General features: G+C 32.7%; 21 protein-coding genes and 1 non-coding gene across 44 annotated transcripts; 11 read left to right on the top strand and 11 right to left on the bottom strand.

Annotated features, from left to right (window-relative positions):
- Window positions 1–10015: 10015 nt before the first annotated feature.
- On the top strand, window positions 10016–10670 carry LOC127246720 (sigma factor binding protein 1, chloroplastic-like). The gene has a single exon (XM_051268246.1). The coding sequence runs from the start codon at window positions 10125–10127 to the stop codon at window positions 10578–10580; it is 456 nt and encodes a 151-aa protein (XP_051124203.1). The 5' UTR covers window positions 10016–10124; the 3' UTR covers window positions 10581–10670.
- Window positions 10671–12575: 1905 nt separating this feature from the next.
- Window positions 12576–16037, top strand: LOC127246286 (nudix hydrolase 16, mitochondrial-like). 2 transcript variants are annotated; one of them, XM_051267552.1, is made up of 4 exons: window positions 12576–12912; window positions 14872–14986; window positions 15543–15626; window positions 15715–16037. In XM_051267552.1, exons 1-4 carry the CDS (start codon window positions 12839–12841, stop codon window positions 16003–16005), a joined length of 564 nt encoding a protein of 187 aa, XP_051123509.1. In that variant the 5' UTR covers window positions 12576–12838; the 3' UTR covers window positions 16006–16037. The 2 variants fall into 2 exon arrangements, with proteins under 2 accessions (XP_051123509.1, XP_051123510.1); XM_051267553.1 differs by lacking the exon at window positions 12576–12912 and adding an exon at window positions 12929–14285.
- Window positions 16038–16577: 540 nt separating this feature from the next.
- On the bottom strand, window positions 16578–26308 carry LOC127246374 (E3 ubiquitin-protein ligase KEG). The gene is made up of 16 exons (XM_051267698.1): window positions 25167–26308; window positions 23593–23955; window positions 23252–23482; window positions 22935–23063; window positions 22507–22843; window positions 22132–22289; window positions 21334–21491; window positions 21110–21231; window positions 20839–20973; window positions 20607–20731; window positions 20365–20469; window positions 20013–20252; window positions 18970–19303; window positions 18690–18878; window positions 18304–18609; window positions 16578–18176 (listed from the first exon to the last, which is right to left on the bottom strand). Exons 1-16 carry the CDS (start codon window positions 26291–26293, stop codon window positions 16965–16967), a joined length of 5271 nt encoding a protein of 1756 aa, XP_051123655.1. The 5' UTR covers window positions 26294–26308; the 3' UTR covers window positions 16578–16964.
- Window positions 26309–27817: 1509 nt separating this feature from the next.
- On the bottom strand, window positions 27818–36727 carry LOC127246610 (sphingoid long-chain bases kinase 1-like). 2 transcript variants are annotated; one of them, XM_051268074.1, is made up of 9 exons: window positions 36561–36727; window positions 34410–34958; window positions 33968–34327; window positions 32396–32489; window positions 32267–32304; window positions 31249–31395; window positions 29869–29968; window positions 28324–29258; window positions 27818–28231 (listed from the first exon to the last, which is right to left on the bottom strand). In XM_051268074.1, exons 2-9 carry the CDS (start codon window positions 34938–34940, stop codon window positions 28082–28084), a joined length of 2355 nt encoding a protein of 784 aa, XP_051124031.1. In that variant the 5' UTR covers window positions 34941–34958; window positions 36561–36727; the 3' UTR covers window positions 27818–28081. The 2 variants fall into 2 exon arrangements, with proteins under 2 accessions (XP_051124031.1, XP_051124032.1); XM_051268075.1 differs by having other exon boundaries at window positions 34410–34865; window positions 36561–36722.
- Window positions 36728–37709: 982 nt separating this feature from the next.
- On the bottom strand, window positions 37710–39754 carry LOC127246255 (trihelix transcription factor ASIL2). Its single transcript, XM_051267512.1, has 2 exons — window positions 39030–39754; window positions 37710–38238 (listed from the first exon to the last, which is right to left on the bottom strand). Exons 1-2 carry the CDS (start codon window positions 39594–39596, stop codon window positions 37810–37812), a joined length of 996 nt encoding a protein of 331 aa, XP_051123469.1. The 5' UTR covers window positions 39597–39754; the 3' UTR covers window positions 37710–37809.
- Window positions 39755–41568: 1814 nt separating this feature from the next.
- LOC127246257 (hydroxyproline O-arabinosyltransferase RDN2-like) lies at window positions 41569–44569 on the bottom strand. Of its 4 annotated transcripts, none has more exons than XM_051267514.1 (9): window positions 44312–44569; window positions 43143–43661; window positions 42906–42973; window positions 42625–42826; window positions 42457–42554; window positions 42296–42365; window positions 42142–42213; window positions 41944–42057; window positions 41569–41867 (listed from the first exon to the last, which is right to left on the bottom strand). In XM_051267514.1, exons 2-9 carry the CDS (start codon window positions 43617–43619, stop codon window positions 41754–41756), a joined length of 1215 nt encoding a protein of 404 aa, XP_051123471.1. In that variant the 5' UTR covers window positions 43620–43661; window positions 44312–44569; the 3' UTR covers window positions 41569–41753. The 4 variants fall into 4 exon arrangements, with proteins under 4 accessions (XP_051123471.1, XP_051123472.1, XP_051123473.1 ...); XM_051267515.1 differs by having other exon boundaries at window positions 43143–43612; XM_051267516.1 differs by having other exon boundaries at window positions 43143–43602.
- A 1613-nt stretch (window positions 44570–46182) lies between these two features.
- Window positions 46183–47979, top strand: LOC127246256 (NADPH:quinone oxidoreductase-like). Its single transcript, XM_051267513.1, has 3 exons — window positions 46183–46374; window positions 47088–47276; window positions 47547–47979. The coding sequence occupies exons 1-3, from the start codon at window positions 46278–46280 to the stop codon at window positions 47852–47854; spliced, it is 594 nt and encodes a 197-aa protein (XP_051123470.1). The 5' UTR covers window positions 46183–46277; the 3' UTR covers window positions 47855–47979.
- Window positions 47980–57500: 9521 nt separating this feature from the next.
- On the top strand, window positions 57501–61365 carry LOC127247002 (phosphatidylinositol 4-phosphate 5-kinase 6-like). Of its 2 annotated transcripts, none has more exons than XM_051268696.1 (8): window positions 57501–58582; window positions 58659–59276; window positions 59352–59519; window positions 59600–59765; window positions 59852–59968; window positions 60082–60403; window positions 60487–60538; window positions 60629–61365. In XM_051268696.1, the coding sequence occupies exons 1-8, from the start codon at window positions 58068–58070 to the stop codon at window positions 60915–60917; spliced, it is 2247 nt and encodes a 748-aa protein (XP_051124653.1). In that variant the 5' UTR covers window positions 57501–58067; the 3' UTR covers window positions 60918–61365. The 2 variants fall into 2 exon arrangements, with proteins under 2 accessions (XP_051124653.1, XP_051124651.1); XM_051268694.1 differs by having other exon boundaries at window positions 57502–58582; window positions 60082–60406.
- Window positions 61366–62912: 1547 nt separating this feature from the next.
- On the bottom strand, window positions 62913–68447 carry LOC127246984 (protein LONG AFTER FAR-RED 3). Its single transcript, XM_051268675.1, has 15 exons — window positions 68093–68447; window positions 67799–67926; window positions 67113–67214; window positions 66330–66402; window positions 65799–65905; window positions 65598–65721; window positions 65189–65383; window positions 64664–64749; window positions 64414–64521; window positions 64187–64282; window positions 63997–64095; window positions 63817–63891; window positions 63543–63674; window positions 63353–63468; window positions 62913–63227 (listed from the first exon to the last, which is right to left on the bottom strand). Exons 1-15 carry the CDS (start codon window positions 68205–68207, stop codon window positions 63038–63040), a joined length of 1746 nt encoding a protein of 581 aa, XP_051124632.1. The 5' UTR covers window positions 68208–68447; the 3' UTR covers window positions 62913–63037.
- A 3425-nt stretch (window positions 68448–71872) lies between these two features.
- LOC127246665 (two-component response regulator ARR8-like) lies at window positions 71873–73200 on the top strand. The gene is made up of 4 exons (XM_051268167.1): window positions 71873–72226; window positions 72384–72469; window positions 72573–72650; window positions 72753–73200. Exons 1-4 carry the CDS (start codon window positions 72133–72135, stop codon window positions 73041–73043), a joined length of 549 nt encoding a protein of 182 aa, XP_051124124.1. The 5' UTR covers window positions 71873–72132; the 3' UTR covers window positions 73044–73200.
- A 4500-nt stretch (window positions 73201–77700) lies between these two features.
- Window positions 77701–78501, top strand: LOC127246663 (uncharacterized protein At5g39865-like). Its single transcript, XM_051268163.1, has one exon. It carries the CDS (start codon window positions 77701–77703, stop codon window positions 78499–78501), a length of 801 nt encoding a protein of 266 aa, XP_051124120.1.
- A 118-nt stretch (window positions 78502–78619) lies between these two features.
- On the bottom strand, window positions 78620–80426 carry LOC127246666 (uncharacterized). Of its 2 annotated transcripts, none has more exons than XM_051268168.1 (4): window positions 80280–80426; window positions 79428–79898; window positions 79125–79339; window positions 78620–79005 (listed from the first exon to the last, which is right to left on the bottom strand). In XM_051268168.1, exons 2-3 carry the CDS (start codon window positions 79674–79676, stop codon window positions 79157–79159), a joined length of 432 nt encoding a protein of 143 aa, XP_051124125.1. In that variant the 5' UTR covers window positions 79677–79898; window positions 80280–80426; the 3' UTR covers window positions 78620–79005; window positions 79125–79156. The 2 variants fall into 2 exon arrangements, with proteins under 2 accessions (XP_051124125.1, XP_051124126.1); XM_051268169.1 differs by having other exon boundaries at window positions 78620–78977.
- Window positions 80427–80498: 72 nt separating this feature from the next.
- LOC127246660 (probable ADP-ribosylation factor GTPase-activating protein AGD11) lies at window positions 80499–84432 on the top strand. Its single transcript, XM_051268158.1, has 11 exons — window positions 80499–80572; window positions 80760–80876; window positions 81048–81150; window positions 81520–81603; window positions 81916–82006; window positions 82190–82265; window positions 82384–82547; window positions 82633–82882; window positions 83165–83281; window positions 83370–83465; window positions 83864–84432. The coding sequence occupies exons 3-11, from the start codon at window positions 81108–81110 to the stop codon at window positions 84149–84151; spliced, it is 1209 nt and encodes a 402-aa protein (XP_051124115.1). The 5' UTR covers window positions 80499–80572; window positions 80760–80876; window positions 81048–81107; the 3' UTR covers window positions 84152–84432.
- A 425-nt stretch (window positions 84433–84857) lies between these two features.
- On the bottom strand, window positions 84858–84929 carry TRNAD-GUC (transfer RNA aspartic acid (anticodon GUC)). Its single transcript has one exon. It is a non-coding gene; the product is annotated as a tRNA-Asp (tRNA).
- Window positions 84930–85307: 378 nt separating this feature from the next.
- LOC127246661 (E3 ubiquitin-protein ligase DIS1-like) lies at window positions 85308–89055 on the bottom strand. Of its 4 annotated transcripts, none has more exons than XM_051268161.1 (4): window positions 88709–89055; window positions 87272–87503; window positions 85940–86326; window positions 85308–85855 (listed from the first exon to the last, which is right to left on the bottom strand). In XM_051268161.1, exons 2-4 carry the CDS (start codon window positions 87476–87478, stop codon window positions 85535–85537), a joined length of 915 nt encoding a protein of 304 aa, XP_051124118.1. In that variant the 5' UTR covers window positions 87479–87503; window positions 88709–89055; the 3' UTR covers window positions 85308–85534. The 4 variants fall into 4 exon arrangements, with proteins under 4 accessions (XP_051124118.1, XP_051124117.1, XP_051124119.1 ...); XM_051268160.1 differs by having other exon boundaries at window positions 88726–89055; XM_051268162.1 differs by having other exon boundaries at window positions 88903–89055.
- A 1755-nt stretch (window positions 89056–90810) lies between these two features.
- On the top strand, window positions 90811–92127 carry LOC127246659 (aspartyl protease AED3). The gene has a single exon (XM_051268157.1). It carries the CDS (start codon window positions 90811–90813, stop codon window positions 92125–92127), a length of 1317 nt encoding a protein of 438 aa, XP_051124114.1.
- On the bottom strand, window positions 91365–95783 carry LOC127246664 (F-box protein SKIP5). Of its 6 annotated transcripts, none has more exons than XR_007837752.1 (8): window positions 95552–95783; window positions 94902–95046; window positions 94749–94827; window positions 93407–93465; window positions 92774–93135; window positions 92371–92470; window positions 92168–92235; window positions 91365–92049 (listed from the first exon to the last, which is right to left on the bottom strand). XR_007837752.1 is itself a non-coding variant. In XM_051268166.1 (5 exons), exons 1-5 carry the CDS (start codon window positions 95594–95596, stop codon window positions 92796–92798), a joined length of 687 nt encoding a protein of 228 aa, XP_051124123.1. In that variant the 5' UTR covers window positions 95597–95744; the 3' UTR covers window positions 92489–92795. The 6 variants fall into 6 exon arrangements, 2 of the variants coding, with proteins under 2 accessions (XP_051124123.1, XP_051124121.1); XR_007837754.1 differs by having other exon boundaries at window positions 92374–92470; XR_007837751.1 differs by having other exon boundaries at window positions 91365–92235.
- A 94-nt stretch (window positions 95784–95877) lies between these two features.
- On the top strand, window positions 95878–101274 carry LOC127246658 (uncharacterized). Of its 3 annotated transcripts, none has more exons than XM_051268155.1 (13): window positions 95878–95949; window positions 96041–96370; window positions 96464–96678; window positions 97439–97605; window positions 97684–97753; window positions 97924–98131; window positions 98738–98830; window positions 98929–99020; window positions 99439–99556; window positions 99683–99768; window positions 100241–100292; window positions 100431–100657; window positions 100801–101274. In XM_051268155.1, the coding sequence occupies exons 1-13, from the start codon at window positions 95941–95943 to the stop codon at window positions 101090–101092; spliced, it is 1959 nt and encodes a 652-aa protein (XP_051124112.1). In that variant the 5' UTR covers window positions 95878–95940; the 3' UTR covers window positions 101093–101274. The 3 variants fall into 3 exon arrangements, with proteins under 3 accessions (XP_051124112.1, XP_051124111.1, XP_051124113.1); XM_051268156.1 differs by having other exon boundaries at window positions 95894–95949; window positions 96041–96056; window positions 96150–96370; window positions 97439–97753; XM_051268154.1 differs by having other exon boundaries at window positions 97439–97753.
- A 9264-nt stretch (window positions 101275–110538) lies between these two features.
- Window positions 110539–113890, top strand: LOC127246435 (U-box domain-containing protein 44-like). 3 transcript variants are annotated; one of them, XM_051267827.1, is made up of 4 exons: window positions 110543–110708; window positions 110824–111699; window positions 111794–112094; window positions 112178–113885. In XM_051267827.1, exons 2-4 carry the CDS (start codon window positions 110893–110895, stop codon window positions 113662–113664), a joined length of 2595 nt encoding a protein of 864 aa, XP_051123784.1. In that variant the 5' UTR covers window positions 110543–110708; window positions 110824–110892; the 3' UTR covers window positions 113665–113885. The 3 variants fall into 3 exon arrangements, with proteins under 3 accessions (XP_051123785.1, XP_051123784.1, XP_051123783.1); XM_051267826.1 differs by having other exon boundaries at window positions 110543–110749; XM_051267828.1 differs by having other exon boundaries at window positions 110539–111699; window positions 112184–113890.
- A 710-nt stretch (window positions 113891–114600) lies between these two features.
- On the bottom strand, window positions 114601–118247 carry LOC127246436 (protein kinase STUNTED-like). 3 transcript variants are annotated; one of them, XM_051267830.1, is made up of 10 exons: window positions 117957–118247; window positions 117591–117670; window positions 116995–117100; window positions 116341–116883; window positions 116010–116258; window positions 115782–115933; window positions 115633–115712; window positions 115410–115557; window positions 115126–115278; window positions 114601–115026 (listed from the first exon to the last, which is right to left on the bottom strand). In XM_051267830.1, the coding sequence occupies exons 1-10, from the start codon at window positions 118210–118212 to the stop codon at window positions 114808–114810; spliced, it is 1986 nt and encodes a 661-aa protein (XP_051123787.1). In that variant the 5' UTR covers window positions 118213–118247; the 3' UTR covers window positions 114601–114807. The 3 variants fall into 3 exon arrangements, with proteins under 3 accessions (XP_051123787.1, XP_051123786.1, XP_051123788.1); XM_051267829.1 differs by having other exon boundaries at window positions 116341–117100; XM_051267831.1 differs by lacking the exon at window positions 117957–118247 and adding an exon at window positions 117819–117933 and having other exon boundaries at window positions 116341–117100.
- A 4891-nt stretch (window positions 118248–123138) lies between these two features.
- LOC127246914 (uncharacterized) lies at window positions 123139–132824 on the top strand. 2 transcript variants are annotated; one of them, XM_051268565.1, is made up of 18 exons: window positions 123139–123446; window positions 123565–123607; window positions 124458–124579; window positions 125420–125527; window positions 125716–125860; window positions 125943–126034; window positions 126615–126708; window positions 126862–127342; window positions 128319–128461; window positions 128596–128718; window positions 128798–128922; window positions 129629–129793; window positions 130450–130743; window positions 130821–131228; window positions 131304–131348; window positions 131433–131521; window positions 132115–132202; window positions 132398–132824. In XM_051268565.1, the coding sequence occupies exons 1-18, from the start codon at window positions 123270–123272 to the stop codon at window positions 132473–132475; spliced, it is 2820 nt and encodes a 939-aa protein (XP_051124522.1). In that variant the 5' UTR covers window positions 123139–123269; the 3' UTR covers window positions 132476–132824. The 2 variants fall into 2 exon arrangements, with proteins under 2 accessions (XP_051124522.1, XP_051124524.1); XM_051268567.1 differs by having other exon boundaries at window positions 123372–123446; window positions 124454–124579; window positions 132398–132822.
- Window positions 132825–133085: 261 nt separating this feature from the next.
- Window positions 133086–138029, bottom strand: LOC127246783 (ubiquitin carboxyl-terminal hydrolase 24). The gene is made up of 7 exons (XM_051268336.1): window positions 137587–138029; window positions 136326–136946; window positions 136012–136199; window positions 135471–135718; window positions 134886–135031; window positions 134093–134269; window positions 133086–133735 (listed from the first exon to the last, which is right to left on the bottom strand). Exons 1-7 carry the CDS (start codon window positions 137602–137604, stop codon window positions 133547–133549), a joined length of 1587 nt encoding a protein of 528 aa, XP_051124293.1. The 5' UTR covers window positions 137605–138029; the 3' UTR covers window positions 133086–133546.
- Between the last annotated feature and the right edge of the window lie 1219 nt (window positions 138030–139248).

Below are 139248 nucleotides of genomic sequence, written 5' to 3'. Positions count from 1 at the left end.
TAATATAAAGTAAAAAAAACAAATAATAATAATAATACTCCCTCCGTCCCATGTAATATGGGTGTATTACTGTAGACACGGAAATTTAGGTAAAGTATAATTAGTAAGTAATTAAAAAATGTATTAATAAAAATAATTATTATTTAGTAAAAATAATTATAGATTAAGATTAAGATAACTAAATAGTTTAATTAAGATTAAAAAAAATTTAAATTTTAAATTTTAAAATATGATTAAAGTGTATAATTAGTTTTTCAAAAAAAAAAGACAAATTATGTGGGACGGATAAAAATAAAAAATAGGAACAAATTATGTGGGACGGAGAGAGTAATAATTAGTAGAGTCGTTTCATTTTCAAATTTCTAACAGTATGGTGAAATAAAGTGAATGATCATCCAAAATTCAATCCTTAAACACAATAATGGTTTGGGGTCGACTTCATACGGAAAAGTGTGCCATTTAATAATCTATATCATTTTCCGACGTGTTTGTTCGAGGAATTTTGCAAAAAATTTATTTTTTATTTAGTATTTTTTTAAAAAAATATCAAATAAAATATTAATTTTTTATTTTTTATATTATTCTAAATATTAATTTTATATTCAAAAAATATCACCTTAATATTTATTTATATTACATCATATAGTTATTTTAATTTAAAATATTTACTATTTAAATCCCAATTCAAAATTCAAACCTCCAAACAAACACACCCCAACAAGTGTTTCGGAATGAAGTTGGAATAATACTCCATCCGTCGTTGAAGCCTAATTCAAAATATCTTTTTATAATAGTATTTTTTTTTATGTCACTTAAAAGTATTTATTTTTTATTAAACAAAATAATTCGTACATCAATACCAACATACTTTTTAATTTTACTTAAATTATAAATATATTATTGTATATATAATTATTTTATATATAAATTAAACGAAATTAAATATCAAAATTTCTTGCGCATTTTTATTAAATAATAAAATATTATTATTTTTTATTTGCTAAAAAAACTATAATACTTTTCGATTGATTGAAATGGAGAAAGTATAATAAAGTATAGGGTCTATATACATAATAAAAAATACAAACCAAACCAACCAAAATAAAATTATGATTACGATTACTTTTTAATACCATATTTAATGGAGTAATTATTTATATAAAGTGTTACAATTAAAATATATTTTTTTAAAAAAAATGATTAAAATTTAAAGGATAAAATATATATAAAAAAAATACTCCACGTTTAATTTTATGTTTTGTAAAATTTATTTAAAAAATATATAAAATTTTTTATTTAACTATTTGAAAATATATATATATATAAAGTCAAACAGTAAAAGAGCACATATAAATCATAAATAAAATCACCAGTACATACAAAAAAAAAAAAAAAGAAAAAAGAGGACATATATATATTCGTCCTGAAAAAAAAAAAAAAGAAAAAAGAGGACCTATATTTGTCCCAGTCGGGTCTGGTTGGCAGGGCATTAAGTTTCACCGAAAATTTATCCAGTGTGCACTTTCGGGTAATGTACAAATATTTTTTATAATGTCCGTCCAAATAAAGATGACATATTTTTATTTTTTTAAAAAATTATTTATTTTAAATATATTTAATAAATATAAATTAATTCAATTAAATTTCTAACGATTTACAAATAGTACTCATTCAAAACCCATTAATTTGTATCTCTCATCAATAAATAATTATTTTTATCTATATTTAAAATTTTTCTTATTTTTTTTATAAAATTAGTTTTAAATTAATTATAAATAAATAAGTAGATATTTTTATTTATTTTTATTATATACAAAATGAGATCCATTTGTATATATACTTACACAAAACACCCTATGTGAATACATACTAAATATATTCATTGCTTTATATTTGAATTATAAAAATATATGTTTATAGATTATTAACATGAATCAACTTTATAAAAAATTCAAATTTAAATATACATATAATTATAAATAAATTACTTGTATATTTAAATATACTAAAGATTACAAATTTTGAAAATACAATACAAATTCATAAATAATTTAGGTTTTTTTTAAATTTTTCATTTTTTTTATATTAGATATGAAGAATTGTGTGTTTGTAATATAAAACATAATATTTTATATTAAATATATATATGTTTTTTTATGAGTACATAAAGTATATAAATCATGTTAATATATTTGTTTATAATAAAATTTATGGCACAGAATATTAAGTGAATAAACCTTTTATTGTAACAATAATCAAGCAATGGTTTTGGTATGTTTTGGAATTTCAAAAAATTATGCATTATGTTAGTGTTTTCAAAATAGTAGAGTTTTTTATTTTAGTTATTGAAAATGATACAATTATTTTGAATAAATTAATTTTTATTATTTTAAAAATATTTTATAAAAAAAAATAATTTAGTTTTATTAAGAAATAGTATTATAAGTAAATGCGTTCCTTTTTTTAAAAAAATTGAGAATTATTGTTTTTGAAAGAACAAATCCGGGAATATTTTTAAAATACACTATAATTTTACAAAGTATCATATTATTATATTCTCTCAATCCGTCTCGGGTTTCATTTACTTTTTGTATTATTGTACTTAATATTAAAATATCATTATATTTGTATAATTTGTTTCTATTAGTATTATAAGACACTAATGAAAGTACTTTTGTAATTTTTTCATAATTTGTACTACATTTGGATATAATAATTAATATTCAAATATTAACACGTAAGAAGGTCGCATTCAATTCTATGTAAAATTAAAATACTCCCTCTGTCCTATTAGAAGGATGACATTTGTTTTTTGCATGTAAATTTTTTAATATTAGTATTATATTAGATTGCAGTAAAAAAGACAAAAATATTATGATGTAATATAAAAGTAATAATATTTGTGTAATATATTGTAAGTTGAAAGAGTATTTATTATGTTAGGTAGGTAGTACAATTACTAAATTAGGAAATGATAACCTTGTTTGAGAACGGACGAAAATAGAAAATGATAACTTTTCAATATGACGAAGAGAAGAGAGTATAAAATATATATACACACTCGTAATAAATGATCAAGTACATAATGGTTAATTACTGTATGATAGGAGTATATACGGGAATACATGTTATTTGTTCGTTTTCTGTTTTAGATGAATTTATTATTTTATATTAGACATAGGAATTAGTGTATTTAATATAAAAATAATATTTTTTGTTAAATTACTAAATTTTTGTGAATAAATTAGATTTAAATATTATTTACAGTGTTAAGATATTTACTTATTTATATTTTTTAAATAATATTTATGAAGTATTATATTATTGAAAAATATATCGTGAACAAACCCTATCTAAAACTATACATACAGAGAATGTCTTGGTTTAAGAAAGAAGAAAATACAGCCTGTCCAAACAATATTGAAGCTGGATGGAAAAAATGACAGTGTGTTTGTTTTGTGAAATAATTATGAATTACAATTAATTATATAAATAATATAAAAATAATGAATATATATAATTTATTAATTAAAAAAAATAAATGTATTAGTCTTTTACAAAAAGAACTATTTTTTAAATCAGAAGGTGTAAGATGACACTGAAAAGCCATTTAAGCATTTAAAAGTTTTTTTTTTTTTTTACTTAATCCTTGTATATACTCAAAGAACAAAATTTTGTAACTATTTTGGAAATTCTGAATTTAAATAATTATTTGAAAAATAAATATAAATAAATACTCTCCTTCGCATGTATCCATTTTTTATTTTATGTTTTTGTTATTTTCTCATATTCTATTCAAATGTAGTACCACTCAATCCAAACAATAAGTATATATTTACTTTTGATGCGAAGTTTAAGAAATAATGGTATTTTAATTAAAGTTGGTAGGTAAAAGTAGTATAATGATATTTTTGCCTTTACTCTTTGGTATAAAAGTATGATGTGATGTAAAGTAAAGATATTTGTGGAAAAAAGTGGAGTATTTAATAAAATGATTACTTTGTAATTGGACTTTATAAAATAGAAATATATATACTTCGTAGTAGAACGAAATTGAATATTATATTAAAAAACAAATACATACATTGGCCCAAAATTTTTAATCGAGTAGATTTAGGATCTATATGGGCCGGCCCATCAAGAATCAGGTCCATTTTAATGGGGAGGAGTTTTGATTTAGAGAGAAATAGACACAATAATGGGTCACTGAAAGTTTGTTTGGGTAAGGCGAATAAAAAATAATATTGTTAAAGTAAGATAAATAGAAAGTAAAGTATATATAATTATAAAAAGTAGAAAATTAGTTAATATATCATTTTTATTAAAATTAGTAAGATAAATAGAAAGTAAAGTATAAATAATTATAAAAAGTACAAAAATTTTTGTAAAGTATCAATGAACATTAAAATTTGATAATTTTTATTTGTTAATATATAATTTCAAAAATTATACTTTCTCCATTTATTAATAAGTAGTAGACACATGTAATTTAGAACATTCATAAAAAAATATATATTATTTTTATTTAGTAAATACTATTGACTATTAATAAATTATCTTATTTTTTTAATATAAAAATATTCATTTTTTTTGTTTATAGTATTTAAATAAGAAGTTATCACAAAGATATTTTAATTTTTACATATTTATGTATTTTTGTTAAATATAAAATAATATCTTTTCGTTTCATATAAAATATAGTTTTTTTTTATTCATTTCATATAATTTGTACTTTTTTTAAAATATAATTATATTTTAAATTTTATAATTTATTATCTTAATTAATTATAATTTTAATATATAATTATTTTAATAATACACTTTTTAATTAATTGTAATTATATCCGTATCTACACCAACATAGAAAAAAAAAAAGAAAAGAAAAAGAGAGTTGGGATAGAGGAGTATTTTACTAATCATTGTAACGATCCCTATTGTTAGTGAATTTATCAATTTTATTACTACTTATGTTATTTTTATTTTTTTTTTATTTTTTTATTTATTGTCCAATTGCAAATATTTTATTTTTTTTACAAATACTTCTATTTATGATCAAATCGTTATATTTATGCAAAAATATTTTTACATTATTTTCTATTATCTACTATAATTAAAATACAATTGTTTTTTAAATTTCGTATAAAAAATAAATATATGTTTTTTAGCCTAACGAAAAGACTATTTTTTTGTTTTTTGTTTTGTAATATAATTTAAATAAGTAATTTTTTTTATATGAAATATAAAAAATTGTGTAGAAAATACAATAGTAAAAAAAAAATTATAAGAATACACCATTAATAATATTAAAAAAAAAACTAACAAAACGAATAACCATAGTCCATTCAAAACCCCTCATAATGTACAGTGGGCTGGGCCCAATCTATGCTAAACTGAGACCAAACAAAGTATTTCTATTACATAATTCAACGTATTGATAAAAAAGATCAATTTTTTTTTTTTTTTAAAAAAAATGCTTTTTATACCTCAAAAAAAAATTATTTAAAAGTACAGTAATTTTTTTCTAAAAAATTTATAACACATATAAAAAAAAATATGTATTACATACTTTCGTTATTTTTATATTACCTATGCAATTTCCCTATATCTTATATCAATAATATATATATATATATATATATTTTCAATCCAAATTACAAAACAAACAGACATGCTTAATTCAAATAGATTTCTACCATTGCTTGATAATTCATTAGATAGGTATGACATTTCTATAAGTGTAATAGTGAAGGGTGCCAATCAAGGGGATATAAAAATTATTTGCTATAAATAAAAATATATATTTTTGTAGATAAATAAAAAAAATAGATATAAATTTGGTGGACGACAACAGTACTCCCTTCATTGCTCACTTTTTTTTTGGGTTGTCATTTAAAAATATTCTCGTTTTCTTTTTAAGTAAAAAATTATTACATTTTTTATACTTTTTTTACTATAAAAAGAAAAAAGTAATCATTATTACTCATTTTTATTAAAATCCGTGCCCGGTCAAATGAGCACATATTTGCATGACGGAAGGAGTACTATTTATTAAACTATAAACTACTCCATTCGTTCCAATATAATAGTCTTGTTTACCACTTTTGTCCGTCCTAAAATAATAGTTTCATTTTCATAAATAATCGTATCGAACTATTCATATTTTTTCATTATTATTACACAATTGCCACTACTTTTTACACTAATATAATAGTCATTTATCCTTACTTTTTACTTACTAATATAATATCAATATTTTTTAAATCTCGTGCTCAACGCAATAAAATTATACTTTTGAGACGGAGAGAGCATAAAATTATGAGTACATAAAACTATTTATTATAAATGAATAGGGGACAAAAAAAACTGATATAATTATATTCAACAAAGTGAACACCATATAATTATAATTTATATTTAATTAAATTATAATATTTACTCCCTTAGTTCACAATGTCCTACTTTTGGGACGTTCAATAACTATTAACTTTTTTTTAAACACAAATTTTATATTTTTATCCTTTATTTATTTTTATTTTTAATCTCTATCACATAATTAAGGGCAAATTTGTTAATTTATAACAAAAAGACAATCGTTCAAATATATTTTAGGACAATACAAATTCGACGAAGGGAGTATTATTTTTGAACATTTTTAAACTCCTCTCGAAGCATAACCTAAACAACGGCAGGTTTTCATTAGAATTAAATTGATAAATTATTTTTTTAAAAAAAATGTAAACGTGGTGCATGACGTATGTAAGACGGTGACGTCATGCATGACGATAGCAGCAGGCACGTTCTTTCAACTAACGGATTCTCCCGCTTCTTACTTTAATAAATTTCTTTGTATAATAGTCTCCTATATCAAGATTTGTATTACTCATTTCATATATCAATGTATCCATTTATTTTTAATACTCTCTGCGTATCATTTTTCATTTTCGTCCGTCCAAAAATAAAGTTATCATTTTTTAATTTAGTAATTGTACTACTTACTTCACATAATAAATACTTTTTTCAACTTACAATATATTACACAAATATCATTACTTTTATATTACACCATACTAATAGGGATATTTTTGTTTTTTTTTACTATAATCCAATATAATACTGATATTAAAAAATCTACGTGTAAAAAGCAAACGCCACTTTTGTTGCGGGACGGAGGGAGTACATTTATTTTAAAATATTACTAATATCTTAAATATATGCAGTATAATATATAATTTAATATATAATTAAATGTATTATTGATTAACTTGAATCTGTATAAAAATAAATAAATAAATAATTAATATTTTAATAATTTATTATTATTTTTTTAGATAAAACGGTCATTTAAATCGTCAAACATATAAAATTTAAAATATTTTTGGGACCATAATAAGTTAAAAAGAAATTAATGGATTGATTTTAAATGAATCAAAATAATAAAATGAATAGATTGGCTGCGACAAATGAAATATTAATTCTTAAAACATCCATTGCAATTCTTTTATCACTTTAATTGTTATCTTCTCAATTTCTATTACAATGAAACTTATTCTTTTTATATTAAATATAACATTTTTATATGGTTTGGACTTAAATAGAAATTAATAATATTGTAGTTTAAGATTGATTAGAAATACCGTGTTGATTTGAATTTTTATTTAAATACTAGTATTTTTAAATGCGAGAGAAAATAATATATTTTTATTGAAATCGTGCTGAATGAATATTATTGATTTTAGTTCAAAATTATAACTACTACAATTTTGAATTTTTCAATTCGGTTTAGAGTTGAAAAAATTCGAATCGAAAATCCAAATGTTCACTACATAATTGTTTATCATACCAATCACTGTGAAGTTTACCTGTGAGATTGTAATGTTGGTTTTACTGTTAAAAAAGAAAAAGTTTATCTATCAAAAGATCAAATGAAACATATTTATTTATTTATTATATTATACTAAAATTTTAATATAATATCAATATATATTTATATCACATTACATTATTATTTTTATTAAAGAAAATTACTATTTAAAACTAAAACCTCACAACTAAACAGATCTCATATTAAATACTACTCTTATTTGTTTTTTTTTAGTATTTTCAAAATTCCAATACTTCAAAAAACATTTTGTATAAACGGCCAAAAAATTATGTAATTTTTTAACAATAGATGTTTTATTTTGGAATGTTGTAAAATATCATCATTAATTCTTTTTATATTTTATCTTTTTAAATGTAGTATAAATGATAAAATTATTCAAAATAATAAATAAAAGATAAAACAGTTATTTTTTTCTTATTATTATTATTATTATTATTTTTTTAATCGAAACTGGGATTATTTAAATTATTGTATAAAAAGTAAAATTGACAAGCAAATTTTTTTTAAATATGCAATATATATATATATTTGTATTTAATTATGAATAATGCAGACCATTGACTCGTTGGTTCATACGAATATATATTAATTATATATGAACCAAAAAAAAAAAAAATTGTAGACAAGTTTTGAATTCAAGTCAAGCTCATTCAAACATGGCGAAAATTTTGTACAACCTTTGACATTAATTGTCCGTACATGTCCAATTATTACCTGCAGTGTAAGAATGAACTAATTTAACAATCAAAATAACAATAAGTTGAGATATGTGACTTTATTTACTTACTTTTAAATATTGTGGTATTATTTCTCGAATTTTTCTTTTTATTTATAAAAAAGTTAAAATATTAAATGTATGCCTTTAAAAAACATTAACATATTATAATAATAATAAATAAATATTTTTGAATAAGATAAAAAAAAATAATAATAATAATAATAAACCAGCGCCATAGCCCATAGGATAGGGTATCTAACAAGCTGGGCTCGGGCTTGGGCCTCATTTAAACCAACTTGTTAATCGAGCCCGAGATAGCCCGGCCCGAGTAGTAATAATGTTTTTATTTTAAAAAAGAAGAAAGGTAAATGTAAATTTTCCCGTCGCTTATGGCTGCGCACGTGGGTATTTTAATTACCTACAATTTTATTTTTTTTTTTTTTTTATAAAATCACTTCTTCATCGCATACACATTCTAGACAATACATATATATACACAGGTTGTGGCTCCAGTGCTAAATTTAAAATTCAGCACTGCATCGAATAGCAAACTGTGTGCTACGAGGTAATACACAGTATAATTTAATATAATACAAATATAATATATGATATAGTTTAACATAATACATACAATACTTGATTTGAGCACATGATATACTCTCATACATCACATGTTGTAATTATGAACTAACAATACATGTTTTTATTACAAATAACACACACTCCCTCCATCCAATAACAAAATATCTATTTTTTTATTTTAGTTCGTCTCATAACAAAGTATCCATTTCTTTTTTTTAATAAATGTAGTATCTACCTAACATTACAAATACCCTTACAACTTACAATATATTACACAAATGTCATTGCCTTTATATCACACATACTAATAAGGTTATTTTAGTCATTTCTACTTCATTTTTACTATATCCCAATATAATACTAATATTTCTAAAACTACATGCAAAAAACAAATAAATATTTAACTTCGAAACTAATGGAATATTATATATAATAAATATGTATGCTATTTTGTATATTTTACATATTTGAAAAATCAGTACTAATTTTACAAATTCGGCACCCTAGCCTTCTGGACATATACATATATTATATATATATATATATATGATGCTTCGTCAGTTAAGTTTATCCAAAACACTGACAAAATAAATATCAAAATAAATAAGTTTAGCTCTCAAGCAAAGGCTACCCTACCTATATAATATATTTATATATAGTACTACTCTATATATAAAATAATTTAAAAAAAAAAAGAAGCTTCGATTGATCCATTTTAGATATCCCATTTTCCTCCAACCTTCATTTGTCTTCCTCACGTCACTGTCTGGATTTTCCAACTTTCGTCCTCCTTCCCAGAAACATCATATATATGTGTGTATATATATATATATAGAGCCAATTACCCAAACCCACTTGAAATCATCAATTAATTTCATCTCTCTCTACCATCTCTCTGTCCCTCTCTATATATTATCTCAAAATTAATAAATATTGTTGTGAATGGACGAAAGAGAGGCTCCGAACAAGAAAGGTGTGCAAAGGCAAAGGCAAAGGCAAAGGAAGACAGGCAGCAGTAGCAGGGGCAAAAGTGTAAATTCATCTCTGAAGGTGGTGTACATCTCAACCCCAATGAAAGTGGAGACAAGTGCCTCCAGATTTAGGTCATTAGTGCAGCAGCTCACCGGTAAGGATTCCGACATCTCTCCTCATTATTACATGGACGACCACCGGGACGCCGCCGTCAATTTTAATCTCGTCCAACACTCGCCGCCGCCGCCGGCAAAATCCTCCGACGACTCTTCCGAGAATTCCGCCGCCGCCGGCCGGGACTCGTTGGCGGCCGACGACAGCCCAATTATGGACGACGATGAATTTCTAGGGTTTCTATCCAACGAGTATTTTTCGTCGTCCCTTGATACTAGTACCGCGTTTGGAAGCTACCATCAGTTACTATGAGTTGAATTCCCATTTTTGTTGTAATTAATTAACACAAACAAACGCGCCTACATTACATATGATCATATATAAGTATATTTTTAGGATTAATTTGACGGTGCAATTTATGTGTATGTATATTTATTTAATTAGGTTTCTAGGATTGACCTAAGTGATGAATTGTGGTCTTCAATATTAATTAGGTGTAGTTGTCACCTTCTATTGGACTTTTGACTCAATTTAATTTATTTGTTTGCTGAGTTATTTTGGATTATTGCAATTTTGGTATAGTTTTTGTCTTGTCTCATCAAAATAATATCACAAGTGAGCCGGGGTTTCTTGTTGGACCCGCCGTTTGTAGTGGTCCTAATCCACACATATAATAATAATAATAATAACAATAATAATCTTGCAATGAATGATCTAGTTGTATAGAAGTGAACTGAGGTAATGAGTTCAAACTTCTAATGCTCATTTCATTTTTCTTTTGTTTTGATTTAAGTATTTAAATTTAATATTTGGTGAGATTTGTTTTTCCGTTTTATTATTTTAATTTTTTTTTAAAAAATATTAAATTAAATACTTATTTTTATTTATTATATTGCACTAAAATTAAATTTATATTCAAAATATCACATCACTACGCTATTTATATCACAGGTAAACATATCTACTAGTTTCGTTTGAATGAACTTTAAAATTTTTTTTTTCTTCTACTTCTAAAAGAAATATTTATCACTGTTTGTATTGATTTTTATTATAATTTTTGAGCTCTGAATATATATATATATATATATTTTAAAGTACCTTAGAAGTGTTTCTTAAAAAACAAAAAGAACTTTAAAATTTAAATTATTATGTTATCTCTAATAATAATAATAGTAATAGTAATAATTAAATAACTTTAAAAAATAACTAATTTATATATTATATTTATATTAAATTAAAAAACAATTGTATTTTAATTATTAAATAATATATTATATTTAAATTAAAATTAAAAAGATATAATTGAAATATCAAAATTTTAAAATATATATTTTAATTATATAAATAATAATATTTTTAAATATAACTGATAAAGTTTTAAATAATATAGTAAAATTATTTAAAATTAATGATATTTTTTATTTTATTAATGTATTAAAATTAAAAGTATAATTTATATAGAATTTAATAAATATATTCTTAATTAGATTAATTTAAAATTTAAAATATAATTTATAATATTTTAATATAAAATTAAAAAGTTTAATAAAAAATATTCATATTAGTACGTTTTATTTGATTATTTTAATAATTTAAAAATATTTTTAATGTTATTATATTTAAATGTTTTTTATTTATAAAAATTTACAAATTCATCCAAACAAAAAAACTAGAATTTTTTTTTTCTTTTAATTAATCCAACTATCACATAATTCTGCAACTTCAATGACTTTTAGGTGTATTTTTTTGTCGAGATAATTTGAAAGGGAATTGTTTTATGTAACATATAAAGTGAACAGAGAATATAAAAATAATAAAAATATGTGATATATTAATATAAAATTATGTCAAAAATATAATATATATATTTTAAATTAAATATTTTAAATTTTTTTAACATTTTTTTTATAATGAGTATTTGAATTTATATATACATTTTTTATTTTTTGATTTTTATAAAATATATTTTGTATTGTTTATTATTATTTTTGGACAATTGCAATTAAAAAGTAAGATTGGGAACAAAACAAAGCAAATATATATAGTTCAGTATATCGTAGGATTTTATTTATATAATTATTATAACAAATTCTAAAATTGCACGTTTTATTTTATTTTATTTTTTTATTTTACCATTAACATTATAAGTAATAATAATAATAATTATTAAAAATATGAGGAAAGTTGGGACCCACTTGATTGATGGGACCCACCGAGTCTCGGCTCGGCTCGACTCGCCACCTTTGTTCGATCCGTTTCTGACGCTTTTGTTCTCCTCTCTCTTTCTCTCTCTCTCTCTCTCCCCTCAAAAACTCTCTCATTCGGAACAGGACACCAAAATCTCAACAACAATCCCCATTTCGCACTTCCAATCTCTATCCATCGCTGCTTTCGGATTCCGTTTATTTCCGGAGATTCTTTACCCTTTCCGCTCTTTCAATTTTGTTATCCAATGGCCAATCGATGCCCGATCTCGAGAGATTGTCGCTTTCCGGTTGCCTCCCCCGTAAATGTATGAATGAAATAGGAGGAGGACTTTGTTTGTGCTTTCTTCGATCAAATTATACATAATGTCTGAGAATTTGGTCGCGAGGACGGGGAGGCATCTGCAGCGCTATGATTCCGGTTATCGCCTCGTCGCTGGGTAATTTCTTCGGCTGTTTCCTGCTCCTTGGGAGTTTTGCGGTAGTCTGATGATTGACAATATATTTACATATTTAAATGTAAATATTAATGTGCTATGTTTAGTGACGCTGTTGTGTATTGTTGGTTTCGTCGCTCGCCAATTTTATGTTAGTCATGCCATGCCTATTGCTAATTTGCTATTCTTACGAAGGAGTTTCGACAAAGTTGTGTATCTTTGTCATTACGATGATGATGTGATGTTAGGCTTTTTCTCTAAGCTCTCTGTTTGTCTCTGTGGTTCACAACCAAACAAAAGAAGAGAAAAGGACACATGCTTTGGTTGGCGGTGTGATTGTGTAGAATGAATCGATTAAGTTTTTATTTGGTGTAGGTTTCATTTGTTATGCATAAAATAGTAAGAGATGATTTCTGTATAGGAACAATGATTGGATTTTAGGTAGTATGTTTATTTGATCGTTAGTGTCTGTGTATTTCAGTAAGTTTCAATTCAAATTCAAATAGGAGTAAAATCAAGCAATGATTGAGTTTGAATGACTTTTGTGGTACATGTAAAGTAGGGACAAGCTATTTTTGAATGATTGCTTATTGAGTGTGAAAGGTCAAAGGCGAGTGTGGAGGCTTTGTTACGCTGCTTTTTCTTGTTTGGTGCTTGTATGCATAATGGTTGTTTATTTATTTATATAATTTGAGTTTTAAATCTTAATGCTAATGGACTTATTTCCTTGATGGTGTCATTTCGAATCCAGTTCACCGTTTACATTTGACAGAAGATGTAGATAGATTTACATGTAAAAATTTGCAATTTCTAATCTATTTTGCAAGATCACTGTTCCTTGATAGTGCTATTTCGAATCAGTATTGTGGTTTCAGGTTTCCCCATAAAATTTCAGCCATAATTTAATCTATTTGGCAGAGTTATAGCCTAGCAACTTTTATCAGTAAAGCCACGATTGAAACCTCCTATAGGAAATTTATCTGTTATGATTGAGTGCCACAAGGTTTGTTCCATATGCATTTTTGAAAAGAAAATCCTTGTAACCTAGTACTTGTTCTTGAAATTTTTGTGACTACTCTTGAGGCTGTATTGTTTTCCGATCAGTCATATTTAAGGGACTGAAACTGGATTGGAATTATGCCTATGTTTATTGTCAAGACTGTGGGCACTGAAAGAGATATAACTCAGCAGTATAGTACCACCTTATGTGGTCAAAGCCATTATTTCGAGCCTAATAATCCCAAAGTCCAATATGAATCTTTCTATTGAGTCTGGTCCTTTATCATGATTCTAAGGGAATGGATAAGAGACTCACAGGAATGGCATGGTGGGCAGAGATGACAATATTTTGTCTACCCCCAAATTTGAGCAAAAATGTAAGAACCCCAGATTTTATGGTTTCAAAAGGTTCATTTCTGTACATTTTGTCCAACCCCAGAGTTTACTGTTTATTCCATTTCATACTTTCCAAATCCTCTAATCAAGCAGCCATAAATTGTTCAAATAGAAGCAGGCCATTACATTTTTGAGGAATTTTATATCTTAATGTTATTATGTAGGACCCCTGGCCCCGAAATTGCATTTCATGATTTGTTATGTATTAGTATTTAATTGCAAACTGTGGGTCCAATGAACCTTTGGTGATGTTACTTCTTTACAGAGTAATTTCTAATTTGGCTCTTGTCAGTGTCTTCTTTAGTTTCTTTCTGTTTGTTTTTTCTACCGATTGTGACAGCATTTTGATAGATTTCCGGTATGCATTTCATGTTAAGTCTGTAGCACACTGACCTCAAGTTCTAATCATCCAAATTTTTTATGTTTGATAACCTACCAAATATTCACATATTTTCCCATAATTGTAAAAGTTCTTTATTGTAACATTTCGCGTCTATGCATTCCATCACAGTGTTATTTCACTAACATTTCATCCTCCGTTGTCGAATGTTGGATGTTGCGTGCCAGGTGCATACCGTATAGGTACAGAGATTCTGATGAATGCGGCGGTAAGAATTCAAAGAAGGTTGTTGAGGTGCTAATGATTAATTCACCTAGCGGCCCGGGACTTCTGTTTCCTAAGGTACTTATGCTTCATTGACATTCTCAGCCATGCTGTTCCTTATAGTAAGCATTTGTCCCTTACCTTCTGCCATTCTGCATTTGTGGCATAAATGATTTTATTTCACCATGCATTTTATATAAACCTTTTTTTTAATTTGTCTTTTACTTGTTTGAATATGCATATGTGTGAGGATATGGAAGTGAATTTTTCTCTCAACTAATGTGTTGTTTTCTAGTTGTATTTTGAAAGTATTTTGGTGTTTTGGATATAAAAAAAAAAAAATTGAATGGGGAATAGGCGTTCCATGTGAACAAAAAAAAGAAATAGGCCGTAATGTTTTGAATAGAAAATAAGTATTTTTATATGAAAAAATAGATAGTTAAAATATTGTTTTTAAGAATAGAAAAGAATAATACATTTTTTTTGATCATTGATTCTAGCTATTTGTTATTATCTACAAGGACAAGGGTTTGTTTAAGAATTGATGAATAAAATGCAATCATTGGTTTGTTTATATATTTATCCATAAGGGACTCATGGAATTTATAGTTTGTCTTTACCCCTCATTCACCAGGGTGGGTGGGAAAGTGATGAAACAGTTCAAGAGGCTGCACGCAGAGAAGCTATTGAAGAAGCCGGCGTACGAGGGAAAATAGTGGTGAGGAAAATCGACAACAAAACATGGGAAGGCTATTTGATATTATTATTATTATGTATTTGATTGTGTTGTGTTGGTTTGGGTTCAGAAATTCTTGGGATACTATGAATTCAAGAGCAAAACGCACCAGGGGAAACACAGCCCCGAAGGCTTGTGTAGAGCCGCAATGTTTGCGATGCTGGTGGAGGAGCAGCTGACGAGGTGGCCGGAACAGGACACCCGCAGCAGAAAATGGGTGAGCATGGGTGAGGCAGCCAACTGTTGTCGACACCCGTGGATGAGGGATGCTCTTGTCGGGGGGTTCGCCAAGTGGTGCGATGAAACTAATGGTGGGGGAGTAGAGTTAGAAGATGATCATGGTGACGAGAATATGAGATGATCTTGCTGCTGCTGCTGCTGCTGCCTTGCCTTTTCTGGGGTGGGGGGGAGGGGAGGGGAAAAAATAATTCAATGGGTGGGTGGGTAGGGTAGGGTAGGATTAGAGGCATTTTGATTGATCTACTGGAATGAACCAATTAATAAACAACTACCTAGTTTTCTTCTTCTGTGACTTGCCATCTTGATTGATCTTTGTCTTTTTGAAGTTTTTGTTTGATTTGCAGAGGCAGACACTAGCCCTACTTCTGTTTGGTTGACAAACAGTAAGTAGTAAACTAACTAACTAACTAACTAACAAAAATGACAAATGTGAAATTCTTTGTATCTTCCTAAACAGCTTTGAATCTCTATATATATGTGTTTGTTTCATTAGCACTCCTAATTTTGCATCATTTCTGATATAGAGGATGTGTGGAGTGTAGAAAGTCACCGAATTAAATACAAAACTGCAAACCATAAAAGCTCACAAACAAAACAAACTGCAGTCAGTATAAATAAAAATAACAAATCATCTCTCTTGCTCCCTCCCTCCCTCTGTACAAATCAAACCAAAAAGATACAACACCACACAAATAAACAAAACATCACCATCATCATCATCATCATCATCTACAATAAACCTACCAATTAATAGTAAATAATAATATTTATTATTATACTGCATATATATATATATATTTATTTATTTCCATATCATACATATATACTCTACAAGATAATAAATAGATCCCCCCCAGTCTTCCTTCCCCCTCATCACATGGCGGTAGATTATACTAAGAAATCAATCAATGAATCAATCACCACCACCACCAACCTCATCTCTCTCTCTCTCTCTCTCTCTCTCTCTCTCTCTCTCTCTCTCTCTCTCTCTCTCTCTCTCTCTCTCTATATATATATATATATATATCCTCCATCGATTCAGGGCAGTACGGCAGGCAGGCATATACATACAGATACCTGTTACCCGTCTAGCTCGATATCCGCCGGGTCTCCAATCCATGTCCTCTCCTCGCGCCACTTGAACTTGATCCGCAACTTCCCATTCGCATCGACCCCAACCACCTCCCCCCTACTGGCATGCGTCTCCATACCCCACCCCCACCGCGGGCTCACCAGCCCCCCCTTGATCTTCACCCTGTCCCCGACCCTAAACGCGCGCACCCTCTCCATCTCCCACACTTTGCACAGCCACAGCCGGTCCGTGAAGCAGAACGCCACCCACAGATCCTCGTCCTCCATCCGGTGCACGACTCCGACGCTCGCATGAGACGCGTCCCCCCAGTGGTGCGTCGGGTTCGACACGCTCCCCTTCACTCTGACCCAATCATTTATGCGGACCTCCCTCTCGGCAACGACGACCACTTCCGTCGGGTCCAGCAGCCACACTTTCGACCCGGCCGGCGTGTATATTCTCAGCTTCCCGTCCGCATCGATCGCTGATACGATCCCCACGCTCGCATGGCTGTGCCCCGACCACCCGAACCTCGGCTGCTTGATCGTCGTTCGAACTTTAACTCGCTGCCCGACCACAAGGCGCTCGACTTTCTCGAGATCAGCTGCGCTCCCAACCCACAGTTCTTGCTCGCCGCAAAATCCGACAGAAATGTTCCCGTTCCACTCGTTCTCTTCGTAGACGAGACCTTGTACGACGCCGACGCTGCCGGGCAAAACCGACTTCCAAGTACTCGCGCCGTCTCTCAATTTCACCCATTCTCCGACGTCATACGTCTGCTCGATTTCTAGGTCAGCAGGATCGCCTCGCCATAGCCCTTGGAGACCGCTAAATGCGACCCGTACCTCACCCGTAGCGCTGACGCTAATAATAACGCCTCGGGAGATTGGTTGTGCGCCTCGCCAGCCCCATCTCGGCTCGACAAGTCCTGCTCTAAATTTTACATGCTGCCCGACTTTAAATCCGGGCACTTTTTCAACTTCGGTGTAGTGAGTGCTCGATTTTCCCCTCCAGAAGCAGCAAGCAAGTTCTAGATAACCGGTTTCCTGTACGCTATGTACGATGGCTAGACCTTCCTTTCCGATGCTGCCCCAATCGTAACTCGGTCGAGCGCCGAGGCTCGGTTTTGAACGGACCCAATCGCCTACTTTGAAACCGGGAAGTTTTTCTGCGTCACCCGGAGATACCTTCCATAGACTATGCCTTCCGGAAACTTTGACCTAAGAATGGATCATTCCAAAGCCAACTATATTAGAACAAAGAAATCATTGAAAGAAAAACTATGAAAGATCATTTTCCAAACGGCAATGGAAGATACTATAAACAAAAGAGTGAAGGAAAACTTACGTTTAAAGCACCATCCATGTCAACCCTCACAATCTTTCCAATAGATGCTGGCGTCTCATTAGACCACCCGAGACGAGGCTGAGTGACACTCGGCATCATCCGAATCTCTTGTCCTAATTCGAATGCAGGGGCCTTCTCAACATCTGTTACGGAACAGGAAAATAGTTTGCTCCGGAAGCAAAATGCGATTCCCACGTCCCCATCCTCCTCCAAACTGTGGATTATGCCTATGCTGTTTCTTGTGACGTCCTCCCACCCGTATTTCGGTGATGGAACAGAAGATTTTACTCTAACCCAATCACCTACCTGGTTAAGAGGTGGTACAGTTGGTCAGGGCGGACTGCATTCAAATAATAACATTTTTACCTACAAGCTATTATTAGTACCTTGAAATTGTCGAGCTTTTCCATGTCAGATGGATCTGCCTGCCATGGGATAGGCCGATTGGGAATTTGAATTACCAAAAGACCGTCGTTTTCTATCTCACTAATTTTTCCAACACTATGATGTGTTTCGCCACCCCATGCATATCTGGGCTCCGCAACAGAACGTTTTACGCAGACCCGGTCACCAATCTAGAGAATTACAAACAAAAATATATGCTTAGGAAAACTAAAGAAAGATCAATAATCTGTCATGCAATACTTCCAATAAATATTCCTTCACCTTGAAAGGTTCCACAAGTTCTGCCTCTTCGGGTTCACAAAGCCATGGAGCAGGTAGGTAGCATAACTCCAATAGTAGACTTTTATCAGGTCTGATACTCCATACTACACCGACGCTCCCTGGAGTCACAGATCCAAGTCCATGTTTAGCTGTAGTCAGTGTGGGGCGTACACGGACCCAGTCTCCAACCTTGAATTCCTCAACTCTTTCCATTTCTGCAGGATCTGCTTTCCATCCTCTAGATGCTCCAGGGAAACCAACCCGCAAGATTCCGTCATCATCAACACACAAAACTGTTCCAATGCTGTCGCGCAGATGATCACGCCACCCAAATCTGCAATTGGCAGACAGAGAAGAAGAAAATACACTTCATACTATCCTGGCATCCTTTCCCAATGAATATTAACCACAAATTGTTTAACAAAACCAACATGCAATCCTAATTGACCTACATATACAATTACAGCGTTGAATGGAAATTTAATCAAGAAGGAAAACATAGTGAGACATAAAAGATGCATACGCCATGCTTGATCAAGGACTATACTAAAAGTGTACTTACTACTAATGATGGGATTACCATTGTTAATTTACATTTTAATGATTATTTTATACTGTCAATTTGATAGGACATAATCACATAATGATCATATAATTTAGGTATTTGCCCGGGTGGTTTGAGGATAATTGCAACCTTAATAGAGTAAATCAACAAGAGATTGGAATGGATAAAATAACCCTATCCACCCTAATTGCCCATAATAAACACCCCCTAATAGCAAATCAAGTGGGTAGATTAGTCTCATGGGCTTACAATCATATCAAAGAACTATACCTATCCTAAGAGAGCATTACCATATGAAACAAGACAAAAGTATTTGAATGCCACAACAGCCAAATTAAATTTGACTTACGGTTAAACTTAATAAGAAAAGCACAAGAACACATTATAATGAGAACCCAGGAGGCCCGAAAATTCAATCAATTTGACAAATAAAATTGAACTCAATAGTCAAGAATGCCCATGTTGGATGAGCTCATACCTTGGCTCTGTGACGTCAGACTTAAGTTGAACATGTTGCCCTCGGTCAAGTGGTATCACTTTCACAACTTCATTCATGCGTACTTGAGATTGAGATTCTCCAGAACAAAATGATACAATGAGATTGTCGTCTTCCAGGACCTTTTGCACAAAACCAACACTCTTATGTGATGCACCTTGCCACCCATAGGTTGGTTCTGTAACACATTTTCTATATTTCACCCAGTCGCCAACTTGATATCTGCACAATGGTTCAACCAAATGAATATATGCACAATTAGCCACAACCACCACCTTGGGCAAAGGTAATAGGAGAAAGCACGGAAAACACTAAGCGGTGATCTGATACACACACTGTAGGAGACAAATGGACTCCCTTCTGCACCAGGGCTTCCATTAAATCTTCAGAAATCCATTCCCGTGGAAGAGCTTCCAACGAATCAAGGAATGTCTTGCCACTGTAAAGCATTCATAATATCTGTTTATTGTGCTTGGCAACAGATTATACAACAGTGTGTATAAAAGCCCTGGTAACTGAATAATTTAATATGGTTTATATTATAATAGAAGAAAGATTCAGTCATATGAAACTAGCCTGTGATTCCTAACATTAACTGCAGCATTGGGATATCTGAGCATAACAAGAATCCAATCCAAATTTTCACGGATCATCTTTGCCCCATCAGCTGCTATATGAAAAGCATTGTCCCCATCACTATCCTGAAAATATATGAAAGCATGAGTAATAGCAAGCATAATAATTAGACCACAATGTATCAAAAAAAAATAGCAAACATTTCAGACAAAAGATCCAACGGTGGACAGACCTGCATGTTGCAATTTGCCCCAGCTGATAAAAGCAATCCAACACAAGATTTCGCACCTCTAGCCAATGCCATATGGAGAGGTATAGTATTCTGACAATTTGTGATGTTTACATCAACACCAGCTTCGAGTATAACCTACAGAAGAGTTTTCAACAAAATCAATTTTGGGGAAAAGCAGAATAAATCCACTGGCACTAAAGTTGAATGATCTGAAATCTAGCATGGGTAAAGAGTGATAATGAGGCCGACGTTGAAGATAGATTCACCCTACCCTCACTAATTCAACATCATTAGCCATAGCAGCAATGTGCAAAGCAGTATGGGAACGACAGGGGTCTTGAGCCATTGGATCTGCTCCAGCAGCTAGCAATATCTTTACCAATTCTCTACCCTCTAGACGATTACATAAATTTGAAAGACAAAATAAGGATATATTTAATAAAACTATTATAACCAACAAATAAACAACTTGGAAAAGTAAGATCTAACTTCTACCAGATTCATGATCTTTTGTCAAAGAAGCTGCCATGCACAATGCTGTTCCTTGAGGGCTCTGGATATCAATAGCTTCATCAATAACTTCTTCTGTTGCAAGCTCTAGCCATCTTTTGACAACAGCTACATTACATGTCATCACACATAAGTGCAGTGGTCTGCAAAGAAAAAAAAATTACTTACAGCTGCCCATATATGGAACAAATAGCATAAGCAAGAAAGTGAAAAGATGTTCTGTATTTGACAATTCCAGAATAATATCCATTTGTTGCATAGAGTGGATAAAATAATTGATGTCTTAGAAAGTATTGTTGACCATACAACAAGAATAGTAGATACATTAGTTTCACCACTCAGTCTGGATTATCTTTCAAAGACAATCCACAATGACCACCAGTTCAATAAATTGGCTGCCAGTGGAATGGATGTTACCTTTTGATCCTTTAACAAATCTGTGATATATAGGCCACATCTCTTCTGGGCTTCCTTGTAATGACACAAGCGTGATTAAATTGTACTTCGACTCATTTACTCAAAATTGTGACCTGACTTATGTTTAGCAGGACTTGAATATAATTCTTAGACTGTAGAAGTTACTTGTATTTTGTATAAACTATTGTATCAACCAAACTCCCAGATGATATGATATGTAGTTACAGAGGTAGATTCATGAAGGATGCAATATCTCCCATGGAAAAGTAACCTATTGCTAAAATTTACTTTTTGGTATTATCATAGGACATATTCATGTACTTAAGAAGATCCATTCGAATCGTAGCAGGATGCACTTATACTTACGTCAGGTCTTTTGAGTTCAGGATACTCATAGATACACAGCCACCATTTTCCAATATGACAATAGCACAATCAGTGTATTTCTTTGTAACAGCTCTGTGAAGCACAGATTCTCCTTCATCATCAACAACATTTGGATCAGCGCCCGCCAACAACAACTCCTATCCACATCAAAGATAAAACAAACAGATCACAATATTATGCAACATTATCTGAGAATAAATCTTGAACAAATATAGATATATATACACCAAGTTGGATCCTGCAGTATTGATGGACATGAAGTTGAGTAAGACAATCAGGCATTATTTTTTACAGGTCCCATTCATTTTTGAAGCATTTGGTCCATGGATTCTTACGTAAAGCCCATTCACATACCCTCATGCAATCAGGTTGGCCATGGTAAGCACAGACATGAGCAACTGACGGACCAAGGCCTTCCCTTAACCTTGACCTGACATTAGCATTGCATTTTATGAGTGCCCGGACACATTCAGGTGACCCAGCTGCCAAAGCAAATACCAGAGGGGGATCACCATCTTTGTCAAGGACATCAACATTCGCCTCTTTGCACTGCAAAATAGCTTCAACAAGTTCAACACTTCCACGCCTACAGGCGAGGTGGAGAGCAGTTTGCCCATCAGCATTCTGTGCTTCTAACAGAGAGCGCAATAAACTGTGACCGTGTATTGAAGCGGTCTTTGAAAGTAATTCTCTGCATTAACAAGACAGCTGAACATGAATCTGCAAGAGATGAATTTATATCTAGCAGCAAAGATAAAGTTATAAAGTAAAAGTAAACCCACCTAACTCCATCTAAATTGCCTTCAGATACAAGTCGGTGTAGAAGGTGGGGATTTGTCACTGGGACTTCCAGATCAGTAGATGGGATTGATGACATCCCATTCATTACAGGGCTGGCAGGCACATCACCCCTTGAAAAAGAGCAAATAAACATGAAATCATTAACAGGCCAAAATGACAAGTAATAAAGGGAACACATCTAGATTTTATAGGGCTGAAAATAAATTGGCGTCAACTTTTCTAATGCTTAAATTAGAAAATACACATAATACGATTCCACTTTGCAAAAAATAATAATATAATACTCTTAACTCCATACTTGTCTGGGCTTGTAGGTGGGCTTCGAGGAATCTCTTGCAAGTGTCTAAGAAATATTGCTAACATTGATTGGAAAGTTGGTCTTTTGGATGCCTTGAACTGCAGGCAATTGCCGATCATCTTCCACAATTCCATAGGTATTCCAACACCAACAACACTTGCATATTGAGAAGGCTGCCGTTTTGATTTGACAACAGACTGATAGATTTCTTCAGCACTTAAGCCAGCCCACCTGCAAAAAAGAAATAGGTCTCCTAAGTTTCCCCATTTATTCGGTTTCAAGAAAACAAATCATGAGTAATAAAGTAAATTAGTTTAAATAGTAATAATGTTTTTACATACGGGATAGATCCTGTGCACATTTCTACCAAGGTACAACCAAAGCTCCATGCATCAGACTCTGGAGAAATACCAATAGCATCATCCCAGAAAAGATGTATTGATTTTTTAACTGGTTCCCAAGCTTCTGGAGCAGTATAGTTTGGGCTCAGCATTGTGCAATCCATACATGAATGAATCTTTGGGGATTCGCACTCTTTTCCAGCTTTCCTGCAATCAGGCTTCTTCAAAATTGCTGGAAGGCCATAATCCGAAACCAGGGCATGACCATTTTCATCCAAGAGAAGATTGGAAGGCTTAATATTCATACACACAACACCAGCTGCATGAAGTTCAGCAACTCCACGGGCTATATCTGCTCCATATCTGTGCTCAATTTTAGAAGATACAACATGACAAGTCAGTTCAAGCTTCTGTACTTCGGAAAAAAAAAAAAGGGGGACTAACAATCAAAATGGACAGCTGATAAAAAGCTAAAAATCTAGAAATCAATGTACAGTGCAGCATAATAACAGTGGAAAGCATCCATTAAGCATTCAGCAAACAATCCACACAAACAAAAATATAGAAAAGTGCCTTGGTTTGTGATTGACATAGTGCATCCAAATAAAACAAGTCCGAAAAACTCACCATGTTAAACATACAAGGAGTGTTGAATATCTAATCAAATAGGTCTGTAATACGATTTTGATGTATTTCCTAATGCAGTATTGGTCTATTGGATTTAATAAATGTATACAAGTTTAGGATTATACAGTATTCAAATTTAAATGTTAGGTTTTCTATACTGATCCTATATCCATTATAGCCATTTTCTTCCCCAATCCTTTAAAGGGATAAAACAAATAACAATGCCCAACGAATCGAAGAGGCGGTATATTAGGTTTGAGATAAGTAAAGTAATACGGATTTCATGGTTTTCCGAGGAAGATGAACATTAAATTAGCAAATTAATGTTATGAAAACCTATATAGAAAAAGAAACCAAGTCTAGAGAATCATTTTTTTCTTTAACCGCTAAATATTTTTCGCAAGCAAATCCCGCAGAAAGTTAAGCTATGCGATACATGATTACGTCAAACTATACCATCAAAGACAATCAGATATCCCCCAGACGCCTTTTAATCTCCATACATTTTGTCGTCTACTGAAAAGATAACGCCCATATTTCTTAGGAGGACAAATACACCTCACATAACACACGAAAATCGTCATAAAACTAGCAAAGACAAAATTCCTACACACGACCTAACAGAGCATTTTTTTCTTCCTCTCAAATTCCATTAAAAGAAATACTTTTTACCAATCAACATCCACCCTTTATTCCTCCAAGCAGGTCGAACATTGAGACCTGTTGACGAATCCATTCATTCAACTTCCGACAAAAGCAGAAAATTTCTTAACTTCTGATGCAATTAAAATCAACAAAAGATTTGTATTGTATATCTCTCATTGCAGCAACTCGATAAAGTGACAGCTCGAAAATAAACACACAAACACAATTGGGTAAGAAAATCAACAGCAGAGCACATAGGTAAACATGAAATCAAAATAACACAAACAGACAAAGAAATAGACCTGAGGATCTGCTCGAGAGTGAGGCGCCCCTCGTTCCGCTGCATCGCAGTCTGCACCGAACCGTGGCACCTATCCATCACTAAATACAGGCTATTATCCATCTTCCTCGCCCCATGGAAAGTACACACATTTCGACACCACATAGATTTCCTCCTCAACTCTTCCAGCTGCCCCTGCATCCACACCACATCTGTCCCGTCTCCGATCACCACTTTCTTCACCGCCATCTTATGTTTACACCCTTTTCCCGACAGCACCGCCGCCCACATCTCCACACCGGCGCGGCGGCTACTCCCTTCCCCGATCCTCCTCACCAGCTTCACCTCCTTGTGCGCCACCAAATCAATCCTCCGCCCTCTAAAAGCCTCGTCCACTCTCCGACTCCCATTGCTGTAAACACAACTACCGCCGCCGCCGCCGCCGCCGCTACTGCTACCGCTATTGTGATTACTATTATGATTACTATGATTGGTGTTATTATTCCCACAACAAATTCCATCGATACCTGCAAAGCCTCCATCCTCCATCCCTGGTTCATTCCCCTCATCCTCGTCGTCCTCCTCGTCGTCGTCCTCCTCGTCCCCCTGAATCAAAGACAGCACCGAATAATTCTTCTTCAGGGCGGAAACGGAATTACCGACGGTGGAGACATGGCGGCAGCGAGGGCAAGAGAGGGAGGAGCCCTGGGAGGCCAGGAACATACGGGACAAGCACTCGCGGCAGAAGCAGTGGCCGCATTGGAGGAGCAGCGGGCACCGCTCATCCTCGTTGAACTTGTTCTGGCACACCGAACAGCACGGCACCTTCATCTTCCTCACCGGAAAAAGTAAAGCAAGCAAAACCCTCCCACCGCTCAACCAACTCACAAGGAAATAAGAATCGATGCGATCAAGGGCAAAAAGAAGGCGGAATTGGAAAATGGAGGACTGGAAATCGCAGATCCATGGAGAGAGAATTAAAAAGGTTTGGCGGTGGTATGGGATGGGATGGGAAGATGAGCTGCTACTGCTACTGCTCCTGCTCCTGAGAGAGAAGAGAGACAAGAAGAAATACGACGAAAAAACAAGCTTGAGCTTGACAATGGGGTTTTGTTCTCTCTCTCTCTCTTGTTTTTGTTTGTTTTTCATTTTTGAGCGACCTTCGTAATTTACCTAAAATACGTGGGCTTCCCTGAAATATAAAAGAATTGTCCCTTCTTTTTTAATACTATATACTCATCTATTTTTATTTCACTCCATCTATTTTTCTCCCTACATATTTTTAGGTTTATTATCAATAATATTTATTTAGTATCATTTTTATAATACTTATAATACTCTTGCCATTTACAATTATTAGTATTTTACAATAGAAATACTTAGAAATGTAAATACTAAAAAGCACACTCCTTTGACCTATAATTTTTGTATATTTGATGTTATGCATTTTTTAGAATAATTTATCTTTTTTTTTTCAAATTAATTTTTGTAAATTATTTACAAATCATCTAATTTTAAAATCTTGTTTTAGATAAATCAATAAATGAAATTCCATGGATTTATGTCTATTTTTCTTAGATTTTTTATTATATTATTTTAAAAATAAATATATGTAAATAGGACATTAATAAATTTATAGTTTTAATGACAAAAGATTGTGGCAAGTGACTCAAACGTTCGGATTTGAACCCATGACTTCATGATCACACGTGCAAATGTTGTATTTATACTAGATTAAGATAAATGTTGCATTAAATTAGAATTTCATCCTTAGGAGGATTGAAATCATTCTTGAATTATATTATATAAAAATAATATATGCATTTTTATAAGAATCAAAATGATTAAATGATAAAAACTCTAAATTAAATGCAACTATGATATTTTTCGTATATATTCGATATTTTTTTAAAAAAAATAATAAATTAAATATGATGGTATTTTATATAAACAAATAAATATTAAATTGTAGTATTATTTTAAAAAATAATAATAAATCGGATAAGACAAAAGAAATAGAGAAAATAGTCAAAATCAAGAACCACGCTTGTTGACTAGTTTTATAACTTTGAACAGTAATTTTGAAGAAATCTTGTTGTGTTCTCACCAACAATTGACCCTCAAATGTTTCTTGGTAAAATTTTGAATGGAGATTGATATTAAAATAATATTTGATGGGATATTATTATAAAAATAAAAATATATATTTTTTTTTTCGAAAAACGCAGTCCAAATAATAAAATTTGAGGTAAAAAAACCCTTTTCCCCTCAATTTTCAATTTAAGGGTCAGATCAGATCACAAAAGTACAAAATTCAAGCCGGAGAATAAACTAAGAAATATCACATTCTATCAATAATAATAATATCATAATATGAAGCATCCTAAACTTTTCAGTTAATTCAGTGGAAAATTGGAACAGGAAAAAAATTTCTATCAAGAACAATGATATTACTGACGAAACACAAAAAAAAACTTGAATCAATACAACAAAAAACAGTTTAGTTATCAAACTCAGACCGGTTTTGGCGTAAGCGTAAAAGAATCGCATACCCGAATCAAGCTCAAACAAGACTCAAGACCTGAACTTAGCTCGATACAATCCGTCCAAACCACATTGTCATGTAAACATAGATATCCGAAATAGCGCAACAGAAAAATGATAAGCAATACATGACATAAAAGTATCCTCGAGAGGGCTTTCGATACCGAACCAGTTTGGAGAGACACAAAACATAAGTGGCAATTGAGTCCAGAGAGTTAATTTAGAAAAAAACAAAAAAGAATGAAGAAAAATAAAATTTACACCAACCTCATACCCCGTCAGGGAAAAACATAAGGAGATCTTGCAGAAGTACCGTAAACTCTTTCAGTTTCAAACCACCAGTTTGAGTGTAACATTCATATGATGCATATACAATGACAATGCTGACAGCAATCAGTTTCTGGAAGATGGAGGACGGCCGATAAGTCTGCATTGTTCCGGGAGCAATGAGCAGATCACTTGACCACTCACAGGAAATAGCTCGCCATCGATGCCACATCCATTGGTCATTTGCTTTCCAGGTTTAACTTTAACGGACTTCACCTGTACACAGTGCATTCCCAAGTCAAATGAATCATCTTATACATCAAAATTAATTTATATATTAAATTTCTAATCACATTGGAAAAGGTTACCTTAATATATTCGACATACGGCAAGGAGAGGTGTTTGCCCATCTGTAGACGCAGGAAGAATCTCAGCAGTTTGAAACGTCCAATCCCTCGAACGAGCAACAGATCCAAGGTGTTGTCATCGTGTTCGGCTTTAGGAGCCACCACTTGCGAGCTCAAACTCTGGACGGTTTTACATGAATGGTTGCACACCAGGACACCAAGGAATGGCCCCTTAGTGGACACCCAAGATTCTTCAGATGTTGGGTTAATTTCCTTATTATCGCCCGTTTCTGAGCTATCCACTGGACCTGGCAGTTCAACGGGATTTTCTAGGTTCCAGTTCGGCTCAGAGTCCCATCTAGGCTCGGATTCCCAAATTGGACCAGGGTCAGACATTGTCGATGAAATGTCCTCTTTATCATATGTATTTGTATTCGCCCAGGAAGCCCGGGTGGGATCATTCTTTGCAGTCAATCCACCCCGACCTTTCTCCCTTCTCGACTTGGATCTCGTCCTGGGCCAGCTAGGTGTGACGGAATGCGGCATTTGAGGATGGACAACTTCTGGTTCAGATGTTACATTACTTCTTCCGGCTGATAGTCTTTTGGATTGTGGATCAATAGCACGTACATATTCTGATGGTTCATTGCTGCCATTGTTGTTATCAAAATCAGCACCCGACATCCGGCTTGGGGTCATTATTGAATCAATACTCGACAGGCTGGAGGCCCTAGGAAGCCCTTCCTTGCTAGATCTCCGCATGATGTCTGTGTAGAGCTCTGACATGTCTATAACTTCTCGATCGGATGGATCCTGTCCCTCACCTGCTTCTCTCCTTGCAGGAAGATATTCTACTTCATAGCTGTACTTTGGAAGGCACAAAAATTTCAGAACACCGGCAACAAAGTATCGTAGAGGGCCAAATCGTTTCTGATACTTCTCGGAAAGCTCCAATACTGTAGCAAGTGGAGAAAGATAAAATTCAGGAAAAATAAATATACATAACAGTAACAGTAAAACAGCATTTCCAACAGTCAGCAACCCTAATGTACACACGCATACCACAAAAATATATATTAATATAATAAACATGGCATAAGAAATAAATCATTATGGTTTTACTAAGCAGGCAATGAAAGAGGTAGATATATCTAGTCAAAAGGTCGAAGAGGAAGATGCTTTCAGTATAACATGAGATGGCATAGTCCAAGAAGAGGCTGTCAATTTTTTGTCATTAAGTAATTGTAATATGCGGAAAGAAGCAATGAGGATAGAACCTTTATGTGAAGCGTACAGGATTAAAACCGAGTAGAAAGGAACAGAACTGAGGCCTCTAGCATGCAAGGTCAAGAATTTGTTAACAAAGAAGATCACAAGAAGTCAACAGAATAAGTTCTAGAATTACGACTATATCTTCAGATCAAACAACTATTCCAATCCAAACGTCTAAACAAACACACCAACAATCAGAACAGCAACTTCGAACATAGGCTTTAGTATATGAGATTAAATTTGCAACTTCCCAAGACAAATATTTGTTTAGAAACCAAAGTGCAAATATATTACCATCACTAATAAAACCGAAGTATGTGACGGTCATCCCAAAATGAATAGCTCCAGTATGGATCCATTCAACAGCAAAAACATCAGTGGCAGTAAGACCTCCCTTAAAACAACGAGAAAATGTGTCAGATATCAGATATGTCATGTGCAATAAGTAAAATTACTCAAAAATACACAGTAAAACATAAGTTAAAAGAGCCACGTAGATTGTTGCAGAAAGAAACATACGACTTTCAACCTTGTCCAAAGCAGTTTGTGTGGGGGCCAAAAGTTCAATATAAAATAAAAATACAACTATACAGACCAAGATACCAATGGAAATATGCTGTCCATCATATCATGTACTCGTTTGAAAAACTTGAGCAGAATAAGGGATGAATACACAAGCAATGGGAAACTTAGCAACTGAAGCACATTTTTATGGGTGTGGATATGGTAAAATTTACGACTTCATAGCAATAATGATATCCTAGTAAATAATTAAAATATAGGCATAAAACTACTTGCACAATCACAACAATAACCTACTTCTTAAGATTATAATATATCATCATCAGTTTAAAAAATAAAAATAAAAATTGTCAGACCTTTAAATTAAAAACACAAAAACAGTCGAACTGAATCAGCAGAAACAAAATCATGTTGTGAAAGAAGAATAATATACCAGTCGAAGATAGCCATTTCATGAGGGAACAGTAAAAGGTTGTTATAGTGATTATGCAAATAACCTGGCAAAGCAATTACTATGACCGGTGTAATAACAACTGAGTAGTATAAATTTGAGAGGTGCAGATAAATGAACTAGTTTTTTCAAGAGAAACAATGCTTCTGAAGGAAAATCATGCTAAAGCTATGGGAAGAAATGCTCATTGAATTAGAGGGTGTGGTAAACCACATATTCATTACATATTATAAAATATTTAAAAGTGTTTATAAGTAATCCCAAAACAATTGTAGGAACTTACAGGCTCCTCAAGGAAACAGTAAAATCAAGGGAATAACTTGGAAAATAATCAGCCTAGAGGAAGAGGTGCAACAACTTTGTGAATGTTTATCTAGGTGTAGCAGCACTTGTAAGACTGCATAAACACTCTTGGTGGCAAAGACAGACACAAAATAATCTCATCATTTAATGTAATAAAGGCATAAAACTCGAATCCTGAGTAACTAGAACATAGCCTGCACACAATTAATCTCCAACACCAGACACATGTGGAAGTACAACTGCCACTTCTTAATAGGATGACTACATCCAGACATCACATTCTACATGCGTAATCTCCAATACAATATATATATATGTACAGTTAAAATTGCTCTGGTGAGTAATTCAATAATATTGAAATAAGGCAAAACAAAGTAAGCTAAAACAAATAAAACTACCTTAACTATTGCTATTGCCGCAGATACCGGATCTCTGACCCCAAGAACAGTCCAGACTAAAGAATTATCAGAACCAGCAGGTATGACTCCAATTGGGATTGAAATAGCTTCTTTCTGGTTGTCTCTACTAAGTAAACCATTCAGAACCTACATTGTGGAGGTAATAAAACGAAATAATGAAATTCACAAGCTTCCTCCTAAGGTGCAGCATGAACCATAATCAGAGCCAGAAGTAATTTCATTCTTACATGCAATTAAAGAAACATTTAAGATATATTATATCTATACAGCCTGACCATTAAAAACATATTCAAATACCCCAACAAATGAGATATTTCAAAATGTAATAAAAAGAAAGCATCACATCCAATCATGCTGAAAAAACAAGAATTTTAGGTACAAACAACATTTAAGATATATTATATCTATACAGCCTGACCATTGAAAACACATTATTCAAATACCCCAACAAATGAGATATTTCAAAATGTAATAAAAAGAAAGAATCACATCCAATCATGCTGAAAAAACAAGAATTTTAGGTACAAACAACATTTAATAGGCAAAAAATTATTTCCAAAAAATCAATAATAATAATAATAATAAAACAATAATGATAAATAGGAAAAGATTTTTTGGCAGGTTAGATGGAAATCATATATCCTGTCTCAAGAGGTCCAAAAGACTTGAAGCTCCTACCAAAACATTTTAAAACAAAATAGACAACAACAGAAACGTCAAATTAATGATTTAGATTAGCAATTATAGTATATAAATCTCGTGTGTAATACCCATCCATTACCAACTTAATTAAAATGGAATGACTTAAATTTCAGAAGATAATAATGTTTATATTGCAATTTGGATATTCAATACTGTTCACCAACTCTTGTTGTGAAATTCCACTGGGTTGACAAAAAACCGTTTATAAATATAACATTAAATCCCTTAGATAAGAGTTCCTTACAACAACCAGAATAAAGATGCACATGGAAGAAAAACAGTGACATATACAGACCTCATTTACAATACCATCACCTCCTACACATATAATACCTGCAAGGATAGCAAATCACAGAGGCAATGGTTTAATGGATTAAGAAAACGGTATGAAATAGTTTTCAGAAAGCACAAAAGAAATATGTACCATCAGGACAAGTACTGAAATCAACACTGGCTGCAAGTTTCCTAGCATGACCAGCAGATGTTGTTTTGACAACCTCTAACTCAAATCCTGCAAGCTGCTCACCATATCACAAGAACAGTACTATCAGATCCTATCACAGATGAAGATACTGAAGCCAGAATGCTAGATGTATAGCTATGACATCCAACCACAGTAGTTAAAATGACTTTGAATCGCATCCATGATAAGGTCCTAAGAACAGTACTATCAGATCCTATCACAGATGAAGATACTGAAGCCAGAATGCCAGATGTATAGCTATGACATCCAACCACAGTAGTTAAAATGACTTTGAATCGCATCCATGATAAGGTCCTAAGAAACCACCAAAAAACTTCAAATATAATTGAGTCATACCTATGATCAGGCAACATACTCATCTATAAAACTTAATTTGATTTTAAGATTTTGTCATTACCATAAGAGGTTTACAAGTATTATCGATGCCACGCGGAGCATATTTTATAACATACTCGATTACATAGATTATGCAAAATTGGCAAAACACCAGAACCCATTCAAGACATAGAAAAGAATCTGTGTGTGGCTACTTTATTAACGGCTGCAGTATGATTGCATAATAAAATATCTATACATAATGAAAACAATCAAACATATATAACACTAATTGCAATTCAAATTATACATTTAAGCTTGAATTTGTACTAATCCTTCAAGGAGACGTTTACTGTTTACTATGGAGGATTTTTTATACACAAATATTAATAATCCTTCATAGTAAATGCACCCTAAGTCTATTGCTACGTTTAATTTTTAGCAATTATATTTATAATCCAAACGGCTATTTAACAATCGAATAAATTTGAAACTGAGTCATTCAAACAGATGAATGAAAAAGGAAGGAACAAGTAACAAAACAGAGAAGTAGTGAAGCCAAAAGAAAGATGACAAATACGTGAGAATGGAAACTAAAATATAAAAATGAAAAATAGAAGAAGAAAAGAAGGAAAACAAGAAAAAGAACAAAAGCAAGGAGGAAAAATAAAAACTATGTGCGGAGTCACATTCACATAGGAAACTAGAACCTTTATCACTCCATCATTGTCTAATAAGAATATAATAAGTAAAGGGTTCATTTCATAAAGCAGTCACATATGGTGCAATGGCATTAAGCAGAAAGTCTGAAGGCTGTAGCTAAGGTACGCACCGTGATGAACACAATAGAAACAACAAAACCGTATTGCCTGTTTTCTACATATTATTCTTCATCAACAATTATTCAGGTGAAAGATCTCACAGATGTAATATATTTTTCCTATACTTCTGAGAACAGATAATAGCTACCGGTTCCCTATTAATTTCAGGATCTCTACAGGAATTTTCACATAGAATATTATCCACTAGACTAAAATATAAAATATGAAAAGTGATGAAAGGTCAATGTGACATTGAAGGGTGGGGTGCCCAAATTTATTGCTCCTGCAATACAGGCATAGTCATGCCTTGTTTATCAATTTAAGAAACAAAATAAAATTTCAAGTTGCAATTGACAGAGCACTGGAAAGTACTTACTTTAAATATAGGTTCAACCAATCCTTGAAAAACTTTGCTTGAACGACCATGCCCTGACCGTGGATTTAAAATGACGAGCATTTTAGATGGAATTTTACATCTTACATATGCCTCAGGGGGGAATTCGTTGAAACTTAATTCTGAACTCTGCTTCTTAGAAGCCATGGGGTGAGGCAAGATATTTACATAGCATTGTTGATCTGCAAATGCATTGACCCATTGGATTGCATCTTCCGAGGTAGGGGCAAAAAATCGAAAGTCTTTCCGAGTTCTCCCACTTTTCATAAAAAGACCACAAGATCTTTTTTGTACGGGATATGCATGGACGGTAAAATGTCTAAGGCCAACACAGCAGGATAACTGCCATAAGAAAGATAAGTTATCACCGATAGCAAAGAATATCATTATTTTAAAGACTATCCATATATTTGAAGGACTTTACCGAGACCACATCCTCTAGATGCAGCACCTTAGAACCCCAAATCAAAGCCTTGCTGGTCAATCTAGCATCAATGGCATCTAAGTTTGTGTTATCAGCAGTTTGTACAACAGAAGTCTGATTAGTTTTTCTCTTGTCCAGTGAAAGTTTCCCAGAGAACAATTCATATCCAAGTAAGTTAGATTTCTCATCTCCAACATCAATTCGGTGTTCCTCCCTCTTAGCTCTATTGGAATCATCATTTTTGACACTGTTTTCATGATTTTTGGTGGCTTTCCCTCTACTGCGTTTCTCAGGAAAGACGACTGGAGAAGTTTGTTGTCCAGTTTGTGATGGGGAGCACAGACCCAACCGACGAAGAGACTGCTGAGTTGCAATTCTCAGTGATCCATTCTTGGATAAACTTCCAGTCTTCTGCATGCTGGCTTTTAAGCACAAACTAGGAGGTAGTGAAGAAACCTGTAGTGGAAGACTAGAATGGTTCAAAAATCCAAGCAGAAGATGATCCAGGGTCTGTGTGAGAATATTCACCATTCACCATAATAACTATGCCTGCATTACATGTCAAAATTTTCAACATCATCCACACTTGGGAGGAAATAAAGCTTCATTCTTAAACAAGAACAAATTTAAATATGCAAGTTGCAGCAGCATTGCAACAATAAGTACGACCTTTGCAACGAGCATGCAGCCATTAATGTGCCATATTTTCTACAGGAAATCATGTTGCATACACAATTTCACCTTAACCAAAATAAACAAATATTTTTTGAGGTTATCAAGTGACAACTTTACTGGATAAAAACAACCTATTTCATCATTTCCCTCATGATAACAATCACGAATTGCAAGAACTAAATATGGTCAGGTTCTATATTAGTTCAAATAATGCATGCATGAGTGGCCTCTTGAAAAGGTAAAAGCTTGGTATGCATTTGAAGGTATAAGAAAATTCTTAAGATGTTAAATGTGTTCTTCAGTAAGTTAACAATCTTTTATATTTAAGACAAATTGAAGTGCACCACAAGGCAAAAGAGAATGTCAAATCATTCAGATAGTTCCAACAAATTCTTCCTCCTAGATTTGAAGCCAAAAGACCAAGTCCTTACTCATCGTAGATGTGCATACCAAAATATAAACATCAAATTTTATTCAACTATAAAAATCTCAGAAAACAAATGAAAACTTTATTCGAACTCAGTTGACACCCATGGGATTGTTAAACCACAGGACTATGAAAGGTAAAAGTTCCAAAAGAATCTAAAAGGCATCCAAATTGTAAATCCAACCCTTTTCGTGTTCAATACATTGTATCGGATCAACACTACTAACTCAATGTATTGTAAAACTTCACCAAATGCAAATTGATAATTAACATGACTGCAATGATGTTCATCAAGAATGCTCTATGTTGGAAGCAACTTCGACGAAATTTTTTTAATAAAATTCTTACAATAGGAATCTGCAAGAAACAACAAACTCCACACAACATATCAGCTGTAGTTCTTCCTCTACTCTTACAGAAAGTACATTATTGACTTTCGACCTATAAGAGGTACACGCATGTTTTTTGCATACGAGATCATAATCAATTTCCCTAATCATCATCCTATCCTACTAAATTAATGTGGTTAGAACTTAAAAGTATACCCCATCGAAATTTTGAACTAAGCAGGTTAAACCCATTACAGTCGGAGAATTAACTGAAGAAATATAGCAAAAGAGAATAAGTTTTTTAAGAAAAGAAACTGTCCATCATCTTGATACTAGGGGGTCGGATCACTTCCAAACAGTAAATTGAACTCTACTCGAATTGAGTGGCACAAGATTGATCACACAAATGGATCAGATTCCGGGAGCCGAACGGATAAACTCTCAATTGGATCGCCCTAATATACGAAACTATTAAAGCATTCAAAACAGGCGCAATTTCGCATATAACTCTAAAGATTCTCTCGATACGAGAAAGAAAGAATTCAAAACCCTCAACTAGACATCCTGGCCGAATCTAACACATCAACAGTGAGAATTACCTGATCAGCATCAATAACCAAGCGGAAAAGACAGAATGATTCCAGAATCGAAGAAAGGACTCACTAGCCGAGAATAAGCGCAAAATGTATATGAACATCTAAGTCAAAGAAAGGGACACACCTTATGTTCTTCCTTGTGGAAAATTGATTAGTCGTATGGTGGTGGTGGTGGCGGTGGCGGTGGCGGCGGCGGCAGGTGGCGGGCGGTGGAGATCGGTGGTGGGTGGGGTTGGTTTGGAACAGCACAACAAGACGGCGGATGAAAGAGAGGATTTCCGATACTATTATTTTTGTATTTTTAACGAATTAAAGTAATTGCCACTTTTTGAAAAAAAAAAAAAAAATTAAATAATTAACGTATCGTATACGTGGGTATTTGTCCTTAATAAAATTAAAATAATAAATATTTTATTAAAATTAATAAAAATGAAAAGATAATTGAAGATATATTTAAAAGTTTAGTTAGAATTTAAAAAAATTGAGGAGAAAGAGCTTAATAAATATTGTTATATTTATATTTGTTATAAATAAACGTTAAATAAAAAATAACAGTTAAATGTTGAAAGTACATGTTTATTTAAATTTTAAGGTGATTTGAAATGAGTTATATATTTTTAAATAGTATTTTAATGTAATATTTTATAAAAATAAAATAATATATTTTTATTAAAAAATGAATAAAATAAATACTATTAATTTTATTTTTTTAAAATGATAAAAAAATAAATTGAGTATTCGGTTTCATTTAAACACATATGCACGCTATGGTTATACATTACTATCCGATCTTATCACTATAATACCTTATGGTTATGATAGTATAATTATTTTGTTTTTAAGGTGAAAGCACATAATACTAAAAAAAAATTCATACAAAAACTTAAAAATAAAAATAAAATAAACTATTAAAAACAATAAAATTTAAGAAAAGGAGAGAAAATAGTAAGAGTTACAAAATTTTAATTCATTTTACAATTTTAAAATTTATATTCATAACAACTTTAACCCTAAATATTCATACCAATAACCTAAGTTTAAATTTATATTAAAATAATATATAATGAAATGTTTTATAAAAATATATATATATTTTTCGATAAACGTAAAATTTAAATAATAAAAATTTAAAATTTGAAGTTAAAAGAAACAAACAATTCGAAAAATCGCTCTCAATTTTAAAACCGTTCCAAATGATAATTTTGGAAGAAAAGAGGGGTGTGTTCTAAAGAATCAAATATTTATGATGCAATGCTGATGTAATATATATATATATAATACGTAACCAATTTTTGGTAATTTCTACCAAGACTATATAACATACATATACATAATAAGATAGAGTCGGTTGCAATTCTAGCTTCTTCCAAGCCCTAACGAAGAATCGGCGGAGGACCGCCGGCGGCGGCGGCGAACAGTCTGGCGATCTCGAGCTGAGTGTTGGCGATGATCTCCGTCCGTCGGAGGTCCATTTCCCCTCTCTTCTCCTCCGCTTCCGCCCTCATTCTCTCGATTTCCCTCATCGTCTCCAGCCGCGCTTCCTCCGACCTCACCATCGCCTCTGCGATCCACCGGATGCTCTCCCCGATCGCCCAGCACTCATCCTCTCTTCGCCGCTTCGTCGTCGCCGCTGCCATGCCGCCGCTCTTCTTCCTCCTTTCTTCCTTACCTGTATTTTGTCCGGCTTTCAGATTCGGGTTCGGGTTCGGATTCTGTTGAGGAGTGCTGCTCCCCGTGTCGTCCGTTGGATTCTTCTCGGATACTTGATCCAACGGCTGCCCACCGCCGTTGTTCTCCGCTCCCTTAAAGTGTCACTTTCATAATTTATTTAATTTTTACAATAAAGTTATGTAAGTTCTAAATTTGTTTTTACAAAAGTTTATTCAATTCCAATTTTTTTTTTTTTCATTTCTAAAAATTTAATTCAACTGGGTATAAAATAATACTCCAAAATTTGCTATGTTAATTTTTGTTATACATTTAAACAAATTCTAAGAGTTTTGAAAAATTAAAAGACCAAAATTACTTAACAATCTATTGGTTATTTAAAAAGTTTGTACCTTTTTTTTTATATATAATTTTAAATTTACATTTTGTTTTTTTTTTTTACCAAAATTTTTTTTAACACATTTTCCAAAAAAATACTATACTTATTCATAAATTTTTTAAAAATTCATAAAATAAAATAGTCTTATAATTTTTTGATTATATACAATATTTTTAAAAAATAACAATTAATTCATCACTAATTTTTAACTTATCTTATTGTTTTTTATTACTTTTTTATTATATTATATTTTACTTTTTACTTATTTAATTTTTATATCAAATACTATTTCTTAGATTTTATATCCAATCAAATAAACAATATATAAGTAAGAAATAAATAATACTTTGTATTAAATTATCAATTAATTGAAAAAATATGTATATATTTTTAACAATATTCATCTAAGGAGTTTTATAATTTTGAAAAAAAAAATTAAACTTTTATTATTTGATAGAAGAATATTTTTTTTAAAAAAAATTACTTTGTTTAGACAGATCCTTAAGATGGAGCCATAAAAAATTATAATCACGAAATTGAAGATACCTTGGCATTCGACCCCTGGGAATTCTGCGGCGGCTCACTGGTGGCCGGAACCGCCGCCGTCTGGACAACAAACTCCGGCGGCGGCGGCGGCACGAAGCTATCGATGGGCGGCGTAGCGTTAGCTACGCCGGGGTGCGGCGGGACTCCGGCGACGGCGGCATTTCCCCGCAGGAGGAGGTGGAGGCGGGAGTAAAGCGGCCAGGACGGCGCGTCGAGGGCGGAGGCGGCGGCGGACTCAGAGCGGTACCTCTTCTTCATGGACTCGATCTTGTTCTTGCATTGGGTCTGCGTCTTGACCGACTTGGACCGGTCGGACCGGGCCGAGACGTGCCGGGCGACGTCCTCCCAGTCGTGGCCCTTGAGCTTGGCCCGGTTCCGGAGCGTCCACTTGGCCTCGTAAGCTTCTAGAAGGCTCGAGATGGCTCCTTCGCTCCATTCGTCTCTCTTCACTCTCTCTGTATTATTATTATTATTATTTGAAGATATTAATATTGGAGTTTGAGGGCTGATTTTTCTTGGGGATTGTTTGGGACGATGATGATGGTGATGATCTGATGATCTTTCCATGGATCATATTCTGGAGTTGAGTTGAATTGAGGATAATGATAATGGGGTTTTGGGTGGTTAGAGTGAGATTTTAATGGCGGTAGTGATGGGTTTTTAGAGGGAGAAAGAAAAAGGTTGAAAGATGGTTAGTGGGATAGCACTGTTGGTATTATTATGATTAGGGGAATGTCTTTTATATATGTGCAATCAAGAAAAAGCTTGTTTTGGGACTCCCCTTTTTGTAAAAATTAAAAGAATAATAATTTTGAAAAATAAATTGTAATAACAAGACAAGGACCATCACTGATTACAAATTAATTAAAGAAATTAAATGCATGTATATACTAATCAATTAAATAATTAAAGCGTATGTGTATGTATATGTATATGTATATGGTGATGATAAGGCACTACTAGCTAGCGAGGAGAAAATGGTTCAAGACTCGTTATCTTCTTGTCATATTTTTGACAAGCAATAAAGTCATTTGATTCTCTTTCATCATCATTCTAAAAAGGAATTCCATTGACCAATATGTCTCTTTCTATGCATATATCTTTTACCACTTATTTTTAAATACTTTTTCCCTTCTCCTGTTACAAGAGTCACATTTGTATAATATATTATAAGTTGAAAAAGTATTTATTATGACAATCTTGTTTTGAAACGAATGAAAATAGAAAACGATAATCTTTCATTCAATGAGACAGAGAAAACATTTATTTTAATCTTGAAATTTGTGTGATATATTATTTGAAATAAAATATTAATTTTAATTTTTTATAAATAATATTTTATATAAAAAAATAATATATTAGTATATTTATATTTAAAACTATACAAGATAAAATGTTAGTATCATAAAAGAATAAACCATTTGGTTAAGGGCGGGTGCTTAATTCCAAGTTGATGGAGAGCTTTATTCTATTTGACACGTACGGGTGTGTTAATTTGTGATAGATATAGATAATATACATATATGGAATAATTAATAAATTCCAAAATTAAAGAAAAATATTCCGAGGAAAGTCAATTGATTCTAATTCCACTTATTCTCAAAAAATAAATAATAAATTGATAATGTGTGATAGGTGGACGACGGACGTCCACCGTCAGTGGTGGCGCTGCCGTCGTGGCGGCGGCGGTGGTGGTGGTGGCCATTATTACTCACGAGATATTGTCACCCACTAAATATTTCTCTCCTTAATTATCCTTCAATCCTTTTTCCTTTTTACTCACAATCCATTAACAAAACAAAACCCTAACTATATATACATATGTGTATATATTAATTTCTACTACTTGTTAATGGCCTCAAATTTCCACTACCTACTACAATAATACTATTAATCTCAATGGTAGTAAGAAAATATATTATTTATTTATTTATTCATTTGAAAATAAATACAATTCAGTGTTATTTACTTACTTTTTATTATATAAATCTCAATTTGTTTCTAAACCAATCAATAATTTTATTTTGAAAACAATAAGATATAAAATACAAATAGTAAAGTAAACCAGTTTATGGTTTTATAAAGAATATATATATATATTTTTTTTCATAAAATATTTAAAAATACACATTTCTACAACTATCCACTATACTTTCACAATGTTCTATAGCTAATAACAAAATCTTCAAAAAATTTAAAAAAAAATAATTAAAAAAAAAAAACTCTAAAAAGAACACTATTGCTCAATATGGGCCTCCATTGGGTCATAGGCCCAAAAAACTTAACAACCAACCATACAGAATAATACTTCATATAGACAACAATGAAACTAAACTATACAACAAATACAGCCGTGCTCATTTTGGAGTTTGGAAAAAAATTGAGAATAATAATAAAAAGATAGTATTTAATGTAATATTTTGTAAATATATATATATTTGATGTGATGTATTTAAAAATAATAAATAATGTTAAAAAATTATAAAATATAATACTATTGTGTAAACAAAACCATAATATTTGAGTAGTAAATATGTAAAATATAAAACAAACACAACCATAATATTGAGTAGCAAACATTATAACTATTCAATTCAATAATATAACTTCCTCATGTAGCAAACTACATCAACATATATATATATATATATTTAACCTATGTGGCTCTGTGCTATAAGTCAAATTTTCCATATAGTTGAAGACTACCAAACAATGTGTGTTCTTTTATGAGTTGGTGGTGGCGCCGCCACCGCTGCCGCCGCCGACTTCAACTTCTCCGATCGTATCCCAGTTCGGAAGGTTCGACGACGCCTCGTTTATAAGCTTTATCAACGACGCCTGCATTTCACAACAACAAAATGAACGAACCCCAGCGATGAACAAGCGTTCGAAACTCATGAGAGTGCGCACATACCACACTTTGAGGAACTTCCGGAGGCGGCAAAGACAGATTCCGGGGAGGAGGGAAATCAAGAAAATCCCTCTTATCAAACCGCCATTCGCCTCTTTGTCCGTAAATAAGTTTTCCCTAATGATTCACCATCATGGACAACATAAACATCATCGTATTTTTTTAACATAGCCTGAGTGTAAATAAAGTTGAATGCTTTACCTTCATTGTATAGTCGCAGCCGTACGTAAAGTGAAGAATATATGCATTCGTCGTTCTAATGTCCCACGGAGGCTTGAAGATTACTCGCTCGAGTTAGAACATTTAAAATAAAATCAATCAAAAAAAACATTAGCATATTGCCGGGAAGCTAAACCTGCAACATAAAGTCCTTTCGAAGGATATGGCGCACGTTGTGTAGAGCCGAGGCCACAGCATAAGCATACCTCGACAGATAGAAACATGAAGGTTAGATAAAATCAAAACCAAAATACAAGGATGTTTCTATCGTTGCATTCTTGTAAGAACAATACTTACATTTCTTGCACCCATCCAAGCGCCTTATCAGTTTCCGGGTCATGTTTGATTTTCAAAGAGATATTCATCCAAGTAGGCGCAATTTCCGCGAGTAGTTCCTAAGCATCAACTCAACAATTGCTAGAGTCAAATATTTTTCGCTATGCGCAGAATAATAAGTTCACTAACCTTCTTGATGATGACAGGGGAGTTACCAATCGGATCAATGTTTGTAATCGGGCCCATCTCCTCAGGATAATACTTTCTCAAGAGTCTCTCATGTTTCTTCGGTTTGATGTAGAAAAAGGGGAAGGCGACAGGATAATCTTTGTAGGACAAGTTTGGCAACGGCTTTAGAAAAATGTGATCCGGTTCCGCCATCAAGATGTATCTGCGAAAAGAAATAACGGGATTCATGTTCTTATTCAAACATTTAAATGCCAAAACGCTGTCTCAATCAAAGAACCCACTCTTCTTCAATTTTTGCCTTTTCTAACCACTGCACAAACGCCCATGGTCGATGCAAGACGACGTAGCCCTACACAGAACAACTCTGAATCAAACTTTATTGCAAACATAAACTAAAGAAAAATGTAGGTCGACGAAAACTCTACAACAACAATCATTGTTTTGTTAATTCACAAAGCAACCATTTGATCAATAAATAGAGAATTAAAATAAAATGTAAGCTAATTTAATTTCCCCACCTTATCAACACCATCGGGTAGAGGATCAACCACAAAGGTTGGAATCTCGTCCATGAGGTTGTCGGGCAATCCAGTGTGGAGAATTCGGGTGAACTTCCCCATCTCCGAACCAGGCAAGTCCATCTTCTTCTTATACCAGTAGTACATAATCCGGCACTGCCATCTGCTGTACGGGGAATCTGTAGCCGTCACAGCAACGTGAAAAGGCGACCTCTCCTGCCCCAACTTCTTGGTCCTCTCCGGCATCTTTGTCACCGGATCAACAAGCAAACGGCCCTCCCATTCCTCGGAAGCTAATTTTCGCGGAGGAGAAACTGTTTGGTGATTAATGAAAGCTGTAGTGAAGCTATACGTAATGAACAACGCCCCGATCGACAGGAATGCCAAGAAACAAAGCTCTTGCCTCCCTAATTTTGCTCGAACTGACATTTTCCGAAAACTATGATTCTCCCTCGCCGAACTAATGCGTTCTAACATGTTAGATCGAGCCCCATTAATCAAACCGAGTTCAAACTCTACCTATATATATAGATATATATATATCTTTAGAGATTAACATAATTCCTTCTTCATGTTAATACAAAATCTGATTATATATATAACGCATATCCAATTCACCAAATACGATTATCTGAATAAGTTGACATAAAAAATTCATGAATTCAAAAGATGATACAAATCATGCATGAATTCGGCGGAAAGAAAAGGAGAAGAAGACTGCAACGAATTCATTACATGAAAACCAATAAAATCGACATAATCCGTGTAATTAATTATATTCAATCAATTCAACAACGAAGATAAACCAAATTCCACCATCACCAAACCAATCGAACCATTTGAAAAACAAAAAAATGCTCATCCACCATACTGCACAAAATATTTCATATAAATCTTAAAATCAACCAACTTCACTCGACTCCACAATAATCAAAACATAATCACTTTCTGAAAAAATAAAAACACAAGTAAACAAAGCGCCCTTACGAGGAATCAATCCTCAGAACACCAGAAATTTAAAAAAATAAAAAATCAGTTATTACGAGAAGGTGCAAAGAAACTAACAAATAGATGGATAGATAGGTACAAAAATCAGTGAATCGCGACACAGTGCAAGAGGGGGCCACAGCCGCCACATGGAAAAGAACAAATGCCCACGCAACACATACCTTTAATCAGAAAAAAGGGAGGGAGCAGAGGCGGAAAGGCGCGAGAGACAGACAGGAACAAGTGAGGGGTGACAAAGAAAGGAACTTCAACAAGATCGACATCAAAATGGGAGTCGATTCAAGTGCATAATATAAAAACCCACAATGGATTCTGCACCAGAGGCAAAGCTGTGTTTTGGGGGGTTTTGATTTGGGGATTTTAAAAAGGGTTTAGAACAGTTTTTACGTTTGTTGTAGTCTGAAAGAAAAAAAGGGAAAATTTTAATTATGAAAAGTAGCAGTAGTCATCTCATGATTCATCAATATTATTTATTTCTTTATTTTGGACTAAGAGAAGATTGTGGCGTGGTGCTTTTTTATTTATTTATTTTTACTTATGTATATCACTGATGGCCTTTTGGAATTTGGGGTAAGATGAGAAAATTGCAGTTGCAGTTAATTTTATTTAATACACAATAATACTTATTATGGAAACCGATATTATTTTCATTCCTATATATGCTATAAGGCCACGTTTCTGGATTGATTTTGATACCACATTAATCTTCTTGCCCTGGCCCATTTTAAAATATGTCTTATATATTTTTTATTTTTTATTTTTTAAAAATATAAGTATACACTGTCATAATTACATTAATAGACACAGAATATATGAGACGGATGGAATATATATAGAATTTTTTATAACTAGAATCTTTCGTTGTTACTTTTTTAGTATGTAATTAATAATCTGCAAATTGGATCCAAGACAAATTTCATTAGACCAATCATATTTAGCATAAAAGATTTAGAGCTTCCAATAGACCGGGCCGGGCTGAACAAATCAGGGTTAGAAGATGTTTATTATATTGAAGCACAACCCAACCCTGGCATACTACCAGCTAAATGGACTTAGCCCATTTAAAATATTTAAATGATGAAAATCATAAATAAATTTTGGAATATTTGTTTTTTAGTCAATAACTGAGCTAAAATCGTCTCGTAAATATATATATATATATATATTTATTTATTTATTTTTAATAAGTTATCATGAATCCATATAAAAAATAACTAAAAACAACCAAACAAGTACACTAGTATTACTCCTTACGCCTCCATTTTAAATAAGCTCTTTGCTGTTATAATAAATTAAAAATTAATCATATTTTATCAGAAATATAAAATATATTTTGCTGATAAATTAATACGTGTAATAATATGTTTATAAATTTAGATAAAGTTAAAAATATTTTAATATTAATGTATAATTATTTTTACTAATATAATACTTTGGAATTTTGAAGTGAAACTAACAAAAATAGAGTAAAAAAATACTTTGAATTAGTGCCAGAAGTATAATTTATTTTTTCTTAATTTTAAATTATGCTTCTTTATAAAATCTATTGTCCAATTCCAATAATGTCTCACAATTAATTTAATAATTAAAAAAGTTATTAATTATGGAGTATTTTAAAAATGTTAAAATATTTTAAAATTAATCTTTAACATAATATTAAAAAATATATATATTTAATATGATATTTTTTATTTTCTTTTTAAAATTAAAAAAAAAATATATGAATGAACTTGTATAGTATAAAAATTTGTGCTGATAATATTAAAAATAATTATTTTTTAATTAATTTTTTTAATAATATTTATGAAAAATGGATCATGAAAAAATATAATTGAGTTAAAATAGTAATAGTAAGAACTTGTAAAAATTTTAAGATATTTTAATTTCAAAATAGCAAAAAACATTTAAGAATAATGGACAAACGTTGCGATTTAGTACGGTGTGGAGCCACCCTACCCTACCCTACCCTACCCCATACTGCAATTTGAGGCATCTAGATACATGTCTACATATACGGGAGACTGTTGACCTTTTATCTTTTGAGTTTTGGCTGTCAATAGGGAATTTCTTATTAGTTGGGTTAAGTCTAAGCTGCAGTGTGCACTGAGATTGCGAAGAAGACAATCCATGGCGGCATCCGTAGCTTCCCCTCCAGTGATCAAAGTCGCTGCGCTCTGTGGCTCCCTCCGAAAGGGCTCCTACAACCGTGGTCTCCTCCGTGCCGGTACTGATTTATTGTTTCTCAACTCATTTGGACTGGATTCCTGTGCATTGTTGTTTCTGGTTTTTGCCTTCTCGAGCTGTGAGGTAGAACTGCGCAGGTGCTTCTTTCCGATTTTGAGTGAAATCTGTTCGGTCTTGTTCTTTTTTCTTTTTTATTTTCCGTTGGAGTTGTGTACTGCTTTGTTGTAATGTGGTATAGTGTTTCCTGCTTTCCTGCACCTTCTAGAATACAATTAAATTGTAATCATTGCGTTTGAAATTAGGCAGTGATCTTGTATTTAATTGTTCAGCTCCGATCCGAACATTTTGGAACTTGTAAGATCAGAATTGAGTGTGGAGGTTCCCGCTAAGATAGAGTATCAATTGGTAATTTGTCGAAGAAATCGACAGTAGTTTTAATCCAGATTCGTATTATAATGGTGATCAAACTTGTGATTAGATGATGTTTTCGAACTTGATTCCAGTTTTCCTTCTTAACGGGATCCTTCCCCTTAATGTTATCAATGAATAATTTGTGGATTATGTTTGCTTTCAAATGACTATACAGTAAACATCTTTTTGATATTGTGTTATGTATTGATTTATTTAGCAATAGGGAAATTATATTTCAATCTTCCTAAGCTGATCTTCTTTGTATCTGTCCTGCTTTTCATCATTTGCTGTTGGCCAATGTTGTACTGGAACTGCTGGGAATGAATCAATCCATATACACAGCCATAGACATTTCGAAGTCCATTAATGGTTTGGAGATCGAGTATGTGGATATATCACCATTGCCGTTTGTCAACACTGATCTTGAGGTTAATGGGACATACCCGCCTGCAGTAGAGGCTTTCAGGCAGAAGATTCTTGCCGCCGACAGCATACTCTTTGCTTCACCGGAATACAATTATTCAATGACCGGTAACTTTTATTTACATTTATGAAGCATATGGTGTTCCATTAGATTCTTACATTAATTTAGTCCATACTTATTTGCTATAGAACAAAGTCTAATGTGCTCTTAATTCATAGAACCATTTGATGTCAACATATCGGAGAGTTGTTAGCTAGAAAAGTAATCGTTGGACAGAAAATGGGAGCTCTAATAAAGAAGATATGATAATGCCACATACAATTTGTTTTCTTGAAGACTTTTGAAGTTTTCTTTGCTAATAATGTCGAACTCGCCAGGTCCTTTAAAAAATGCAATTGATTGGGCATCTAGGCCCCCGAATGTTTGGGGGGACAAAGCAGCAGCAATTGTAAGCGCCGGAGGAGGGTTTGGTGGCGGCAGATCTCAGTATCATCTCCGCCAGACGGGAGTGTACATTGATCTGCATTTCATCAACAAGCCCGAGTTCTTCCTCAATGCATTCCAAGCTCCTGCCAAATTCGACAGTGATGGGAACTTGATCGATGAATCGGCCAAGGAGAGATTGAAGGAGGTTCTCTTGTCGTTATACGCCTTTACCCTCCGGCTCCAAGGTAAGTCTGCTTAAGCTTGCTCGAACTTTTATTATACAGAATGAGATTCTTGTGTGATTGAATAAAATCCATTGTACATCAAACTTGGAAAGTGTTGCTTGCCTACCTGAAGTTGCTATGGCTTGAAAGTTGAAACCAACTGTTCTGGTCTTTTTTTTTTTTTTTATTGCATAACTCTCTATCTTGTGGTGATTTCAAATGCCAAATCAGTTCTTGTTACCATAGGTGTTTGAGACACTCCTTATGTTTATTCGTAAGATTTTAATTTTGATTTTGATTTTGATTTTTAGTTTTGAACAGTAAAATTTTAAATTGAAATAGTTATTTGATGTGATATAAATATATATTGAGATGATGTTTTGAATATAAAAGTTAATTGTAGTGTAATATAGAATAGTAAAACCGAAAATGAAATCTGACTAGTATACACAACCTAATTATTTTGTTTAGATAAAGTTTTTTTAATTATTTTTGGATTTTTTATTTGAATAATAGTTTTGATGTAATGTATATATTTTTTTAGAGAAAATACGGAGTAGTATATTTTTACATAAATGTATCTTTTTAGATTTTTATAATTTTTACTCTATATTCTTGGAAAAATGTACTCACAAAATATTACTCCCTCCGTCCCACATACAATGTTCACGTTGCCGTTTATGTCTGTCCTATGTTTTGTTTTGGAAAATGATTATACACTTTAATTTCATTTTAAACTTTTTAATTTTAATTAAACTAATTAGTTATTTTAATCTTAATTTATAATTATTTATATTATAAGATAATTATTTTCACTAATATATTCTTAATTAAAAAATATATGTATATTGTTGATGAATTTTATTTTTTATTCCAATCTAAGGATGCAATAACCTTGTCATACAAAAGTAGGTATATTTTGCAAAGTAAATATAGCATACGATTTTTAAAGTATAGCAACGTTCGGCCCAAAATGCTTGGGATAAACTAGCCCAAATTTCATCTATCTAGTCCGGCCCACTTTTATATTATTTGAAAATTGAAGTATTTAATTGTTCTTTTAGTGTGTATAATTTTTTTTAAAGATTTATAATTGTGAAGTATAATTAAAATATTTTTTTAGCAAAATTTAAATATTTTATTAAAAATATAATACTATATATAATACAATAAATTTAAAGGCAAGCGCACCCATGATAATTTTAAATTTTGCTATTACAACAAATTGGGTTCTGTTTATCCAATACATTATTATCACATTAAATATATATTAAATTTTTAAAATTAATGGCACATTACTATATTATATAATTAATTATTAATTATTTTACATGATGTACAATCAGATACTAATAAATATATTTATGCAAATATTAATTGACACATACTTTTGACCAAAATAAATATATTTTTATTTTATTTTATCTTATATGTACCAATAAATATAAGTAAATTTAATAGATTAATTTCAAAAAGTATAGATTTTATATTATAAATTATTAGTAAAGTTCTATTTCGAGATATATTAGTATTCTTTGCACTAACAAATAAATCTAAATATTTTATTATTTTACTATGTTAATTGTCCATTATTTTAATCATACAATTATAAAAGGTAAAATAAATAGATAAATAACTAAGAGTGAAAAGTCGGATGTATTAATTATTTCTATTGTATATTACTTCAATAATAGGCGAAAAAATTAACGATCGAAGAACCTAACGAATAAAACAAATATTGCTCTTTCACATAAAAAAAAATAAAAAAAAGTTCTTCAAAGATGAAAATAATCAAGAAAAATTCTTATATTATAAATTATTAGTACAATTGCATTTCGAAATATATTAGTATTCTTTGCACTAACAATTGAATCTAAATATTTTTTCACTATTTAACTGTCTATGTGTAGGTAAAAGTAATAAAATGACATTTTTGCCTTTTACTTTTTTGGTATAAAAGTAATGATGTGATGTAAATTATGAGTATTTGTGGAAAAAATAGGGTATTTAATGAAATTGTTACTTTGTAATTGGACGTCCCAAATAGAAATATGTATACTTTCTAACTGGACGGAGAGAGTATTAATTTCTTTATTTTGTATTATTTCAATAATAAGCGAAAAAAAATTTAATGCCAAAAAAAAACATGATAGAACACAAAGATTAGTCTTTCACTAAAAAAAAATGTTCTTCAAAATGAAAATAATAATAATAAAAAAGTTCTTATGATTAAATTTGCTGTAATAATAAATTAAATTCCACTAAAAATAAATTTAATATTATTATATAATACAATTAATAAAGTTAATATTATTGAATGAAATAATTGTAACAAAATAAGTAATTATATTCATATAGTTTATAGGAAAATGGTGAAGAATAAAACAAATTATTAGAGTAAGAGTATTGATGTAATTTCATGTAGCCAATAGAAATTTAAGACATATATACGTTATAGGGCTATGGATCAAGCAAGCAATTTTAACTCAATATAAAAGTGCATTTTATTTGTAATTTTCTTTTTTTTTTTTTTAAATAATAATATTACGTGGTATTTTGTTAAAAAAATAATAATAATAAAAAACATCATGGATAATTAAAAAATTGCAAAAATAACAAAAACAGAATATGGTAACTCTTACCTATGTTGTAGTGTCATTTGAAATTTGAATAACCTTTACTACATGCCTCAATTGCTGCAATTGAATTCAAATTGAATGATAAAGTATAGTGTAATTTTAGTAAGTAGGAAACTTATATTTATTTATTGCAAATTGTTTATTAATTTGATAATCAAAGTGGATATTATTCATAATAATAATAATAATAATAATAACAACAATAATAATAATAATAAATAAGGAAAAAAATAATCATTTTTGTTCAAATATAACAAAAATTCATCAATTTTGGTCACAATATAAAAATTTTATCAATTTTGGTCTCAATATAACCAAAACTCATCATTTTTTGTTACAATATAAATTTTTTTATCAATTTAAGTCCTAATATAACTAAAACTATCAATTTTTTGTCCAAATACAATCAAACTTTATTTTTTTTGGTGACAAACCGACGAAAAATGCTGACGTGGACTTGCAAAATTGTGTAATTTCTTCAAATATAAATATAATGTTTGATATCTTTTCATGTCAGCATTTTCCGTCGGCTTGTTGACGGTGTGACAAAAAAAGATAAGGTTTGATTATATTAAGACCAAAAATGATGAGTTTTTGTTATATTGGAAAAAATTGATAAAAAAATTTTATATTTATGACCAAAAATGATAAGTTTTGGTTATATTGGAACAAAAATGATAAGTTTTTATTATATTGAAACCATAATTGATAAAAAAATTTATATTGGGACCAAGATTGATGAATTTTGATTACATTGCGACAAAAAATAATTTTTTCCTAATAATAATAATAATAATAAGATAGAAAAGTGGCTCTAGGCTCTAATGACTAATGCTTAGCCTCCAAGGAAACAAAAAGCCATTCTTTCACTCCAAAGTAACACTTAAAAAAGCTATCCACAACACAATTAAAATTACAAACTATTGCAATTAATATATATATATATATATATATTAAATCCTTTTCTTTCTTATTTCAAGAACTAAAATAAAGAAAATTCACAGTCTCGTTTTATTCATATTCAAATGGATCGAACCCAAAATGGTACAATAAATTTTTTTAAAAATATATTTTACTTGTATATATATATATATTTGATTTAATACTTGTTTTTTCAATTTATTTGAAAAATAAGTAAACAATCAAAATATTTTCTACCCAAAACAATAAAGATTATAATTTCATCAAATTTCATTCAAAATTAAAATCCGAAATTAACAAAACTTGATACAATAATTATATAATCCGCATTAAATCAAATAGCGATATATGTAACTTTAACATGAAACAATTTTGAGCCGACATAAAATATCTCGAATTCGAACAGAAAGGGTAGGCATGAATATGATTATAGTCATCGTCGTCATTCAACGTAATTCAATCGGTACAAACTCGACTCGACTCGACTCGTATGACAAATTAGAACAGCTCCACATGCAAAAATCAGATCTGTTAAGTATATATATTAGGTGACATCAAAAGTTTCACTTACCAACTATATATAATTAATTTAATTTATTTTTATTTCATTAAACAAAGAGATCTGTTTGTTGTTTGCATATGCAATATGACCCCACAACGTGCCTAATTTTTTTGTTTAGTTTGAGGGTAGGTGACAAAATTCATTTGTCTTAATCATTTCTAGATATTTATAATTCATATAAATTTATTGGCATCGATTGCTATTAATTATTCTGTGCAATATAAATTTTTAATTAATTTAATTAAAAATCTAAAAAAATATAGATTATAAAATTAAAAATATAATTAAACTATGTAATCCATTTTTCTTCTTACATATCGAACACAAAAATTGAACCGACACCAGCAAGCAGCAATAGTCCATATAACACATATTACAATATATTAATGCAATATAAAATAAATAATACATGCTAACAATATAGTACTCCCTCCGTCCCAGATACCATGTCCACGTTGCCGTTTCTATTAAACTAATTAGTTATTTTAATCTTAATTTATAATTATTTATATTATAAGATAATTATTTTCACTAATACATTCTTAATTATCTACTAATTATACTCCTTCTAAAATACAGTGTAGCGGTACCTGGGACGGAGGAGTATATAATAGATATTATATTAATTCAAGTCAGTCAAACTATTCTACATGTTGATTGGGCCCTGACGACTTTCAAATTTGTTACATTTGGAACTAAATAAAAGTTTCAAACTTTAGATATAGAATTAATTAAGTTACCAAATTCAAATACATTAGGGAATTTGAGCCTATTTTATAAATACTAATAATTAATTTGATCTATTATTTAGATGATTAAATTACTTCTAATTCAATAATATTATTTCAATCACTTTTGATGGAAAAAATAAAATAAACTATATATTTATATTTTAAAGTTCACTTTTGCACATACAATGTATTTATCATTAAAGTATAAATAAATAAATATGATTTAATAACCTTACACGATTAATAAACGAGAAATGAAAAAATAAAAAATTACGCACTAAAAGTTTTCAATTTCCATTTAATACTTAACCATTACAGGTAAACAACTTTGAATTTAGTTCATTAGAGATTTTTAAAAAATATATATGTTCGTATTTTTTAACATAAATTTTAATGTAGATGAGTAATAAACAATATATTTTATCTTTTATAGTAAAAAAATGGATAAAATATATATCTATTTTTCTATTTTAGTCCGTTCGATAACAAATATTAATTTCATTTTTTAGTAACTGTACTGTCTACCTAACATTACAAATACCCTTACAACTAACAATATTTTACACAAACGTCATTACCTTTATATCACACGTACTAAGGTTATTTTTTGTCATTTCTGCTTTATTTCTACTATATCTCAATATAATACTAATATTTCTAAAATTACATGCAAAAAACAAATAGATATTTACTTATATGAGACGGAGGGAATATATAAATATTTGTTATCTTGTTACTATTATTATTATTATTATTATTATTATTATTTTACAAAATATCACTCAAATCATTAATCCAAACTCAAAAATAAAAAGAGTGTATTTAATTCATATTTTCTAAGCAGTAATTTAAATGTAATATTTTTACGAGAAATAAGTAATACTTAAAAAATAATATTTCCTCCGTCCCACTTCTTATATCCCGTCTCATTTACTTTGTTATTTTTTTTTTTGAAAAAAAATTATACATTTTAATCTTATTTTAAAAAATTTAATTTATAATTTTTTTAATTTTAATTATATTAATTAATTATTTTAATCTTATTCTATAATTATTTTTATTATAAAATAATTATTTTTATTAATATATTTTTTATTATTTATTAATTACATCCCTGGTAAATGCGGACAAAATATCGTAAATGCGGACAAAATATGGAAACGGAGGGTGTAATAAAATAAAGATAGGCAGAATAGAAAAACAATTAAAGAGACACTGAAGTAATGTAAGGTGGCAAAGGGAACGACCAAGTCATGTACTATGTCAAACAACAAGAGACAATATTGGAACTTGGAAGGCCTCATCCCTATCTGGGGCCCCTTTGTCATTTCTAATACTATAAAATACAGTATTACTCATATGAATAAGAAAATATTATCCTTTTAATTTTAAATTTTAATTTAAATAATATATTTTATTGCCAATCTGCATTCAAATTATAAAAGTATATTATTATTTTACATGATTTCTATAAATGTATATTATTTATATTTATAAAAATATTATACTTCATCCGTTCCAAAAGAAATGTCTTGTTGGGAGTTTGTACATGAATTAAATAATAATATTCTTTTCGTCCACACACAAAGTAAGTATTTATTTTTTACGTCGTATTTAAGAAATAATAATATTTTAATTATAGTGGGTAATTAAAAGTAATGTAATGATATTTTTGCCTTTGCTTTTTGGTGTAAAAGTAACGATGTTGATGTAAAGTAAAGGTATTTGTGGAAATGAGGTATTTAATGAAATGTTTAATGTCCCAAAATAGGAATATGTATACTTTCTAACTTTCTAACTGAATGGAACATGTAATATTTAATTGAAAGTGAATATATTATAGAATGTAAAAGACTAAAATTCTTTTGTTTTTGAAAGATTTTAAGGAGTATGTTAGAATAATAATTAAGAGTAATTTGAAAAAGTAAGAATTAATTTTTTTTATAAAGTGAGGACCACTGCAACTAAATATGGAAACATGAAAATTATTTTAAAACAGATAAAAATAAAAAATAAAATAACTCTTTTGAGACTGATGAAGTATTAAAATATCATTTAAACGAAAATCCAAATTATAAACCTAATTTTAAACCTAAATTAAACATACATTGATATTTAGTGAAAAAATATATTTGCACCGTTCCATTGAAAGGTTACTATTTTCCATTTTCGTCAGTCCCAAAACAAGGTTATAATTTCCTAATTTAGTAATTGTACTACCTACTTCACGTAATAAATACCCTTTCAACTTACAATTTATTATACAAATATCATTACTTTTATATTACACCATGCTAATAGGGATATTTTTGTTTTTTTTTACTACAATTTAATATAATACTAATATTTAAAAATCTACGTGCAAAAAACAAACACCACCCTTATTGTGGGACGGATGGAGTATTTAATTTAATATTTTGTAAAAAATTTATTTCGATCGTATTTAAGTAAACAGAACATAATATATTGATTTTTTGCACTTAAAAATATATTTTTAATAGCATGTATTTATTATATTATTTGAAAAAATATATTTTAAATTAAATATCTAATTTTATTAAAAAACATCAAATTAAATAATGAAATTTTTAATTTTATTAAAATTTTCAAAATTCTTTGGGTTTTAAGCAATAACATGACATAAGCAGAGCATAAATTAAATAATTACTTAAAACAAATAAAAAGTGAATGGATACATGAATATGCACACAAACATTGGATATTATTTTATTAGGTTTATTAAAATAATAATAATAATAATAATATTAATGGACTTTAAATGTAATGTAGGAAAGTGTAGTTGTCACAATTATGATTATGATAAATGTTTGTACTAAAAAATGAGTTGTCTCCATAAGGACAAGTGTTACCTTTTGCACTCACTTCCCTCCAATTACATCTCTACACGTGGACGTAATCCCACATATATAAATGAATGCTGTGTTATTTTTTTACAACTTCAAAAGCAATAAATTTAATAATTTGCAGTACTTCAATACACATCCGTCCTAATATAATAGTCATGGTTATTATTTTTATTTATTAAAATAATAGTCTTATTTTCATAAATAATAATATTACTATAAAATTATTTTTACTTTTTTATTATCATTATACAATTATCACTACTTTTTACACTGATATAATTACAAAAGTAAAAAAGTATTTTACCTATACTTTTTACCTACTACCAATATAATATTAATATTTCTTAAATCTCGTATCGAACACAACTTAAACTATAGTTTTGAGAGGGACAGAGTACATTATTTTGGATGAGAAACAAATAATAATATTTTTATTACTTTATAATTTTTTGGCCAATTTTTTTTTCCAATTTTCTTTTGAACATTATTTTATAAAATCGGTCAAATCGTTAAGACTGAAATGATATGTATAATGTTCAGGATCCTGTGCTAATTTGGCAAAATCAATATGATACTGATTTCATCAAATCAACATATATCATATAGATAAGCGACATATATTTATATATATATTATTATATGTTGTGTTATAAATATACTAAAATATGTATAATTATATGCTGGTCGCGCTATAACATAGGTTGATCCAATCAAATCAGTATTATCCTAACCTGAGCGAATCAACTCTTGATCCATGGCCATTGTAGAGAGTTCTTCGTACATCTTTGTAGACGTACTTTGAAATAAATTTACCGAGATTATACCATCAATTATTTTAGTAATATTCATCTAAAAATCATTTAAGAACAAAAAAAAAAAATCCTTAAATATTGTGTTGGATAGAAAAAATAATTTGAACAAACCATTTCTTTAATTAATATTCTACAATTATTTTTCTAAATAAATGAAATTAATAAATATTTACAATATACAATATAAGTTGTAATTCATACTGTGATTGATTTTATGGATTTATCCATAATAGGCAGTGGTTGTGGTTAAAATTATTAACAAAAAAAGTAAGGATCAAAAGTTTAAAAAAATATAGCAATAAATACTCCCTTAATAAAAAATTTACCCTTAACTTTTACATTAGTACAATAATAATATATAATTTGATCTTTTAGTATATACTAAAATAATTTCGGTATTTTAGTATTTGTTACATCGACGTATACAAATAATTCAATGTATTGACATTCAAATTATTATTTTGAATTTTACTATTTGAATATGAAATGGTATATATTAATATTGTATCAAAATTTTGGTATAGTATTAATATATACATTTATCATATTGATTTTTTAGTATATCAAATTATTTGCTACAATACTGATAAAAAAAAAAAAAAAAATTAGCCCATTTTTGTTCGAATTATGGTTACGCCGTGTATGTTATTCACTATTGAACTATTACCAATTTAATTGAATTATAAATTTTGGTAAAATAACACCATATAGTATAAGTTAAGGGTAAATTTTGAGTGCTTAAATAAATAAATAAATAAAATGTAATAAATGTAATCCTTCCAATTGTTAGGTATGTTAGAAGAATTAGGAGCCAAATCCGGAAACTCAGCACACCACTCTCCTCTGTCTGCCTCTCTCTCTCCTCTGTCTCTCTCTCTCTCAGGCTCTCTTCTCAACTTGCAAGAAATTTAAAAATATGGAAGAGGGCCTGAATTTATTTTTGTTGGTTGATTGAAAAATATGGGAAACAAAAAAGCAATGAGAAAAACCCTGTAAGAAATTTTTACATATATATAAAAACGATAATTGTAATAATTATTATTATAAGATATTAAAAAATAAAAAAAGTGAAGGAGAGAAAGGGGGCCTTCATTGCCTTTTGGTTTGTTTGTTGCTGTCTCTTTATGGTTCTTTTTTCCTGTTTTTCTGTCGATCCTGAGCACAAAATAATTCTTTCTTTTTTCTTCTTAGTTTCAGGAAATAATCAAATTCAATCAATAGAGAGAGAAACAAGAGAGAGAGAGAGAGAGACAGGTCACCATTTTCAGAGGGAATCAAAAGGGCAAGAAGAAGAAGAAGATTTCTATTGTTGTTCGTGTTCTTCATTTGGGTTGGGGTTTGGATCAATCGATCATTGCGAATTCAATCTTCAATCCCTCTTCCCCCCTCTTGGTGGGAATGATCGATTGTTTCTCCATTTCTTCCTCCCATCAAATCTCGCCTGTTTATCGGAAAATTTGAAATTCTGTTTTTGGCCTAAACTGCACCAGATTGTCTCATCTCGTCTCGCATTTGATCCGTTTCGGTGTCTCATTGTCTGTTCATCTTGGAATTCTTTTCGATTCTCTTATTTTGGGAAATGTGTGTGGTGAATCCGCACGCAGCGGCGGCCGGAATCCATGGCTGGAAGAAGGAGCATTGATTTTGGGGGGAAGGAATTAGGGTTTGTGAATTGGGGGCGGAGAAGGGATAGATAGATAGATAGATAGATAGATAATGAACAAAGAATTCCTGGGGCTAACAAAAGTGTGGGAAATTAAGGTTAAGAAGGTCCAATCTGTCGCCAGGAAGAGACCCCCCAGCCTATTCGCGACAATGTCCGTTGCCCACGTCGACGACGACGACGACGAAGACGGCGGCGGCGCCGCCAGTGGCCGCCACGTCGAGAAAAACTTCCCCAACGGAGACGTCTATATGGGCCAATGGGCCGACGATCTCCCCCACGGAATCGGCAAGTACGTCTGGGCCGACGGCTGTATGTACGCCGGCCGGTGGTGCCGCGGCCGGACGACGGGGAAGGGAAAATTCAGCTGGCCGTCCGGCGCCGTCTACGACGGCCACTTCAAGAACAACTACATGGACGGCGAGGGCACGTACACCGGCTCCTCCGACGACACCTACTCCGGCGGCTGGCTCTTCGACACCCGCCACGGCAGCGGCGTCCGCCGCTACGACAACGGCGATCACTACGAGGGGCTATGGCGTCGCAACTCCCCCGACGGGAAAGGGAGGTCCGTACAACACGGCCGTGTTGAAAAATTATCCATATCATCGATTTCGTGTTCATTAAATTTACTCCTAATACAGGTACCAATGGAGCAATGGCAACCAATACATCGGCCAATGGAGGCTGGGGAAGATGCACGGCACCGGGACCATGATCTGGGCCGACGGCAACCAATACGACGGCAATTGGGCCGACGGCTTGCCCTGCGGCAATGGGAAATTCCGGTGGGCCGACGGGAGCTTCTACGTTGGCGTATGGAGCGAGGATCCGAAGGATCGCAGCGGGACTTATTATCCACCGAACGGCAGCGCCGGCGGAGGCGCTGCCGCCACCGGAAACCTCGATTGGGATCCTCAAGACGCTTATTCGGCGAGCACGATCGATTTCCGGATAAGCCCCGGCGAGAAAATTCCGATCTTACCTTCGCAGAAAATGTTCAGCTGGTCTTGTAAGAACGGCGCCCGGTCGACGCGGGAATCCGTCGACGCGACATTGACCGAATCGTTGGGCTCGGAATCGGATAGCGTCGGAAGTTGCTCTGAGTTCGATGGCGCGACGGCATCCGAAGAATTATCGGATGCGGCGCCGGGTTATAAACGTCCAGTTATGATTATAAAGCCGGCGAAGCGGCAAGGGCAGACGATCACTCGCGGCCACAAGCATTACGATCTAATGCTCAACTTGCAGCTCGGTATTAGGTATCGAAACCTTTCGATTTTTCGAATTCTCAACTAGAATTCCGACAAACGATATTTGATCCGAGTACAATGCAGGCATGCCGTGGGACGGCCGGGGCCAACGGTGTCGATCAACGCGAAACCGTCGGTGTTTGATCCTAACGATAAGGTTTGGACTCGGTTTCCTACCGAGGGATCGAAGCACACGCCGCCACATCCGTCGTGCGAGTTTAAATGGAAGGACTACTGCCCTTCCCTCTTTAGGTTTGTTCTTACAAAAGGCTCGGCTCAACTCGGCTCGTTTAAAAATGTTGAGATGTGAATAAAAATTGCCTCTTTTTCAGGACACTCAGGAGATTATTTAAGGTTGATCCCGCCGATTATATGATGTCGATTTGCGGAAGCGATGCCCTCCGGGAGCTCTCGTCGCCGGGAAAAAGCGGGAGCTTCTTTTACCTGACTAGCGACGACAGGTACATGATCAAAACCATGAGGAAATCCGAAGTGAAAGTGAGTTCGATATCAATCGATTGATTCCATTAACCTCAGTTAGATAAATGTTCGAACTCAAATTCACGACTCGATTTCGATTTCAGGTGCTTAAGCGAATGCTTCCGGCTTACTACAACCACGTTCGACAATACGAGCATACGCTCGTCACCAAATTCTACGGCCTTCACTGCGTCAAGGTGAGCGGACCGGCACAAAAGAAGGTACGGTATGCAACTCGACGCACCCTTATCGACATCGTTAATTCAATTTGTCGTCTAAAGATACTAACTCTTGCGATTCATCTATCGACAACGACGATGACGACGACGAGCAGGTGCGGTTCGTTATTATGGGAAATTTGTTCTGTACCGAATACGCGACTCATAGACGATTCGACTTGAAAGGTTCCTCCCTCGGCCGCCTCACCGTTAAACCCGAATCCGAGATCGACTCGACCACGACCCTCAAAGATCTCGACTTGAACTTCATTTTCCGACTCCAAAAATCGTGGTTCCAAGAGTTCCGCCGGCAAGTCGATCACGATTGCGAGTTCCTCGAGAAGGAGAGGATTATGGATTATAGTCTCTTGGTCGGGGTTCACTTCCGGGAGATATCATCGTCGGGAGAGCCTTTAATCTTCAATACTCGATCGATGGGTGGTACATTGTCTCCCCGCTAAAATTCGATACTTGTTCGCTAAAACCCTTACATTGATTAATCATTTTCGAAACTTTCGTAGGGAACAGAAACAATCCGAACGAAACGATGGATGACGGCCGAGATCCTAAGTGGTACGTCGATCACTCACTCGTGTCGACGATGACGACATTGATCGAATAATCGAATCCTTAACCTCGACATTTACTACTTGTTTCTTGCAGGCCCGCGTCGATTCACCTCGGTTCGAGCATCCCCGCGCGGGCAGAACTAGCCGTGAGGAAAAACAACGGCGAGACGCAGCTCGTCGGGACGCCAACCGGCGATTACTACAACGTGGTTCTCGTATTCGGTATAATTGACATTCTACAAGACTACGACATTAGTAAAAAGCTCGAGCACGCGTACAAGTCGTTCCAACACGACCCCGCTTCGATATCGGCGGTTGACCCGAGGCAGTATTCTAAGCGATTCCGCGACTTCATATTCAAAGTTTTCACCGAAGACACTTGATCGATTGCAAAACGGTATAAATTGGATTAGTTTCGCGGAAGAATCCGAACCGATCGACCGATCTTATCCCCGTTACGTCGCAACAGAGCTTCCTCTTGTCCGATGAGGGTGCCTCGATTTTTTTATATATCTACAAATTTTTTTTCGTGCCGTTATATTTGTCGATCGAGAATTATCGGTGTCGGATCGACGAATTAATCAGCACGAGATTTCTACGAGAAGGTTCGGAATAAGACGGCCTTGTCGTGGACGAACGGTGAAGGTAAAAAGAGGCATTGAAGAAAAAATGAAAGGAATGTATGTATCTAATGTATGTATGTATTGTTTTGTACTGATAATTTTTATCACACACGAAGAGTTGCATGTCGGAAATTCGGACTACGTCGGAATAAGGTTGTATAGACTCAAATGTAAATGCAAATGACAATGGAATGCACATTTCAATCAACTTCATATGTATTTGGCATATTCACATCTCAATGTGTATAAATTAATCAAGTTCAACTCAAGCATTAATTTGTAAAAATTGTATGATTTTTAAAGGAATTGAAATAGTGCCAAACACGCAAATATAACAAATTTCTCAAATAAAGTAATATATGACGACCAAGTATACGATGGCGGTTACGGTGATGATTCTCGTATTCAGCATTGTACTGAATAGCACATAGGTAACTAGCAAATAATATACCGTAATATTAATGGCAACACATTAGTTATATTAATATAATACAAATATATCACATGAACTAACAAATGATATAGGTTCACACGTGGTTCATTTCAGCACATGATATATACTTATACATCACACATTGTAATTATAAACAAACACTACATATTATTATTACAAATATTACGTGTTCTTTCTAATAAAGACTTGTAAAATACTCTTTTTAATCGACAAAATTAAGTAATTTTGATTGGATGTAAAAATTAAAAAATAATAATTTATCTGAAATTACATATTTTATTATTTTTGTATATTTTCCTCAAAAATATATGTTTGTAATGTTGATAAATTCCCATCCAGACCTACAAAAGTGCATTAACAAAATATTACTGATAATAGTACTTACTTTTATATATATATTTTTAATATTGTCGTTGTTATTTATTACAAGTAAAAATGGTGGCACGATTGATATTGCAAAGCACGTCTCATATTTATCTTAAATTACAATAATATCTGTATCATTTGCGGCATCACACATTGCACGTTCAATGGAGTTAAACCTAATTTTTTAAAATATAATATTTTAAATATGAGGTAAAATAAAGTGAATTTAAAAAACAACTAAAACAGATTGATTTTACCTTTTTTTTTAAAAAAAAATATTTGCCTTCAAATTCTAAATAATAATTCGAAAGTAATTATAAATACTATTCAAATATCCAATAAAACCACATTTCAAACATACAGATATATGTATAATAATGTGGTCTGAATCTTTATAAAATATAGAAAAACTCCATTTTTATAATATATTCATAACTAAGAAGAGCTAAAAAACGAAATTAAAAGTGACAGTGAGGAATGGGACAATACAATAATGTTTATTTATTTAATTGAACGTGGGAGAGACCATTTTGGCAATGTTTGTGGGGTTTTATTTTTATATCATTTTGTCACATCTAATTTTATAAAGTTGAAATTGTATATATAATTTATCATATTAGAATGAATGTGATTTCTGACTTTTAACTTTGCAATTTGACAAAGAATTTTTATTTATTTATTTATTTTTTCTATTAAGAAATTGTATGTATGTTCAAAATTATAGTTCGGTCAAAGTTCAATAGACAACCCCGGCTGAACCTGCAAACTAGGCCTGGCAGGTGACCAGAGACGTCTGAAGTTTGAACCCATAACCTCACTTAATAGTACTGAATTTTAAATTTAGCATTGTTCACTTAATATACTAACAAATACTAATACATAATTTTACTATTCACAACACATCATTTATATTAATATAATGTAAACGAATCACATAAACCAACAACACATTATATGAATATTGAATTCAATATTTTAAATACATAACGGCTATAATGCCTCCTTAAGAAACAGTAGAAAGACAACGGTCATCATCGCAAAATTCAATTCAAATTCAAATTCAAATATTTTGATAGGAATAAGACCGTAATCCTCCAACATACGTAGCCTCCACAAAATTTGCGTCCATGTCCATTTCCATGTCGTGAAAACCTGTTGCAGATAGCACCACAAAGTCCGCCATTTTACCGGGAGACAGCGATCCAACGTCCGCATCAAGGAGGCTCGCCCGCGCAGCAGAAATCGTATACCTTCCAAGAAGATCACCAAAATCAACACGGAACCATATACAGTTAAATTTACTGTCCAAATGCCGGTGATCATCGAAGATACAAAAATAAATAAATACCAAGTAAACGATGAAAACATGCTTTACCCGTTCAGCGCATCGTGCAGACTAATACATTCGGATGGAATCCAACCATGATCCCAGCCGGGAGGCACTCTATGCATCGCCGTCTTTATGCTACCTAAAGGATTTATGTCTGCAACCTGAGGCGAAGAAGTTAGAGTCGATGTCAGTCCATAGAACCGGTGATTGACACAGATGGATTCAGTGAACTTACTGGCCAGTCAGAGCCGAGGGCCAGCTGTGTGTTGGAAGAAAGCAGTGATTGGAATAAATATGACTCTTGATTCGCCCTCTCAACCCCGAGTTTTCTGGCGGCAGAATCAGCATCGTCTAACAGATGATCAGGCTGCCGCCCAATATACGCATCAGAGTTAGAAAAATTTAAACCAACAATTGTAAAATATATCAACAAGATTCTATTCTGAAGAACTACAAATTGTAGTCTATAATTATTTATAATTCAAACGTTAACATAACGCTAGAAGAACCTGCACAGAGGCAATGACTCCTTGTTCGCCAAATCTAGCTGCAGCCCCAGGAGCCAAGTGCTGAGCATGCTCGATCTGCCAACATTTTGCTAAAGTTTTGTAAACATGTTTAATCAAGTGGAAAGGAAAACAAAGATGTAAGGGTTTTAACTGTAGAAATATGTTAGTGCTTGAAATTACCCGAAATCTTCGGTCCCTATCCCCATTCTTCGTAGCCACTGATTTATACATGTCTAAGATCAAGTCGTTGGCCCGGTCACCTATGGCATGAATAGCAACCTGAAATGAGCTACGAAATGCTACTATTATGCAAAGACACCTCCCGATGATACAATGCAATGAGGGCTGTTTATAGAATATAGAAATGCACCTGAAGGCCAGCTTTATCCGCAGAGATAGTTGCATTATAAAGTGTGTCCGTATCCGTCACTTGCAAGCCGAAATTGTTGTATTCATCGATGTATGGCTACAAATACATGAGACATGTGGTCATTAATGTTGGTACTCAACCAAAAAAATACAAACAAAAAAAAGTGAAGCAAGAAGCCAAATCATCGACGTGAAAGACCATGTGCATATATATATATATATTCTTACCTCATGAAACAGTGCACTGTTAGATCCCAAAGATCCGTCTGCAAAAGACTTTATGCCGCCTATATAAATCCATTGGCTCAATTTATGGCCCTCGCTCTTTACAAGTTCCTACATAATGAACAAGAATCCCCAAAATCACAAAATCCAAACTCATGTTTTGAGCATATTCTTATATATCTTCTGATTTCATTAAAAATTATAGTAGACAGCATACAAAAACTAAGGAAAGATACAAAGAACATGGGATTACATGCAATCGTGTCCATGTCTCCATTGGAAAAAACAAGCAAGCTCTAATCTTCATCTTCCCTGACGAATCGGCCCATTTATAAACATCTGCAAGCACCCAAACGAAACTAGTTAGTTAAATGAGAACTCAATAACATGTATAAATTCTTTGGAAGTGATCATCAGATTCACTTGTTGGTTGTGCCTTCCTGTATGCCACAATGTACTTTCTGCTGTTTCATTCTTTAAATATATAAAAGGACTCATTACAAAGACAATAAGCATGACCATATTTTATATTTTGACAAATCGGCACAATATTGTTCATTTTAGTATGTTAAGATTGTAGGTTGTAAGAAAAGCCGACATAAGGCCAAATAAATATGGCTGCACGACCTAATAAGTTTCATTTTCTTTTTGTTTGGGTTATGCCGCTTGAAGGGTACATATAAATCTATATTCCCATGGCTAAGATAAAATTGTAAGGAGAATTTGCACATATAATACAACTTGAAATAAATTAACATAAATGATGCATACAAAATACCTGATAAGTCTTCCCATGGGGATTCGGGTGATGCACCCGGAAAATAACGGCCAACGTCAACAACTGTAGTGACACCTTTAGTCAGAGCATATTCACTAGCTCGTAAAAGAGCTTCCCTTCTCTCCGCCACTGAGACTTCTGGAACATACTTAAGGACAAGTTCCATTGCTGAATCAACCAGCAAACCAGTCGGGTCTGCATACGATGACCAAGTCGTAAATAGAATCTACTAAAAGTATTCATCATTGTTGGTTCATATAAATTTAAAACATTAGAGCACAAGGGATTAGAAAATATTCTCTCGAAAAAAGGTGTTCTCTACAAAGTTTAGGCATTCACCGAAATACCTATTCTTTTCAGAACAATGTAAACTGTACCAAGAAACACTAGCAATGACAGAAAAAAGCACCTCCATTATTGTTTCTAATCACAGCTCCGCCATCTGGATCGACCATGGACTTAGTTATTCCAGCAGTTTTTAGTGCAACTGAATTGGCCAAGCCCATGTGGCCATCCATTCTTGTCAGCCAAACCTACACATCACTTTAAATTAAGTGACATGCTAGTTTAACCACCGAAGCATGTTGAAAAGATGAACTGAACTTATTACAGGATTGTGTGGAGTACTATCATCAATCCATGATGCTGTTGGTAGCTCTCCTCCCCATAGATCATTGTTCCAACCACCACCCAGCAGCCAGGATCCCGGTTGCATATCTATACACTTCCAAGTCAAGCATTAGGACAGTGATTGTAATGTAACTCGCAAAAGATAAGCAGAATAAAGTATCATTGCTCGAATTCACTTCCTTGCCCGTTGCCGGATATTTGCAGCAATTGCAAACTTGAATGGGAAAAGCATTTTATTTTTTATTCCTTTGGAAAAGAAATTCTTGTCCTCTCAAGAATCCAATCCCTTGTGTATGTGCACTAGTTATCTCTTGTAACTGATTTTGGTCTTTAACAGAGTAAGGTAAAAAACAGAAGCTTTTGAAAACACTTGCCGGATTTTGAAAAAATGTGGACAAGGAAAATAGCACAAGTTTAGATAGGCCATTCTAAATCAATTTGCAAGATGCAAAGGATGCAAACGGAAGTTAACATTCAAGTACCAAAGCCTTATTAAGAAGCTAGCACTCACTTGATGCTGCCTCTTTAATCCTTTCCACAAATTGTTCTTTTTGGTTGACTCCATGGAGCTGAACTCGAGCCATCTGGATGATTCACATTCCAACAATACGGTAAAAGATGCAATCATTCATTTTAGTTCACTCACTTTTCTTTATAAGAGGCAAAGACTTAGCCCTACAATAAACTTAAATGCTCTGAATATTCTAAAATTAAGTGGAAAAGAATAGCCAGAAGAATAGCAAAGTAATCATCGAGATATTGTAAACCATAAAGCTATAAACATCTGCACAAAATCAAAGGGCAAGAGAAGAGCAAATATATACAACCAAATTCTTGAAATGTTAATTTCTATCAGTGATTAAAGTTCAGTATTACAAAAATAAAAAATGCAATGGGAAATGTCAAATTAGACCATTATAAATTAAAGGACAGAATACAAGTATTGGGATTTATTTTTATAGTCATGTAGAAAAGATCCATTACTTTGTTTGGATATTTGCTATGCAAGATGACGCACTTTTGTAAAGTTAAATAGTCATAATAGTGCAAAATGCTATGCTTGCAAGTATTATACATATATGCTCTACATATGTCCAGCTATATGTTACAAATTGACAACCATTTTCATATGCCTTTCTGATATATATGATATAATGATATTATAATTTCAGTGAAGGATAAGTTCTCTTATGCTAGAGCCCGTGCGTGCGTGACAATGAAGACAATAGTTAAATTCTTTGGCACCATAAGCAGTAAACAAATAACTACTAAAAATAAAATAAAATGGGTAAACCTGTAATCCTCCAGCAACCATGTGCACATGAGAATCAATGAATCCAGGAACCACCAGTTTCCCCTGCAGATTCAATGTTTTAGTTGCGGATCCAACCAAACCCTGCATTCAATAACATCATGTATAAGTGAGGCCAGTGACATACACTCGAATCCAAAAGTTGAAACTCAACAGTATAATTGTAAAATCACATGGGGAAATCAAATGGCTATACCACTAATATGCTTCAAGAGAATACTCAATTTGTTTGATTTCCATTTCTTGCTTGATATTCACATCTATTGACCGAAAACTTGCCAACATAACTTCATCCCAATTGTTTTGTCTAAAGGAAATAGCAAGAAAAAAATAATAATCATAATAATAATAATATTAATATAATTCAATTATGATTCAATCCAACACTTTGTATTCTAATTCAGTTAAGTAAATTCACTAGTGTAAAAGAAGAGTGTTTTCTGAATGATGAACAAATGTTAATTTTTTTAGCCACAAAAATTCTTAGATAAGTTCTCCTGGCAATTCAGAATATTTGAATTTACTTCAAATTATTTAAGCCAGTAACTAATAAATAGTAATATCCACAATCTTGCAATACAGGCAATGGCAGAAATTGAACGAAGTGCCTCCAGAATGAAATTTGGGAAGATGAAAGGAGGCCAGAGATGGAGCAATAGATAATAGACCTGAACGGAGGAATAGTTGCCAACTCGGAGAATCCGACCGCCGCGAACCGCCATGGAATCAGCAAAAGGTGCGGCGGCGTCCGCCGTGTATATAGTCCCATTTGTCACCACCAAATCCGCCATTTCTCCTAAACACAGGAAACCAGAGAAACAACAACAACAACAACAATTCAACCACAACATAAAGATAAAATGTAAATTCGATGAGCTCCGACAAATTATTACGCGAAGAAGCTTGAAATCGGAAATAAAGAAGTGGTATCATCGATAAAAATGATAAAGAGATGAACTAACGGGATGGAAATAAGAATTGAGTGCGGAAGTTGTTGAGTAGAGCAGGTGAAGTGACGGCGATGGCAAGGACGACCGCCGCCGCGGCGGAGAGGAATATCGCCAGAGCGGTGGTCATTGCTCAATTTAATTAGCTTCCCCCGCCGGCCTAACCTCTGAGTACTTCGGAAATCACGGATTCCAAACAGGCGCCTCTTCTTCCCAAGCACTATTCCATTTCCATTGCAGCTGGCTCATTCAAATTGATTTAACTGCGCAATTCCAATTTTATGGTGAAGATCCTAAACCCTAAACCCTAAAAATTACAAATTCAGTTACTAGAAAGGAAGATACTGACAAACACAAACACACTGCATTGTTCTTCATCAAATTCTCGTCATGCAGTAAATTTGTATACTGTGTAAGGTCCTTTTTTGGGCTTTCATGTTTTGGCCCATTTACAAAAGTATTAGGCCCACCCCTTAACTTTGATATAAAATTAATGAATTAGGACAACATTTGTCCACAAATCTTTTGAAAAGTGTTGGAAAATTTTCATGTGTATGAGAATAAGGTTAATGATTCTATCATACGTCATTGCATACGTGTTCAACTATTATATTTGTTAGTACTACTATTATATAGATATAAAAAAGCACTTAAAAAAAGAAAAAGGAAAAATAAACTTTGTTTTTCCACTTATATCGACAATTTTTATTAAAAAAATATTATAGTTTATTCAAAATATATTTTTCTATTTATTTACTTATTTTCAAACTTACTTAAAATTCTATGTCACACCAATTTTTATTTTTATTTTTTTACATATAATAATTTTGGAATAAAAATAAAAACGGATTGGAATGGAGCCCATGTAAATATCTAAACTCCATTTATTATATAAGTTACTAATAAATGCATGTTCCTTTTCGCAACAAAGTATTATTTTTTTTTAGTAACTGTATTGTTTACTTAACATTACAAATATCCTTACAACTTAAAATATATTACACAAATACAATTATATTTATATCACACGATACTAATAAAGTTATTTTAGTCATTTTTACTTTATTCTTACTATATCTTAATATAATATTAATATTTTTAAAATTACATAAAAAAAAAATAAACGGATAGATAATTATGAGACGGAAAGAATATTAACAAATATCAAAAAAATATATATTTTTTATAAAATATTAATTTTAATGGTCACAAGCTTACGTTGCACACCATTTACTAAAGGTTAAAAATATTTGTGCATTCTCAACATGGATTAGGTCAAAATAGTTAATCAATTAGGTATCAATAAAAAGTTAATTCGAAATATTTTTAAAATGAAATGTTATCCACCATCACCATCGAAATAAAAATAAAATAAAATATATATGAAATTTGGATGGTAATAAATAAATAAATAAATAAATATAAATAGCTGATCGTAATCCAATTGGAAATCATATCACACGGATTCCAAACAACGTTATCTCTGTGCACTACCACTTTCCAACTCACAAACACACACACATACACATATGGAGTATATAATATTTAAATAATAATAATAAATAATAATAAAAATGGTACGTACAGCCGCTGGATCTGATCATGTCCTTTTGTACAGAACCAAGAAATATTTATTTGCCTTTGAATTACTTGAAGATTTCAATGAATTTTAAAATAATGCAAAATTACTATTCTTCCTTCTTGCCGTAAGAATGAACCGGTGGCGCAGGTGATTTGCAGGATATTAGATTCGATCGAAGATTTACTCAACGTGCATTTTCGAATAACGATTGCGGATTCTTGCGTCGTTAAAAAAATAAAGGAAAATATATCTTTAGTATTATTTGTGTATTTTTTACAAATACAATTGGAATTTTATAAGATCACTAATAGTAATAGTGTGATTTTTGGAATAAAATAGAATTAGTGTAAGAAATATAGGATCTATCATTAATATTTGAGTAACTAAATAATATATATATTTTTATAAAAAATTAGTTGTATTTTTCATTAATAAGATATGAGTATATTTTTCATAGAAAATTTAAAACGATAAAGTGAACAAACTTTTACAAGAAAGAGAGAATATATATGCATAATATATAGAATGTGATTATGTTTATTTTTTCAAATAAAAGTAATTCATATGTCACTAAAAAATATGCTCACTTTTTTTATTTTTTTTTATTTTGTATATATGAAAAAATAGATTTTTTTTTTTTTTTGGTCCGGCTCAAGATCCAACCTTAATACAGATAGTTGACTTGATAATAGCCGGACTCGATTATCAGAAATCGACCTGAGATATACCTGATAGACCCAAAATATTTTTGAAAGTTATAAGAATTTAATTTATAATTAGATCCAAACCAAATTAGGAACAAAATTTATACGACACATTTTATTAAAAAATATTACTCCGTCTGAGTATAGAAAATATGAATGTTAGTATCGCTAATAAGTTTTTGATAATGTGATTCACAATTAATATTATAAAACATGCAATATATACACAACATTCACATAAAACGGATATATACAATCTATCGATTCACAAAAATTCAATATGTATAATTTAATACAAAAAAAAAATATTATTTTTATATTATCGATATTATTCTTTATAAATATATATCTAATATGAAAAATATGTACATCTAAAAGGACAAATGGAATACACCTTGTGCATGTGTATTTTCGTATAATATTGATCGAAAAATTGTGTCGAAAATACTTTTTTGGAGTGATCATATTTACAATTTTATTTTTTATTTTTTATTTTTTTTTATCATCATTTTATATACATTTTTTCTTTTACCTGTTTATAAAAATATTTCAAATATTAAGTCAATATAATTAACAATAAAATCAAAACATGATATATTTTTTCAAAATGTATCATTTTTTTATTATTTTAAAATAATATATATGGAGTCGGTGATTTGAAAAGATTCTTTGTATATGGTTTTCTTTTTTAAATTTTAGATTTTATTTTTAAAACATATATAAATTGAATGATAGTTTTCAGGATTTATTAGAATATTTATTGTTAGATGTTATTGTAAATTGTGAAAGTATATATATCTTTTAGGATCATAACTTTGTTTGAGTGAAATTATCTTTATTTATTTTAAAATATTTTACGAGAAAAAGAAAATATTTTTATTGAATAAATGATCATTACATTTTGGATCAAATAAAAAATATATATATACATATATTTTAATAATCTACTAAAAATTGTTGGGTGACCATATTCATTTTATAAAACATAAACAATTCATTACTAAATTATAATCATCACTTATTATATGTAGTTTAAAATTTTAAATAATTTCCACATATATGAAAAGATTAAATGAATAATCTCTACCTAAATTACTTAAATAGAAATATTATAGAAAAAAAAAAAGTTTTAAACATAGATATTATTTCATTCAAATAATAATAAATAAAAAAAATAATATGAGCATAAAAATGTGGACGTGCATGGGATGAATTAATATCATCTAGTCATGTTATAACAACAATAATAACATCGAAATATAAAATAAATTTCATATTATTAAAACCAACATAGATTAATAAAAAATAAATAAATAAAATAACTAAATGAGTAATACAGAGAGCTCTTAGGGATGTGAAAGGGCAAAAGAATCTCTCCACTTTTCCACCAATATATAAAATTTCGAAAACCCAAATGAATGAATATTATTATATTGAAATTAAAATTGAAATAATTTAATTTTAGAAAGTTCATTGCTGCTTCTACAATTCAAAGATCAACTTGGGAGATCTTGGAGATTCTCTCATTGATCTTTCCAAACTGTCCAAATCTTTCTGTATCTCTTTTATCATTATTCAAAACCCTAATCAATATATAAACATAACATTCATTTCATTTCATTTCAATTCAAATCAATTCCCCCTATTTCTTTCAAATAAATAAATAAATAAATTAAAAGTTGCATCTTTCTTACCACATTCTTGATTCCCTCCAACAATAACCAATCATCTGCAATTATCTCATTGCAAATTGGCAGTTTTCGATAGCCATGGAGACATCACAGTTTCATGTTCTTGCCGTCGACGATAGCCTCATCGATCGAAAATTGATCGAAAGGCTTCTCAAGACCTCCTCTTATCAAGGTATCATTTCTTTTTATTATTATTATTATTTTTTTGTGATTCTTTCTTTTAGGGTTAGGGTTTGAATTGGGGAATTAGGGTTAGGGTTTGTTCGATTCGATTATATTCGATTCAATTTGAATATTTTTAATTAATTAAATTGTGTTGTATAATGCAGTGACTGCAGTAGAATCTGGTGTGAAAGCTCTTGAATATTTAGGGTTACTTGATGACCATGAAAATTCAGACACCAACACAGATCATGTAAGACTTTATTTTTATTCTTATTATCAATTTAAACTATTAATTAATTGATTATTTTGATAATTATTTGATCATTAATATTATTATTTTTATTATTGTGTAGGAATTGGAAGTAAACCTGATCATCACAGATTATTGCATGCCAGGAATTACCGGATTCGATCTTCTCCGAAAAATCAAGGTAAAAAAAAAAAAAAACAAAAATTAAATAATTAAACCATATACATTAAAAAATCTAATCTTTTTATGAATAATTAATTATGTTTTTTTTTCGCTGATTTAGGAGTCGACATCGTTGAAGGACATCCCGGTGGTGATAATGTCGTCGGAGAACGTTCCGTCGAGAATAAACAGCTGCTTAGAACAAGGGGCTGAAGAATTCTTCCTGAAGCCAGTGCAGCAATCTGATGTTAATAAATTAAGGCCACATTTGATGAAGGGAAAATTAATTAAAGAAGACGAAGACGAGGTCGAGGTCGAAGTCGAAGAAGAAGAAAATGAGGCAAATTGTAATAAAAGAAAGCCAGATGAAGAATGTCTATCCCCTAGTAGATTAAGGACAAAATTTCAATAGTAATCATAAGAATAATTATTATTATTAATTTATTGACAAAAGACTTGTAGTTAGCCCTTAATAATTATAATATATATATATATATGAAATATTGAGAAAAGTAATGTTACATTTTGTAAATTTTGATATCTTGTTGGGAATTTTTTTTAAAGTGCTAGATTGTATAGCCTTATTTTTATTTTATTTTATTGTAAATTACTTGTCTTCCTGTATTTTTAGACTTTGATTACTATATATATATATATATATATAACAAAATACTCTCTTCGTCCATAAACTAATGTTATTCTATTTGGAACATCCAACAACTATTGTCCTATTTCTTTTTTTTAAACACAAATTTTATATTTTTACCCTTAATTCATTTATTACGTTTAATCTCTACCATACAATTTAAGGGCAAATTTGTCAATTTATAACAAAAAGACAATCACCTAAAAAAATCGTATAAATATACTTTAGGACAATAGAAATTGGACGGAGGAAGTGTTACATATCATTAAGAAAATAATAAATATTTGAATAACATAGTCCTTAATAACTAACAAGAAGATAAATGAAACAATAAATATTAGTGTTTTATAATTTTTTAAAAAATAATATATATTTTTATTAATTTTCATTGGAAATATCAAATAGTTATTTTATAATTATAATTTGGGATTGTTATAAAGCAATAGAAATAAATAAATAAATAAATTTAAAATTAAAATATGTGATTGTAAAATATCTCAAATTTGGGATTATTTTGACCTAAACCTTAACCATGAAATTTTATATTCAAGAATATTATTGTGTTACTATATATTTGGACTACATTCAATGATCTTTCTGATAATTATAAACATATATATATTGATGAGATTGATATTGTTTATTAAATTATTATTAGTAGCAGCCAGCAGTCATTGACCTACTTGTAATTTAATTAATTAATTAATTAATTAGTTATTATTATAATTAATGATGGCAAATAAAATAAATGATGGAAGAGATATGAGGGAACATGGCAACAATACCCTAGCTACTGACCTATTGATTAATATAAAATTCCAAGGGAAGATGCACCTACACAAAATTAATTAATTTAATTTTATAAATTATAATAATATTTATATTTTAAAAGTCAAGAAATTTCAACAAAAGTAACAACCCCACAACTAGTTTCTGTTTGACCTAACCCTCTACATGGTCTCTTTAAAATAAATAAAAATAAATGAAGAAGTTATACAAGTAAATTAGTAATTTTATTATTATTATTACTATTTGTTTAGTGTTTTAGTTTTTGGTGATTTTTCACTAATAAATTTTGTCGATAATATAAAAAATTATATCTTGTGTTAAATTATTTATTTTTTTTGAAAAAATAAAGTATATATATATATACTTATATTGTGCGGATGTATGTATCTATAGTTTGTTAGTTAGTTAAATCAAAGAAGATGATGATGATGATACCAATTGCCTACATTTAATTTAATTTAATTAATGGATTATGGTAGATACTATTAGATGAATGCAATTATTACGGGCACGTGCACTCCAAGTGACAGTCTTAATTAAATGTTAATTTAATGAACATGCTCGATTAATTAATAAAAATACGATTATTACTATACTCAATTATATAACTTGAGTAGGCAACATATGATATAAAGAAACAAAGTAGGTCTCCATCCGTCTCATAGGTATTCGTTTTTTTTTTTTTTTTGCATATAATTTTAGAAATATTAGTATTATATTAGGATATAGTAGAAATGACTAAAATAACCTTATTAGTTTTGTGTGATATAAATGTAATGATATTTGTGTGATATATTGTAAATCATAAAAGTATTTGTAATATTAGGTAGATAGTATAGTTACTAAAAAAAAAAAAGAAATAGATATTTTGTTATGAGACAAACTAAAATGGAAAAATACATAATTTGTTATGGGACGAAGGGAGTATAATGGGTGCAAACTCCGACGGATTTACCCAGAACGCACCCGAAGGGTAACAGTAGAAATATGTAAAATAATTTAACATTTTTATCCTTACTAATTTATTCCTGACTTGCCTTGTCGGTCTAGTTTGCAAAATATTAGGTTTGACAGTAAGTTCATACTAGTGAAGTTTATTTGAGACTTATAAGGTGTGATTTTTCTTTACAACTTGGTAAAATTGATCATAACTCCCCTGTGATTTCGAAATTCAGCGTAAAATCCCCCTGTACTTTAAAAATTGCATGTCACCCTCTTATACTTTCAAAAACGTTGCATGAAATCCAATCATCATGAAAACTCCCTGATATGATGAGAAGATGATTTCTTATCTGTATGTTTTGCATAACGAGGGATTTCATGTAATATTTTTGAAAGTATAAAGAGGCGCCATGCATTTCTTTAAAGTAAAGTGCGGTTTTACGCTGAGTTTTAAAATCATAGTGGGGTTTCATGTAATATTTTTTAACGTATAAGGAGATGTCATATAATTTTTAAAGTAAATGAGAGATTTACGCTGAATTTTGAAACTACAAGGGAGTTATGGACAATTTTGCCTTACAACTTTCAATGTGGGACTTATGTTTGCACCTCAACACCCTACGTGTATATATTTGAATATTAATTATTAATACATAATACAAATTAAGAGAAAAAAATAAAATTATTTATATTAGTCTATTAGGTGTATAATACAAATATAATAACATTTATAGAGTCAATTATACAAATATACAAATATTTTTTAATATTAAGTACAATAATACAAAAAAAAGTAAGCGAAACCTTTCTTACGAGACAGAAGTAGTAGCATTTTTGTAAATTGATAAAAATATAGAAGTATTTTAGTATTTATATAAAATATTTATACTTTATTAGGAAAATTTTTTTTTGAATAGGACATATAAAAATATTAAAGAAAAATACTTTTAACTATACAATACATATACAAATAAGTATGAGCTAATTAACCACACATGACGTTCTAAATAAATACTATATGTATTCTCTACTTGTTTTTATATATGCTCACATTTTGATTTACTCCATCAATCAACACAGTAATGATTTACTAGATACAAATTAACAAAAATCACAGGGCTGTGTTTGTTTGGGATTGAATTTTTAATACACTATTCATCCCATTTTTTTTTCTTAAAAAATATCAAATTAAACACTTATTTTTTATTTTTTATATTATACTAAAAATTAATTTTATATTCAAAATATCACATCAACGTCTATTTATATAACATCATACAACTATTCGAATTCAAATTTTTTACTATTCAAATTTTAACTCAAAATTCAAACCTCCAAACAAATACACTGCAATTGCACATAAGTAAAATGAAAATAAACACATAATCTAGTGGTGCGAGAGTCAAATTTGTGATATGGATCAGATTATCGGTTTAAATTTTCTTGACGTCATTTGATCTTATCTATTATACATGATTCATCTAATATAATTCGTCTTGCCAATTATTAAATTTGATCTGAGAATTTAATTTACTTATAATAACGGTTGCAAATTTTATGCTATAAGGAAAAACAAAAACATGGAAAAAAAAAAAAAAGACATATATATCAATACAAATCTTTTTCTCCAGCAATCAAAATATATATATATATTATTCTCCATAATCATATTAAATTTGTTAACTTGTAGTATTTTTTCTTTTACTATTTTATATTTTAAATTTTGGAATAGTAAAACATTATTTTGTAAATTAAATAGATATCTTCAAAAGAAATATAATAATGAAATATAATTACAGAAACCTGAATAAACAATTATTCATTCAGCTCTTCAAAATTGTCAAAAAAAATTTATCCATTGAATTTATGTACACTCTTCTGTTTCATTAAAAAAAAATAAATATCATTTTATATTTTTATTCATTCCAAAAATAAAAAATATCATCTTTTAATTAAATAATAGTACTGTTTACTTAATTTATAATATATTATAGAAATATTATTATAAGAACATTTGTTTTTACGGACGGAAGGATCATATTATTTTAATAAAAAAATTCAAAATTTAAAACCTAAACCCATGTTCAAAAGAGAAAAAAAAAAAAAAAACACTTCTGACTCACATATGACGCACATTATAAAACCCCGGACCGCAGAACCAGACAAGTTGCCACCTCACACTCCATTGTGGGGCCTACATACTTACTGGTTTAAAAGAGACCGGACCCGAGGTCCCAGGACCGTTAAGTACCTTCTTTCCAGAACCAAACGAAGGCAAAATAGAAAATCTAAATAAAAATCTAAAACAACGAAATTTGAATTTTTTTTAAAAAAAAATAAAATTCCGAAAAAACAGAAAAAAAAAAAAAATTGGGTCCAAAAATCAAAAGGCAAATCCCCTCCCAATCTACCACGCCCCGCTTTGCCCCCACCGCCTTGCGGTGTGTCGTCGTTGGTGAGTTCTCTCCTCCCCTCTCCTGCATTTCCATTTCCATTTCCATTTTATCATTGTGATTCTATTCTGCAAATCCTCTCGTTGTTTAATCGTCTCTGATTATCCAGAAAATTTGGCAATCCACGATTCATTTTTCCGGCGAGGTCACAATTTTATCCGATCAACAGTCACCGGCGGCGAACATTCCCAGCAACAACACACTTTTATCAATATTCAAGCCTCCATTACCGATCGGGAATGGGATACACAACAAATGGCGCCAAAACCGGCGCGGCTCCGGCGTTCAATCGATCGGCATCGGTCCATTGCACCTCGCCGGCGGAAGATAAAACATCGTTGTACAGCCTCTCGATGTTCCAGCGCAACGGATCCGTCAGAAAATCCTCCGGCGTGAATACCTTCCACGGTAAGGTGAAGAAACTCTGTTCGATCTTCGAATCCCCTAAGAAAAATCCCCAACATTCTCATTCATTATCGTTATCCTTACCTTTCCCTACCAAATCCCTAACCTCGCCGTCGGAATCCCCGAATTCGACCCCGAAACACATCTCCTCCATCTTCTTTGAGTCTCCGATCAGACTTCCTGGCACCGAGGACAGAGTCGTCGTTTACTTCACCAGCCTCCGCGGAATCCGGCGGACTTTCCAGGACTGCCACAGCGTGCGGATGATCTTCCGAGGCTTCCGAATAAACATCGACGAGCGCGACATATCCATGGATGCAGCCTACAAAACCGAGTTACAGAAAGTGCTTGGAAAGAAGCGTTTCGGATTACCTCAGGTGTTCATCAAGGGAAGCTACATTGGCGGCGCAGATTTGATCAAGCAGTTGTCGGAAACCGGCGATCTCGCGAAGCTTGTCCGGGGGCTTCCTCAGCATTCGATGAAGCCTTGCGACGCATGCGACGATGCGAGGTTTATACCTTGCACGGATTGCAATGGCAGCCGCAAGGTCTTTGATGAGGACGACGAGCAGCGGCGGTGGTGCCGCGAGTGCAATGAAAACGGCCTGCTGCGCTGCCCTCTGTGTTGCCCATGAGCGTAATCGATTTTCTTCTCATCTTGAAGTTTGATAGTGATTCGAATGCTTTCAGTTTCTCGCCGAGGAGCGTAGATGTGTGTATAATGTATGTAATTTGGTTGGGGATCGATCGATCGGCTAATTCATGCTCGGGTATGTGTATATACATGTAATATATACGCCGGCTTCGCAGTAGCTCGGGTGAATATTCATGCATACGGCGTTGTGCTGAGGAGTGCATTTATGGTTGCTATGATGTATGTGAATTTTGTGGATTGTAACATAATGTAATGAATGATGATGGCTTACCTGATTTGAATGAAGTAATTCCTTTTCCATAGAACAATCGAAGCTTGATTGATGAATTCTTCTTCTTCTTCTTCTTCGAATTCTTCTTCTTCTTCTTCTTCTTCTTCTTCTTCTTCTTCTTCTTCTTCTTCTTCTCCTTCTTCTTCTTCTTCTTCTTCTTCTTCATCATTCTTGTTGAATTTGAGCTATGGAGATTTGGAGAATGGTAAATTTCTGTCGTTAAACAATAGGTGAGATCGATCATCAATCACACAATTCTACAACCTATATCCTTGTCCTGTCAAATTTCACAACAGAACTTAACCAAGGCTAAAGTAAACAGGACGACTTACCGTTGCCGACAGATAGCACCATGAGCGGTGGCTCAGCGGCGGCGGCTTCCGGCGATGAGGAGTGCGACGGCGGCGAGAACAGGTGCAGTGATCATGAGCAACGCCTGAGTGAGGTTTGGTTGTGCGATTGCAGGGAATAGAATGCTACCATATTTGATTGCAGCCGCACCTGCAACTGAACCTCCTCCTACCTTCACCAGATACCTCAAATCATCCTGCCCGCTCATAATTACACAAACTCGTATTATAATCATTTAGGATGTAAAATCATTCATTATTACGCCAATTGAGCACGCGACTCACCTCAGAAACCAATACTGCTTTATCCAAATCTGATTCACAGCTTTTTCCTCGCGGATCCGGAGGAGGAGAAGAAGAAGCGCGAACCGGAGGAGAAACTGCTGCCTTAGACGAAGACGTCGCAGTGCGATTACGACGCTGCACGAACCAACTGAGATGCAGTATCTGCTTCTTCTGGCCATCAAAAGATGAAATCGAAGGACGATTCCTTGAAATCAGAATTCCCGACGACAGAGATGTGACTGCTGCCATCGGCTTATCTTCAACCTGCGTCGGAAATAATTGGCTACAAAATTCCACCCCAGCCCTGCGTTTTAAAACTGCTCTACGGGCCGACCCGATTACTGAATCGGATCAATTTGACCCAGGTTTAACCCAACCCGACCCGACATTTCTCCATCGTCGTCATCCCAATTGAAGCCGCATGAACAGATCTTTTCCGAACTCGTCGAAGAGGTAGACGAAGACGTCATACTGCATATATGAAAGAAAGTTTAAAAAGAAAAAACTACTGTTTACAATCTCTTAAAAATTGAAGAATATTACTCAGCAAATGCAATTTCCTGTGTCTCTGTTAAATTTCTCATTTCTAATGACAAACAGGTAATCAAGGTAGGTAGGTAGCATTGGCACAAGTTTGATCATGGAAACTTTTGAATCTATCTAGTTAGAATTTGTTCGACAGAAAATGCAGAACTGAAAATGATGAAACTAGAATCTGACAGCAATTGACTGTTCAAGACAACACAGGAAATTTTAAAAACCCTAACACAGGGATTCAAGAGAAGCACAGCTGAAAAAAACAGCAAAAGAACTGAAAATTGAAGAAAGGGTAGACTTAGATCCAATCCTTACATGTTTATATTTGGAAACAGTTCAAACACAGAATTTCTTCTTCTTCAGAAAAACTGGGGAAATCTCGTCGACGATTTCTTTGGGCTTCCTCTCCTCTGCCTCTTGCCCTGAAACACACAAATCTGATGTAAATGAGGACGAGCGTTGGATCAAATGCAGAAATGGCGGAAGGAGGAGGAGAAATGGCGACAGGATTTCACATTTTCACTCCCCGCGGCCCGGCCCGATCCAATTGTGAATTGGGTCCATTTAAATGCGGTTTAACCCGACCCGAAAAATCCACGGCGGGTGAGGTGAGGCCCAATCCAATTACTATTTTTTAATTTGTACGTAGGGAAAGCAATAAATATGATGAATTGCTGGAAAAATCGTGACCGTCCATTTTTGTTGATTTTTTTTTTTTTTAATTTTTTTATTTATTACTATAATTTTGGTAGCCTTTTAAAACTACGAATTTATGGAAGTTTGATTTTTGGCAAGTCATTGTATGTTGAATCCATGCAAGTGATTTTGCCCAACGTTGACGCTGCTGCATTCCGATAATCGAAATGGCTCTCGATTTCATCCTCGCCGACGTCATTGCATTACCCCGATTCTGTAAGAATTTCCCGTTCCTGTGATTTCTAGGTTTTGTTTTGTATGATTGATATCGCTGCTGGATATTTATTTGGATTGAACCTTTTTGATCGTGGTTCCTATTTTAGCATTTGGAAGAAATTTGGCAATTTGATGATTCGGTGATGTGAAATTTGTGCGTGAATGTTGCAGAGAACAGAGGCGATTGGTGCCGGAATATATATAGACGTATATATATTTTTGTGGCTAAAGATGTCGATCCAACACGATAATGCGGAAGCTAAACCTCTTTCAGGTATTTCGTTAATATTTGTTTTTGGTTTTATTTATTTATTTTTTTTCTTATAGGTTGTATTTGTGAGCAATTCGTTGTGGAGATTGTGGATTTTGCGATTGAAATTGGATGAGATTAATTTAGCTTTACTGAATTGGATTGAATTGAATGTGTTGAATATGATTTGTTTTATCTAGTTTCCTTGAACCAAATATCCCCTAAATGAACAACAAAGGAATGGTGGATATCAGGATATGGCTTCATGATGAAACTATCAACCTTCATTTTTTAATTTCTCTTGAAGATAGATTGCTAATATCTTCCTGTGTTTGGTCATGTGTCGAGAAATTGTGCTTCATATAGCTGAATGACAGGGATTTTAATTATCAGGTAGTTGCCTTTATGACCTCTTGCATTCAGAACCCTCGTCAAATTGTGGTGAGCATTCAGGGGAATGGAACATTTCATTTTCCAGTAAGTAAACTTATATGTTCTTGGTCTTTCAAGTTTGGTGTGTTATCATGCCTATTCGTCGAGATCATCATAATTTTCTATTAGAGGTCATCATCAGATTAGATCTTGGAGAACTTATTCCCTCAGGACTATTTGCATTTGTGTTCTCATTGCATTATGTCATTAGCAGTTTCAACCATGGATATTTGCAGTACAAATCTACTCATATTTTGTGCTCGCTATCTTTAGACGATAAAACAATCCATCTGTTACTAATTTCTTGAAAAATCGAGTGGAAAGCCTTAAGATTATTTCTACTTTGTGCTTTTACAGAAGAAGGTCCTCAAGGGAGGCTGAACAGTCTGTTATCCGAAGCTGGCAACAGCATTTGTGCAGATTGTGGATCACCAGATCCAAAGTGGGTGTAAGTATCATCATTCTCATCCCAAATTCCTGAGATTTCATATTTTCTTAAGTATATCCATTAAACAAATATGGGAATGCTCTGAACTCTTCAATCCTAGTGAACTTTTCGATTAGCTACTGCGACTGTAAGACTTGATAACAGCTCCTAAGATTAAACAGCTCCATTGTTAACTATGACCAGATCGTTGAGCATTGGAGCTTTCATTTGTATCAAATGCTCAGGAGTGCACAGAAGCCTCGGAGTGCACGTATCAAAGGTTAGAACCATCATTGATGTGTTAATTTAAACATGAACACCAACAGATCTTCTAAATTCCATGCTTACACTTTTATTTTTATGGAGCCATTATATATCTCGTCATGTTCATGTTGAAGGTCCTGTCAGTGAAGCTTGACGAATGGACCCATGAGCAAGTTGATGCATTATCTCAACTCGGAGGAAACATTGCCGTGAACTTGAAATATGAGGCGAATGTGCCCACTAATTACAAGAAACCAAAACCGTATTCTTCCACAGAGGAGCGCACCGATTTCATAAGGCACTACATATACAGCAGAAACTCATACATTTAATGATAGTATAGCTTTCATATACTAACATTGCAACTCTTTTTTGATGGTCAGGAGAAAATACGAACTGCAACAGTTTCTGAACCAGGATTCTCCAGCAGCTTGCCCATTTCCGCTTTCGTCACCACTTTCATCAACCTCCCAGTGCAGCCCTTCAACCAACTGTTCTCCATCGCCCAACGAGAAAAGACACTTGCACAAACATCAAGCCAGTAACCGCATCTACGGTATAGGACAAGCGTTTCGTGTTAGCAAGAGACGAGCAGAACACAAGGCTTCCAAAAAGAGCAACTCCATGTCCATGGTAATGATATATCTAACAGCCAGCATTTATATGAATTGAGATTGAAATTTCCTTTTAACTATGAAATCACTTTATTTCAAATATCCATATTTAGCTTTTTTCTCTAGGATTAGAACACAATGCGCAAATATTACAAACTACTGCTCCTACTTTTGATTGTTGTTAGAAGTAGTATCTCTTGCAATTAGTTTTTTCATTTCTTTTCTTTTCATTCTTAAATGCTAAAGTGTTGTTCAATTGATATCATTGAATTGTTCTTCCGGTTATGTTTGGTATTTACAGGCAGGTATGGTGGAGTTTGTCGGACTAATTAAGGTGAATATCATGCGGGGCACCAATCTGGCTATACGAGATATGATGACAAGTGACCCTTATGTCATTCTCTCGTTGGGAAATCAGGTATATCTCTTCTGTTTGATCTTTTTCTGATGTTTGCATTAATGCAGCTCGTGTAATTTACCACAACGTTTCTATTTTTGTTTCGCAGTCAATGAAAACTCGGGTTATAAGGAATAACCTCAACCCGATCTGGAATGAAAGCCTAATGTTGTCGATTCCAGACAGCATACCTCCTTTGAAATTGGTAAGTTCAAATGCATAAAAACTTTTAACTTTTAATGTTGTGTTTGAGCTTTTTTCAACCATTTTCCAATAAACAGACAGATTTCTGTTTAACCTACAAGTGCTTGTTCTTTTTATTTTTTTAAATATTTTGGTTCTCGTTATTATTTAGATGATAAAGTTATTGAATGTGACATTCTGTATACAAAATAAGTATAATATACTTTTATTAGAACGGTAAAATTGCATAAACAAAATAACTACAGAAAAACTAAAAAAGAAGAGAGTCATTGTCTCAATTATTTGCGCAATATATGCATTTTTATCTTTTTCATCTAGTTGTTTATACTTTTTCTTCATTAGTATAATGTTCTTTTTTTTTTTTTTTTTTTTTTTTTTGTTCTTGTATCATTTGCATAGCTGGTCTACGATAAGGACACATTCAAGAGCGACGACTTCATGGGAAGCGCAGAGATCGATATCCAGCCACTCCTCTCTGCTGCAAGAGTTTCGGAGAACACGGCCAGCATCGTGGAGGCAACAACAGAGTTTGGAAAATGGGGAGAAAGAAAAGAGACAAAAGCGGTGAAAGATGGCGACATCTGCATGCAAAATGGTAAGGTGAAGCAACACATATCGATCAAGTTGCAGAATGTTGAGCGCGGGGTGTTGGAGATCGAACTCGAATGCTTGCCACTCTCACAGTAAGAGGAAAGTTCTTTTCGACGAGGGATCGAGATCGAGCTAGAGAGAGAGAGAGAGAGAGATATAGAGATGATCCTCTCCATTAACATCAAGAGGCAAAAACACACAAAGGTACTCTAATAATCTCTCAACAATTTTTAAGTTTTAATTTTGGTTTTCTTTTTCTTACTTTTCATTCATTCATTCATTCAAAAGTGGCAAGATTTCAGATTCTTTGTGTTGTTTTTTGAGAAATTGAGCCACTTTCAAATGTTGTATGTTGTATGAATATGTGGGAACTTATATATTTGCCTCTTTTTTTGGCAATATTTATTCGAATTATATATATATACACACACATATGCAATAAATATATTAGAACCTTTTCTTTCGTTTCTCCTTTTTTTTTTTTTTTTTTTTTTTTTTTGCGTATTAATTTTTTATATTAATGATACATATTTTAAAATATAATATAAAGATTACCTCAAACAAACACACTCAAAATTCAACCCAACACGGAAAGTTTAAATGAATGGAAAATTCGAGTTTGTTTGCTTGTGTTTTCAATCAGTTGTCTCTATTATTCATTTATAATAATTTATTTATTCTTTTAAGAAATGACACTATCTATCCGGGCCAGAAGAGACAATGTTTACTGAAAGCGCTGGACATTTCAGAATTTCCCAAAGAGAAAGCGTGTTTCACAGAATTTACGCAAAAATAAAAAGAGCGCCGTTGCCGGGGATCGAACCCGGGTCTCCCGCGTGACAGGCGGGGATACTCACCACTATACTACAACGACTTGGATGCCTAACATATTAGTTTAATTTTATTTATCATATAATATTTTCACAAAATATCTTCCGGAAATTCTAAGCTACAGCTTATTTTGTTTCATGGAATTGGAACATAAAATTCACGATTAAAAAATGGCCAAATTTAATTCCAAAATATGCCTCGAGGACAAGACTAACGAAATGAACTTGGCATAAAATAACAAGAAAAACATAACAGACAATAGCAACAAATTGAGGTGTGCTACTGAAATTTACTCCGAATCATAAAAATAATAATATTCTAGTGAAGTCCATGCTTTGAAAATTTTTAAAAATAATAAAGAGGTTCGATATTTTATATACTAAAAAATAAAAATCACTGAATAATGTCAAGACCTAGGGAGTTACCAAATAAATGTAGTACTTAAATCTTAGAGAGTTACCAAGACAGAAGTTACAAGAATCATACATACATAATATACTATACTAATAAACACTCCATATATCCTATTCTAATCTATCCTCATTCATTTATGTCGTCATGTATTTTCATTCATTCAGTTCATCAGCAAAGTGTCTTTGCTTCTAAAACAAAATACATACATGACACCAACATTCATTTTAATCCAACTTACTGTTCTTTCCAGATCCTCCCCGTCACTCGCAACTTCAGCTCTTTCCTGTCACCCCCCGAGAAGAAGAGAGCCATATTTCGTTGGATCACAAGCCCGTCAAAACTGTCCCGAACCTTTCTGTGGCTATCCCGAATGCTTCTAGGAATTCCCTGCCACGTCATCTTCCTCCCTTTGCCCCCAACCTCCAGGCTGTAGCTGTAATTTTTTGCATCATCATCATCGCCCATGAATCGCAGGAATGCAATGTAAACCGGTGCCATCCCGAGCTGGAACGCTTCGAAATGTAGACAGAAGTACTGTCCGAAGCAGCTGAAAATCTGAATTGCAGGAAAAAAGGATGAGTACTTGTTTATAATAAGTGTGGTATATATATAGCAGCAAATGGATCATTTAAAATTTACTGTGAGCATCCACGTTGCGTTTTCAACTTCATGTGGATTGGATTTGACATAGCGGTGGTTGAAAGTACTGCCGCTGTGCATATCCACTTTGTGATCGTCTTTCAAGTGTGCGACGAGGAACGGGATATCGCCGATAACCGGGCATTCGGATCCGGCGTATGGGCAATTGTATGGTCTGAAGGTACATAGAGACTCGTGCTTGAGTTTACTGTAGTAAGGATAAATGCCCATGCACCCGAATTCGTGATACTTGCAAGGGAGCTCGAGGGATGCTGCAACCTTTTCCAACGCCAAGCATCGAATGTTTCCAAGTTCGTGCCTGCAGGTTGGGCAGCGGTTGTGCACCCTAGGTTTGCAACCAGAACACAAGGTGTGTCCGTTGGAACACTGGCAAGGAAAAGTAGAGAGATTAATTAACATATGTAGCGAAAATATGTTGGGATGGCAAATTGTGAAGCATCGAATATTTTATTGCTACAGTAAATCAGAGGCGGAAGCTTATTCTAAAATATTGAGGGGTTTTGGTTTCATTTACAGAATATAGATCATATGGTAAAAGGCATGAGCAGGATGTGTAACAAAAGTTCGACAGAGGCATGGCATATGGTGCACATCTGCTAGATTAAATATACATAAGAAAAATATATCTGAACGCACTTCTAGTAAGTTAAAAATACACAAACATATAAATCATCACATCAATAAGAAAGTAAAAGTTCAAAGTTAAACTAATAATGTTCAGTCTTAGATTGGTAAAGTAAGGCACGCTATCGAAGATATTTGTCGATGAGATAAGCAGATAAGCACTGAAAGCATTTGTGACTTCTAATCTATTCAATCGCATTACACATATATATATATATATATAACTTTGGGCACTTTCAAGGCAGCAAGAAAGGGCATGCGCCTCTTTTGCCTGCATAAAATATTTCGGGGCAAAAGATAGGTTCTTCAGAATGGCATGCATTGCAAGGCCTGTATTTTTTGCAATTATGGACTCGATACATTGAAGTTTCAACCAGTTATTAACATCTATAACTAAATTCAACAGTTACACTAAGGTTGGGCAAGAAAAGAAAACTGATCCATCTTAGTTCCTCCAAAAGCACATTCACATAATATTTCAACATATAGTGATCCATATTTTACATTTCTGAAGCAAATGGTCAATAGATTTCACTTAACTCAGTCCACAATTACAAGCCGGACAAAAGTAAAAACATATAGACATCTGATCAAGTTAACAAAACTAGTTGCATAAATTTGGCTTATGTAACAAAAAATAGCCAGTGTACACAATAATGACAAGATATCCAATGTATCTTAAGATACCTGATGAATGGGAGGGTACATAGCATTCAGGCAAACTGGACACTCCAGCAGCTCACGGACATCAGTCGAGACAGTCACATTGGATTTTAAGGAATTCTCAGAAGTCTCTGTTGCGTTTTCAACAACATCCAACATGTCTTCATTTTGAGGTGTGTCAATGTCAGGTTTGTTTCTTAAGTCATCAATATAAGAGGTTCCACTAGACATTGGTAGCTTGTATTGTAAATAACACCTATACAATGTCAATGTTAGTGTTGAAATGAACCAAACTTAAATATAATTACATCGATGAATGTAGAATAGAACAATATTATGGAACTATAAATAGGATACACAGACACAGCTCAATTGTTGCAGACTAACAAGCATCCACCATAGCAAAGAGGTGCAGATTACCATTGACACAGCACAGTCCCTCGTAACCACCATGAGGTTTCGAGATATTCCACAACAAGAAAATTTTCTCCAAGAAACAATGCTTGGGGGATACAATTTTAAAACTAATTTGAAATTCTAGAACTCAAATCAGGTTTTTCAATTTTGAATTCGTGGAATCGAGACAATTTTGCCCCAACAAATTTTAAATTTGAAGTTCTGATTTAAATTCATATATAGTATGCTTATGTACAAACATATAGTTCTAATCATATTAAGATTCAACTAAAAACAACAAAAGCCAATAATGAAAACAAGGTCCTACTCAATCTAATAAATATAAACTCAAAGACAAAGAAGGAAAACACAAGATGGCCATGGAGAAATTTCGAAACTCACTCATATATACGATCCTCAAGATTTCACCTACTGTAAAAACAGGCTACCACATGTTACATAAACCACATGCTGCAAAAGCATAGGACCATTTGAATCTGCTATGGCTGCTGCTCAATCGCAGAAGCCATTAGCTCGAGTTTAAAACTTTCTACCCATCAAGTTATGAGTAATTCTCAGCTTTTCTAACTAAATAACCCTTCAAAAAATAGAACACTCATACACTCAAGAATCTTAACCAACAGGTGAAAACCAAAATTGGCATCCTATTCTGTCATAAACAACTCCAAACTTGGCTTGGAAAGTAACCTATTCAGAGACTCGAAAAAAATAATAATCAAAGATCATGCTTATAACATTGGTTTAGATATCCACTCATGTGCTGAATAGAAGTTCTCAAGATTTCATAACATATTTCACTAATCATCCCGATCAAAATTCCAAACAACAAAAACTAGTAAAAACCACTTCAATGTACCTCCACATACAAAAGTCTGGACTGGAAAATGGAAACAAACTACACATCCAAGTTATTAAAACAAACTGAAGCAACAGGAGAAAAGGGGGTAAAATAATAAAACACCACCGGACAACTTAACCTAAACGACGAATTACAGCAAAAACAAAATTAAAGGAAAACATGGAAACAAACAAATAAAAAATTACGCGTCCGCAGAAATGACCTCGAACTGGTAACTGTATCGAAATCAAACCCTCATCGATAATAACCACGAAGAGGATCCGATCCTTTCACTTGGGAGTACCCGATGATGATCCGACTCAGTCAACCGAGTGAAACATCCGAGAAAATCCACCGAAATTCGAAAAAAAAAGGAGTGTAGAAGAAGTCAATCGCGTACTTTGGTTGTGGAAGAAAAGGAAGACTAGAGAGAGAAAGCTGATGGTATGCTGCAATTCAAATTAAAGCTGTTTTGAGGCGAGCGTCTCTGCCATGACAAGGAACGCGTGTGTGTCAGAGTGATAGAGTGCGTGTGTGTGTGAGAGAGAGAGAAGAGGGAGAGAGAGAGATACAGACAGTTGTATATATATATAATATATTATAGATTAAATTGCACAAAATAAACTCGTGTTTCATAAAATTACACCAAATTTTCACACTTTTAAAACTGTATCAAACTTCATAAACTTTGAGTCTAACCTAGTCCTTATTTAAAGGTATTTTTCACCTAGCGGCTCAAACTGCAAATAAATTTTAGAATATCAATTTATAAACCCCTAAAATTACAAATATATATATTTTTATATTTATCCTAAAAAAAATAGTAAATATACTTAAAAAATAATTGTTTTTCTTATGTTATAAGAGTTAATTTTTACTATTTTTTTTTAGACTAAATATATAAAAAATAAAAAATATATTTGTAATTTTAGAGATTTAGAAATTGAGATTCTAAAATTTATTTACAATTTGAACGCGTTTATGAAACCACGACGGAGTTTAATTTTAGAAGTACGGAGAATTTGGTGCAATTTCACGAAACCCCGGGGGATATGTCTAATTTAGCCAATATTATATGTGAATCACATTAGCCCAGATAGAAAAGGTTGTTTGGGCCCAAATATTATTAAATAGGCATTTCAGGTAATCCAACAAATATTTATTAGGCCCAATCGAAGGACCCAAAAATAAACTCGGCCATTAAGCCCATATTTCATTAATTTAACTAGCCCAAACACTACACAAATTTAGGGTTATTATTATTATTTTTTATATATTTCTCAATTAATATTATAAGAAATAATATATACACAAAATATATATTACCTCCGTCTCACGTACCGGTGTAATTAGTAGATAATTGAGAATGTATCAGTGAAAATAATTATTCGATAATATAAATAATTATAAATTAAGATCAAAATAACTAATTAGTTTCATTAAAATTTTAAAAAAAAATTAAAAATTAAAAATGAGATTAAAGTGTATAATCATTTTCTAAAAAAACGAAAGTAACATGCTATGTGGCATAGACATGATATGTGAGAGGAAGTAATATATATATATATATATGCTTTATTGATTAACATAAAAACGCTGAAAACTCAAAACACAAAACAAATAAATCCGTACATATTTTGGCTCTTTTTATTATTATTATTTTTTTTTAAAAAAAAAAAGTGTAAGTAAACATAAAATAATAATTTGAAAGGTCCCAGTCCATTGGAATTGGATTAATATGAGACAGTACAATACTACAAAATAGAAACCCCCAAAGTCACAAACCAAATAAATAAATAAATAAACAAGGTCACGTGAATGGATGCATGAACGCCCGTGACCGACAACAACTGCAACACGACGAACAAACCTTATTAGCTGTTATGCAAATCATTATGATTGCCAATGCCATTCCCTTCTCATCTCATTTTATATACAACAAGCCGGCGATACTATTGATAGGTACTTGAGATTTTAAAGACTACTATATATGATTAAAATATGTTCAATTCTTCCAATTAAGGACAAACAAATAACTAACAATGGTTGCTACACTAAAATAATATATATACATATATTATGAAGATTTTAGCATGCAAGAAAATACTTCTTGAATGATGCATCTCATTTCATTGTCATGGATAAAATTCATTTAGAAATAAATAAAACCCTTCACATGCTATCACTACTATATCATAGGGTCACCCATTTATTTGCCCTTCTATCTATCTATCCATTTATCTATAAAAAAGAAACCATCATTACTATCCTTTAGGCAAAGGCATCATTCCCATTCACAAAACAAGAAATGCATCTCTCATCACTTCTTGCACTATTCTTCTTCACTTGCCTCTCCATACTTACTACTAATGCTTCTTTAGACCCATGTTCCGGTTCGGGTTCGAGTTCGGACCTATCCGTAATCCACATTTACGGAAAATGCTCACCGTTCGACCCGCCGAAGCCTTCTTCGTGGGTCAATACGGTACTCAACATGGCGTCGACGGATCCTAAGAGGTTCTTCTACTTGTCGAGTCTCGTCGACCAGAAGCCCAACTCGGTCCCTATCGCCCCGGGTCAAGTTATAAACATTGGGAACTACGTCGTCCGAGCGAAAATCGGGACGCCGGGTCAGCTCATGTTTATGGTCTTGGACACTAGCAACGACGCCGCATGGCTCCCTTGCAGTGGCTGCACCGGATGCTCTCCGACCGTGTTTGCTCCGAACACGTCGTCTAGTTACGCGCCGTTGGAATGCTCCGTCCCTGAATGCACCCAAGTTAGCGGGGTCTCGTGCCCGACAGGCGGATCGGGTTCTTGCAACTTCAATAGATCCTACGGCGGGGATTCCTCGTTTTCGGCCACGCTATCGCACGACGTTCTAACGTTAGGTAACGATGCGATTCCAAACTATGCGTTCGGATGCATCAACGCCGTCTCGGGAAGCTCCATCCCGCCGCAAGGATTGCTCGGCTTGGGTCGAGGCTCCGTGTCGCTCCTCTCGCAAACCGGACCTCTCTACTCGGGAGTGTTTTCGTATTGTTTGCCTAGCTTCAAGTCGTACTATTTCTCCGGTTCGCTCAAACTTGGACCTCTTGGCCAGCCGAAGAACATTAAAACCACGCCGCTCCTCAAGAACCCGCGCAGATCTTCTTTATACTACGTGAACCTCACCGGGGTCAGCGTAGGTCGGGTCAACGTCGTCCTTAACCCTGAATTGCTATCATTCAACTCCAGCACCGGAGCTGGAACCATCATCGATTCAGGGACAGTCATAACACGGTTCGTCCAACCCGTGTACGAGGCAATCCGGGATGAGTTCAGAAAACAAGTGGCCGGTCCATTTAGCTCGCTTGGCGCATTCGACACATGCTTCTCTGTAACACATGAGCAGATTGCGCCAATCATTACGTTTCACTTCACGGGGTTGGACCTGAAGCTGCCGTTGGAGAACAGTTTGATACACAGCAGCTCAGGCACGCTTGCTTGCCTCGCTATGGCAGCTGCGCCGGGGAATGTGGACTCGGTGCTCAATATTATCGCAAGCCTGCAGCAACAGAACCTCAGGATCTTGTTTGATACAGCAAATTCACGCCTGGGAATCGCTCGGGAACTCTGTAATTAGGGCATGGATTATCATATATATATATGTATGTATGTCTTACCTTTTGTCAATTCTGGATTTGGAACTTGTGTGCAAGGTTGAACCTCTTAGTTCTGCTCAAGTTTGCAGCTAAAAGGACATGTAATGGAATCAGTTCGACTAAAGATAAGGCAATAAAGTGTGCCAGACACAGGAATTGCTCTCATACGATGAAATTCAAACTTATATGAACACCTAACATAATTCACATATAATTCAACTTACAACCCAGATGTTTGTGGTTGTGCATCTCCCTTTGTGATATAATGCTGCGTCGACAAAAGATTTATGTTGATTGAGGGAACGCCGGCTCTCAATGGAAGATCTGCGAACAGAACAACGGACAATGCAAACACAAGCTAAAGATGGCTCCTAATTTCAAAGATCTTGCTCGATAAGCAACTGATTTGCCAATGAGGGTATCAATTATAATCATCAGAAAAATAAACCTACAGTGATGAATATTATTCTAAAACTCCTACTATGGCTGGGAATTAATATACAACAATACAACACATCATGTAGCCCTTATAAAACAGATGACGCAAGACAAATGAGAAGCGACAACAAAGTAGCCATCCGAGTTCAAATATGGGTGGGGGTACAAATGTGTAAACTGAACACCTACCAGTTAGGATACACCTTAGTTGTTAATGGTGATCCACATTGAACCAGAAGAAGAGGGAAGTGCGGGTACATATGACCCTAACTTGCTTCAGTGAAAGAGTTCCTCTTGTCAGCACAGCTGTGGCGCCTCCTTCGATCCTCGTTCGCATCACAGAAACACAATTCTTTTGTAGGGGTGGAATCCCATCAGGAGTGGTTGCAGTGGTCACAATGGCATGAGAGAGATGGTCCAATGGATTTGACTCGCACTGCAGAATACAGCCATCGATTGTGAGCCTCCCACTTCTGTGAAGCAAGCAGCAACCAAGTTCGGCCCTCACAGTCAGATTAGCAAGTTTGCACGTGGACATGAATTCCAGGGCACTGGTTCAACACAAAGTAACTAAGAATTAGTTAATCGAAATTCAGAAGATATTCCACTAATTCCATGAACCCTCTAAAAAGTGTGCCTGATGACATTTCCACGATAAAAAGCCAGATACAAACTATATGCTTGCTAGATGAGTACAGAGATACATATTCTCCCAACCTTAGTATATATGATAGAAGTACCAGCAGAAATTTATGGGTTTTTTTCACCACAACCTGAAAAGCGAGTTTAGAAGAAAGTTCATATATAAGTTCATTAGTATACCTCTCCGAATCTCGGGAACAAATGAGTGTTGTGTCATCAGGAAGTTCACCTGCACCAATCTGACAGAAAGAAACATTTCAAAAGGACATTCCAATCAAATCATGGAAGTTATATGTGAGAGATCAAAGCATTTGATTCAACAAAAGCATTAGGAATTCCACATATGAACCATGCATTTCAGTGGGCAGCAACAGGAAGTATAAAAGCTTACTGACATGAGAAGAAAATGCAAACTTTATAAAAGGAACTTGAATATTACACACATATGCTGTCATAAGCTAGCTATGACAACCGAAATAATAAATACAAACTCAGTTGTGAAGGAAAGAGCATACAACACAACACATTATTGCCATTTTATTATATACTCTTTGCAGTAGGTTCTGATAGGGAAAGAGAACATCAGCATTCCATTAAAGCTTTTCCTTTAGAAGTTAGTTCTAATAGGGAAAGAAAAGGATCAGGGTCTTCCCGTACTTATCACGCCATCCCACGACTTGGACCAATTATGGAAAATTCAAACCACTGTTTGGCTCCCAAGCAAAAGCACAAAGTGAATATGAACGACCATAGCCAGATAAAGATATTCTCTGATTTTCAGAAAATCATGTTATGGCTCGAATCAACAACACTACACCCCGTTTATGATGATGAAAGAAGTAAATAAACACCCATACAATGTCTGAATTATATTAAAGTCAGTGACAACAGAAAAATGTAGAGATTTCGCAGAAAATACGGACCCATAGTAGGAATGAGGAAGGCAAGGCAATAGCTTTGAATAGATCAGTCCCAAAATTGTGACCCGACTCTATATGATCTGAATTGTAGGTCAATTGGTTGACCAGCAAAGTTGCCTAAGACAATTATACAACATCATTTGTTCGTTTAAAGGATTTATCCAAATCCTACTATTCATCCAAATTTTTTCCCCCAAAAACATCAAATCAAACACCAATTTTTCATTTTTTATATTATATTAAAAATTAATTTTACATTCAAAATGTTTATATTATACTAAAAATTAATTTTACATCAACACCTATTTATATCACATCATACAACTATTATAATTCAAAATATTTACTATTCAAATCCCAACTCAAAATCCAATCCCTCAAACAAACACACCCTTAATGGTATCCAAACCTACCCCAATCTGACCCAATCAAGTCAATCATCTAAATCCACTCCCATTGAAATTTAAAGTTTAAATAAAGAAAAACAATGTTCTTTATGCTAAAACCTTATTATCAACATAACAAATTATGTTGTACAAACCCTATCACGTTGCCACCCCAAGATTTAATCGCCAATTCACAAGAAATAACCCATAAATTACCAGGCAAAGAGGCTTTTTGATCTGAATATTGGATGTCTGGTGGATACCTCCAGCAGCAATCAATACAGTGTCACCAGGCCTGCAAATCATTGACTCACAAGGGTTCACCTTTTCATGCCGAAACACAGAGCAAGCATATCTAGTGTCACAGACCTTGCAGCACACACAGCTGTCTCAATATCAGGGTAGACTCCAGGTTCTGATAAATCTTTTACAGAACGGTCCACTCGCAGCCAAAGACGAGGGTGACATGCCAGGAAATGCCACCTGTGGCACACAAGGGCAGCATGATGACGATCTGCAAACCCAAAAGAAAACTGTAACAGAATACAAAAATTTCAAATGTAAGCTTCCAAAATGTAACCAAGATACATTAACCCAATTGCTTAGCAGTACCAAACCAATTAAACCCAAATCCAAATTTCAAGAATACCAGCATATCTCAATTTAGCAAGAACATATTCTATAGAACATAATAAGTTCCGAGGATTGAATTGATGATTCCAGATAGTAATTACCCAACAAGAATGTTATTCAGATCGTCATGGTTAATAAATCAATTAAAAAAACTACCCAGACAAGAGGGGAAATAATTAATGATTGATGTACTAAATGTTTGTCCTATGCCAATCAAACGAAAAACGCATACTTGGCCTTCCATAATGAAGTTTTCACAAATTTAAGCTAAACGGTCAGAAACTTCACATTCGAAACCCTCGTTGAATAAAGCATGTCCGATAATTCAGCCAATTAAAGACAATACATAAACAACGTTTAAAAATGAATACAGTAAAAACACAAACCTGGAATGGGGGAGAGGAAACTGAAAATGAGCATGAGACACCCATCGTCGAGATTGTTAATATGAGCACCGTGAGTATTCTTCGATTGCCTCGCTATTTTCCCAAATTTGGGTTTATCTGCCTCCATGGAATCGAGAATTTACTCCCAAAAAAATTAGGGATTTTTTGGGAAGAAAAGCGGTGGATTCTTCCACAGTAGTTCCCTCTCCCTGGAGCGACCATAGAGCGAAAGATATATATACATATATGTATATATATTAGTATATATATTATTATAAATTAATTAAAAAATTTATATTTGTTATTTGGGCTTTCAGCTTCAGCCCATTTGTTATATATATGTATGAAAGTTTGCAGAGTGATGAACTTCGCGCTTGTTGAGGGCTGTCATGGAGTTTGTAAGAATCTTTCTCTTTCTCGAATGAATTTTGGGTTATACTGTTTGATTAGCTTCATTTCTGAATGGTTTGGTGAATTTGTCTTTTGCAGACTTGCTTGAGCAAAGGCAAGGGTTACTATTTCCCGCCATGCCATATTTTGGATGTGTGTGGTTTTAGGATTCTATTTGATTGTCCTCTGGACCTTTCGTCTCTAGCAGTGTTCTCTCCTGTTCCGAACGATGCAGTAGCTCACGATGAGAGGCGAAAAGCAGACAAGCCTCTGGATGCGGGGAGTTTAATTTGTGCCGAACCACGTTATAGAACTGTGAAGAATTTGCTCCTATGGAATGTCTCTTTTATAGATTTAGTGTTGATATCGAGTCCTATGGGGATGCTAGGGCTGCCTTTTCTTACTCGGAACAAAGATTTTTCAGCCAAGGTGACGAATTTAGCTGCTGCTGCTGCTTCTTCTTTTAATTATTATTGTAAAAACTGGATCCGATTTCCAATTGTCATCATAATTGTGCCTTAGGTGTATGCTACTGAAGCTGCTGCTAAAATTGGGAAATTCATGTTGGACGACCTTGTCAATATGCACAAGGAATTTAGGCAATTTTACGGACCTGAGGAGACTGAAGGTCCTAAGTGGATGAAATGGGATGAAGTTGAAAAACTTCCGTTTGAATTAAGGCAGGTTATGCTAGGTACGGATGGGTTGAAGTTCGGTGCTTGGATGCCATTATACAGGTATTGCCAAGCTATTTGTGCTGCACTGTTTTGCAAATTCAATCTGGCATTGTGTTTTGTGTCCCTGTTTATATTTTATTTATAGTTTTTATTTTTGCTAGCATCTATGCTAGGTTTTTGTCCAAACTCTTGATTTCTGAGATTCAATGGCTCCTTATTGAATTGGTTACACTATCGGTCGGTAATATTGTGTCAACACATTCTCTATTTACTGCATTTTCTATTATTTCCAGTATAATGAGTGACTATGGAAATTGGAAAGCTGTTGAGCTTGATTCATGAGGGCCTAGGCCAAATGAAGGGTGATAGGATTGGTGCCTCTGTTAGAACTAAGAAATTGCCGAAAGATGCAAATTTGTATTTTGAAAAAATATCTGCAGACCAAGTAGGAGTCCTGTTATTTTTTTGTGAAGCTATCACATGATACAAAGAAAGAAGTTCAAAAGATTAGTACCAAAGCATACGCTTAGAAAGATTCTAAATATGATATACAATGACAGTAACTTCATACTAGATGAAATATTACATGTTGGTAAAAGGAATTTTTTCTAAAAAGTCATACAGCTTGGCCTGTTGTTTATAAAGGGGCCCAATTAAAACTTGCCATTTGATATTCTAATAGACTCAATTGCACAGATGATTTCTCCTCTAAAAGTTTTTTGGTAAAGTGCGTATGTGATTTCAATGCTATTAATTTTTTTTGAACTTTATATACTTCTATTATATATGTCTGAAAGAAGTAATGAGGGATATTTCTCAGTGCAGCTGATGTGAAGGCTTGCTTGCTGAAGGTCATGGCTCTTAAATATGCTGAAGAAGCTTGCTACAATGGCATATTGATCATAAAAGCATTTAGTTCTGGTTTAGAAATAGGATCATGCAATTGGAGCATTACTACACCGAAGGGAAACATTGCTTACATGTCAAGTTCTGTTTTCTCGCCCGCTACAGCAATGAGTTTTGATTACAAAGCATTTGAGAGAAGTGATGTGATTTTATTTTCAGATTTCTCTTTTTGCAATGCTCCAGAAAACTTTGACAGTGGCCTAGATGGCAAAAACTTATCAAATTTAAGGTGCTTCTACATTTTGATTTCTGCATGTTTATGTTCCTGGATGTTTTGCAACCATCTATCTCCATCCCTTTAATAAATGAAGCAAGATTCATCTTTAAATTGTCAGTCATTCTTGTGTTATTTCCATTGCAATATTTGAATCTGATTGAGCTTCGTAAAGTCTCTTGCAGTGAGGATGACATGCATTTAGAAGCAAGGTCTGTACTGATTAATGATGATGAGTATCTGGAAGAGATGGAAAAATTGAATTTCATATCCTCATGTGCCATTGATTCCATCAAAGCTGGTGGTTCAGTTCTAATTCCTATAGGACGACTGAGTATCATTCTTCAGCTGCTGGAGCGATTTTCTCAGGCCATGGCATCTGAAGATAGGAAGGTACATTTACATTAATAATGGGCAATAGTACACTTTATGGAGACATGATGAGGAGTGTAGTAGCTTCTAATTTGGAGTTTATTGAATTAAATAACTTAAAACCCTGGTGTGTTCTTTTGTGTTTTGTTTTTAAAATTTTTGAGGTGATAATAGTTGATTGATGGGATGTTTTTGTGAAAGAAATGAATGTTGGTGTGATGTTTATAGATGGAAATAATAATAATAATAATAATAATAATAATAATAATAATAATAATAATAATAATAAGATAATGAAAATGAAACTGGAAACAAAAACACAAAAGAACACAACCCTTGATTCTTGGAATTTCTCCTTTGTTCTTTTTGTTGAAACTACCATGTCGATCAGAGTTTCTATTTTTTTTACTTAAGATTGCAGTTTGGTTTTAGTAATTGTTTATCACCATTCATTTTTCTTTCCACTTTCTCTCTGGTACAGATCTCAAGCATTTGTATCCAATGCTAAATTGTGGGTGATTGGTGGATAAATTTGAGAAATTGTACTATTGAAGTGATGCTGTACTCATACAAAAGCCTTTTAAGTTTTACTAGTACTACCACTTTAACTGCTACTATGTGATGCAGGTGCCCATTTATGTGGTTTCTACTGTTGCAGAAGAGCTTATGGCATATACAAATATCATTCCAGAATGGTTATGCGAGCATTGGCAAGATCGTGTAAGTTGCATTCAAGATGCCAGAAAAAAGTTTAGGAGTTAATGGCTCTTAATCACAAGCACATTTTAATGCAAATGTTTATTCTTTCGATTTTGCAGCTTTACTCTGGTCAACCGATATTTGCTCATTCAGAGATGCTAAAAGATAAAAAGCTTCATTTGTTTCCAGCCATCCACTCACTTGAATTATTGTAAGATATGCTTATCCCCTTGACAATTCATGGCTAGAAATGCACACACACACTTTGAGAGAATACTTTGCATGGGGTTGGGGGTGGAGGGTGATATTTAGATTTGACTAAAAAGTTCTGATATCCATCTAGCTTTTTGAAACATCTAGAGATGGTCCACAGTAATCATTTTATTGTTTCTATTGTTTATCAGAATCTAGTTAGTCATTTGACATATCAGCAAAAGTTACTACTTACTCATGAAATGCAATGGGTGGAATCAGTTATTACTTGGTATATGTTGAGGAATAAAATTAAAGGTTCAGAGTTCTAGTAACTTCAGGAAGATTCAATAGGTTTCAAATTCCACCAACAGAATAATTACATTTCATATATCCCTGCTTGAAGAGTTCTGATAAACTGTTCTTATGTGCACAAGAACAATTTGGCAGGAACCTTGCATAGTCATTTGTCCTCACTGGAGTCTGCGACTTGGTCCTGTTGTTCATTTGCTCCGCCGGTGGTGTTGGGATCGAAATTCACTACTTGTGATGGAGGTACCTGATAATACATTCTTCTATCTTATTTTCTTTCCTTTTGCTATGGTTTGTTAGGCTCGTCAAGTAAGTTTGTATAATAAATACTTTTCTTACTTCATTTATACTCCGTATCTATAATTATAGGAAGGGGTGGATGCTAAATTGGCTCTCTTGCCTTACCAGCCAATGGCAATGAAAGTCCTCCAATGCTCTTTTATTTCCGGAATAGAGTAAGTTGTGTTCTGTTCCAACTAAAAAGCAATTTAGTTTCTGCTTGAGCCTTTCCTGCTAAGTAATATATTTTCTTAATTTCTTGTAATTCGAAAATTGCATCTTTTGGCGCTTCACAGTTGGACATTATGGATGTATTCTTTTAAGATTTGGGTTTGAGTTTGAGGGTTGAGAATAGTAAACATTTAATTTGAAATAGCATTTGATGTGATGTTTTAAATGCAAAAATAATTTATTTGTATATTAAATGAAAATTAGGTATTTGATTTGAGGTTTTGGGGAAAAACATTTGATGAATAGTGCAACGACAAATTAAACCTTAAAGAAACAGAGCCTTTTTTTTGTGAAGAAGTTCATGGTTTGTTGACATTGATCAGTCTCAAAACATGGTGTTGTACATCTATTTATGATTTTGTGGTTTTGCAGTGATCTTATTTCGGTGTTCTTTTTTATTTTATTTTCTTTTAACAGCATGCGAATATGTCCCCGCTTACTGAAGATGCTGCAGCCTAAAAATGTTCTGGTACTGTTTATTTCCCATGAACACACACTGCTCTTTTACTACACACCCATCGGTTTCACACACCGACCACTTGATGCTAAACACACAGCATACTGCATTTTATCTTTTTAAACATGTCTTTGTTTTTGGCTCTCGCAGTTTCCTGAGACATTGAGGCAGCAGATTGTTCGTTTGGAAACTTCCCTTTCGTTCACATACTATTCTGAAAATAAAACTGTATGTTTCCCATACCCGAAGGAAAACTCAGAACTGGACATTGAAGTTGAATTGGCCTGTCGGCTACATTACACAACATTGAAGCACCAAAAAGACATGACTGTCGCGAGGTTGAAAGGAGAGTTCACGATCAAGAATGGGAGATACAGGTAGTTGAATAAACTTTAGTCTCGTAATACAAATATACATATATATGTGATATTTGCATACGGTAGGATTACAATAATGATTTTATTTCCCTGTGTCATTGTAATTTCAACACAAGTACATGATCATTTGATTTCCAATGCAGTTTAATCTCCAGGAGCCGAGAATTAATTGCTTCCCAGTCAAGGCCACAGGTTTACTCTGGCCACGTCGATACAAATGCTCTGGTGACAGCACTGCAGATGATGGGCATGGTTACTACTGTTGAGGAAATGAAATGTGTCGACGGATCTCACGAGGGATCACTGATACACGTCGTGGAGCCCCGCAAAGCCGTTGTCGAAGCCACAAGAACACAAACACTGATCAGCACTGGAGATGAAGATGCAGCTTCCCTTATTTCGCAGGCGGTACGTACCATCTTGGATTGCATTTGATTCTTGTTATTTCCCTCATTTTTTGCTGGAAAATAATTTGTATCTGTAGTGTAGTGTGAAGTGAATTTGTAATGATTTGTTTAGCATGTCTTAACTTGACTGGAAGAGTAGAGAAAATTTGTTGATGAATTTGTAATGATAATGTATTTGAATAAAATAACATCTCTATATATATACATATTTTTGTAAACTATTAATATAAAATTTCACATTCAAAATTTTATTATTAAATTATGTACTCAAAGACTCAAACAAATACAATTCATGATTCATGACACTTTGGGTTGACAACATTTCAGAATAATTAAAATTAAAATGAAATCAAATAGCTTAGAATATTAATATTATCCAAATCCTTTAATTGAAAAAAAAAAAAAAAGTACTGAAAAATACTTTATATGTGAAATAGAAATTTAAATACCTTTGTGTGTGTTTTTAAAATAATGAATATATGTGTGTAAATTATATTGTATCTATATATTTGGATTACAATGGATGTTTAGGAATTTATAATGTAAAACTTTGTAAATTCTAATAAACATTTTACTATAATTTAGATACTCTTTAAATTTAATTTGCAAATTTATTGGATTAATAAGTGAAAATGCATTTCACCATTTTAATGTTTGTTTCAACCAATGTTGCATATATACTTGGGTAAAACTATGATGTGTGCCCACTTCAAATATAATTAGTACTATTCGGTCTCCATAATTTTTTATAAAAATAGATTATTTTATCTAAAAAAATTGCTATATAAAAATGATATTTAAATAAAAATTCAAATAAAAATATCAGTTTCAAACCAAAATCAAACAAACCCTGCAATAATCATATTTGTAAGATATATGAAATATACACATAAATATTGTAATATTATAAATGTGTTGAGTATATTGCAAACATATTCTAATGGTGTATGGCTTTCTAATTAAAAATTGGTATAAAAATATATGTATAGTGTTTGTTTGGCTGTGACTTCAATAAAAATATATAATTTTCTCCGATAAAAATATTACATCAAAATATTATTTAAGCAAAAATTTAAATTAACACTTCATTTTCAATCAATTTCAAATTACGGATAAAATAAACTAAAGTTTTAAACCATTTTTTACTATTTGTGATTTTTAATTAAAATATATTAATTTTTTTTTTATAAAATATTGCACCAAAATATATATTTTAATCAAAAAATCAAATTTAAACAGAAATCAAACAAACCCTAGGTTTGTATTGATTTTTACTTAAAAATAAGCTTTTTCATACTTTGACTTTGTATTTTTATATTTAAATAATTATTGGATATGATATCTTTTCAAATAAAATAATACTATATTTTTATATAAAAAAGAAAAAAGAGATAATAATCATTAGAATTATATAGCTTTAAAAAAACATAATAAAAATCAAGGTGAATGTTGTAACCATGCACTATATTAATTAAAAGAATAATTTACAGTAAACCCTAACCCTAAAGTGTTTCAACAATATTTCTCTATTTGAATTCTTCACATCTATAAAGCTGTTTTTGTTTGATTTTGTGTCGATGATACGAAGATTATACGATATAATCAATATGAAAAATAAATAAATAAAAAATTTGAAAACCCTAATTTTGAGTAAAGAATGACATGAATTGAAACAAGAACCATAATGTATCTATAGCTTAAGAAGGCCATTTAATTTCATATTAGAAAGACAAAAGAGTTGGAGTTACATTATTCTGGCCGTCACTCCAACACTAATAATGATAAAAATGTCTTTTTCAACTCAAATAAAATAAATTCGAACATTCCTTCCTTAATCGCCCTTCGATATCTTCACCATCCATTGTTGTAGACTTCATGACCCCAATTGTTAAGGCTTCCATTATTCTCCACAAAAGGCATCTGCAAAAAAAAAAAAAAAGAAAAAAAGAATCGATATTTCGAAAAAGAACAAAAAAATAAGCTCATTTACAAGAACTTAATAAAAGATAAAGAAGGGTTTACCTTAGAGTGAACTTGGTCTTGAACTATCGACTGCAAAGTCCCATCGCATTCCATTCCGAATGTTGGTGGCATGTTTTGGAACATAGAATCCATGTAAGAAAAATCCAAGGCATCCAAGGCGACATCCCTATAGTTGGTCGAAGAATTTGTGCTAGAATTCCCATTTTGGACATTATAGATTATAGGTTCTTCCACGCCAAAACCTTGTCCGACCGGTGCCATATTGACCGTTTCATTAGGTTGAGCGAAGGGGTTGTTGACATGATCCTCAAGAACTTGCGGGTAAAACGAATTATCAAAAATTCCTTCATTGTTAACTCCGGTGTTGTTGTTCATCTGTGGTGGCAAGTCGAGTACGAAGTCTTGTTGGTTGTCTTGATAATCTTGGATATCAAGATTCAAGTTATTGTCGTCATTCTCATCCTCGACGCGAGGCATGGTTCCAAACCTCATTGTTTTTGACCTTGGAGCTTTGTTCCTTAGGTTCCCCGGCCTCTCTGCACCTTTAGACTTTCTTTTGTTTGGAGGAAGCCATTTTGCATTGCGACATTTCTACATATTTAAGAGAAAAAAAAAAAAAAAAAAAAAAAAAAAAAAAAAGAAGAAGAAGAAGAAGAAGAAGAAGAAGAAGAAAGAACAATGCACATTAAAAGGTTATCGAATATAAATTGCATCAAAATAGTAAAATTGTAAATTAGTCGCTAATCAAACCTGAAGATGGCTAGCAACTTGCATTCTTGTAAGTCCAGGCACGTTCATAAGCTCAAGAATTTCTTTTGGATAGCATCCTATTCTCACACAAAAAAAGTTGACAATTATATTATCGCTCGCAAAATTGACCAAAAGTAAGAAATTAGAACGTACTTCCTTCTCCAAGTTGGAGGACGGCGCTCATAAATTTCTCGTGAAGTTGTTGAGTCCACTCCGTCCAAATCTTCCTTTTCATGAACAACGAATTGCCAAGTTGTGAATTTTCCGAGTCTAGATTTGTAACAAAGTTCCCCATGGCATTGAACATGCCATCACTCTCGACACCGACATTATATCCATTTTCTTGAATCACAAGATTTTCCTTCTCTCGAACCTCTTTCCTTCCTTTAAGTTTGTTAATTTTGTTTCTCATCGCATGTTGCCACAGACACTCAATTATCTCCATCGTAATTGGTTTCCTTATACAAAGAAACGCGCCGTGCTCCAAAGCCCAAAAGGTCGTATCCACGTTAAATTCGTCGCACATCACTATAACAACATAGAAAATTAAATGAAGTTCATTTTCATATGTATCTATATATAAATATGTGTGAATAGAAAACCAATGCTATGAATAATTGAAAAATGTTCCAAGGTGAGCAATACTTACATATGACAAGTAACTTCATGTTAACAGTCTCTTGCAAAAGATGAGACATGTGAGATGATTGGCATGAAGTTGTATCCACTATGACAAGGTCGAACATCTTCTTCTCGGACAAGATCGAAGTAGCCATGGATGCAAGATTGACATCGGTAACTGAAAAAATAAAAATAAAAAATGATTAGAATTGTAAAATAAAAAGATTTAACTAAGAGAAAAAAAAAATGTGATGTAAACTTACACAAAATGATAAGCAATAGCTATATATAATGTCAAGAATAGTTTACACGTGTTGCTACAAGTTAGGTATAACGCAGACGTACAAAAATTGATAAACAATAATTTCAAATACGGCGTTATAACGATATAAACTATATATTTGTTTTTCGTTATAACACATTTAGTCGATCACCTAACACGATTTGTTTTTTTAAGTTCGCCCCGAGATTTGGAGAGTAATATTACATTTATTTTTCAATAGTCTCTTCATAATAACACTCAAATAATTTTTTTTGGATGGGGGAAGAAAAAGAAAGAAATCCATAACACATTTAGTCGATCACCTAACACGATTTGTTTTTTTAAGTTCGCCCCCGAGATTTGGAGAGTAATATTACATTTATTTTTCAATAGTCTCTTCATAATAACACTCAAATAATTTTTTTTTGGATGGGGGAAGAAAAAGAAAGAAATCCAATCAACAATCCTTTCAATTACAACTATTTTTCACAAATCTGAAATCCAAAAATGAAACAAGCATTTATAATACATTTTGAAGAACTTAAATCGAAGTTCAAGCTCAATTGACTAAATATAACAAAATAAAATAAGAAAATTGAGTTTACAAAACCCTAAAACTATTGTAATATTGAAGAAAACACAACACAATTTATATTTTCCCAAAATTTAGTCAAAAACTAAAATCGAATAATATTTTTGAAATATACTCAAAATCAATTAGATCTAGTTTGTCGGGACTTACCTAACGATTTAACTGTTCTTAAACTGAATTCACACATGTAAGTTATAATATAAATACATAAAATCACATCTTTTAGCTAAAACATAGAAATCTCATGCCCAAAATAAAATTTATATACCTTTACAGGCGAATCTCTCGAGCATATTAATAGTTATTTCTTTATTTTCACCCTCGTGCTCGACCAATAACACTTTAATTTCTTGCGCCGAGTTTGGCGAAGATCCCTGCGCATTAGGTAAAACTTCGAATGCAGAATTGTCCATATCTACCTGAACCAAATCGAATCAAATCGAAAAAAAAAAACAGATTAAACAAAAGAGTAAACAAAGAGTAAACAACAGAGAAATTATACTGTGTCAGTTTCAGTAAATATAATAATACCGTGACCCCAATACACACATAGAGAAGGCTTTTTATAGAATAAATTACCACGTTTTATTTTTTTAATTTTATTACCTTCTGTGGTAACTTTTTGGACCACAGATTTACTTTTTACCACTATTGTTATTACTATTATTTTTCTTGTAACGTTTGGCGTTGAATTTCAATGACTTTCAAAATATTACGCGTGTGGGTCCCACGTTGACCGATATTTTTTTAAAAGAAAAATAAATGCAAAAAGTTCACTACATTAAAAACTATTTAATTTTTTTTCACTACAATCTCTTCTGGGTTATAATGTGTAACGTTGCAAGCATTTAATTAAAGTGATTTTTAATAATGATTTATTTTATTGAGATTATTTGTGCAATGATTAATAATGATTTTGAATCGAAAAAAAATTTAAAAAAAAATCAGACGTATAAACTTTAGGGTGAGGTTTTTAAAAGAAGTAAAATTAAAAGGGATAAAATAAAAGGTAAGACTTTTGTTTAATTAATATTATGTTATGATTTATTTGAAAAATAAATTAAAATAAAAAGGCTAAGCTTAGTAACAATATAATATAAAATAATTTAAAATTAAGAAACGTTTTTTTTTAGATACTGACAGATTTTGGAAATTATAGAATATAAAATAATATTACATTTTACTTTATAGTAAATTGTGTGTCAATATTGTTCGAATTTTATGTAACAGTAGTGTGAAAGAATAGTTATGTATAGTGAAAGTAATAAAAATAATTAACTGAGATTTATTCATATTGTAGATGGATTTTTTTTTAATTAAATATATTGAAGGATTTGTATTGTGATTTTTTTATTTTAAATTTTTATTTGGGACATAATTTTTAGATTTTTATTATATTTATATAATAATTATGTTTAAGTTTTTGGTAATAACTTTTTTTTTTCCCCTATTATTGCATTTAACATATATTTTTATTTACATTAATACATCTCTTAATTTTGCTTTAAATTTTTTATAATTTAAAAATACTATTGCATAATTGTAATAATTTTTATTAGAACATAAATTTTCAAATTTCAAAAAATACAATAAAAAAGAAATATGTCATAATTAATTTGGTAGACGATATATATTATCTATATCATATTATTGTTTAGCACACAGTTTTTTAAAACAGGGGATATAAAAACCTGTTTCTGGTTTATTAGTATTTTTATGATATTATGAACATATTATCTAAATATATATATTTTAAATTTGATACAAAATATTATTAAATAGTGAAATGAGAAATATATTTACTTAAAATAATTTCTGTAATATAAATGTTAAAATGAAATTTTATATTAGAATATTATGCAAATATAATATAATATATAAGAGGCTTGGTGTGAATTTGAAATAGAACATTCTAAACATTATATCTAATACATTAAAGATTTAAAAGAATAAATAAATAAAAAATGAAATAGTTAAAATTTAAAATATTTGATATGATATTTTTATAAATATTAAAGTAACAATTATTTAATAATCAAAACTTTCAAAAATATATTAGTAAACATAGTCTTGTAAGGTGACATTGATTTTTATAATATTATTTTTTAATTATTTATATTATGAATAATTTTTTTATAACATTTTTAACAATGCATGTAAATTCAGTGTTGATTATATATTATATATATATAAACATCATATTTATAATTTTAAATTAAATAATTAATTTTATATAGAATATATTGTTTAAATAATATTGTACTTACTATTATTTCATAAATTTAAAAAAGGCATACAACATAATTAGGGGCTGTATTGCAATTATTTAAAATTGTGAAATGTAGTGTAAATATTGAAATATGAATGACCACATGGTAATTAAAGAAGAAAAAAAAAATGGAATTAAAATACACCTTCGTAATTTTTTTTAGTCTTTGGAGAATTATGATGCAATAATGATATATTAATGACGTAAGCATGGTGATGCAGTGATGACGTAAGCTTATTGTCAATGGTGAAGTATAATAAATGACATAATAAATTGCGAATTTACAGTTGGAATAGTAATAATATGAATTTAATATTTTTGATATAATTCAAATAACAAAATATAATTTTATATATTCAACATATTGTAGCAATATAATTTTGGAATATGTCGTTACAGGGTGTGTTTGATTTTTTATTTTAATTGAAATAATAGTTGGATGTGATAATTTGTGAGAGTAAATAATATTTTCATATATAATTATAAAAAAATAAAATAAAACTATAACTGCTATTAATTTTAAAAAAAAAAAAAAATAAAAATAAAAAAAAATTGAAAGAATGAAGCAATGCTGAATTGCATTGGATCTTCATTTTAGGACAATTATATATGAATTTGAATTTATATCTAATCATTTGTCACTATTTTTTATTACTATTAAATGTACCAGTAAGATTTGTTAGTTTATTTTTTATTTTAAATTTAAATTTATACTATTAAGTTGGCATAATTTTTAATAAAAATAAATATACTAATATTTTCTATTACAAAATATTAATTCAAAATATTATTATTAAATCAATTAATCTCAAACTCAAATTGAAACCAAACACACCATTTTTTTTTCTATATTAATATTAAAAATCTAATTTTTATTCAAAATATGCATATTCATATTCAAGTTACATGACACAACTAATATCATTTTAGTTGTCCCTAATTGCACTATCAATATATTTATTTTTTAAAATTTGTATAGATATTTTGTATGTAACATGTAATACTTTTTTAAAAATAAAAAATAAAAGATTGAATAACAAAGAAAAATAAAAATAAAACAAAAGAACAGTCTTAAGTCTTTGTGATAAGGTCGTTATTGTTTATATTATCACAAAATCTTCTATAGTATATTGCAATATCTAAATTGGTCACAAGATATAACATATGTCTCTATGTTATTTGTGGTACTTAATTAATAAAAACTTCTTCCTAGTTCAATACTACAATGTTCGAAATTTTCTACAATTTAGTTTACTTCAATATTAATACATGTGTATATGTAATTATATTGACTAAGTTGAAATATTTTTAAAACTAGTGTTCACTCAAGAAAAAAAAAAATGGCACTGAATTAATATTAATAAAAACTAAAACATATTCACATATCAACAAATGATATGTTTTTATATTTGGTAAAACTTACTTATTTAAAATATATTTAACAAATATAAATAAATTTAATTAACTTTATAACATATAACATTATATATTTCATATGTATATATAGGACCATTTAAAAACTCTTATTTCTATATTTATCTTCAATAAACAAATATTTTATTTATATTTAAATTTTTATTTTTATAAAATTAATTTATGTTAATTATAAATAAATAAATATTTTATTTATTTATTTTTATTATATAAAAGTTTATCACCAACAAAATAATATCTATATTGCATATATTTTTATTAAAAATATAGTTTTAAAAAAATTCAAATACATATTCTAAATTTTTTTAATAATATACATCAATTCTTATTTTAAAATTACTAACAATATCTTTTATATAAAAAAATAATAATTAGTATCATAACTAACACCTTAAATATTAAATATAGTGTCTATAATCAAATATATCATTTATTTTGGAAAGGAAAAAAAATATATATATATAATCTACATTTTCACAAAAAAAAAATAATAATTCAATATAATATATTCATTCCTTGTCAACTCAACGTATCAATTTTATTATTTTTCATCTATCTAACAAAAAATACTTATTTTTTTATTATAATAAGTATGAAAATGCAAAGGTATCAATATCATTGTATATATTTTCACTAACCAATAAAATATTCCTTCTATCCTAACATAATACATTTTTTAACATTTTCATCTATTCCGCTCAAAGATATCTATTTTGTAATATAGTAAAAATAATGAATATGCAAATACAAAAAGAAGGGCTCCACTATAATAATAATAATAATAATAATACTATTAATAATAAAGGTCGGATGTGGGATATTATTATTTCTTAATCGATTACAATCAAAATAAATAAATATTTTTTGAAAAGGAAAAATATTTTATTTTTTTTGGTATTAACTATATCTTTTCTCATACATAAATATAAAAAATATCTCTGACCATAACTTAGTAAACAATAATAGAGAAAATATCATGAAAATGGTAAATAAGTTTTAAAGTTAATATTGATAACGTTGTGCTTGCTTATTATTTTTTTAATAACTATCGTATTCATAAGTTCACAAAGAATTTAGCTATAGAATTTGACTATGGCTGGGATAAAATGGTAAATGTTGGTCCAATTTTCAACGGTTTTAGTTTGAAATTAAAATTATCATTTTCAGCCCATGTTGTCTTCAATAAAAAAGAAATGTTTTTTCACATAAAATATTCTTAAAATATTACTTAAATAAAAATAAAAACACTTAAACTCAAACTAAACAACATAAATCCTAAGAAAATTCATTTCTCAATTTGATTTTGTAGTGAATTAAAATATTCGGATGGTTTTAGCCTGCGCTTACTTTCGAGACAGCGACTGCGAGTTCTTCGTCCAAAAATATATATATATAATTATTTTTTATAACATTATTTTAATTTTTTTAATTATTCTATTTAATATTATTCCCTTTAAATTATGGTACCAGAAACAAATATAGGAAACATGTTGGGAAGGAGGAGGGAGTACAATTTTAAATTCGGTGGTCATCTTCCTCGAGAGATGAGAGAGAAGAGAGCTGGAATTTTATTGTTTATTGATTCATTCATGGCCGCCGCCGTGATCCACAATGCAACGGAGACCAAGTCATCCTCCATTCACATCTCTTTCATCAAACGTCCCCACGAATACGACACCGCAACTTGCATTTGTCTCCACACGACTCTCTACTCCAACCAGAACCAGCTGCAGGTCAGGTCTTCCTTCCCTCTCTCCTCTCCCCCAGATTTCAGGTTAATTTCTTCCATTTCTCCCTCACTACTATATAAATGTTTGTGGAATACTGATTTCTTCCGCTATGGTGCAGAGAGTGAAAGAGTTCTTCAGAAACCCTAATTTGCAGCGACCGAGTGTTTAAACTGAAATTTGTGTGCGAATGCGTCGATTGATGGATGGATTCGATTGCTCGAAGGTGAATGCGCTGTCGCTGTCGCCGTCGTCGGTCCAATCGGAAGCCGTAGCGGAATTCTCCGTCTTCATCGATAAATTGAATCCAATCCTAACTGAAATCAAAGGCAGCGTTGACGTCGCCGATTTGCCGACTATCCAGACCGCCGTCGACTCCCTCGAGTCCGACTACCACCGCGCCAAGTCGGTCGTCGAATCCGCCGCCCAAACCGTCCGATCCTCTCCGGCGAAGCAAATCGAGCATCTAGCACAGAATCTCGGCCGGTCGCTGGGGCTCGTCCTCTTCGCCAGCCACGAGGTACCGATCGCTAACAAACGTAGGATTGAGGAGCTCTGCAAGGAGCTGATGAACGTACGGTTCGAGTCGAGTTCGGACTCTGAGTTCGGCGTCGAGGAGGAGGAAGACGAGACGGAGGAGGAAGACGAACCAGAGGAAATTGCAGGGGAGAGCACTGTAGATGAGGAGGAGGAGGAACCGGAGGGAACTGCAGGCGAGGGCACTGTAGAGGATGAAACAACAACAACAACAAAGCCAATCACGACTGTCTACGAGGCTATTTCAGAGATCAGATATGGCAATGAACAGAGGCTTAGAGAGGCCCTTTCTGTGCTAAATGGATTCCTAACAGACGGAACGACGTCGTTCGACGACAGCCTCGTCCAAGAAGACGTCGTCCGGGTTCTATCCAGCCGATTGAGCTCGTCTCAGGGCGACGAGAGAGTGCTCATCATTCGAATTCTCCGACATTTTCTTCGCGAAGATGATCGACACAAGGTACTCGAATTTTATAACATTCTCCAATATCCACTCGTTCCGCTACCACTTGTTAGAATTCACTTCGTGACGATGTTAACATGCAAGTGTGCAGGAAAAAATGAAGGACATGGAGTTCTTGTCGACATTGGTGAAGTCGCTTATGCGAGATTCAGACGAGCAAAGCGAGGCCGTGGGGCTATTGTTGAGTTTATCTGACGATCTTGGCGTTAGGCGAAGGATCGGGAGGATACAAGGATGCATCGTAATGCTGGTCGCCATCTCAAATGGCGACGATCAAGAATGCTCCCGCGATGCGGGAACCTTGCTAAACTACATGTCGGGCAACACGCAACACGCGCTCCATATGGCCGAGGCCGGGTACTTCAAGCCCTTGATCAAATATCTCAAGGAAGGTAAATTCGACGATAAAATTACGTTACGCGCTGCATGTATGGAGGATCATCGTAGCGTCGTCGTAACGAGCAATTTTTCTCAGGTTCAGAAATGAGCAAGGTTCTAATGGCTACAGCCCTCTCAAGATTGGAACTCACAGAGCAAAACAAAGCATCCCTCGGCAGTGACGGCGCAATCGAGCCCCTCGTCGGAATGTTCTACGCCGGGAACTTGGAGGCAAAGCTCTCCGCTTTAAACGCGTTGCAACGATTATCCAACTCGAAGGCGAACATACAGCGATTGATCGACTCCGGCATCGTCGTGTCCCTGTTGCAGCTACTTTTCTCGGTGACGTCGGTGCTCATGACCCTGCGCGAGCCTGCATCCGCGATCCTCGCAAGGGTTGCGCAATCGGAAAGCATTCTTGTCAAACGAGACGTCGCATACCAGATGCTCTCGTTGCTGAACCTATCAAGCCCGGTGATCCAAAACCACTTGCTCGAAGCATTGAACAACATCGTATCTTACGCGAACGCGTTGCGAGTGCGTAGGAAGATGAACGAGAACGGCGCGATTCGGCTTCTCATCCCGTTTCTTGCGGAGCGCGACGCGAAGCTCCGAACCGGCGCCCTAAGGCTTATGCGATCGCTCGCCGTGGATATACAAGGAGTCGAGCTCACCGAACAACTCGGGTACCCTCATGTTCGAACGGTTGCCGGAATTGTTGCGACCTCGGCATCGGAAAACGAAAAGGTTGCGGCATTGGGGTTGCTCGGGTACTTGCCGGTGAGCGACAAGAAAGTAACGGACATACTCAAGGACGCGGACATGCTACCGTTGATCGTCTCGATGATGAGATCGAGCCACGCAAATCCCGACCTCTCCGAGACCATCACCGGCGTCGTCGTCCGGTTCACCATCCCGACTGACAAACGACTCCAGCGATACTCCGCCGAGCACGGCGTGATCCCGGAGCTTCTCAAGCTGCTGCTGCAATCGACCCCGTCGCCGAAAGCGAAATCCACGGCGGCGCTATGCCTGACCCAGCTATCGCAAAACTCACAGCATCTAGCGAAGATGTCGTCCCGGAAGCTCAAATGGCTATGCGGGCCGGGCCCGTCGGCCAACGGCTTCTGCCGTGTTCACGACGGGCAGTGCTCGGTGAAGGGCACATTCTGCCTGGTCCGGGCCGGCGCCATTCCCGCGCTCATCGGAGTCCTCGAAGGGGACGAAATGGGCGCGTACGAAGCGGCACTTGGATGCATTGCGACGCTACTTCCGGACGACACGTGGCAGCACGGATGCGAGCATCTCGTGCGGGCCCGTGGAGTGGAGGCAATCGTAAAGATTTTAGCCGAAGACGAACATAAATTTTGCGACGAGGAAGAAAGGAAGGTGAAAGAAAAAGGGCTATGGATATTGGAAAGGGTGTTTAGAGTAGAAGAATATAGAGAGGAATATGGTGAGAGTGCAAAAGGGGTGTTGATAGATGTTGCATCACAAAATGGACAAGAAACATCATTTGCACCACTTTTGGGTAAGCTCTTTGCACACCTTCAACTCTTGCAAGATCAATCAACCTACTTTTGATTTCTTCCAAAAAAAACTTGACTAGATTTTTTTTTTTTTTTTTTTTTTTGAGTTTTGAATGGGGTGTTTTTCATCATCTCTCATTTTTTTTTTGGTTTTGGAAATGGGAGGAAATGAGATATGGTTTGAAGATTGTGTATTTTTTTTTTTTTTTTTATTCTTTGGTGTTTTGATAGAATGTTTTGGATGATGTTTGTTAGATTATTAAATTGATTGAATCGAGAATTGAACATGTGTTATGATTGGTTGTCATAGAGAGCACTAATCTAGATGTAGTAAATAGAGCACGGGTTCCACGTGCTTCACACAACCTTATCAAGTAACAACCAAAATGTATATAATTGGGGAGAGTAACGAAAAATCAATGTCGTTCTAATTTTTTTAAAACAGTACTACTGCAAACTAAATTTGCAGTCGCGAACTATGTATAACAGCAAACTTAGGCGGAGACAGCAAACTTAGGCGGAGTTTGACTTTACGATCAAGAGTCCACCATCAGACAGACCATCCTTACGAAACAACTTATCATGCAGTACAACATTAAATGTATTTGTATTCATCACTTTAACATCAACCTCTATCAATATATATATATATATATATATATTATATAAGGAAACTACTAGTTTTAAACTTTAAAGTGTTTAAATTCTAATAGAATGGCCTACATGTTAGCGTAGTGTAAATTGGCGTTCTGATTCAGCTGTTGGAGTGGAGATGGAGGAGACGACGATGGTTTGGATTCAGGTACAAAACTTGGAAAGAGATTTTTAACAAAAAAGAAATGGAGTATATAATGAAGACAAACATTAACATCACGAGTTCAATAGATCATTTGTAAAAGCCTCGCAAAAATTGGTCACAAACATTGAGCAATAGCTACTACTACTACTACTACTACTACTAAATGAAACAATACTCTAATCTAATGCTTGCTTGATTGAATTCACCCATAATCATTTAACACACCATTCTTGTCCTGGATTCCGATTGGATTCGAGAATTAGTTCAACACTCTTTATCTTATGTTATGTTATGTGCCAAATAAAGAAGCTTCATGAATGCAGCACCCGTCAACTCAATCCACAAAAAAAGACAACACCTTTTCGAACGAACACACAATCGTCGACTACAAGAACAACATTAATCGAAGCTAGAGGAACGGCTCCACCTACCTCGCAAGTAGTCCTCCACCAACACATTCTGCTCGCTGCTGCTAACCGAAGTCGCGTCATCTTCCAAATCAAGCAATGCAACATTAATGAACGATTGGATGTCTCCATTGATCTTGTCTTCACATGCATTACTTTCTTGCCTTGCCCACTCTATAATTTCCGGATCCCCTTGAAGGAGCTTCGTAACCTGGTACCAAAGAATCAAACAGCAGAGATGTATTTCGACTTGGGACAATCTTATTATGATGGTTCTTAGAACTGGATAGGGTAGCAAGAACTCGCTTACAGTGCTAATCACAGGACGCGATTGAGAGGCATGTCTGATGCAAAGGGTTGCAGCTAAGACCATTCTCTCAAATTGATCGCCGTCGTATGCATTATTAGCTAAACTGGGATCTCGCAATTCTGAAAGTTTTCCTTCCTTTAAAATACTTCTTGCCTGAAAGCATTCGCCACACATTAATTTCGGGAAAGACATGAATTTACTATCCAGATACACTACATGGAAAAAAATCCAAAATTTCGGGAGCTGATAAATATCAAAGTTACACCATGAAATTAGACACTCACCCACATTACTAAGCTCTCCTGCCCCTTTGGATGTCCGTTATCTATTGGCTTCCTACCTGATAGAAGCTCGAGGAGAACCACCCCAAATGCATAGACGTCAATTTTTTCATTCAGTTTCCCGTGCATGAAATACTCGGGGGCCAAGTAGCTGTCGCAAAAAGAAGTGTCATATAGGATATGCAACTACTAGTGTCTAGATAGCATGAGATTGTGTGAAACTTACCCAAATGTTCCAGCAACATCAGATGTATCTAAATGATGTGAACAGCTTGAAGCCCAGGTAGCAAGTCCGAAATCTGATAGCTGCAATCGTACAAAAATGGGACAATGACAAAAGGATTCAATGATGAAAGATCTGCAAGTCTGTCTTACCTTTGGTTCAAAATCATCAGCAAGTAATATATTGGAAGATTTAACGTCTCTATGAATAATTGGTTTTGCTGCGTCGTGTAAATATTCTAGTGCCTCAGCAACTCCCAAAGCAACCTTATACCTCTCATGCCAACCAAGCAAAGTTCCAGATTCTGGAGTGTCGAAAGCATTGAACAAGGGTTAAGAGATAATACTGTCATCAGCATCATTGAAAGAAGCAGGACTTACCATAAAGATTCTGTTCCAGGCACCCTCTTGACAGAAGATTATAAACCAAGAGCAGTTGGTCTTCGTCAAAACAGAAGCCAACTAAAGATATTATGTTTTTGTGGTGCAAAGTCGTAATGAGCTCAATTTCTGAAATAAAATGATTCAACACATCCACCGATGGCTTCAAAACTTTGACAGCTATCTCCTTTCCTCCCAGTTGATGTCCTTTATAAACCTGGCTACTTCCACCCCTTCCAATCATATTTTCTGAAAGTAACATTAGGTATAACTATAAAAACCAACAAAAGATGTGAGAGATAGTATTTGAAAGAACGATAAGAGAACAAACCGAGTGAAAAATTATTTGTTGCTAATAGAAGCTCCTGGTAGCTGAACAATTGGCATGCAACTGTGTACTTGTTGACTAACTCTTTAAGTTCCTCTTGGATGATCTTTTTAGGATACGAATCAACAATAGTGTCAGCAGAATGTTGTACAACAGCACGCTTCTCATCATCCAACTCTAAACAGTCATCTCCATTGGATGCACTGATCTGTTTTGGATCAGAACAAACAGTTCCCATAGAGGGTTGGTTTTGTGACTGGAACAACCATTGCACTGTCGAAGACTTCTTAGTAGAAGAAGAATCCAATACTCTTCCACCATGTAGAAGTACCCGACGAAGTAGTGTCCACCTAGATCTGTATTTGGGCATATCTCTGGTTTTAACAGGCTCCGAGTTCATCAACGACATACTCTTGCCTTCATTGCTAAATGATGATATAACTCTCTCAGGGGGCAGGGAACTTATGGACAAAGTTCTCCTCTTCTTCTTATTTGGTTTTGATGCATCAAGAGTACCATACTCAGGTTCAATCGAAGCAGGCGACCCTGTTTGGAACAAAATCTTGCCATTGTCAGCACATATAACAGAAACATTCTTTGGGAGACTCTTGGCACAATACTTGGCAACAGAGATCCGGGACCGTATAGTTCGATGACCTTCAGAAATCCCAACTACCACACTTGTTGCACCACACAACTTCGCCTCTAGGAATAGGATTTTACGAACTGGAGATCCTTGACAGATCTTTAACTTCAGATCCACCTACACAATTCTTACATCTTAGCTTGCCCAATATATTGAATATATATATATATATATTAAAGGAAACAAACACCAAGCTACGGTTACAAATTTAGTTCTCCTTGGATCCTTTGGACCTACCAAATGGACACAAAAAAAATGAACTTCTGATAACCAGCTTACTACTTAAATAAAAATTTTACTGCGCAGGACAATAAATTAAGAATCCGCAGGTAGATGTGAAAAAGTATAGATCATAAGAGGAAAATAGAAATAAATAAATTATCAAGAACAATCCCCACATGTTGCATGCCATAATACTGAATGTATTGCCAATGGAGTGCTGAAAATTGGAATGTGAGCTAAGATTAATTTAGAAAGGTGAAGAAGTAAACCAAATGAATGAGCTTGTGCTTCTACATTTGTTCGTAATTCAGAAAGTCTGCGAACTCACAAATCATGAACATCGACACACAAACTGAGAAAATTTAAAGCGAATATCCATAACTACCTGTTTCAGGTTGCAGAAGCCTTCATAAGCAGCTAACAGCGAGTCAAATGTCTTCACTAGCGAAGCCATACTCGATTTATCTATAAAATATTCAGATTCAAAGCAAATTGGAAAAGATTAAGGCAGTACCAGACCGTCAGAAATCAAATTGAAACACAAGATAAACGCAAACATAAACACCCCAAATTTCAATGGAATCATGCGTAATGTCTAAATCCTTCTCCCCACCCGTCCGCTGTCCTCTCCTCCTCGACAATGAATTCCCCAACCGCACGCACACAATTATGAAAATTGCACAGAGAAACAACATCACGAACACGCCGCGCCCGAAGAAAAAATAATTAAATAAAGAAATAATTATCTCACCAGCTTCAGGATTGAGTACGTGGAGCGCAATGACGTGATCGCCGGACCTCGCTACCTTCACCAACGCCCATGTCAGCAACTCCTTGCTCCGCGAGTCGAGTCTCACCCCCACCACCACAACAGCCACCCCGCCGCCTCGTTCCGGAGCGTCTCCGGCACCGCATTCCACCTTTTCACCGCCATCCGCCACCAGTCTCATTGTCGACGGCGAGCAGAAACGACGACGGCGTATTCTGCTTCGTGTCCTGTGCGGCATCAAAGTTGTGAAAGGCAGAATTACTTTAATCCTTAATTTCGGGATTAATTAAAATAAATAATTAAATAAACAAACCCACCAAATTCATAAATAATACTACTAGTAGTAGAGTACTAATAATAATAATAATAATTTTTACAAGTGGCCATAAAATGGGATAATTATCTGATGCGGTCAAGTCTACTGGATTTCCGTACGCCCCTCCAGTTGGAATTTAGTTATAGCAAAAATGGGGCTACTAGTAATATTTTGATGAGAATAAAATAAAATAACATTTATTTATTTTTCAAATTTAGTATTCCTTCCATCCCACGTAATTTGTTCTTATTTTCTATTTTCGTCCGTCCACATGACTTATTTCTTCTATTTTTGAAAATTTGTTCTTATTTTTTATTTTCGGCAGTCCACATAACTTATTCCTTCTATTTTTTAAAATATAATTATGCACGTTAATTGCATTTTAAATTTTAAATTTTATAATTTTCTTAATTTTAATTAAACTATTACTTATTTTAATTTTAATCTATAATTATTTTTACTAAATAATAATTATTTTTAAGACACTTTTTAATTACTTATTAATTATATTTTACCTAAATTTTTGTATATTACATGGGACGGAGGGAGTAATGCAGAGCTAATTATAAAATATATATATTAATATGTAATTAATATGTATTTTGATGAGCAAAGTTGTATTATGAGTTTAGGGTCCAAACTGATTATAATTATTTTGGGTATTATTAGTTTCGATAATTCATTGCCTAACCCTAACCCTAAGGGAGCCCCTCCCTAACAAGCAAGCTGTGCCTTTTTAAATAATAATAATAATAATATAAATAATTTATTTTCTTAAAGTTCATATATATTTTTGTTGAGTTGAACGAATATGTATTCATTTAAAAATAATAATAATGAAATAAATAATTAAGAAGTTTATTAGTAAAAATAATTAAATATTAAAATTAATATGACTAAATAGTCTAATTAAAATAAAAATAATTAAATTATAAAATTTAAAATGTGATTAAAGTGTATAATCATATTTAAAAAAAACAATTTACATGGAACGGACAAAAATATAAATATAAGACAAATTAAATGAGACAGATAAGGCATATATACTGTCATGGTATATCCTATGTATTTTCATTGTATAGATTAACTGAGTCAAATAAACTCAATAATTTGATCCGTTTAATCGGTTTAATTAAATATATTTTTTTGTCCCACTGGAATATACTCCCTCCGTCTCACGTACCATGTCCATGTTGTTGTTTCTGTCCCTCGTTTCATATACTGTTACTTTTTTTTTTTTGGTAAATGATTACACACTTTAATCTCATTTTAAACTTTTATATTTTATTTTTTTAATTTTATTTAAACTAATTAGTTATCTTAATCTTAATTTATAATTATTTATATTATCGGATAATTATTTTCACTAATATATTCTTAATTATCTACTAATTAAACCTCTCCTAAAATACCTTGTCTACAGTATAGCAGAGACACGGTGTGTGGGACGGAGGTAGTACTATTTTGTAATTTTACTATAAATTTAAAAATATTATTATTTTATTAATTAGTATAAATATATAAAAAAAAATCTTCGATTTTATGTATATATAATAATATTTTTTAAAAATTTAAATAAAATTAAGATGTTTTAATATTAACGTATAATTTATTTTACTAAATAAAAAATAATTTTTTTTAAATAGAATATATAAATTAGCAAAAGTAATATTTTGAGTACGGACGGTGGAAATATATGTATGAATATGCAAATATAAGTAATGTAACTAACTTTTATATTATACGTCAAAAAGGGAATTTTTGTGGGACACATATGTTGCAATTATTTCATAAGTTAATAAAGAGAACAATTAGTGCAGTTTGACTCATTTTGTCTTGAATTTGATATCAATAAACGTACTTATCAATCAATTAAATAATCGATTAATTAAACTATTTTGGTAAATTAAATAATAGTATTAGGATAAGTTTAATATAGATTTCAAAATGCACGTGGCAAGCATGCGCCTTCCTTCCCCTGCCCCACCAGTCACAATCAATGTTGTGTGTAATACCTAATCCAATTATTTATTACCGTCGTTTTTTTTTAATCTATTTATTAATTACTCTATTTATCCAACTTAATTTAATTTGTCTATTATTTTTATTTTTGTTTATTCAATATAATTTATTTTTTAAATATAATTAAATTTTTTAATTTTTTTTTTAATTAAACTAATCAATTCGTCTCAAAAAGATGTATTATGGGAAGTTAGCACAAGAATTAAAGAATAACAATATAATGTAATATAAATAACTAAAATGTCATTGTTTTTTTAAAAAATTTAAAGAGTATGTTAGAGTAATAATTATGGATTGTTTGAAAAAGTACGAATAATTTTGTTATAAAGTGGGGACCACGATTATTAAATAAGGAAACATTACAATTGTTTTGGGATGGACGAAAATAGAAAAACAAGATAACTTTTTTTGGGCGGAGGGAATATATAATTATTTTAATATTTAATTTATAATTATTTTTACTAATACATACAATATACAATTTAAGTGAGATCAAAAATAGTACGCGCTCTGTCCCAGATATTTTGGGCTTATTACCGTAGACACAAAAATTTAGATAAAGTATAAATTAGTAGGTAATTAAAAAGTGTATTAATAAAAATAATTATAAAAAATTTAAGATAATTAAATAATTTAATTAAAATTTAAAAAATTTTAAATTTTAAATTTTAAAATGTGATTTAAATGCATAATTATATTTCCAAAATAGAAAAAACAAATTACGTGAGACGGACGAAAAATATAAAATATGGACAAATTATGTGGAATAGGAGAGAGTAGTATAATAAATGGTTCGTACGTCCAGTGTTTTTATTTTGTTTTTCAACTTTATTTTTACTACGAAGTAAGTATCGAATAATCCATATTATGTGACTGATAAAGCATAGAATACGTTGTGTGTGGCTGCATTAATAATTCGGGTGTGTTTGTTGGGGCTTTGATAATTGTATGATGCGATATAAATAGATATAATATTAATTTTTAGTATAATATAAAAAATAAAACACAAGTGTTTGATTTGATAATATTTTTTTAAAAAAAATTGAATAAATAGTAAAATTTTGAGAAAATCTTTGTGACAAAGCTTGAAATTCATGAATATATATTACTATGTAAATAAAAATAAATTGTATTTAATTAATAAACAATAGAATATGTGATGATAGATGGTCCAATAACCATCTAGTAGATGAGACATTGTTGTCTAATTTAATTTCAGATTGACAATAATATGTGTATTATTTATTTCTTCTTGAAATGTTTTACAACCACATGAAATTTTCAATTGATGATTAAATTTTATATGCCATGACTTGAAAGTTTAGAATTTGTATATTTGACTCTGGATTTGTTCACTTAAGCGTATTTTTCAATTGAGATTTTCAAAAATTAATAATAAATAATATAAAATAATTTTTATAAAATTATAAAATAAAATAAAAATCAAAATACTCATTATAGGAAGTCAAAAAATCTAAATATTCAACTTAAAATAATATATTTTTATATTTGACATAATTTCTCATTACACACAGTAATTTTAAATAATGTAAAAACACTTTTGCTCTTTTTTATTTTTTTGGTATAAAGTATGCTTTGAAAAATATACACTTATAATACCATACCCCTCATGTTTTTTTTTTTTTCAAAAAAATAATTATTTAAATTTAATATTTTATAAGATTATATATATATTTATACAAAATTATGATATTTAACCGTTAAAAAAAAATTTACAATCTCCATGAATAATAATTGGGCCTGTTTCTGTTGGGCTTGGCCCGTTTACCTAATGTTGGGCTTTGGCCCTATTAGTACTAACCGGGCTAATAGGCTTATTATAAAAACATTCTCTCAATTCCGCGTAATTTGGTCATTTTATTTGGGTGTGAAGATTAAAATTTTATATTTTAAATTTATAACATAAAAGTGAAGCATTTCGTTTGAAGAATTTTACCAAAATTCTACTATTCATTCAAAATTTTTTTTCAAAAAACATCAAATTAAACACCTATTTTTTATTTTTTATATTATACTAAAAAATCAATTTTACATTCAAAACATCACATCAACACCTATTTATATCACATCATACAACTATTGAGATTCAAAATTTTTACTGTTCAAATTCCAACTCAAAATTCCAACTCAAAATCCAAACACCCAAGCAAACACACCCTAAAAAGAAAAACACAAGTATTATGATAAGTTTATTAAAAATTGATAAAACATGTGATGAGATATATAAAAAAGAAACAAACCTATTATTAATTATTAAAATATACTGTAAATAATAAAATTAAAAGTAGTTAAATTATTTATTTTATCTATGTCAAGTTATTAGTTTTTATGTTTTATATTTCATTTCAATTTATATTTTTAAAAGAATTATAGATCTTAATTATATTTTATTTTTTAAATTTATAATTAAATTAATTATTATTTTTATTTTAATATATATTTATTTGTATTATAATAATATAATTATTTTTACTATTATATAAATAGAAAGACGACCTTTTAGCACTATGACGTGCCAAAAAGTTTATTCAAATGCACTAGCTCACAAAACCTCAAAATTTCAGTAGCTAGCGCAAACGCATTTATGTATTTTTTATCATTATTATTAGTATTATTATTTATATAATTTGTTTAATTATAATTTAAAATAAATTTAAAATAAAATGTTATTTTGAAATTAAATAAAATAACTTATATTAATCTTAAACTGAAAAAAAAAAATCCATAATTTGCATAAAATAATAAATAATTATTCAGATAAAAATAATATTCAAAAGAAATTATTAATGGAAAATGGAAAAGCAGTTCCCGCGCCTGATGATGAGTGGTGATTGGAGAATTTCCGCGACGAATTCTGTCCCAATTTCGAACCCTAATCTGAACTGAAATTCCTTGGGGCACCCTGCTGGAGGTAGACTGACTATCGGAGCTTGAAGATGGCGGCCAAGGTTTTCAAGGGGGCAAATGTATTCATGTCTCGGAACCTCGTTCCGCCGGAGCTCTTCGACGCGCTTCACGACGCCTTGAAGCTGAACGGCGCCGAAATCTTCCTCTGCTGCGACCCGTCGCGCAATGGGCCCAACGATTACCACGTCATCTCCTCCTCAGTGCATGTACTACTGAGCTACGCTCAAGAATCTGTGCCCTCTTTTGAACAATTTCGTATTGAAGCTGAAATGGGGTTTACTTTGGTGGTTGTTGGTTGCTTAATATTAGGGCTTTGTTTTGCAGGAAAAGTTTGAGAGCCTTCGCTCAAAAGGATGTAAAATGATCGGTATATTTCTGATATTTATACATTTTAATTTCTTTTGGTAGCTACTGCATTTTGGAACTTGATTAGTTAAATAGAGGGGTTGCATCTAGGGATGCAAGAAGCTCTGATCTCACCAACTGTATGTATACTTACATTCACATTAGTAGAATAACGTTGTTAAAACTTAAAACAACTAGGTTTTTAACTTGTAGAAGACAGTCTAATGAAGAGATGACTGATAAGAAGGTGGGTTATTGGACATATAGTTAAGGAGAAACAAAAGCTGCAATCATCTGGGGAACCCAATATGTATATGCCTTGTTCAATTCATTGATGATAACTCCACAAGCTAAAAATTAAGCATCATGACAGATAACTATGAGTTATGTGTCTGGAGCCATGTTAGCTATAAGTCTAATTACAAAGCTAAAATACCAGATAATGCAATCTGGTTCCAGTCTTAAATTCTAATGACCAAATCTCATACTCAAAAAAATGAAATGACAGTTATTTTTAGTGATTGACTCATGCATTAAGAACTCAGATTTTGAATCTTCTTTGATGAAGAATTACGCTGTGTGATGTCTGCCAATTATACTATAGGTTTATTTTTCGTATCTTTAGATTGGTTATCTGAACAGATTTCTTGCTATTCCAATGTGGTTTTTAAGTATATTCATAACATCCAGATTGCCCTTATGACGTAATTAGTCAGTGTCTATAATTGTTTCTTAGTGGATTGATTTAAATCATGGAGACATATTAAATGCTTTTGATTTCAATTTTCATCTTTTGTTTGGTAAAATGTAACCATTAAACTGGTTTAATATGGGCAATATTTTGTTTATGGTTGATATTTTCTTGTAGCTAGGTCCACAGTGTGTGTTGACCTGTTCCAAAGAACACAGAGTACTGCCAAATCAGGGTTTCACATGTTGCCTTGCGATGGATGGCGTCAACATACTTGCATCTGGTTTTGAGAAGGACGAAAAAGTATGGTACTTGTGAGATATCAAACTTAGGGTTGACTTAAGAACTTTCATTTTGTAGTCTTCTGACCATAAATTACAACTTAGGATGATTATGGATAAGCTTAATTCTTGTACCGCAACTTATTTCTTCTATTAATAGTTTCTCTGAATATGCATGACATTCTCTAGAATTGCATTGATTAGGATAGAAAATCTGGATCACACTTACTGAACATGAAAATGGTTATATCTTTGATGTTTATTTTTTTAGATTTTATCAGATAAAATATGTGTAGTCCTTCTGAAAAAGATAGGGGTTCAATCCAGTTAAAATTTATGATGCCACACTATCTAAGGAGTATTTACTCTTGTTTTCATACATTTCATGCTTGGTGAACTCTTGATCAACCATCATTCATGATTTCAGCTGCAGCAGTTGTTTCAATTTGAACAACTTCCTTGTCAAGTCCTAAATGTTATGTCTTAAACTCTTTTTTTACCCTATAGCCTTTGGGGTGTTGACAGGGGAAAGTTGACATTCCACATTTATTGTCGTAGTGATTTTTTCAAGTATGCCATTTGTGTATGCACTAGAGGAGAGCAGAGCTTGTAATGTGAAATACAAGCCTTTGAAATATACTATATTTGGATGGTACATCAGCAAATATGTTAGAGAGCGTGTAATAATGCATCCTTAAGGGTTTTTATTTTTTCAGTATACTCCATGTGCTTTCTAGGTAAGAAAGTCATTTTCTTTCATTAGAAACATTTACCACATGCAATTTGGTCTTAGATAATTACTTATCTGGGACTCTCACTTATTTCACCATTTTCTGATTGCATTTCTGTGGGATTCTTGAAGGTTGAAATTTCCAAGATGGTTACTGCAATGGGAGGAGTCTTGCTTGCAAAAGCATCGTCAGATGTCAATTTTGTTATTGTGAAGAATGTTTTAGCGCAAAAATACAAGGTTTTCATTTTGTTATTTATCTCAAACAATTAAAGATTCCTTGATGCATGTCTGTAAGACTTAAAGAGGAAATCAGTATATCACATCTTCAAGTAATCATGCTTGATAAATTAATATTCTTTGGATCACAACCTTCCCTCCAAACAATTTTTATACTTCTCATTTCTGTGTATTATACACTTCTGCAGTGGGCTCTAAACAATCTGAAAAAACCTATTGTTACACAAAATTGGCTCTCCCAGTGCTGGAAAGAGCATCGGGTGGTTCCTCAGGATGCCTACAGGGTTCTCCCTTTTTCTGGATTGATTATATGCGTTAGTGGAATTCCTGCAGGTTTGCGCTTCTGTTGTTATGCCTTTTCTTTTGATTGAATCAACAAAGATTTTTTCTGAGGATTGCCTTTCTTGATGGTTAGATGAGCGCAAGGAAATTGAGAAGCTGGCTGTGCAACATGGTGGCAGTTATTCAGGAGAGCTAACCAAGCGGTGTACACATTTGATCTGTGATATATCCTTTATGTTTTCTTTATTCAATGGATATTGGATGGCAATTAACACAATTGTTTTCTGTCTGACATGACCAATTTCAAAGTCAGAATTCTGGTGTCAGTTTTCTGATTACTTCTTGTTTGTTTCTATTTTACTCTTTACATGATAGAATTTGTATTTGTTGCTTTGTTTGATACCTGGTGTGGTTGATTTGTACTTATGTTGCTTAGTGTAGTATTTTTTACTTGCAGGTAATTTAGCTTTAACCATAATGATATCCTCCTTTTTTTTTCAATCACTTGCTGCCTTCTTATTATTTAATTTCACTCTTCAGACAGTGTTGCTGTGGCTTGAAGTGTCACTTCGCTGCTTTTATCAATTTCCTGTTCTACTTGGCCTTTTTTGTGAAGATGTTACCTCTTCTATTTATTTATTGCATGCAAACTATGCTAATATTGCATTTTTTACTTGAGGATAGTTTTTGACTTGGGTGTAATGACTGTCCTCGTCTATACTTGTTTTATATTTGAATTTCATTAGTTTTATCCTAGCATGCTCATCATAATATGTGGAACATTGTTATCCTTAATTTGTCATAAGCCCCTGAAGGTGACAAATATAAGGTTGCAAAGAGATGGGGGCACATCTCCATAGTTACCAGGAAATGGTTCCATCAATCAATTGCCAGAAAAGGTAAAATTTCGTAGTGCGAGAAATTTCTGCTCGTATTTCTACTATTATACAGTTTCTTTTTACTTGAGTAGTTTGCTCGTGATTCCTGATTTGGTTGATATCTCTTCCTTCTCATGTTATTGTTGTCTGTTTCTTTGCCACCTGGTTGAACAGCATGCCTTAATGAGGAGTCCTATCCAGTTCAAGGTGGTTTGACACCTTCGATGAGTACAAAAACAATGGAGCAGCATAGTCAAGGCAAGGGGATCAGAAATCCGCAGCATAGCTCTTCATCTATGGCCACTGCCCTTGATATGGAGCCTTCCTTTTTGGTTCAGGATACAGAATCTGATCTTGAATATTCCATGCCAAATATCTATCCTACATTTGCTGAGTCTCCTCAGTCACCTAAAGAGGGAACTAATCCACCTTGTGATAAGCCAAAATCTGATTTAGATTGTGATCCTTGTGTTGCTGATGATTCACAAAGTGAGGATGATGCTCTGTACCTATCTGAGTGTAGAATTCTACTCGTAGGCTTTGATGCTTCTGCACTACGGAAGCTGGTTGACATGGTTCGTCGAGGTGGTGGGTCTCGATACACGTCCTTCAGTGAAAAATTGACACATGTTCTAGTTGGAAATCCCAGTGACAAGTAAGACCCTTTATCATTATAGCAGTTTCATGTAAAGAATTTCCAGCCTCTGTTCTCGAAATCATTTTGGACTACCAAAGGGGAACATGCACATATTTTATCTTACATATTTTTGCATATGGATTATGGATGGGTTTCTATTAGAGTAACTTAAAGTCTTAAATATGCGACAAATACTGATATATAATGTACAGAAATCTCTTCCTCCTGCTTTTGGAATAAGTTGAATCTATCTTATGGCTCCTTGGTGATTGTGTGTCTGATATTTTATACTTTTGGAAATGTCCTAAAGACTTAAAATAATAATAATAATAATAATAATACAAATAAAATAAGATGTTTTATGTTTTTGCTAATCAGGATTGACTATGATTGTGTGTCTGATATTTTATACTTTTGCAAGTGTCCTAAAGACTTAAATAATAATACTAATAATAAAATAAATAAATAAAATAAAATTTTTTATGTTTTTGCTAATCAGGATTGCTTATGAATATGTTTTTATGATCATACATCCTCAGCAGTTGCTGCTAATGTGTCTCCTACCAATGATTGTTGTGGGTGGCTTGTCTAATTGATAATGTCTTTGCAACATATGATAAGCTGAGTATTGTATTGATATTGTCTGTCTTGCTAATATATATTTGTTTTTTCATCTCATGCACAATAGGATGCAAGATGCAATAGTAACTCAATTTCACAAATAGATTAATCTTTATTTTTTTGATGTAGTATTATTAGTTAGCTAGACAGGGTTTATGCTTTTTGCACATTTTACTTCTTGGGTTCTTTAGTCTCCTTTGAAGGACCGGTATGTTACTTTTAAATTTGTCAATTATATAGTTAGATACCTTGGACCCAGTAACTTGTGGTTAGCATACTATCAACAATCATAAGTTACCAAAATCCATTCAAGTCTAAGATTATGAATCAAGTAAATAGTGATTTTTCTATAACATCGTAAATGATTCTGCAGTGAACTCAAAGAAATAAGGAGCCTCGCAGCCCTTGGGGTTACATACGTGGTTAAAACAACATGGCTTGAAGAATGCACCCAGAAAAAGAAAGAAGTTCCTGTACTCAAATGTCACATTGCTTATGATGTACTACTCCCAAAAGGTGAAAATTTAGTTTTACTATTTTGCTTGTATTTAGCTCTTGGACAGGTAATTGTTGGATATGCGGCCATTAATTGCCCTATATGGATTGAACCTGCATTCTAACTGACTATGTTTGCTTTATATTATTTGTAGATCCTGTAATCTTAAAAAAAACCACTACAACAAGCATGATTGGTGTCAAGCAGGGGAAGTCATCTGCTTCTCAGTCTGTTAGCAACAAGGAAAACGGAAATTTTCAATCAGAAGCTTTATGTAGTAAGCATAAAAAGTGGAAATGTTCATCCCTACAAGCAACTCACCAAACATGCTTCTCAAAACCTGTTTATGTTTATAGATTTGAAAGATGAATCCAAGACAACTTTGCAAAGTGGAGTGAGCACTGAGATTACTGCTTTAAAGCCTTCGATGGTATTTAAAGGGATGCTCTTCCGTTTTTCAAGCACTTTTCCTGAAGAACAAGTGAGCTACTCTGTTTTGTTAATTCTAAAGTTATTTTAATGCCAGCTTTCACTTCATGCCTGTCTAAATCCTGAAGGCTGAAACTACGTTAGAGTTTACATTTTTATGCCACCAAACTAATATCTCATTTTTGTTGCGGAAGCCTGATAAGATACTTGATCCAACAGTTCCATCATGCTTTAAGTGATAATGCTAATAAGACTTAGTTTTCTGATCTTTAAAATCACTTCACTATGACATGACCATTTATTAAAAACCCTTTGGGAGGATTAAATAGGGCAGGATGGGAGGAATTCTGGCACTACGATTTCCAAGTGACTAACATGTATTAGCAGGAGTTTCACAATGCTACGGATCCATGGGCAGAGGATCTAATTAACCAGCAGTTTTTGCCTTGTGGCTGATGACAACTGAAAATGTCTTTTTAAATTATTATTACAAAGTGAAGTTCTGTAACACTTTGTTAATCTTGTAGTTGTAGCCTATTGATGTTCTAGAAAGTAGGCTACTTCTGCTGTAGTTTTTCTTGTATTGTCTCAGAATACTTGTATGTTAATTTACCTCAATATACTCCTTTTCTGTAAAAGATGAATTTAGTCCACCAACATGGCAACATGTATCACTAAGGTTTTGGTTTTCTTTTGGCTTCTATATTCTTTTTGTTCTAGTGCTACTCCTAACAAAAATTTTCATTTTCCTGTTTCAGAGATCTGAAATTGTGTTGTGGGTTAATCAAGGAGGTGGAGAAGTTATTATAGATCAAAATGAAAACAATGTGAACTTCATTGTTGAGCGTCATGGTGTGCCCTGTCTGACAAATAATTTTGGGAGTACATACATAACCACTCATTGGATTTATTCTTGTCTAGAGGTAGTTTTCTATTACTAAATCCTGCCTGTGTATAAGCTCCATTAGTTGAAAACATCAAAACACAGATTCCATTGTGAGGCTCTGTTTATCCCATAACAACCTGTTTTTCTAGTTTAATAACTACATCTTTGTTTTGCTCAAAATCTTGCTTATAATGAAATAACTGTGGAGTGCCGGGATAACATGTAATTCATGGGAAGTGCTTTATTTTATCAATTTTTTTGCATTGGGGTGAGCAAGTTGCCGAACTTCTCTAGGATTTTGCCATTATTCCTCGTTTTATAAATATGCTGATTGTAAGGTTGTCCTTTACTTTATCTGTTTTACTTGTTCTGGCGCATGCCTGCAATTGTGAGAGTTTGGATTGTACATCTGAATAATCTTTATGTTTCACTGAGGTTTTGATATGTTCTCAAATACATTTTCATTACATATATATATTATAATTTCTACACTATTAACAATTTCTGTTTTTGTTATATGCCTCTCAAATGTTATTATACACATTTAGTATATGAATTCTGAGTGGCACATGCATCAATATGCTTAGTGAGTGAGTGTGCTTGCCCAAGTTCACGGAAATTATACAATAATCTAGTTGATGTTTTCCTATACATTTATAAACGTCAAGATTTATTTTAATGTCTTGTTTGAAGGATGGCTGTATGCTGGATGTTAGCAGTCACATTCTCTACTCTCCACTGTCTTGTCAAGTTCCTTTACCCGGATTTGAAAGACATTGCCTGTGTGTTTCAATGTATGACAAGAAAGAAAAACAGCTATTAAGAAATTTGTGCTATGTTCTTGGAGTGAAGTTTGTCGAAACACTGAAGAGGAAGAAAGTCACCCATCTATTATGCAAATTTACTCATGGCGAAAAATACGCAGCTGCCTGTAAATGGGGAATACCTGTAGCTACAGCTGAGTGGCTATATGAATGTGTCAAGCAGGTAATTTCTTCATTTTTATTTTGTATCGGTTTCATTTCCGAGTCTCTTGCATATACTCACTGCTGACACTGTTACAGAACAAGGTTGTTGATTCACAAGGATTTCACCCTAAAGAACCTACACCACAAGACCAAGAAGCTGGATTACATTTTGTGAGCCAATTTACCACTCAATCTGCTACGGCAACATCTGCAGACAATGCCTCCCAGAATCCAAGTCTGTTTCAGGGTCTGGGAAACATGCAAACCGTTGCTTCCATGGGGTGTGTCACAAGAGATGACAACAGTAATGTGAGTAGTGGTAGTAAACGAAAAAGGCTTTCGGGAACTGAAAATGTAAAGCATCCGCTACCATGTGTCTATGCTGCTGAAATTTCTTTAAATAAAAGCCCTTCAGAGAAGAGTTTTTCTGATAATGGTAGAGAAACTTCTATGGCTCCTGATGTTGCTGCAGCTATAGAAGATTTGTTGGAGCAGACAAGAAAGGTAAAATGCCGACCTATCATTTTCTTATAAAACAGCTGCTGCATTTTTCTCACATTTCCACTGGTCCTTGACTAGATCCAAGATCGGAAGCCTGAGGAGACAACTGTCTGCCATGAGAATGTAACCTGCAAGTTTGCTTGAATTTTTTATTTCTGTAAGTCAAAGTTTTGCCCATTGAATATTCTTTTCCTTTATTTGAAACAGTTTTTGTCCTCTACTTCCACAATGCTTGCTCAAAGGCATGTTGATCCCCTACCTGATCCAGGGGAGCCATCTAAACATTGGACGACCAGGTAACTACCATGTCCTGGTATTCTGATTCTTTTTTTGCCCATTGATAAATGAGAATTAATTGTCATTGTTCTGGAAACATGATCAAAGCACAGATATAATAAAAAAAACTTAAGGAAACCACTAGCTAGTTTTTCTGTTTCCCAACTTCACACCTTCTCAACTACTCCGTCGTTCAAATTTGTGCTAAAAAATGCAATTTAATCTCTTAACAGCACGAATCTTTGCTGTAGTGCACATTCAAACCCACACACACGCACATATATATTATATCTGAAGATAGCACAACAGTTTATCTCATTCTAGTAAGTAGACTTGTCATACAGATTGCAGAATGGTTTCCTGCTCGTTTACATAGGAAATCAACTTAGGCTGTATGTAGCCGGAAATGGAAGTTCTCAATCTTACTTCACCAACCAAATTTGAATGCTGCTTATTTTAGATAATCCCACTGTGCCTGGATTGATCAATGAGCCATATATCTATCCTCACATTCCTAAAGAAACAAATATCTATATATAAATATATGTATGTATACTTATTTAGCATCTTCTTCCAAGTTCCCAACTTGATGGAGAAATTTTCTTTATTTCAGGTTGGACAAAAAGAACGATGATCCTTCTACAGACACTGCTGCTCGGGGAATCTATGATGGTTTTAGTGAAACGCAAACTGATTCTCAGGTTTCTCTGCTTACATTTCTATTATGTCGTAACCTTTGCTCCCTGGAATTTATGATGCATGTGGTCATGTACAGTCTTTACCGGTCTCATGGGGAAGCAAAGTTCCAATTTAAATCAGGATGTGTACAACTTTTGTATGAGCCCAATTTAGTATTTGACATTTTCTATGTCTGCTTATCCGAGCTTTACTTGCAGGTTGTCGGTTATGAGGAGGATTTATCCGGCAGACAAATGATTATTGATAGAGTTCGTACGAGGAGCAGTATGGCTTAATACCTTTCATCTGTTGGTACCACTTGTTTCAAATCACCCCAGAAGCAATCGATGAGATTGAATCCAAGAACCCAATGTCCTTCGGCTCAAATGTTACCTGCTTCATGATGTACATGATTGTGCAGCGCATAAATTGTCGAAAGCACCTGAAGGATTAAACTGTAAGGTTGTCTAATACAGTATGGCTTTAACTTCTATGGGATCATATCATACTTTCTTTTGGCAAAAATGTAAAAATGTTGAAAGAATCATGTAGTTAGATAAATCTGCTATGAATTTGATATTATGATATGTACTAGACATTGCTTTTTGTTGTGTATTTTGGAACAAAATAATTTGAATTTAAGTAATATTTAATTTTAATGTAAACCATTATTGTCATATTTCAAATAGAAATGTATTTTAAATAAAAATAAATGTTAGATTTGTTATACAAGTAAATGTTTTGGTCATATGTAAATTTTTATTTTTATTTTTTCACGCACACACTTCCGATTGAACTCGGGTCATAGCTCCGTGCAGTTACTGATATATAATACTTGGTGGTAAAAAAGTATATGCATCCACAGAAATACTAATAATCAGGTATTTAAAATAATTGATAACTGGGGGGGAAAATCTACACAATTTTACTATTTAAACTCAATTTCACTAATACATATATATATATATATATTATAATACATCACATTAAAAGAACACTAGGATGATAATTAAATTGAGCTCAATATGCTAAATATATATATATATATATATAATTTTCCCTAAACAAGCGGTAGAAGAATAACACATTCTATTTCTCTACATTGTGAAATTTAAAAATTCCGAAGTACATCGCAAACATAGCAACACTAGGCTCCAATTTAATTACCAAAACTTTCTTACTGCAGCCACAAAATCGACTCCCGCCACCACCGCTGCTGCATCCACGCTTACCATCGACAATTCGCCTGACCAAGACTTGCGTGGCTTCCAGAGGCAGATAGATTGATTAACTCTGAATCTCCAAGCGAACATTGATAACATTACCCTAAATGATAAATTAGTGTTAGAGATTCTCAATCGGTGGTCCTATTGCTGTTTGTAGAAGAGGACGTAAGCTCTGTCGTGCAACACTTGGTTTGTGCTGATTGCAGCAACTGATGCATCATCGAACCGCAACCACTGGCCATTTGGGTAACGAACATCGGCAGTGTAGTGCCCTTTTGATGCTTCTCTTCCGTGGTGAGTTACTGTCGAAACAAGTTCATACTTTCGCCCCTGTACATTTGAACAGATCATGTGAGGAGGGATACAGAGTGTTTGCTTTATTTGTGTGGAAAGTGGATATACGAAGAGTTTTTGTGACATAAATTTTGTACAGACAAGTTTGGTTCTCAATAATATATTTTTGAAATGTAAACAAAAGTTACCATGACACTCTAATGCTCTATTCAATACTTTAAATTATAAAACAAGCGATATGGACAGAAAGCCGGTAAGATTCAAACAGTAAAGCCTGCTGCAAATATTGTCCATCAGGAGAAATAAAATCCATAATTATATGATACCTTCCCAAGTCCCAACTAATGATCTGTATTAGGAAGCACAAGTAAATCATGAAGAGGGCAACATTACCTCCACTCCAGAAGAAACAAGCAAATCACGGCTCAAAACCAGTTCGAGAGGGAAGTGTACAGGCTTATGCAATTTGGTGCTCCCATGGCTGCTGTAGCCAAATCGCATCAGATGTAAGATCATTATCTTTGGAAGTGCCTGAATTTTGACAGATTTTCGGGCAGCAACAACCCCTGCCTGAAATTCCATAAGATAGCATCATCATTAGAGACTGCTGTTTATAGTCAACTAGTGGGAATATTAACCTACATTAGCACCAGGGAACATTTATATCACCGATATCTCCTGATCTGAATTCCAAATTCATCTCGCTTGAAAGTATCCAACCCAAGAGAATTTATCTGACGATTCAAACTACATCTAAATACTGTAAATAATTCCTCAATCTAATACATTTAAAATATGCAAAATTTATTGGTTGGCGTCGGGGGTGTGAGGCAGCTTTACTTGGCCAACCTCTTTAAACTAGCAAGTAATTTAATTCAATAAACCTATACAAAGAAAGAAGTCCCTGCAGTCTAATTATTTTTAATACTTCCGTCAAAAAGTAACTTCTGCAATATATCACAGTTTCTTACAGCAGCAGGAAAGATTTGTTGCTAAATCAATCAGAACAACCAATCTTGGTATCAAGTGTTTCTTCAAATAATAAAAATCCAATTCAAAATGAAAGAATCAATATTTCATTATCAAGGATCAAAATATGAAGCTAGCGGGAACAAATTTCTTCAGAAGAGATTCGAAGAACAACAGGAAATTAGCATCAGTAAGAACATTGATATGCCATTTCTACCTTTCCAGCTGTTGATGCTCTGTACTCATCAAGTGTTTCTGGTGCAGAGAACACACGAAGGGCATCTTCAATAGTTCGAATAACTTCATGAGAGATCTCCAGATGAAGCAACAAAAATGGCTGAACGGTTGCAGAGGCTTTGTTTCCTGCATATAAGAAGACATTAATTATTTATAGTATTATATTCCGTTCATGATATATCCAAAATTTTGAGCCACTAATGATACAACACCAATTCAGGCTCAAAGCATAGGAATGCAGTTCTTATTGCCTGCATGTCTTATATAACCAACATACATACCAGTTTAGACGAAAGTTATCATCAACTAGACATCTCATGGTTTGCCAACCAGATGATTGACGACAAGTCTCATTAAATTGCATTTGGTATTTAGAATTTTAGCTTTAATTCTAGAAGGATATCTATGTAGGTCAATTAAATAGATGTAGCGAATTCATATAAGGTCTTCACTCTTCATACTTATTTCTTGAATTACTATAGTTATATTCATGGGTCAGATTCATTACATCTTACTGAGCAGATTCTACAAGAACAAAAATTCATTATAAATTCATGATAAGTACCTCTAGCCTTCACAACACTTCGCAGTTGTCCACCGAAAATTGAACTGAGCTCAGAAGGAACAAAACTCTGTGTTCTAGTCACAGCAGATTTATTCTTTGGTCCAACTGTTTCCCACTCATCATCTTCTGCTGTGGAAACCAGGGAGGATGTATTCATCCCATCCAACTGGGATTGACCTTGAAGCTTTAGTAATTCATCATGCATTTGATCCATAATAAAACTTAGAAACTCTTGTGCATCCTCTTGTCTATGTAGAAAAAGAAAATGTATGATTTTTTAAAATTTTCTATAGAAGAATATAAGTAAGAAAAAACAATGATCCAAAAAAGCATCATTCACAAGCAGGTTTAACTATAATTTCAAAAAAGATAAATAGGCAATTGCCCTCTAATGCCGACATTATTGTAAATCCATGGGACATTAGAGTGACTGAAATTTTAACAGAAACAACATAGAACAAGCTGCAACGAGAATATATACATGCCTAAAAAAGCTGTCATCTGAAAGGAAACTAAGAAACATAAGTAAGAATTAACAGACCTTGGCCTTCCTGAAATGCTACTCAATACATCTGGAGTAAATTTTCTTAACACACCTTCAAACATGGTAGGTCTCAAGGGCCTGCCAGTTTCAAGGACAGCTTTATCTTTCTTCTTTTCATATGTTTCACTGACTGCATCAAATTCGCCAATGAACTCAGCAAATGCAGCTAATGTAGGGCAGCCAGCCTGAAAACAAAAGTTGATATGCTCGCATAATTTACATTTGCATATAAAGGATTGATCAAATTATAACTGATTAATAGTATTAAAAAAAATAGAGTATGGAGATATTTGCATTTAGAAAAGACAAACCTTTGGAATGTTGCAATGTCTTAGTCCTTTCAAAAGATGAACAAATGGAGAGCAGGACAAAAGTGCCTGTAATGTGGCATTGAGAAAACACAAATTTCCGGAGTTGACCAAGCCCCGAGGTAAAAGATCTCGAGTATCTAAAATGGGCACATCCGTCTTTGACTGAGCCTCCTTATGAGGCACTGCAACTGTGGATTCGCTGATTGTGCCATTGAATTTTGCACCTTCATAATTCAAAAGCTCAGAGGTTGGTATTTCATCTGATACATTTAATGCATAAAAACCGATCCCATCAGTTACTTCTTGTTCTTTGTGATGAGAAGGACTGTAGTTGTTACTTTTCCCATTCTCTAACAAAGTGTGTGTGGAATGGGTAGTTGATTTCCCACTTAAGTTCTTATTGTCTTTATGGATAACAGATTTGAGATCATCTCCGGGTCCATTAGGAAAAGCAACATTTGAGTCAAAAACAGCACTAAAACTGCCAAATGCCAGTTCTGGTCCAAGCTTTGGGGGATCGGCATCTAATTCTTTCTCTTCACAAGGCTTTTGGGTATTTGTAACTGACTGGTTTAGCAATGAACGGGTTTCGTCCTCGGAGAATGACCCAAAAAGTAAGACCTGCAGAGATAAGATTTAAGGCATTCAGTAGTTCTTTAACCTCATTATTCCACTCTTCAACATGTGGCGCATTCAACAAACTTTCGATCATATTAGTCAACGTGTTCCAAAACATTCAGCACTGATCACATAACATTCTACATTTAGTTGGCCAAACAATATCAAAAACCTCTATTCGTCCTATAAGGAAACAAAATTAAGTTTCAAAAGGAGTTCTCGTCCATTGCAAATTCAACGAATGAAGATTAACACACATAGAGAAATAAGGAAAAACGCCAATTTCAAAACAAAAACTCATCAAGAGACTCTACAGTAGAAAAAACACAAAACCCATAAAAGAACAGAGCACTGCCTAAGTGGAAGTAGTTCGACATAACTGGATAAGATTCTTAACAGAATGTGATGCCTGTAGCCAAAACTGCTATTAATCAACAACCTTTTTAACAATAATATCTCACTTCACACCAACATCAGACTGCCCACAAGTAATAAAGCCAAAATTCTATCTTAACAATCAACAACAATAAAGAGCACGCACATAAAGCAATAGCCCAAATACCAAACAGTAAATCATCACCCGCACAAAAATTTAAGAAACGGCAATCTTATATATCCATAACTGAATTAACAACATACACACCTTAGCAGGGTCACCCATGGCCAGAAAGCAGTTAATGCAACAACCCGTCAATAATGAAGGTAGAACGCGCCGGGAATATGAAATAAAGAAGATACGGTAACCTGCCGGAAAAACAATAAATTAAGAAAATCCCTGAAGCTTTGACAGGGAAACGAGTCGTATACGAAATTGAGCGAGGGAACGAGACGATTGAAGAGAATAATATGGTTTGGGGAATGGGACATGGATCGGAAAATTGGCGTGCGGAGATTGAGATTGGATGTGGAATATGATTGGATTGGATTTTGGGAGAAGTGCTGCAGTGCAGTGGTAGGGAGGGTTTGAATTGAATAGCCCTTTCGGTTTGGGCAGCAACAACAGCAGTTTCAGTTTCAGCTTCAGTTTAGGTTTAGGTTTAGGTTTAGGTTTAGGTTTTACATAGCAGACTGGTTTCTTCTTTGATTGTTTTGCTTGTCCACTTAATTTGTTTCTATTCGTTAGTTCCACATAATATATATATTTTTTTAAAATAAAAAAATTAATTATATATTTTAATTATATTTTAAAATTTATAATTTATAATTTTTTAAATTTTAATTAAATTATTTATTTATATTAATTTATAATTATTTTTATTAAATAATAATAATTTTTTAATAGTTATATTTTATCTAAATTCTTATATTTCGGTAACATATTCTAGAAGGGAGGAAGTACCTTTTTAATCTATTAAAATTACATTCATACACAATTCATTAAATAATTTTATTACAGTATTTACTTTATTACCATCAGATTTATTTATTTATTTATGTGAAACAATATGAATAATTACGATCATGTAGCAAATAGTCGATAATCACTCTATACAACAATTATTTTTAAAATATTTTCTACATATATTATATTATGAATCTTAAATGATTATTTAAATATATTGTGTGGATCATCCGTAGGGTGCGTTTGTTTTGTTTTTTAATATTTTTTTAGAAAAAATATATTTAAAAAAAAATTGTTATAAAAACAAAGCAGTAGTAGGACCTATGACATTAGTATGAGAATTGAACCTATGACATTATAATTATAAGTAAACTAGATGATCTAAACATTAGATTAGGGGTGAGCAAAATATCTGAAATCCGAAAATTCAATCCGAATTAAATCGAAATTTAAAATTTAGTTCGGATTTTTCGGATTGGATCGGATTGAATTTTTAACAAATTTCGGATTTTCGAATCGGATCGGATCGGTATACTTAAAATTCGAACCAATCCGAAATCTGAAATATAATATTTTAATATATTTTATTATTATATATATTTAATATTTTATTAGAAAATTTTATATTTTAATATAAAAAACTCAAATTTATTAATTATATTTTAATATATTTTAATTTTTATATATTATATATATTTAATATTATAAAATAATAATAAAATATAAAAGAATTTAAAATTTTTTAAAAAATAATAAAAATACTTAGAATTTCGGATTTTTCGGTTTGGTTCGGATTTTTTAGTTCGGATTACAGATTTTCAGATTTCGAATTTCGGTTATTTCGGTTCGGTTCGAATTGTATTTTTCAAAAATTTCGAATTTTCGCATCGATTTGAATTTGACAAAATTCCGAATATCCACCCCTATATTAGCTTACACTCTCATTTTAAAGATAAATTATTT

The sequence above is a fragment of the Andrographis paniculata genome, unplaced genomic scaffold (genome assembly GCF_009805555.1).
Source record: "Andrographis paniculata isolate CXL003 unplaced genomic scaffold, ASM980555v1 Contig30END, whole genome shotgun sequence".
Taxonomy (NCBI): Eukaryota; Viridiplantae; Streptophyta; class Magnoliopsida; order Lamiales; family Acanthaceae; genus Andrographis; species Andrographis paniculata.
Note: the sequence above shows the minus strand (reverse complement) of the source record. Positions and strands in the feature narration are given on the sequence as shown.

Excerpts from the sequence above, each read along its gene's own strand:
- LOC127246720 (XM_051268246.1), top strand. The coding sequence starts at position 10,125 with ATGGACGAAAGAGAGGCTCCGAACAAGAAAGGTGTGCAAAGGCAAAGG.
- LOC127246286 (XM_051267552.1), top strand. The coding sequence starts at position 12,839 with ATGTCTGAGAATTTGGTCGCGAGGACGGGGAGGCATCTGCAGCGCTAT. Across the intron at positions 12,913-14,871 it reads GGTTATCGCCTCGTCGCTGG|GTGCATACCGTATAGGTACA; the intron begins GTAATTTCTTCG and ends GTTGCGTGCCAG. Across the intron at positions 15,627-15,714 it reads GCGTACGAGGGAAAATAGTG|AAATTCTTGGGATACTATGA; the intron begins GTGAGGAAAATC and ends GTTTGGGTTCAG.
- LOC127246374 (XM_051267698.1), bottom strand. The coding sequence starts at position 26,293 with ATGAAAAACAAACAAAAACAAGAGAGAGAGAGAGAACAAAACCCCATT. Across the intron at positions 23,956-25,166 it reads ACTCTCGAGCAGATCCTCAG|ATATGGAGCAGATATAGCCC; the intron begins GTCTATTTCTTT and ends AATTGAGCACAG. Across the intron at positions 18,610-18,689 it reads AAAAGCTCGACAATTTCAAG|GTAGGTGATTGGGTTAGAGT; the intron begins GTACTAATAATA and ends CCTCTTAACCAG.
- LOC127246610 (XM_051268074.1), bottom strand. The coding sequence starts at position 34,940 with ATGGTGAATATTCTCACACAGACCCTGGATCATCTTCTGCTTGGATTT. Across the intron at positions 34,328-34,409 it reads ATCTAGAGGATGTGGTCTCG|TTATCCTGCTGTGTTGGCCT; the intron begins GTAAAGTCCTTC and ends TTCTTATGGCAG. Across the intron at positions 32,490-33,967 it reads TGGTTGAACCTATATTTAAA|CTTGCAGGATTTGAGTTAGA; the intron begins GTAAGTACTTTC and ends TATGGTGAGCAG.
- LOC127246255 (XM_051267512.1), bottom strand. The coding sequence starts at position 39,596 with ATGGAAAGATCATCAGATCATCACCATCATCATCGTCCCAAACAATCC. Across the intron at positions 38,239-39,029 it reads CCCAGGGGTCGAATGCCAAG|GGAGCGGAGAACAACGGCGG; the intron begins GTATCTTCAATT and ends TGACACTTTAAG.
- LOC127246257 (XM_051267514.1), bottom strand. The coding sequence starts at position 43,619 with ATGTTAGAACGCATTAGTTCGGCGAGGGAGAATCATAGTTTTCGGAAA. Across the intron at positions 42,827-42,905 it reads AAGGCAAAAATTGAAGAAGA|ATACATCTTGATGGCGGAAC; the intron begins GTGGGTTCTTTG and ends TTCTTTTCGCAG. Across the intron at positions 41,868-41,943 it reads CGGAAGTTCCTCAAAGTGTG|GCGTCGTTGATAAAGCTTAT; the intron begins GTATGTGCGCAC and ends TGTGAAATGCAG.
- LOC127246256 (XM_051267513.1), top strand. The coding sequence starts at position 46,278 with ATGGCGGCATCCGTAGCTTCCCCTCCAGTGATCAAAGTCGCTGCGCTC. Across the intron at positions 46,375-47,087 it reads CCGTGGTCTCCTCCGTGCCG|CCATAGACATTTCGAAGTCC; the intron begins GTACTGATTTAT and ends CCATATACACAG. Across the intron at positions 47,277-47,546 it reads ATACAATTATTCAATGACCG|GTCCTTTAAAAAATGCAATT; the intron begins GTAACTTTTATT and ends CGAACTCGCCAG.
- LOC127247002 (XM_051268694.1), top strand. The coding sequence starts at position 58,068 with ATGAACAAAGAATTCCTGGGGCTAACAAAAGTGTGGGAAATTAAGGTT. Across the intron at positions 60,407-60,486 it reads CAATACTCGATCGATGGGTG|GGAACAGAAACAATCCGAAC; the intron begins GTACATTGTCTC and ends AAACTTTCGTAG. Across the intron at positions 60,539-60,628 it reads GACGGCCGAGATCCTAAGTG|GCCCGCGTCGATTCACCTCG; the intron begins GTACGTCGATCA and ends TGTTTCTTGCAG.
- LOC127246984 (XM_051268675.1), bottom strand. The coding sequence starts at position 68,207 with ATGACCACCGCTCTGGCGATATTCCTCTCCGCCGCGGCGGCGGTCGTC. Across the intron at positions 63,675-63,816 it reads GAGTCATTGCCTCTGTGCAG|CCTGATCATCTGTTAGACGA; the intron begins GTTCTTCTAGCG and ends ATTGGGCGGCAG. Across the intron at positions 63,228-63,352 it reads CTGCACGATGCGCTGAACGG|GTATACGATTTCTGCTGCGC; the intron begins GTAAAGCATGTT and ends TCTTCTTGGAAG.
- LOC127246665 (XM_051268167.1), top strand. The coding sequence starts at position 72,133 with ATGGAGACATCACAGTTTCATGTTCTTGCCGTCGACGATAGCCTCATC. Across the intron at positions 72,470-72,572 it reads CAGACACCAACACAGATCAT|GAATTGGAAGTAAACCTGAT; the intron begins GTAAGACTTTAT and ends ATTATTGTGTAG. Across the intron at positions 72,651-72,752 it reads ATCTTCTCCGAAAAATCAAG|GAGTCGACATCGTTGAAGGA; the intron begins GTAAAAAAAAAA and ends TCGCTGATTTAG.
- LOC127246663 (XM_051268163.1), top strand. The coding sequence starts at position 77,701 with ATGGGATACACAACAAATGGCGCCAAAACCGGCGCGGCTCCGGCGTTC.
- LOC127246666 (XM_051268168.1), bottom strand. The coding sequence starts at position 79,676 with ATGGCAGCAGTCACATCTCTGTCGTCGGGAATTCTGATTTCAAGGAAT. Across the intron at positions 79,340-79,427 it reads AAGCAGTATTGGTTTCTGAG|GATGATTTGAGGTATCTGGT; the intron begins GTGAGTCGCGTG and ends ATGAGCGGGCAG.
- LOC127246660 (XM_051268158.1), top strand. The coding sequence starts at position 81,108 with ATGTCGATCCAACACGATAATGCGGAAGCTAAACCTCTTTCAG. Across the intron at positions 81,151-81,519 it reads GGAAGCTAAACCTCTTTCAG|GTAGTTGCCTTTATGACCTC; the intron begins GTATTTCGTTAA and ends TTTAATTATCAG. Across the intron at positions 81,604-81,915 it reads ATGGAACATTTCATTTTCCA|AAGAAGGTCCTCAAGGGAGG; the intron begins GTAAGTAAACTT and ends GTGCTTTTACAG.
- LOC127246661 (XM_051268159.1), bottom strand. The coding sequence starts at position 88,567 with ATGTGTAGTTTGTTTCCATTTTCCAGTCCAGACTTTTGTATGTGGAG. Across the intron at positions 86,327-87,271 it reads TGTACCCTCCCATTCATCAG|TGTTCCAACGGACACACCTT; the intron begins GTATCTTAAGAT and ends TTTCCTTGCCAG. Across the intron at positions 85,856-85,939 it reads ACGCAACGTGGATGCTCACA|ATTTTCAGCTGCTTCGGACA; the intron begins GTAAATTTTAAA and ends CCTGCAATTCAG.
- LOC127246659 (XM_051268157.1), top strand. The coding sequence starts at position 90,811 with ATGCATCTCTCATCACTTCTTGCACTATTCTTCTTCACTTGCCTCTCC.
- LOC127246664 (XM_051268164.1), bottom strand. The coding sequence starts at position 95,678 with ATGGAGGCAGATAAACCCAAATTTGGGAAAATAGCGAGGCAATCGAAG. Across the intron at positions 95,047-95,551 it reads TTTCCTCTCCCCCATTCCAG|ATCGTCATCATGCTGCCCTT; the intron begins GTTTGTGTTTTT and ends TTGGGTTTGCAG. Across the intron at positions 93,136-93,406 it reads TGTTCCCGAGATTCGGAGAG|TGCCCTGGAATTCATGTCCA; the intron begins GTATACTAATGA and ends GTGTTGAACCAG.
- LOC127246658 (XM_051268154.1), top strand. Across the intron at positions 98,831-98,928 it reads GCGAGCATTGGCAAGATCGT|CTTTACTCTGGTCAACCGAT; the intron begins GTAAGTTGCATT and ends TCGATTTTGCAG. Across the intron at positions 99,557-99,682 it reads ATTCACTACTTGTGATGGAG|GAAGGGGTGGATGCTAAATT; the intron begins GTACCTGATAAT and ends CTATAATTATAG.
- LOC127246435 (XM_051267827.1), top strand. The coding sequence starts at position 110,893 with ATGCGTCGATTGATGGATGGATTCGATTGCTCGAAGGTGAATGCGCTG. Across the intron at positions 111,700-111,793 it reads GCGAAGATGATCGACACAAG|GAAAAAATGAAGGACATGGA; the intron begins GTACTCGAATTT and ends GCAAGTGTGCAG. Across the intron at positions 112,095-112,177 it reads GATCAAATATCTCAAGGAAG|GTTCAGAAATGAGCAAGGTT; the intron begins GTAAATTCGACG and ends AATTTTTCTCAG.
- LOC127246436 (XM_051267829.1), bottom strand. The coding sequence starts at position 118,212 with ATGCCGCACAGGACACGAAGCAGAATACGCCGTCGTCGTTTCTGCTCG. Across the intron at positions 115,279-115,409 it reads AGGAGAGCTTAGTAATGTGG|GCAAGAAGTATTTTAAAGGA; the intron begins GTGAGTGTCTAA and ends GAATGCTTTCAG. Across the intron at positions 115,027-115,125 it reads CGCGTCCTGTGATTAGCACT|GTTACGAAGCTCCTTCAAGG; the intron begins GTAAGCGAGTTC and ends CTTTGGTACCAG.
- LOC127246914 (XM_051268565.1), top strand. The coding sequence starts at position 123,270 with ATGGCGGCCAAGGTTTTCAAGGGGGCAAATGTATTCATGTCTCGGAAC. Across the intron at positions 126,035-126,614 it reads GTACACATTTGATCTGTGAT|GCCCCTGAAGGTGACAAATA; the intron begins ATATCCTTTATG and ends AATTTGTCATAA. Across the intron at positions 131,229-131,303 it reads TGTTGGAGCAGACAAGAAAG|ATCCAAGATCGGAAGCCTGA; the intron begins GTAAAATGCCGA and ends GTCCTTGACTAG.
- LOC127246783 (XM_051268336.1), bottom strand. Across the intron at positions 135,719-136,011 it reads AGCATTTCAGGAAGGCCAAG|ACAAGAGGATGCACAAGAGT; the intron begins GTCTGTTAATTC and ends TTTTCTACATAG. Across the intron at positions 135,032-135,470 it reads AAGTGTTGTGAAGGCTAGAG|GAAACAAAGCCTCTGCAACC; the intron begins GTACTTATCATG and ends TCTTATATGCAG.